Source organism: Eublepharis macularius, chromosome 1 (genome assembly GCF_028583425.1).
Source record: "Eublepharis macularius isolate TG4126 chromosome 1, MPM_Emac_v1.0, whole genome shotgun sequence".
NCBI classification, from domain to species: Eukaryota; Metazoa; Chordata; class Lepidosauria; order Squamata; family Eublepharidae; genus Eublepharis; species Eublepharis macularius.
The window spans coordinates 231,495,409-231,596,488 of NC_072790.1; the positions used below are offsets into that span (position 1 = coordinate 231,495,409).

A 101,080-nucleotide genomic window follows, 5' to 3' on the forward strand; every position below is an offset into this window, starting at 1 on the left:
GCTGCAGTTCACAGCACACTTGCCGGAGACCAAAGCCTGTTGGATACTGGGCTATTTATTCCCAAGGAAACACATTTACTCAGCTAGTCTATGTATCCCTTTTTTGGTTTCTTCGAGGTCAGATATAATTATATTCTATTGTGTGTGTCTTGTGTGATAGTTCCCTTGGAATGACTTATTTGCAAAGGTTACCCCTCCTTTCTCCCCAGTAGGGACCCAGAGCGACTTACATTGTTCTCCTCTTCGCCATTTCATCTTCACAACACCCCTGTGAGGTAGCTTAGATGGAGACTTTGTGTCATCCAGGGTCCAAGGTCATCCAGCAAGCTTCCATGGCAGAGTGGGGATTCAAATCTGGATCTTTGAAAGCCTAATCTGATATATTGTCGAAGGCTTTCACGGCCGGAGAACGATGGTTGTTGTGGGTTTTCCGGGCTGTATTGCCATGGTCTTGGCATTGTAGTTCCTGACGTTTCGCCAACAGCTGTGGCTGGCATCTTCAGAGGTGTAGCTCGATCTCTGTCTTTTGGTGCTACACCTCTGAAGATGCCAGCCACAGCTGTTGGCGAAACGTCAGGAACTACAATGCCAAGACCACGGCAATACAGCCCGGAAAACCCACAACAACCTAATCTGATACTCTGTCCACTACACCACACATCCACACAGATCTGGCACCCCAGGGGAACTTTCCCATGCCCTGGGATCCCAGTATTTATATTGGACTTCCATTTTATTACACTGAGATTGTGGGAGCACAAAGCAGGGGCTCTTTGGGTTGTGGCACCCAACTTTGAAGCTCCTGGAGACGTTGAGATTGTAGGCTCCTTGGACCAGACACCTATCCTTACTTAAAACATTATTTTGAACATCCATGGTACCCTATAGATATTGGGCAGTATACCCCCTTAGGCTGGAGCAATGACAGTTGGAAGAGCCACAAAGGAATTCTCCTTAAGCAATGGGAGCACATAGGCCAACAGTTAATAATAAAGCTACTGACTGGCTGTGAATAGGGAGCCGAGACATCTTATGCCTTCGTTCTTCGCAATCAGAGTTGAGCCCACAGGCAACAGGGCCCAGGTGCCTTTCACGTTCTTCTGCCCGCTGCCCCTGAAATTTTGTTGGCCTTTGGTTCTTCTTCACCCCTTCTTCTTCTGTGTTCCTGAGTGGGCATCAGCGGCGCTCCGGACTCTTGCTCAGAGGGGCTGTGGGTGGTGCTCCTGTGCAATCCTAGGCAGAGTCACTCCAGTCTTAGTCCATTCCAACTACTGGGTAGCTCTGCACAGGAATGCAGTGTGAGCCTGCCGAAACAACCAGGAGCCTTGTGGCACCTGAAAGACTAAGGAAGTGGCAGGTGGACATGGATGGATTTGCTCTGAAGAGGGACTTGGGGGAGAGCTCGCTCAATACGAAAAGTAATTGTCCTTCCTTTTATGTAGAGTCGAGGCACCCTATTCGTATTCATCCTCGTTTGCCCATTCAGCAGCAGCCAGAGCTGTTGCCAAGAAGGCCCCCTCTCATGCTTTAAAGCCTGCCATGGACTGTGTTAAAGTTTCCTGCGTTACTGTTTTACTGCTGCACCAAAGACTACCCTGCACGTGTGTGCTCTAGTACACGTGTCAGTTTCCTGTCTGCTGTTTTATTACCTTGCTGCTGCAATAGACTGTGTAGTTTACTGACTCCATGTTTGGTTAACTGCACAAAGGACTCTCTTTCTGGGCAACCCTGCCCAGACCTGTATCTGGATTTCCCAGTGTGCGTTTGGACTCTGTTACAAGTGTGCCCCGTGCCTGCATTGCCATCTGCCACGGACCGCGCCTGTTCCCTGCTTTGGACTGTGTTTTAAGTGCTGTTCCCCCTGCCTCCATGGAAGCCTGCCTCATATGGGCCCAAGCCGCTGCTAGCAGCCGGGCGCCTGCCGGGGAAACCTCCAGCGAGCCTGGCTAGGCGCTCCCTGGTCAGTTCCTGCCTGGAGACTCCCGCGGGCCGGTCCCCGAGCTTGCCCTCGCTACCGGGCAGCCTGCTATTCAGCCCCAGCTATGCCCAGCCGGCATCCATGTTCCTAGGCAGCCAGAAGACCCTGAGGAAGAGACTACCTTGAGAAGCCATTTCGGCAAAGCGGGCACACCACGTCCGCAGCGAGAGCCCCTCGCCCCGCTCTGTATATCTTAGGAGCCGCCCCGGAGAAGAACTAAGTGCCGACCATCCCAAGCACTTAGAGGATGCATCTCAAAGAAACCTCCGCATTCCAGAGCTGATGACATCAGGACAAGCCCTGTCCGCTGGAACATCCTTTCAGCCCACTTGGATTTCCCCCTCCCTCTTTTGTCCCCTCTTCCTGAGGTGTCACTTATCGCAATCTGATTACCAAAGTGGCCCATCCAAGCCATTCAGTAGCCCATTAGAATCTTTGTTTTGAACTGTGAGAACCACCAAGTACAGCACCAGCCCCAGGGTACGTTTTGGGGTATTTAAGCTGGTCTCTCAGACCAAACGTTGCTTAGGCCATTCCTATCCAGACCCCCCCTTGCTGTCCGTGGCTTAGGCCATTCCTATCCAGACCCCCCCTTGCTGTCCGTGGCTTAGGCCATTCCCATCCAGACCCCCCCCCTTGCTGTCTGTGGCCTCGGCCATTCCCTATCCAGACCTCCTTGCTGTCCGTCTGTGGTTCCAGTGCTGGCATTGGGCCACCCTCACTGCTGCGTCTCTGCTTCGCTCCAGGATAAGTGAGTATTCCCCCTATCATCGTTGGGAACCAGCTAATGCGAACGTCTCTGTATTTCATACCCTGTATTTCTTAGGTCTTGTGTGTTCTCTGTATGCTTGTGCAAGTTTAGGCTTACGCCACACTAAATACACGTGTTTGGAACTTATTTGTAGTCTGCCTCTTTTTCACTAGAGTGTCTGGGATCGGGACCTCCGTAGACATAGGTTAAGATCCGCGCTAATTTAAGTTACAGACTGCTAAAGCTAATTCCCCATTATAATAAAAAGCAGTTCTGGTAACAGAGCGGGGCGGATCCTTTACTCTTCTGATTGGATCACGGGATGATCCCTTTCCAGCACAGTCATGACGTCTCCCTTGCACACCTGGCCCTGGGAAAGGATGCCTTCCAGGCGGTCTTAGTAATATCTCCCCTGCCCTTCAAGAGTTCAGGGCCTTCCTCTAATTTGCAGGAGGCACTTCAGGACAGGAGGGGCTCTGCAGGACTGGGCCAAAGGGGCATCTGCCCAGTTTCCTGTTTCCAGCAATGCCAGCTAGACCCCTTCAGGGCCCCTACAAGCAAGGCATGAAGAAAACAGCCCTCCCGCAACTGGTAGACTGCCTCCGAACGTGAAGGTACCGTTATCCGTGTCTGCCCTGGCTTTATAAGTGTTCGAATGCATTCTTTGTTTTTAGATTTGTGTCCCCCTCTCCCCCCTCCTGGTTTTATTTCTTTATAACAACCTGCTGCTGTTTGAGTGTCCTGCTGTTTCAGGCTGATATGTGCATTTTTAACAATGGAGATTTTGTGAGTTGCATCAAGAGTTTTTTTCTTAATGGAGAATGAGGATTATAAATAATATAAGGGTATGGCTGCAATTCAGTGCATACTTACCTGGGAGTAAAACCCACTGGACATCGTGGAAATGCGCATTTAGTCAGAGTGACTAAATGCTTCTTGTTCTGTATGCCTTCCCAGCAAGCAAGGGTGGTGGTGCATATGCCCAAACTTCCCAGGAGTGCCCAATGCACGCACACACACCCTGCCAAGAGAGTGAAAGCGGCTGCTGGTGGTGTTGGGTCCTTCCAACACCACAGGGCCCGTCCTGACACCAGCCCTGCATAGGGATTACAGGGACTCCTTTTCTAAGGTGTTTTCCGGCTCCTGTTGAGTGGCACTATGTTCAAATTTCAAAACTGGTGACTTTTAGCCCTTTGTGGCGGTTTTCAAAAATGAGTCTCAATTTTTGCTCTTCCCTTATCTGGTGTTAACAGTCCATTTCTTTCTGCGCTCTTGGGCAGAATTGGGGGGGGGGCGTGACTTTAACATTTTATCAGTAATAGGCTTTTTCTTATTTTCTTGGAAATCTCTATATAGACCCTCAATAGCCTGGCCGTTTGACTATTCTAACCCCATTTTTAGGCTAAAAACTTCCTCAGAGAGTTGCAGGCAATCAGGATCCAGTCCAGCAATGTGGTCGAGCTCCTCCTGGTGTTGATCACCTCCGATACAAGCTAGCATCACTGACCATCCGCTTAGACTTTCTTTCCACTGCACCCCCCCCCCCCCCAGATCTCAGTCCCACTTCCTCCTGGACTGTTTTCGCAGCCCAATCCATCCCTTATTCCCTCTCTTTCCTTTGATGGTTTTTGGAACCTGGGGGGTGGGGAGCTTACAGCTGGAAGACATTTGTCCCACATCACATCATTGACACACCATTTGTGTGAGATTAGAAACATCTTCAAGCTATTCATGTATGCAAATGCACATTACTCTTTTTTCCAGTCACCTGACCAATTTAACATTTTTTTGCTTCCTCCATGGTTTCTTTGCGGGGAGCAATCCAAGGCTGTGGTGGTGTGAAAAGCTTCCAAGATTCACTGCCGATGTTTAAGAGAGCCCCAAGGGATCCTGGGAATAGAGGTAATTTTAGGAACTTCGCTGATTTTCAGCATTAAGCCAGGGCCGGCCCGCCCATTGAGGCTGGTGAGGCCGCCACCTCAGGGCGCTAAGGCACCGGAGGGGCGCCAGCCCGGGGGCAGAGGTGTGCACCACGGGGCTGCTGCTGCTGCCGCTGACCAAGAGCGTGTGCTGGCAGCAGCAGCGTGGGGCAACTGGGTGGCCGGCTGCGCCTGGCCCACAGAGCAACTGAACGGGAGGGCTGGAAGGCCCCCCCCCCCGAGCGCACCAGCCCTGCGTGATGATGTCACATGCGGTGACGTCATCACGCAGCCCAGCACGTGTGTCGTGCGCACAGAAACAGCCATTAAGCTGCCTCAGGTGCCAGCAACACTGGATTTGTCCTGCAGGTAGCCCTGCATTAAGCCATTGTGTTTCATTTCTCTGCAAGGTTTTTTTTTTTTCTCCATCCCCTCCTCCCAGACCAGACCTTCCTCATAACTCAATAGCTGGGGTGCCTATCGGTTTCTTTGGAGTACAATTCAGGACTTCTGTTGACCCAGTCCTTTTCATTCCAGAGCAATCCAATCATTGTTTGTTGGGGCAGGATGGGAAAACTATATGGGAAATGATTTGGTGTGCAGCTTTTTTTTTTTCCAGCCAGAACGCGGTGGAATGGAGTTCCGGAACCTCTTGAAAATGGTCACATGGCTGGTGACCCCGCCCCCTGATCTCCAGACGGAGGGGAGTTTAGATTGCCCTCTGGGCCGCACGCAGGTGCCACCCTGCAAACAGGTAAGATTGACAGCTGCCTGTGGATTTGCATTCTCTGTGGTGGCCCCTACCTTATGGATAAATAAAAATAATGTAAATAAAACTTCAGAAAAAATAAGCCCTGAGCAGAGTTATACCCTTCTAAATCCATTAAAGGCATTTGGATTGGAAGAAAGCTTAAAATTGCATTGTAAGTTTTTTGGCTGGATGCAGCTGACCTCTGGCTCACACAAAACTCTGATGCTCCAAGCAGTGTAGGTAAAGGTGAAGGTAGTCTCCTGTGCAAGCACTGAGTCATTACTGACCCATGGGGGGACATTGCACCACGACGTTTTCTTGGCAGACTATTTACGGGGTGGTTTGCCATTGTCTTCCCCAGTCATCTACACTTTGCCCCCAGGAAACTGGGTACTCAGGATGGAAGGCTTGAGCTGGCTATTTGAACCCGGCTTCTGCCAGGATCGAACTCAGGTCGTGAGCAGAGCTTGGGCTGCAGCACTGCCGCTTACCAATCTTTAAGATACCACAGCATACTTGGTTGTCCAGTTGCAACAGACAGCTCTTTAACTTGCCTTGCAACTGCTTACAGTTTGCATTGGCAGCCTCCCAAAACCATGCTGAATTTTACCAGAAAATACATTTACTCAAATGTTGAATTCCTTTGCAAGTCATTTTTAAAAACGCTAGATTTTTCAAGAGTTGTACATGGTAATATCGCTGGCAATTTAACTTTTAACTCGTTGGTCTGCTTTTTCAGAAAGGTCTACTTGATTCCTTATTGGGAGATCTGTGACTGCTCCAGTCCTCCTGAAGATGAGTTCAGAAGCGTCAGATTTTGATTGTGGAAAGCGATAGACGGCCAGTGCCAGAGAAGGTAATGAGGGAATGAAGGGAAGAGGAAGAAAATACAAGCCTGGAGGAGGAAGACGCTTAATGTGTATTCGATCACTGAACAGATCTCATTCATTACGAAAGGAATGAATATGCTAATACAGGATCCTCTTTCCCTAGTGCCATTTCTCCCCAATCCTTTCTGAAGAGCCTGAAATATTCCCCTTCTTCCAGAAATTGTTTTAGGAGCTGGAAAATGGAGCACAAGAATGCAGGAAGGGAAACGTTTTGGCATCAGCCGTGAAGCTAAAAGGTTAACGGAACCACAGGGCATCATGGGAAAGGAGGCGGGAGTATGCAGATCACCAGCCAATGTCTATCTCAGTCCTGGCAGTCAGAATCATGAAATTGACAAAGCGAAGAAAATCTACAGATTATGTCATCAAACTATCTGGCTGGAGGTTGATCATCTGAAAGGTAGAAAGAGTAGCACTTTCAGAATGTCATGGGTGGTCTTATGCCCTCAGGTGTCCTGGCTGTGAGGCTGGGCACCTCAGGCTGTTGCGTTGCTCTCAGAGCCCTTGAAGCAAATTCGGATGGTACAAAATGCTAGTTTCTGGAGCATTTCTTTATCGCTTCTCGGCCTTTTGGCTAAGATCAAGTGTAGTATCTGTTCTTATCAGTTTAATATCTGATACGTCCTCTATCTGAGGACTATATATTAAATGGATTTTTGGAACTGGGAGATGGAATAGGGGCTTGCTCCGTCCACTCCACGCATCGACCTGGTATTGCAGTACCTCCAGGAACGGTGCACCTCCCCTTGGGGAGAATATCACTGGTTAAAAAATAGATTGAAAAAATCTCTTCTTTTTACTTTCATTTCTTTCTCACTTTCTTCTTACATTTCAATCTAACTAATATTACACAGTTCTCATAAAAATAAACTTATGTTTCTCACTCACAACTTCTCACAGCAATGCACGTTCTAACATGAACACAGATGCAGAGGAGTTAGCCGTGTTAGTCTGTGGTAGCAAAATCAAAAAGAGTCCAGTAGCACCTTTAAGACTAACCAATTTTATTGTAGCATAAGCTTTCGAGAATCAAGTTCTCTTCGTCAGATGCCTGATACAGATACTGGCCAAATACAGAAGAGCAGGAGAGAGAAGAGAGGCGGCAATTAGGGGGGGAGGGGGAGGGAGCAATCAAAACATTCCTTTGCTAGTATATGTAAACATCTCCTTTTGGTGTGTGTATCAGTTGGCTTCAAAGGAGTTTGCCCTGTTAGTTTGTAGCAGCCAAACAGCTAGACCATCCAATTCCAATGTAGTATGGGCCTTCGACAACCACAGCTCTCCCTGCCAGATGCATCTGACTCTGGAACATAGGCGGCAATAGAAGATACCAACATTGTCCCCATATTTACCCTAACAGCAACATCACTGAACCTAACAACACAAAACATAACATCTTAAGGCCATTTACTTGCTCATCTTCCAGTGTTATATATGCCATCAACGCCAACAATACCCTTCCTCTCTCTCTGCATCAGACAAACAGATTAGTCCATAGGCAAAAGAATAAGTGGACATAAATCTGACATTAATACACTGAAAAACCAGTGGGAGAACATTTTATTCTTCCAGGACATTTCATTTCTGACCTAAGAGTGGCAGTCCTCAAACAGAAACTTCAAGAAAAGATTAGAATGAAATTGAGTTCATTTACAAATTCAGAACAATGGACCCCTGTCAGGACTGAATAGGGACAAAGGATTCTTCTCTCACTACAGATGCCAATTTTCTACATTTTCTCCCCTGCTCTAATCTAGCTAATCACATTTTACATTTTACCTCCACATCCTATCTTACTTCTTTGCAACACCCCTCGCACCTTCTGACCATGATGTAGAGCTATTCCTACTCATATCTGATGAAGGGAGCTTGACTCTTGAAAGCTTATACCCTGGAAAAACTTGTTGGTCTTTAGGATGCTACCAGACTCATCTACTGTAAGCCAATTGGACTACCTTCCTAAAATTGACATAGGTTTACTTTGATACGAATTGTGTGAGGTCAATGGGCTTGAAAGTAAACAAACTGAAACTGAATCCAGCCAAGACAGAAGTGATGCTCATTGGGAAGGAAAAGACCTTGAAAGACATATATTCCCCTCTTTTGATGGAGTTCGTCTGACCCTTGCAGACTTGGTTAAGAGCCTAAGGGTTATACTGGATTCAGTACTAATACTAGAAAAACAAGGCCGCTGCAAGAAATGCTTTCTTCATCCTCATTCTAGCCCGGAAGATCACCTTTTACCTTGACAAAGCTGATCTGGCCACCTGGATCTATGCCTAGTAAGATTGAGACTTGACTATTATAATGCACTGTACATGGGTCTCCCCTCTAAGGGCCAAACTACAAGTGACGAATGACACTTGGAACGGCAAGTGTATTCCTTCCTGTTCACTTGCCCTCCACTTGCGCTCCACTTGATGCACTTGCTGTTCAAGTGTCATTCATCACTTGTAGCTTGGCCCTCAGCTAACTCAGAGACTCCAGTTGGTGCAGAACTTGACAGCACGGTTATTATCAGAAGCTAGGAGAGGAATGAATATTACTCACATTCTGCAGTCCCTCAACTAGCTGCCTATCAGTTACCAAGCTCAATTCAAGGTATTGGCTATCACATACAAAACTCTTCATGACCTTGGTCCAGCATATCTACAGGGCCACCTCGCTCTCTCTCTGTTCCACCACTGCAGCTTCATACGTATGAACAGGGCCTTCTGCAGGTGCCACCTTGTGCATGGGCAGAATCAACAAGCTCCCACTCTCCTGGCTTTCTGCAAACGATGTGAAACTGAATTATTCAAGAGGGCTTTTTTACTCAGGAGGGCTATACAGTAAGCAGTGATCTCAGAGAGATACATCAATAAATGGATAGAGACTATAGACTTTACTGCCATGTGCTACTGTGTGCTATCTGTTGCTTTAAGTATGATCCTACTGGGTAGTTCTGTGTTCTTTTATGTATCAGTCGTAGAATTGCTTATGCTCTGTTTCAGCATTTTTTCAACTCTCATTGTGATTTCTGCCAGTTTTCAATCTTTGCAGATTTGCATTTATAGACCCTGTTACATGGCTTATTGAAATGTTCTTGAAATTGACTGTACTAACTCACACTTACGTAACCCAAGAAAAGTGGACTAATTGTAACTAAATAAATACTTGATCACGTTCTTCTGCCCACCAGCTCTGAAATCTTGTTTGCCTTTGATTCTTCATGCATCTTTTATTATCTGTGGCGGTGACGCATTCTGAGGTGAGGTGGGTGGCCCCAAAGGACAGGGCCTTTTTAGTGATGGCCCCCAGCTATGGAATGCAGGGACAGTTTGACAGGGGTGCCACTTGACGCTGCTGTCCCCCAGCCTTCCCCCCCTGCTGCTCCCACCTGTCTCTCACTGCCACATCTTGCTACCCTTTGTGGTAGCCAGGATGACCGTGTAGGGAGGCTGGCCTGTGTGGGTTGGCCATGGTGGTCTTAAAGATGCCTGGGGAATGACGAGGGAAGAGAACATCATGGGTGGAGGGTGAGGGGTGATGTGGAGGAGATGTCCGTGATAATGGAGATGATGTTGAGGAGGAGGAAAATTACTGGCTATTTGTTCATCCCGCTATTGTGGGGACCCCTTTCTTTGCTATCCATATAAGATATGGATTTTTTCAGTTGAAAATTGTTCACATCTTTGGCAACATATCACCATCATCATATGGACTCTTTTCATATTCATGACCAGGAGTTACAGTGTATCATAAAGCTCCGGTCTGGACTTCTTTAGCAATTACAATAGCAATCATTGTGTAGGCTCCAGTGTATTGTGAGGAGCCAATTATTTTGTCTAGCTCTTTTCTCCCTTATTGGGATTATTTTTGTTACATAATTATGGACGCCTAATTTCTTAGGCAGATAAATGGTGTATAAGTTGTGAACTTTTGCTATTGGTTCGATATACAGGGACGTTGGTCTGTTTTTTCTTTGCAAGTATTCTACAGCAGGCGTCTCACGAAAGTTGTTGTGGTTAGAGAGACCCAGGTTCAAATCCCCACTTTGCCATGGAGTCTTGCTGGGTGATATTGAGCCTGTCACACCTTCTCAGCCTAACCTATTTCATAGAGTTATTGCAGTATCACCAGGTCCCCTAGGACCAAGCAGGCTGAGGGAGAGGGTACTTGCCCTGCACAGACACCCACGTTGCCAGAAAATTATGTCATGTCTTGTGCAACGTGGAATCAACAGGTTGCATCAGAGATCAATAACAATTGCCCTCAAACATCATTTTCCAGTGACATGGGAGCGCACATGCCCTTTTCAGCTGTGTGCCTCCTGGGTGGAGTGCACACAGTCAGCTGTTTCCCAGTGACCCCACACACACACACACACACACACACACACACACACACCTGCCCGCTGCAAGGTGAATGGTGGTGGGGCAGCAGATGGTGGCAGCTGGGGGCGGGGCATCCCCTGCCCAATCGGGGGACTGGCAACCCTAAGTTGTGACGATAAAATGAAAGAGGATGATGTACGCTACTTTTGGTCTATATTCAAGGGAAACACAGGTAAATGTAGTAAATAATAAATATTGCTGAAGATAGAGGCAGCTAAAACGTAGGTTGGTTGATCAGTGAGAAGGAGAGCGTGAAAAGGTGAGGATATGTGGGCTGCCAGGAGTAGGGAAAGAGGAAATAGTGTGGGAAAAGGATACAGGGAAACTGAGGTGTGCCTCAAAAGTCCTTGTGGTTTCCCCACCGTGCAACTGAGCCTGGCCCGGTGGCTAGCACTTCACAACTTGGCCAGACTTTTCCCAGGGAGAGGCTGGCAGAGGTAGGGAGGAGGGAAAACTAAAGATGGCAGGAGGGAGATAAAATTTCCTTGGCTAGTGGGTAGGAATGAAAGGAGATAGGAAAATGTGAGAAGCTATGGGGTTTTCAGCAAAGGGAAAGAGGAAATAGAGAGGAGAAAGAAAATGAGATGCCCTCTGCATGTCTTTGCGGGTTCTCTGCATGTATAGGCATAATTATATTAGACTCCATGATTTTATTAAACGATCTAATTCCTTTTCTCTAGAGATGTGATATCAGACACTGAGCATTCTAAAGAATAATTGTTGCAAACTTGGTTCTGTTTGTTCTAGGATTTATTCTGGGCATAAGCCATGTATTCATATGTTATATTTTTCAAGGCTGAAAATTTTAAGTTCGCTAAAACAGTGAAAAGGTGCATGATTGCAGATTTACTCAAAACCCTAAAGGAAAACTCATAGGCCTACTGTGTCCTTAAACAATGGTCTAAAGTTAAAATCTGTGACAGAGTGACGTCATGATGTCACTTATGGGGAAAATCCAGAAGTAAAACAGTTGTCATTTCCAAGGAAAACTGGAAAATTGCCTGGCAGGAACTTGGTAAGTCAACAGACCCGGAGATTGGAAACACTTCGGAACAAGAAAGCACATCTACTCTGTTCTCTAACATTTCTCCTATGTTGCAGGGACAGGAGAACAATTCTATCTTTTCTCACAACAAAAAGAACCTTCAAAAAATGAATAGAGCATGGTTCCCAGTCCTGAAAAACACCAGGCTAACAAAATACTCTATACCCAACAATAGCCCTGCAGGGAAGATTAGCATATCAAGCACCAATCCATATGCAAAAGAACCTCCTCAGGATACAGTGAAGCCTCCCTCCATTAGCATTCCACACCCTGGGAAACTCTTACAGGATGACTCAGCCCAACCCTACCTTCCTGAGTAGATATAAATTACCTGCCAACTTCTTTTCCACACTGTGATACTGAGAGATCTCTGTCTTTTGGTGCTACACCTCTGAAGATGCCAGTCATAGCTGCTGGTGAAACGTCAGGAACTACAATGCCAAGACCACAGCTGTACAGCCCGGAAAATCCACAACAACCATTGGTAAGCCTGCTTCCACATGGGAGGTTTCCCAGTAGTTTCCAGCCCCTGTCCCCCAGCAGTGGCCTCTGAACTTCTAAACCCATGGTTCCCATTCCCCACTGAAGATAGGAATCCTCTGACCTCTGCTTCCATTGCAAGAGATTTTTCTTTTAATGTAGCATCACACTCAGCATCATGTCGCTTCCAATAAAAAAACAGGTGACATGGGATAGCTCTAGGAATGGCCAGAAACTATGGTAAAACCATAGAGTTTCCAAAGATTCCTAGAGCTATCTATGTTATTATTTTTTTTACTGAAAGTGACACAATGCCTCAGCAGGCATTACATTCCCGCCCACTGTTCTCATGTTGGTAACCCTACTTGAGTCACCAGGGCTTTAGCATTTTTTAAAAAATAAGCACTAGAATATTGTTATATTAAAAGGTAGGTGAAGGTAGTCCCATATTGGCCCATAGGGGGACGTCATATCACAACGTTTTCTTGGCAGACTTTTTACAGGGTGGTTTGCCATTGCCTTCCCCAGTCATCTACACTTTACACCCAGGAAACTGGGTACTCATTTTACCGACCTTGGAAGGATGGAAGGCTGAGTCAACCTTGAGCCGGCTACCTGAACCTGGCTTCCGCTGGGATTGAACTCAGGTCGTGAGCAGAGCTTCGACTGCAGTACGGCAGCTTACCACTCTTTTTGTTCTTTAAAAAGGAAGTCTCTAGCCCCATTCCATTGCAAAATTATGCCTTTCCCCTTATATATCTGCAGTGGAAAGGGCTAGAGACTTTCTTCTTAGAAAAAATATAGCTGGGAAATGAGAGAACGTAACACACATACTGTTATAATATTATATCAGTATAGCAATATTTTAATACCATTTTAACCAGGGCTGGTGCGCCCATTGAGGCAGGTCCGGCCCCTGCTTTGAGCACTGAGGCGCCAGAGGGGGCGCCGGGGACGGGGGCGCACATGAAGGAGCTGACGGCAGCAGCGCTGGCGGCTGGTGGGAGGGATGGGAAGCCGCACGCGCGCTGCCCTGGCCGCCTGCTGTGCCTGGCCCGCAGCTGCTGCAGCCTGCTAGCCCTCCCACCCCGCGCTGCCGTTGGCGCCAACACATGCCCTTGGCTGGGCGCAGCAGCCGCGGGCCAGGCGCGGCAGGCATCCGGGGCGGCATGCGGAACCTCCCCAGCCACCCACCGCGCCCGACTGGGAGCGAGGGCAGCCTCCGCGCGCCATCCCAGCCACCCGCCGGCCAATGGGCCCGGCTTACTGTGTGATGACGTCACGCACAGTGACATCATTTCATCACGCAGTCCGGGGCGCGTGTAGAGGCAGCCTCGGGGAAATGGCTGCCACATAGGTGGGAAGATCAAAATTTTCCCACCACATAGCAGCCATGTAGGGTTTATTGCTGTCTTTCTCCCCAAAATGGGATCAAACCAGATTTGAGAAGGATCAGAGAAAAGCCGGAGAAACCCTTGAAGATGCCCAAATGCGCTATGAAGCTGCAGTGGGTAGGAGCATGCAACCAGCTTCCCAACAACGTAGAACTTGTGGCAGATAACGTGTGGAAATGGTCAGGTTATTAGCAGCATGGTTCTATTCACTGTTGTACCCCGGGGGTTTGTAATAATATAAAACCCTGTTGTGTTATTTCATATGGAGGAAGGTTTTGAGCTAAAGGAGCTGCTTTAGCTAGTCTTCCAAGTTCTGTTCCTGATCTAGCCCCATAGAACTCACACAGGCATAAGTTATATGTGCGCCTGGACTTATGTTTTTAAAAGCAGCATGAGCACCAGTGCTATGCAAAGGTAGGCCTGGATTGTGGCCTGCAGTATCACCTGGCGTAGGTGGGCCTTCAGTTGTTCAAGCTGGTTGCCATGGAGACATCCAGCGTGTCTGCCTGTCTCCAAAAAGAAACTGAATCCTCACAAGCCATCACAGAAAGAAAGACGGGCGTTTGCTCTTTGCTCTCGTAAGGCAGCTACTTAGTGGATATTTCTTGGTGCTTTTACAACAGAGTTGTATTGAGCCACACGGGGTTGCAAGCTAGAAACAACTGCACATGTTTATTGAAAGAATTTTGAAAGAAGTTGTGGAACAACTTTGTCGTGACCTCTGAGGAAACCCAGCACCCGAAGTGTATTTTTAAAGAAGTCTCGGTATAACTGGATTCAACAGGCCTTTTCTGGGTAATGTTGATATTTGAGTCCGTTAAAATGTTCGGCAATTCTTCAACTCCCATACAAAATCTTCAGGGATCTTAATACTGTTGGATATCTTCTTGGTGAGTAGTAGATTGTGGTTGTTCTTACTGTAGGTATGTTTTTTATATTAATTACTACACTTTTAAATATGGAGTGTCTCTTGCATCTTTAAAAGCTGTAAAATGGGCAGAAATACAACTTACTCCTATTTATTTGACTTCCTCTCTTCCCTTGTGAAAATCTCATCTTTTTTCCTCATAAAATTTTCCCTTACGTGTTTTTCTACTTTCCTCCGGGTACATGGCAAACCTTCTGTCTCGTATCTTTTTTTAGACTGTGCACCTGTGAGGAGATTTTTAAAACAGTGTATTGTAGGTGTTTTTACAAATATTCAGTGAAGGGGTGGATTTCGTTTAATGGGGTGGTCCATCATGCTGTTTCCTGCTCCTGTTTTCTCACTATCATGGCGTTTTCTGCTCCTCTTTTCCCAGGAGGCCAATGGATTCCCATCCCATACGTCACTGATGGCTTCGGAAAACTCCTCCACTCTGGAACTGGAGGTCCCCCAGCAACAAGGCCTGGAACTTCAGGTATCTGGGAAGAAAAAGAAGAAATTGAAAGGAAAAGCAGAGACGGCCGGAGAACTAGAGAGAGAATGTGTAGAGGCCTCGAAAAGAGACGTTGAGATTGAAGACCTCACCAAAGCAGGACACCAAGCCCTGCTTCTTGGCAAGGAGGAAGAGGCCTTAGAGAGTTTCAGCAAGGCTTTTGCCCTTTCCCAAGAAACCCCAAGTAGGCAGGCCCAGAAGATTTGCGCTTTCAATCTGGGTGCGGCCTATGTAGAGTGCGGCAGGCCGAAAAAAGGCTTGGAATTTCTCCTCAGATCCCAGCCCAAGGAAGGGGAAGCTGCACAGCATCAGGGGGACCTTTTTTTCAACATAGCTGCCGCCCACGAAGGGCTGCAGGATTTCCCCAAGGCTTTGGAGTATTTCCGTAAAGCCCAGGGTCACTACCATTCCATCCAGGCCGGGAGTGAGGCTGGCACCTACATGAAAATGGGCTTCTGCTATCTGGGCATGGAAGACCCTTCGCGGGCCGCTCAGTGTTTCCTGAAAGCAGGCCAGGCCTATGCAGAAGTTGAGGATCTGGAAGCCGCCGCAGTTGCCCTCAATGAAGCCGGCAAATACATGTTACGAAGCCGACAGCACAAGGCCAGCGAGATCATCAAGGTGTTGAACGAGTGCCGCTTATTGTGTGACCAAATCCCAAACAGAACCCTGCTGGGTATGTTTTAGGGGAGGATCTACTGCAACTGTGACAGGATATTGGATGGTGTCAAGCACGTCCAACAACAGTGGGACATCTAAGATGGTTCTCACCATCTGTAGTTTTTAAAAATATTCGTATTAAAAAAATTTAAAATAAAAAAAATCTGCAACCTGGTTAATCAGGGTGCTGTTTTGGTAGATTTTTGGTAGGGTTTTTTAAAATCATTTATCGAATAGCTGATTACATAAAACTTGCAGCCCGGTTCCAAACTCATCAATTTTTGAAAAGTAAAAGATGGAGATTGTAAGTTGGATCCAAACAGAAGTATTCCCACCTGTGAAGCGTGACTTTCTCACCTGTACCTTTCTGCCTCAGCCCAAAATACTTCCACTAAATAATTTTTCTAGAGATCCCCTATTGGGGGAAGGGGTGCATTTGGGGCTTCAGTGGGAAGGGGGAGATAAAGTCACACTCTGCCATGGGTGGAAATCCTTCCACCTGTGGGAACATTCCAGTGGATCCAACCTTATGGCTTCAACTCTTCACACTTGATTAACGCCAATTCAAGACTGCCATTTTAAAATGTAAACGGATTCAGATATTCTTCAATACATAGTCTGTGTTTCTCCGTTTTGGATTTTTCAGGAAAACTCTACAATGACATTGGGATCAGCTATTCTCAGCTCAAAATCTTCTCCTTAGCAGCTGAGAACTTTGAGAAAGCTCTTCCTATCTGCCAAACCAACACCGACGACCCATATAAAGAAGCAATTGTTCTTCAGAACCTCGGAGCAGTACACAACACCCTTGAGAATTTCAGCATGGCTCTGGGGTTCCACCGGAGAGCTGCATCACTACACAGTAAGTTGTTGTGAACAACACCAATCAGTCCAAGGACACTTGTTCAAATCCGTCCTCTTTATGTTTAGCATTGGGGATCTGCAAAACAAGAATTAAAAGGGTAGGGAGGGGAGACTCTACTATAAAACAACAAGAATTTGCATTTGAAAATCTTGTGGCATCAGAAAGACTGATGGCAGCATAAGTTGTTGTGGAGTTAGAGGTCACTTCATCAGATGCATGAAGTGTTACCTGTAGTTGGCAGATGAATATAGACATGGCTGTAGACAACAAAGTAGTCTTTAGCAGAACCAAAAAGCCATAAAATGCCAGAGGTAGCAATAGGTCTGTGACATTTCTGTGCAAATGCAGTGACCATTATGCTGTTTCTAGAGTTGAGAACAGCTCGTTCTTCCTTTGTACCTTAAAGCCCCAAGGTGAACCTGGGGTGTCTTAAGGGCTGCCTGAGCCTGTAGGAACTTCCTTGAGTTTTTCACCAGAAACCTCTCACTGCAAGCCCCTCCCTTCAGAGCAGGGTGAATGCCTGCAGAGTCACCCAGGCGACTGCTTGGGGTGGCACACCAAGGAGGGCATCAGTGCACTGCAGGGGCTGGACTAGCACTCAGCTGTCAGGGATGCAGTAAGCAAGGATGGTCGCCTTCTGGAGCTGCTTAATCTCTGGCAATGTCATAGGGCTTGATGCAGACCCAGCTGCAAGAGAAGGCAAGTGGGTGGACCTTGCTTAAGGCAACAGAATCCCTTGGACAGGTCCTACGCTTCAGAGAGGTGTTTCTGTTCTTGCACCGCATCTGGGGAATGCCCTCTCTGTATGGACGGAGGTGCTGAATGCCCTCTGGTGCTGAATTTGAGTTTTAGATGCCAGGTGAAAATATTACTTTCTCAATACTTATCACCAAAGTATTGAGAAAGTAATATTTTCACCTGGCATCTAAAACTCAAATTCAGCACCAGAGGGCATTCAGCACCTCCGTCCATACAGAGAGGGCATTCCCCAGATGCGGTGCAAGAGTAGAAACACCTCTCTCAAGTGTAGGACTTGTCAAAGGGATTCTGTTGCCTTAAGCAAGGTCCACTCACTTGCCTTCTTGGGAGATTGTTGGTTCTGTGCACTCTTATTTTTATTTGTGGCTTTTATTCCTGCTGTTTTCTTTGCGGGGGGGAGTTGTTCTCATTTTGACATGAATTAACTTTTCTAATGGTTGATTTATTTTTTATTTTTTAATTGGGAGCAGGGTTAGCACTGCTGCTACCTGCAATCTAAGGATAGTTCTAATAGACAATAGGCTTAGAAGAGTGTATTTCTTCATAAGATTGCACTGTGATGCTGTAATCTTAAGAACACTTTCCTGGGAGTAAGCACCATTAAATGAAATGGGGCTTGCTTCTAAGAATGGGATCTGAGACTGTGGGAAAGTAAGTCGTTTGCAGTTCTTCAATTTGCATCTGAAGTGAGAGCTGAGAATTTAGTCTTGAGTTTAGAATTGAGTTCTCTAACCAGGAGAAGCCGCTTCGGAGGGAACGGTGCTGTTTTGGTGGAACTTTAGCTGGTGCGGGATTTGTAGACGTGCTGTCTGCTTATGGGAGTACCGGCTTCCAGTTACGCTCTGCTTCTGAATGAGACAAATGTTTCTACGTCACTTTATGGAGCTCGCTTATCCAGTGGAAACTCCACCTGCTTGTACTGCCCATGGGATGCCTAACCGTTTGAAGTGGAAAGCACACAATATCACCTGTCTCTACCTGTGCACTACCTGTATACTTGTGAATAATGCATATATTACACAGACATTGTTAGACTCCAGTGATCGCTCTCATCCAAACTGAACCAAGACTGCAAATCTTAACACTTCCCTGGGAGTAAGTCCACTGAATAAAATGGGATTTACTTCTGAGTAGACTTGTTTAGGCTTGCTCTCTAACCCATGTAATGCTGCCCGTGCAACTTCTTGCCATTTGAGGAACTACGGAGGGAGTATCAATATTGTAATTAAAAACAAAAAATATGTGTTTTTTTAAAGTGAACGTATTCAGAAAATGTTAATATTATAGAGCTGATAGTAGTGTAGAGACTGATATCTCTATTTCAGTGTAGTTGTTAAAGTATCAAACTAGGATCTGAGAGACCCAGGTTTGAATCCCCACTTTCAAGGCTGACCTTGAGCCAGTGACTCTTTCACTGATGAACCTACTTCATAGGGTTGTTGTTGGGATAAAAAGGAGGGGAGGACAATATTGTGAGCTGCTTTGGGTCCCATTGGGGAGAAAGGTGGAATGTAAATCTCTAACTCAATAAAATAAATGAGGTATGAATTAGAAAGGCTGGAATCTCACCTCAGGCGCGTTGTTCTGTTTCAATCAGGGCACCCTCCCACGCAATGAGGGTAAACTTAAGGATTGCTTGCTCCTGTATGAACCTGTGTGGACTTCAGGGGTCTTGCTGTGAGGGAGCCTCCTTTTTGGACCTCCCTCTCCACAGCTGGTCACCTGAAGCCTACTCTTCTGAGGTAGGTTGGGGGTGGGGGGTGGGGTTGTACGTGTGTGCCATCAGGTTGCAGTCGATTTTTGGCAACCCCATCCGGTTTTCCAGGCAGGAGACTTTCAGAGGTGGTTTGCCATTTCTTGGCTCTGCATAGCAACCCTGACCTTCCTTTGAGGTCTCCCATCCAAACACTAACCAGGGCCAACCCTGTTTAGCTTCTGAGGTTTGACAAGATCCGGCTAGCTTGGACTATCCATGTCTGGGATCAACTTTAAGCACTAGGAAAAAGTATTTGTAGTTTATGAGGCCTCTGGTAAGATTTAATTTTGTTGATTTGTTCATTGGTGTGCTTCCTCTCTGCTGGTGTGTTTGTTTAGCTTAAGGAGATTTCTTTTTAATACTTCATGCCAGAAAAGCACATGGACACTATTGCTGACCTTTGGTTTTCTCTACCGGCATTTTATATGTGTGGGCGTCTGATTTAATTCTTTCGTTTTGTTTTAATCTGTTGTATTTTACTTCGTTTGTCATAAGCTGGCATTCACTTGAGAACACTGTCTCTGACTGGTAGGTCAACATCTTTTTAAATAGGTGCTGACTTGTAGAGTTGTTGTGAGGACTGCAGGAAGGATACGGCATGCTTAGAACATTCTAAAGTGTTACAGAAATCCTAAATGGTGTTATTCCCCCCTCCTTCCCCAAATTATTTACAGATACACATAGTTGGAGGGAAGGAACGGATCCCTAGAGAAAGAGGTCTTGTGGGCATGGACACACCAGCTTCAGCCAACTCCAGCAGAATCTGTCTGCACTTCACTTTTCTAGCATTCAGACTGCAGAGAGAGAGAGAGACTTGGCCCAAATAGGCTTGCCAACCTCCCAGTGGGGCCTGGAGAGCTCTCAGAATTACAACTGATCTCTGGACTGCAAGGATCAGTTGTCCTGGTGATAATAGTTGCTTTGGAGAGGGGGCTGTATGGTATTAAAACTGGCAGAGATCCTTCTCCAGGCTCAGCCTCCAAATCTCCGGAGCTTACTACTACTGCTACTACTACTAAGAAAAGCTAAACAAAAATACTTGTCTGGCCCATCTATTGCCATCTTCCACCAGCAAGTGAAGTCTTCTTTGTTTGGCATTCCCTCCGTGATCTTTCCCTCCCTTCCCGGTGTTTTATTTGTTTTTTTATATTTTTGTATGCATTTTTGCTCTGGTTTTAATAATTTTTGTTGGTTTTAATGGTTTGAAAATGTAATTTTATTATGTAGGTACGTGTGCATTTTTCATTGTGCCCCCCCTCCCCCAACCTCATGGAATGGCCTCCTTGATGAGGTCAGGAATAACAACAACAACTAGTCCAATTAGTGTCTACTCAGAGTGGTTAACAAAGGCCGTTTTCACACTGCTTTCACTGAGAGACATCACTACATCCACTGGTAGTGAATTTCACAATTTATTCACTTGTTTCTTTCGTCCCTCCCGGTTAAAGGCCCAAACACCTTGTCCTTTCCTTGTGTCCTTCCTTGTGCGAAATCGCACCAGGAAGATGCTGTCATTCCGGGAGCTTGGCGCGATGTTCCGTGGCCGGTAAGCAGTGTGAAAACAGCCAAAGTCAGTGTTATTAGTATCTCCACAATACAGCTGGGCAGCTGGTGCTGAAGCTTACCAAAGGCCCCCTGCAGAGCTCGTGGTAGTGGGAGTTGAGCAAGCAGGGTGCTGATTTGCAACCCAACCACTTAACTACTGTTACAAAAATAGCAAGGTTCGTGACCTGGTGCTTTGCCCAGTGATTACACTAAGACTTGGAGATCTTTGAAGAGGAAAGGAGTTTATTCCAGGAATAAAGGGGTACAGAGTTTCAAGCCAGTACAAACACTCTGATCCCACCCTAAAATGGTGGGGAGCATCTTTTATACCCCTTGGTTCATTTTGAGACAAAGCCCACCTTTTTGCCGAGACAAAAGGCCCGTCCTCTTTTCTCAGCTCTATCCTACAGCGAGGAAAGGTGCAGGATCAAGGGACTGGAGCACTTTCGCTACAAAGAAAGGACAAGGTGTTTGGGCCTTTAACCGGGAGGGACGAAAGAAACAAGTGAATAAATTGTGAAATTCACTACCAGTGGATGTAGTGATGGCTCTAAGTGAAACTTTCCCATGTTATCTAGCTGGTTTCAACCAGTAGTTGTTTACTGCTTATGCTCTTGCTGGCCAAGCATTTCTCTGCTGTACAGTTACATTCAAGGCCAGGCAAAAGAAGCTTTGTATTTCAAGCCAGTAAGAAAAAAATCCCCCTATTAGCATTCCACACCTTCGGAAACTCTTACAGGATGACTCAGCCCAAGCCCACCTTCCTGAGTAGACATAAATTACCTGCTAACATCTCCACACATTGACACTGAGAGATCTCTGTCTTTCGGTGCTACACCTCTGAAGATGCCAGTCACAGCCCGGAAAATCTACAACAACTAAAAAAAAGGGGCTGTGCTTTTGCTCACACTACAGCAGTTCCCGCTCTTCTGGCTTTCCACAAACTATGCAAAACTGAATTATTCAAGAGGGCTTTTCTCTACAGAGATGGCTGTATTATAACAAAACAGTTCAGAAAGTTACTTGGGTAAAGGTTTAGGGACTGAGTCTATACTACGGTGTATCATTCGTATTTTCTCTTGTTGTAAGTAGTATCCTGTCATATAATGTGTCACATAAATACTTACGTTTTGCTTCCGTTCTGTTTATATTTCTGGGTGGTTCCAGATTCCTACAATCCAAATCCTATTGCATTGTCCATTGGCAGTCCCATCCCGTTGTTTGTATTGACTGATTAATCTGCCTTGAGATCCAGTGAGAAAGATGGACAACGAATATTGTAAATAAATTTCTTAGCCACTTTGGTGGCCAGTATAAGAGTAGAAAGGGGAGTATACAATTTGTAAAATAAATAAAGAAGGTACACTGAGATCTTTAGTCATTAAGAAACATTACCATTCCCTTTGTCATTGACTTTGATTTCTCAAAGGTGACTTTAGGCTAATCTTATAAGACTGAACCGAACTACTACTACTACTACTACTACTACTACTACTACTACTACTACTACTAGGAAAAGCTTACCAAAAGTCTATACCTGTCTTGAGCCAGCCAACAATACCTTGGGTTACCTTTATATCTCATGTATCTTTAACAACAGCGTGACATTCAAATATTCAACTGGTAAAGTTTATTTACTTTAATATGTATACCCCACTATTTTCCCCAACAGTGACCCATTTTATCTTCACAACAACAACCGGATGAGGGAGGTTCGTTTGAGAGCAAGTGACTGGCGCAAGCTCACCCAGCAAGGTTCATGCGGGGAGGGCGGGATAGAAGTTTAATAAATAAATAAAAATAAATCAATAAATGGCAGAGTGAGGTTCAAGCCTGGGTCTCAAAGACCCTGGTCCAACACTGGGTCTCAAAGACCCTGGTCCAACACTCTAACCACTACACCAAGTTGTCATCATGATCAAGCAATGGAAGGATCTTCATTTGCTTGCTTTCAGCTGTTGCTCCGAATGCAGGAACTGAGTCTTAAAAACATGGAGCAGTCCTAGCTGGGATAGTTTCGGGGACTTACAGAGTCTGTGTGTCGTTATTCAGGTACCCTGGGGAACAGGAGAGCCCAAGGACAATGTTTTGGTAACTTGGCCTATGCGTTAAGCCAACTGGGTGATCACGAAGCTGCCGGAGAATATTACCTTCACGCCCTCCAGGCCTTCAAGGACTCGGGTGAGTCAAGAGATACAGAAAGGGGAAGCCCTCCCCACCCAATGTTCCTTCGTCCAAAGGAAGAGGACCCTCTATGGGGATCCGCAGCCATTGCACAAAATCTAGAACTTTTTACTAATGTTCAGTTACTAATGTTTTACAAACATTACTGTTAATGTTTTTATCTTTTTCTATTTTTGTCACTACCTGAACTTTTTACCTATCTAAAATCCATATTGTTATTTTTAAACTTTGAATAATAATGGACCATTTTGTTGTTGTTGTTGTTTTACAAAACCACTGGGCAAAACCAGGAAGAGAGCTTCCAAATTGCTTTGACTACAGCTGTCACACCCCCTGTTTCACTTCTTTCTTTGCTTCTCTCTTCCCTCCCGTTTATCTCCCAAACCTTAACTTACGTAAGGCTCTTGACCAAGAGTCAGTGGCAATCCTTTCACAGCCAACTAGGAAGAGCTGAAGGATCTTTCCTGGGCGATCTTATCTCTAGAAGTCCCGGAAGCGTAAGATATCTGTGCTGACGGCAAGCAAAACTCTTTCAAGCAGTACAGCACATATCAGTACCAACCATTATGTTTAATTTTATTTACACACCAGCCAGTTAGTTTTTGGTACACTTAGACAGAAGCACATCCCCTTATTGCCATTCAAATTTAAAAACTATACAGCATGTCAAATTCCACCCCTCACAAGACCATCTGGACAGTTTGTGCTGGAAACAGGATACTAGACAGGCTGGACACTTGATCTGATTGAGAAGGGCTCTTCCCATGTTCTTAGGTACCATGTCCCTTTCCCAATAAGTCTCTTCCTGTCTGTCTGCAGATGACCTTCAAGGCCAGTGGCAGGCTTGCGAAGGACTTGGGGCTTCACGCTTCCACCTTGGAGATCCTGAGAAGTCCATTCTGCATTACAAAGAAGCGTTGACTTTTCTGTCTAAATGTCAGGTAAGACTTAAGACCTATATTAAATATCAGCCAATCATTTTCCAATATAAACTGACCTGTTCTTTATAGCCAGTTTGATATAGTGGTTAAGAGCACGGGTCTCTAATCTGGAGAAACGGGTTTGATTCCCCACTCCTCCACTTGAAGCCAGCTGCGTGACCTTGGGTCAGTCACAGCTTCTTGGAGCTCTCTCAGCCCCACCCACCTCACAGGGTGTTTGCTGTTGTGGGGATAATAATAGCATACTTTGTAAGCCACTCTGAGTGGGGGTTAAGTCATCCTGAAGGGCGGTATATAAATTAAATTTTGTTGTTGTTATATTTTCCAATATAAACTGATCTTAGATTAAAAGGAACTGCACCTAATTTCAATGGGAGGGAAAACCAGATGCATTATAGGAATTAGAGAATCCAGAGTCTAGTAGTTTGAAGGCATTGGGTCTGCATAAATTGGCTGTTGTGGGTTTTCCGGGCTGTATTGCCGTGGTCTTGGCATTGTAGTTCCTGACGTTTCGCCAGCAGCTGTGGCTGGCATCTTCAGAGGTGTAGCACCAACACTGGGTTGGTGCAACACTCTGTCTTTTGGTGCTACACCTCTGAAGATGCCAGCCACAGCTGCTGGCGAAACGTCAGGAACTACAATGCCAAGACCACGGCAATACAGCCCGGAAAACCCACAACAGCCATCGTTCTCCGGCCGTGAAAGCCTTCGACAATACATCTGCATAAATTGTTGCAAGATTGCGCCAAGTGAACAGGTATTATTACCTGTGGATCAAACAATGGTGTTACATATTGTATTACCTCTGAAGCAAAAGGTTGTGTTACTTGGCAAATTTGACTTGAGATTTATGTCTGCAAGGAAGGGCTAATATGTGCCTTGTCTTAATTCTCTGAGATGAAGTCTATTGAGTAACACTCACTGAGGTTTTGGGCTCACTATAAACAACATGTCATACCACATGTGTGTGTGTGTGCATGCATGAGCCATCAAGTTGCAATCAACCCATAAGGAGCTAACAACGTAAGTGAGAAGCAGAGGTGGTTTGCCAGTTCCTTCCTCTGTAAAGCCTTCCTTGGGGGTTGCCTATCCAAGTACTGACCCTACTTAGCTTCCGAGGTCTGACGATACTAGGCAATACCATGCCACCTTCTCTCCCCATACCACAGTTACTAAAGTTTAATTATGTTTTGGCATGATGTTTTGCTGTTGGGGTAAAACAGAATCAGAAACCATTGTTTTCAGTGGGTTTGCTAACCGTGGTTTGTGCTGCTAACTATGGTTTGGAATGCTGTCAGAATGGACAAACCTTCATTACAGATTTTGCTGCACTTTCACACCTTGCTGCATTTAGAGAATGGAAAACGTGGCAACAATCTGCTCTCAATCTTGGCTTGCCTTTTGTACCTTTTGATATTCAAACCATGGTTAATGGTCCTGGACTCTGGTGCTGAGTACGAACTGTGGTATAATATCATTTCTGAATTAGTGTTTGCTCTTCCATATGGAGGAAATCCAATGCTCTGTCACGATCCCGAGGCCCCTAGACTGTAAGAATATGCCTTTCTTCCCAAGAAGGCTTAAAAGGTTTCTGTTCTCACATTCACATTCTAGTTGTGTCACTGTGTGTTAAAAAGCCCTTAATATTCCATCTTCAGACTGGAAAACAATAATGTGACAGCCGTAGGAGGAAAACAATCTTTGTTGTAGTAATTTTCTCTGTTGCTTATAAATTAACCTTTTAGGCCAATTTTAAAATGGTGTGGCAAGCAATGTTTTGCTTGGAAGTGCCATTACCTCTTGCTTCACGAATATCTTGACTATTGCAGCAAAAAGGTATGATCTTAAAACTTGTTCTCAGTTTAGTCTACAACTAAAACCAAAAGTGATTGGATATCACTTTACACGTTGCAGGTTAATTTCATCTCAAGCATCAAACAAATCATGGTTATTGGTTCCATTTTCCAGACTGGCTTGCCTGAGTCCCAAAAGAAAATCTCAGACTGGCCTGTCCTATCAAGACCTGGTAGCTTTTTTTAGTGCATTGTAAGAAAAAACTACCCCTTCAGGACCGGAAAAGGAAATGCACGTGTGCTAAAGCTCTTGTACATTTAATCTGCTATTTGATGATGAAAGCCAGATATTTACAGTGCAACCCTGAGCCAGGGTTACACCCACTGACTTCAGTGGGTTTAGAAGGGTGTGATTCTGTTTAGGATTTCAGTATTAATCAAATATAAAAGTTGTTAACCAGCAGACAATCCAGTTTCAACAAGTTAATTCTGCCATGGACGTATTTCTCTTAACCTGCAGGATGTCTCAGAAACAGCTCAGGAGAGAATCGTGAACAAACTTGCAGATGCCCTCCATTCCAAGCTTTCTATGAACAGCCGTTTCTCCCACAGTGGAGGGATCTCGCCAGCTGCTCCCATGGTAAGTTGTTAGTTCACTATATTTCTTTTAAAAAGTGAACTCAAGCTTGTGAACTCCTGTCAGTTGTTGTCTGATCTGCTATGATGTCATAGAATGCTCATAAACAGTCTTAATTTCTGGGAAGGAATGACCAATAAGAGAAGAATGGCAAATAAAGTAGTTTCCCTGAGGAAAATTAGTATGGGAGAAATCTCACACAGGACCTATGGACTAACTGGAGTCCATGGCTCTTTTATGTCACTTTTAACTGCTGTGGTGAGTTCTTCCCATGGGTTACAGCGAACAGCCACAGAAGAGAGTGGTGAAAACTCTCTACCTCACTTACTTCCAACAGGAAAAAGTGTCCAGTTTTGTTCTCCTCTCCTCCATTTTCTCCTCCCAACAACCCTGTGAGGTAGGTTAGGCTGAAAGAAAATGGAGGTGACTGGCCAAAGGTCACCCAGCAAGCTTCTATAGCAGAGTGGGCGGTTTGAACCTGGGTTTCCCAGATCCTAGTCTGACACTTTAACCACTACACCTCACTGGCTCGTTATACCATCTCAGACTGTTGTTCCATCTAGCTCACAACTGGCTGCTCTGACTGTATCTATCTAAGATCTCAAATACAGAAATTGTTCCACTGCATCCACTTCCTGGAGATGCTAGGACCATCCGTCTAGGGATTTAACCTAGGACCTTTGCCTTCTATAGGCAAAGCACATGCTTTACTACAGAGATAAAGCTCACATATACATCTTTCAACCATCCATCTAGGGATTTAACCTACGGCCTTTTGGTCTACAAAGCATGTGGTCTACCACAGAGCTATGAGCCCTTCCCCATCATATATGAAGCTGCCTTATGCTGACTCAGACCATTGGCCCATCTCTCCCAGTATTGTCTATTCTAATTGACAGTTGCCTTCCAGGGCCTCACGAACAGAAAGGTCTTTCCTGCTGTCTGAGGTTGTTTAATTAGAGATGCAAGGGATTGAACCTGGAACCTTTTGTGCTACTCATAAGCTACAGCCTCTCCACAAGGCCTTCATTACCTCTGAATCATCTGTTTCAGAGTAAATCCATTCTGTGCAGTATATCTTTCTGCAAAACGGGAAACGGTTTTCCTTCTATGAGGATGGCTTTACAGAGTGGGGCACATTATAGTATCTAAAATAACCTATTTATTCCATCGTTAGCCCACAGTTTCTCCCAGAAGGACAAGAAGCATACATTGCTCTCACCTCCTCTGTTTTATGAATAGGATCGTTTGAGAGAGAATATGTAGCCCAAACTTACGTTGTGAGACCTTGTGAGCTTCACAGCTCAGCTGGGATTTGAACTCAAGTTTCCCCTTCTCCCGTCTGAAAATCTATCCACTATAACACAATAGCCGACTCTTTTCTTAAGCCAGGCAGTTGGTTTGGATCATCCATCCGCCTCCTTCCATTTACGATTCTGTTTCCCTCTCTCTTCAGAAGCACATTCCTACGTCCCAGACCTCGAGCCAGGTCCGGTTCGCCATGTCACCACACCACAAGGACGAGAATTTGTCTCCCACCGTGGCTCCCCTGAGCGAGTCGTAAGTAGCGGGATGTGCTGTCGCCAGCACCACAGCCCGCTTGCCCTGGGATATCCTTCCCATTTTTGTGCGTTTCCTCAGAAAGCTTTTCACAGAATGGGAAACAATATAAATTATTGAAAAGAAAAACAGAGAAACAGTCCTGGATTGAGATGACTGTATCAGTATACCTCATGATTACCTCTGTCAGGCAAAGTAACATGACTGCTGAAGGTAAATTAGGTGTGTATGCTGTGACAGGATAATCAATCTTGTGTTGTCTGAAAGCAGCACTTCCAAATGCTCTTTTTTGTCACTGTTTGTAGATCCTTTGCACCACAAAGCCATCGGGCGCAGCCTATGGAAGAGAATCCCGTGTCTGCCCCGTTGAACCAGAGACCTTCACAGGGAGAAGCCACAATCCCTCACAATAGCCAGATGAAAGCACAGCAAGCTATTCATGGAGTATCCGGTAAATAAAGATGTCAGCTGTGTTACCGGGCCTACTTGAGGTGCAAACTTTTGCCCAGGCATGGAGGTACCAGTTCTGGCATCATCATAGACTAAGGCTAAGAAGGTCTAACTATCGCTTAGGTTGTGATTGGCTGGCAAAACAGAATTGTTCAGAAGGACATTTTTTAAAGGCAATAGGGTTGCAATTTATTGCAATGTTTATTGTATGTATTATCTCGTTTGTACTGCATACTGTTTTCTTTATGCCATTGTTTCTCTACTTTTGTCTTCTGCTTTAAGTTTGAGGGAGAAATGCTGACTAAAAGTACAGTAAATGAATAATTTAAAATGGGTTTTCAAGGTATTTTTTAGCATGATGTATGACTACAGGTAAACTATAGTACTGACTATCACTCTGGAATAAGGTTCCAGGAGGGCTGGGGGCAGGGACATGAGGGATGTGACATCACTACATCACTTCCAGGTAAAATCTGGAAGTAACAAAAGGTAGCTCTAGGAATCGCCTGAAACTAAACCATAGAGTTTCCAGTGATTCCTAGAGCCACGCTTTGTCACTTCTGGGTTTTCTCCAGAAGTGATGTAGTGATGTCATGGGGGGGGGGCGTGTTCATTTTTTTTTGCCAGAGGGGAAGGCCTGGCAAGCCTCCTCTGGAAAAAGTCATGCCTAGAGGCAGGGCAACTGAGGTGACAGGACACCAAAGTAGGCTAGCAGTTTCAAACCATGGCATTTCTGTTCAGTTAAAAGCAAAATACATGGATTTTAAACAATAGTGCAAACCATGGTTTGGCATAATGTCAGAACTCAGAAACCATGGCTTGGGTTAAGTGCCTGTGTATGGATCAAGGCACAGGGCCTAAGGCAAAAGGCAGGGTCAAGATGAGGCCAAGGGCTAGGATTCTGAATAAGCCTTCAGAAGAGCCAGAGACAAGGTGTGTAATCTGAGGCAGGCAGACTCAAGTTTCCAGAAGTCAGAAAAAACAGCTCTGCCTGTTCCAAGTCCTCACATTGACCACAGTGAGAAGGTAACTTGCAAACCCAGGCTTTGTAGAGCTTGAGGCTTTGCAACTGGCACTGTGAATCATGTGCTGGAACCCAGTCAAGTGATTCTGGACCAGGAAGGAAACCACAGCCCAGAATGCACTTTGGTTATATGCAGGCTGTATGAGCTAGTTCTGTGAGATGATTTGTAAGTGGCTTCATCCTGGACTGGGAAGAGGATTGCTGACCCAAGTCCCATGATGCCACCTTACAGTATGAGGGACAATGCAATGATTAATGTGTATCACATCTACATCAACAGCAAATATATACTTTGCATACTTTGCAAATCAGGCTTCCTCAGACTGGGGGAGGCTAGAATATGCTAACCGTGGTTCACTGTCAAACTGGTTCTTGCTGTATGAACAGAAGTGCAGGCAACCTCTTGTATTCCAAGCTTCAGAGAGTCTTAACCTTTTGCCTTGCTTTTAGAGATGGTACCTGCAGCTAAGCAGACAGCCCTCAGAGACAGGGTTCCCGCTCTCCGAATTCCAAACGGCCACGCAATACTGGCTAGCAGTAGTGCTGAAGGAGGCGATCCGCCCAAGACGGCTTCCAACTGTCGGAACCAAACACAGGCTAACAGGTGAGATCAGAAAGCAGTAGGTGCTTCCAAAAGAAGCTGAGACTGGGATAATCTTCAGCTGTGCATAACTTCTGAAAAGAAACCTGCCTGAATTTTTAAAATTATCCTTTACATTTTTAATCTGCTTTTTTGGTAATATATAAACTCTAACAAACAGCCTGCCCTGACCTGGAGAACCCAGGCTAGCCCAATCTTGTCAGCTCTGGCAACCTAATCAGGATCAGCCCAGGTTAGTACTTGGATGGAAGACCACCAGTGAAGGCCAGGGTGAGGCGGGCAGTGGTGAACCACCTCCGAATATCTCTTGCCTTGAAAACCCAGTGGGGTCGCCACAAGTCAGCTGCAACTTGATGGCACTTTCCACCACTAACAAACAGCCTAACATGCCCCCCCATCCCCATTCCTACACTTACTGACTCATTTCAGACATTGCAACTGCATTTTCCGGACATGGCTTGTGTTTTGTGAGACTCCTGAATTGACAAAGCATGAGTTGCAATTGGTCAGCAAATCCGACTCAGAAGCCATAATTCGAAATGGGTTTCCAAGCCCTGGTCCATGCTAACCCTGGTTTAGTGAGATATTCAGATTGACACACTGTAGTTACAGATGATTCATTTATTATTATTTTGAGTACAACAGATTTTTGTCTAACACTTCCTCCAAGAACCTCAGGGTGGTGTCCATTGTTTTTCTCCTTCTCCAGTTTATTCTTGTAACAACCTTGTGAGGAAGGCTAGGCTGAGAGAAGCTGACGGGCCCAAGGTCACCGCATGAGCTTCTGTGGCAGGGTAGGGATTCGAACCTGGGTCTCCCAGATTTTGGTCTGGCCACTATACCACACTGGTATGCTTTTAGAACACCTAAATACTGGAGAGCCAAGCTGATGGGGGGGGGGGGGAGAAAGCAGGCATGTAGCTGGAAACTATGATTGTCTTGTATGCGTTTGGAAGCTCAAATCAGGATGTGAGTTCTAAACTATACATAGCATAAACCATCTCAGAACTGAGCCATGAAAATTTTAAAAAATTAATAACCAAAATGCAAATGAACAGCATGAAAAGATACAGATGCAAACACTTGTAAGCAGGGTTTTTTTCTGGGAAAAGAGGTGGTGGAACTCAGTGGGTTGCCCTTGGCAAAAATGATCACATGGCTGGTGACCCCGCCCCCTGATCTCCAGAGAGTGCGGAGGGCAATCTAAACTCCCCTCTGTCTGGAGATCAGGGGGTGGGGCCACCAGCCATGTGACCATTTTCAAGAGGTTCCGGAACTTCGTTCCACCGCGTTCCAGCTGAAAAAAAGCCCTGCTTGTAAGGCATAAAGAACATTGAAAAGGTCCAAGGAGAAGAAAAGGCCAACTTCTCACAAATGTATCCATCAGCTGTTTGTCTTCTTCATGTCTACAAAAAGAGAAAGTGGGGGGGATGATGTGTAAACCACACTGACTGTGTATCCATTATGGCCTCTTTGGAGTCAGTGACATGTGCCCTGTTCTTTTCCAGTAATCCCTGCCTGTATCCAGATCCTTTCTGCCACACATGCCTCCAGAATGGGAAGTTCCATCACTCACAAAAAAGTATGTTCTTTATTTACTGCAGGAGTGACTGTTGTGAGGCGGTATAGCTTTTAATTCAGAGAGGCTTAGAAGCTGGGGCTTGGATCCAGATCAGATTTCCAACCACAGAGCATGATTTTCCTGCTTCCCCCGGCTTGTGACAGGCCAAAAAGCCCCCCAGAAATCCTGTTTGGGGCGAGAGGGGATCTCCAGGAACATGATTTCAAGGAAGCATTCCAGGCTGTCATGGGATGGTAGGAGCGGAGGTAGAAAAATCAAGCTTCATGAGTGGAAGTTCTTGCGCCCATGGAAACATTATCCTAGAAAGAGGCAGTATTGTTCATACCACTGAAGGAACAGGTTACAAACTGTTACCAGAACTGCTTTTTATTATAAGGGGGAAATTAGCTTAGCAGTCTGTAACTTAAAATTAGCGCGGATCTTAACCTATGTTTACGGAGGTCCCGATCCCAGACACTCTAGTGAAAAAGAGGCAGACTACAAATAGGTTCAAACACGTGTATTGTCTAACAATGTGGCGTAAGCCTGAACTTGCACAAGCATACAAGAAACACACAAGATCTAGGAAGTACAGAATATGAAATACAGAGACGTTCGCATTAGCTGGTTCCCAACGATGATAGGGGGAATACTCACTTATCCTGGAGCGAAGCAGAGACGCAGCAGCGAGGGTGGCCCAATGCCAGCACTGGAACCACAGACGGACAGCAAGGAGGTCTGGATAGGGAATGGCCGAGGCACCGAGTGGTCTGGGAGACCAGTTTAAATACCCCAAAACGTACCCTGGGGCTGGTGCTGTACTTGGTGGTTCTCACAGATTAAAACAAAGGGTCTAATGGGCTACTGAATGGCTTGGATGGGCCACTTTGGTAATCAGATTGTGATAAGTGACACCTCAGGAAGAGGGGACAAAAGAGGGAGGGGGAAATCCAAGTGGGCTGAAAGGATGTTCCAGCGGACAGTGCTTGTCCTGATGTCATCAGCTCTGGAATGCGGAGGTTTCTTTGAGATGCATCCTCTAAGTGCTTGGGATGGTCGGCACTTAGTTCTTCTCCGGGGCGGCTCCTGAGATATGCAGAGCGGGGCGAGGGGCTCTCGCTGCGGACGTGGTGTGCCCGCTTCGCCGAAATGGCTTTCCAAAGCAGTCTTCTTCCCAGGGTCTTCTGGCTGCCTGAGAACATGGATGCCGGCTGGGCATAGCTGGGGCTGGTTTGCAGGCTGCCCGGTAGCGAGGGCAAGCTCGGGGACCGGCCCGCGGGAGGCTCCAGGCGGGAACTGGCCAGGGAGCGCCTAGCCAGGCTCGCTGGAGGTTTCCCCGGCTGGCGCCCGGCTGCTAGCAGCGGTTTGGGCCCATATGAGGCAGGCTTCCATGGAGGCAGGGGGAACAACACTTAAAACACAGTCCAGAGCAGGGAACAGGCACGGTCCGTGGCAGATGGCAATGCAGGCACGGGGCATACTTGTAACACAGTCCAAACGCACACTGGGAAGTCCAGATACAGGTCAGGGCAGGGCTGCCCAGAAATAGAGTCCTTTGTGCAGTTATCCAAACATGGAGTCAGTAAACTACACAGTCTATTGCAGCAGCAAGGTAATTGACACGCAGGCAGGAAACTGACACGTGCATTAACACACACACACGTGTAAAGCAATCTTTGGTGTAGCAGTGAAACAGCAACGCAGGAAACTTTAACACAGTTCATGGCAGGCCTTAAAGCAGGGGAGTCGGCCTACTTGGCAACAAAACTGCATAGATGGGAGGTAAACTTTGGCTTGGCAGGTCACCAACTTGCCCAGGTCTGAAAAAGGCAGAGAGTGGAGGGGAGGAGTATTGCTAATGCAGTGTCACCATGTCAGTGACATTCTAGGAATTCGCTCATTCTTTACAGTGGTAAAGGATGTCAAGATTGGGGAAATTCCTAATGTTGTGGGTACAGCAACCAGAAGTTACATCACTGATTCTGTGACATCACCGCCCCCCTTTCTCCCACTACACGATTGCCTAAGAACAGACAGGGGTGCCATGTGTGGGCAACTGGCAGCTTTGAATTGTATGAATAGTATCTTTCTCCCTAACTAGAGAATATAGCTTTTCCTTGCCTCCCAGCTCTTGTTTACCCTGCTCTTCTTCTGTCACACCCAACAGGCCACCAGGAATACACAACTGACCAGCTGAGAATGAGGACCTTAGAGAGGTAGGTTGGCCTTCAACAGTTATGATTACCAACACCAGCTTGGGAAATTCATGGAGATTTGAGGGTAGTGCCTAGGAAGGGCAGAGTTGCGGGGGAGAGAACGTCTCTCACCAGGGATGTGATTTCACCCTACAACTTTCATTTATCTTAAACTGTATGGTATACAATAGAGTTTATGGTAGTCTGTAATATATACTGTATGGCAGGTGTCCGAACATGGTGCCCACAGTTCAAAGATCTTCACTATGTGCTGAAAATAAGCTGTGGCAACATTTTGTTGCTGGCTCTACTTTCTGCAGCAGCCATTTTGTGGCAGCGATTTTGTGGCTGCTTCAGATTTCCAAAAGTGCCCACAGGCTCAAAAAGGCTGAGCACCTTTTCTTTATGGTATATCAGGGCTCATTTCGAGGGGGAACACGCAGGAACACAGTTCTGGTAGTTCCCCAAAGAGGTCACATGTCAGGCGGCCATGCCGACCTGACTCTCGGCCATTTTGAGCCCGTTTCAGCCTGGATTGGGGCCGAAACGGCCCAGATCGGGCCTCTGACGGGTGGTGGATCACTCTCCCACTCAGCAGCGGCCCTATCCTGACCATTTTGAGCCCCTTTTCGGCCATTTTCAGCCTTCTTTTGCCATTTTGGGCCCAATTTTGGCCCTGAATGGCCAGGATCGGGTCCAAAACAGCCAGGATAGGTGATGTCAGGGGGTGTGGCACACACAAATCAGTTATGCCAATGACACACTTCCAGTGATGTCAAGGGGGCATGGCATATGCTAATGAGCTATGCTAATGAGTTCCTCCAGCTCTTTTTCTACGAAATGACCCGTGGTATACTATAGAGTATATGGTACTCTGTGGTATACCATAGAGCCTCCAAAGCGGCCATTTCCTCCAGGGGAAATGATCTCTGCTGTCTGGAGATTACTTGTCATTTGGGGAGAATTCAAAACCCCACCTTGAGGTTGATAGTTCCATCCACAGTAAATACTGTAGAAAAGAGTAGAAGTCCAGTAGCACTTACAAGACTAACAAAATTTGTGGTAGGATATGAGCTTTTGTGTGCTGTGACTCACAAAAGTTCATACCCTACCACAAATTTTGTTAGTCTTATAGGTGCTACTGGACTTCTACTCTTTTCTACTGCTAAGGACAGACTAACAAGGCTACCCATCTGGAACAGTAAATATTGCATAATTAGATTAAAATTGAATGGTTGGGCTCTACATAATGGGTTGGAGGAGCGTCAGTGTTTCTTGGTAGATGGTTAAAGATGGAAGAAGTTGTAAACAGGACATAGTTAAAGGAGGAGCCGTTGGACTAAAAGATAAAGATATGTATCTAATGAAAGTCTATCCTCACAGTACAGAAATATGAGGTATAAGTGGCAGATTTGGGGGATCCTCAATGGCAGAAATGTCAAACTGATCTGGCTTAGGGGATCAGTCACAGGAAAGTTCCCATAAAATGGAACCTCGGGGGCACTGTAGTTCCTCGAATGGTGGATTTTGATATAATTTGAAAGCTAGGCAATTGACTTTCAGCACCACACCCTTGATAGCTCTGTCAGTCAGCCATGTTTCTAACAAAACAAGAATCAGTCTTCAAAATAGCTTTCCTTCTTTCCTTTGCAGGGCAGAACCTCCTGCGGGACACTTCCCCAGCCAAAGTTTGGAGCCCTGCCAACACAGGAACAGGGGGACCTGGTTCAGGTCTACGCTGTGTGCCCTGATGTGACAGTCGCTCGGCGCTGGACCTGTCAACTGCTTAAGTCATCATCTGGAGCTCCATATGAAGGTCCATGTCTTCTTCCCCATCCCAAGACTCCACCACGCTGCCTCTCAAGAACAGAAGAACTAAAGGATCAGACTAAAGGTCCACCTCTTCTGGCATCTTGTTTCCAACTATGGCCAGTCAGATGCTTCTGGGAAGCCCACAAGTCAAGACGTGAAGGTGAATGCCTCCTGCTTGCTCCCCAGCAAGTGGTATTAAGAGGTCGCAGCCGCTGAATCTTGGATTTAGCCATAACGGCCAACTGATAGACCCGTCTTCCATGTCTTGGTCTAATCCCCTTTTAAAGTCATCTAAGCTAAATGGCAACAAGTCCCATAAATGAATTCATGCATTGCCAGGGGAAGTATGACTCTCACTTGAATCTACCGCCAATTGATTTCACCGGGTGACCCGAAGTGCTAGCATTGTATGAGAGAGTCAAAAATGTCTATACACTTACTGCATGTCATGCATAATTTTATAAAGCTTGGTCATTTCCTTAATTGTCTTTTTTGCCTAAGCTCCAGAGCCGTAAATGCTTTATTTATTTTCTTATTTATTTTACATCCCACTTTTCAGGGATGCTGTCAAGACGGGTTTAGTTTTTCCTTTGCAGGGAAGGTGCCCTAAACCTCTTCAACCAGGTTTCCCGACGTTGTGGCTCCTTATTTGGTCTTCATGAATGAGCTGCGAAAGTGATCCAGCGGGGGGGAAAGTTCAAGCGTCTGCTTTAGGATTGCGACCACAAAGCTCTTAACGTGCCCCCCATAAGGTCTTACGATTGATTTCCTGCATGAGAACACAATCTAGCGCCATTGGAAGAACTACTGTATCCCCGGAATCTACCATTTCATTCTGCTGGTTGGACTCTGCGGTTCAAACAAAATATTATTTTGAAATTCAAATATATAATAAATTATATGGCATTACAGTGTCTGACTCTTTAAGGAGGGGTGTGGCCAATAGAGAGTGCCAACAGGTAAGGCTAAAAAGACTAATAGAAACTGCAGGATACCATTTTTCCCTGCTTAGAATATAAGAAAAATCCTGCCGGATCAGATTACTGGTTCATCCAGTCCCTCTAACAGTTTCACACAGCAGCCAACCCATTGCTCTGGAAGGCCAACAGACAGGGCATAGAGGCAAAGAACCTCCCCTAATGTTGCCTCCTAGCAATGGATTTCAGGTTTACTGCTTCTGAATATGGAGGTTCTTTTAGTCACCCTAGCTCATAGTCACTGATGGATCTCTGCTCCATGGATCTTTTTAACCCCCCCTTTAAAGCCATCTGCTCTCATGACCTTCTGTGTCCACTGGTCTGCAGTCTCAGCGTCAGTTTCGATGTGATGGTGTGACAGATCTATGTCTTGAAACGTGTATCACATAATTGCCCAAGTTGTGGGAAGGGATCCTGTAGAAGAAGGCTACCAGGAGGAAAGCTACAAGAAGAGGGAAGGATCTGCTTGCCTCCACTGCATGTTTGTTTGGCTTTTAAAATCAGATTCTTCAAGTAATTTTATTTAATTACATTTTTAGACCGCCCTCCCCGTCAGACGGGCTCAGGGCGGTTTGACAACCATTGACAACCATTTTTTTTTTACCTGACTGGAAGCAGTTTAATTCCAAACACATGAAACAGCTGTCGCCATCTCCCATTTAGCCCTCCTTGTTGAAAGTTTTTCTTCTCTGCCTACCTCAAGACAAAAACACCAAAGCAGGGGAACTTAAAGGGTTTTAGGACAGATCAGGCTATCGAACTTTGGTCTCATCATGAGAAGACAGGATTCTCTGGAAAAGTCAATAATGCTGGGAAAAGTGGAAGGCAGTAGGAAAAGAGGAAGACCTAAAATGAGATGGCTTGACTCAATAAAAGAAGCCACATCCTGCAGTTTGCAGGACCTGAGCAAGTCTGTTAATGATAGGACATTTTGGAGGTCTTCCATTCATAGGGTCGCCACAGGTCAGAGGTGACTTGACAGCACATAACACACATCGGACAGATGAGCATTGCTTATCAACTGACAAATGTCAAAGAACCAGGAAAATTTCTAGGTTAGTATGTGCTCAAACCTCCAATTTAAGTTTTTTTATATGACCAGAAGATTCAGGAACTTACTACAGCAATACTCAGACATCATGTAGAGCAGGGGTCCTCAACCTTTTTGAGCCTGTGGGCACATTTGGAATTCTAACAATGCGGTGGGTGCAGCAACAAAATGGCTGCTGCAGGAGGCAGTGTGAACTACAAAATGGATGCCACAGCTTAACTTCAGTCACACTGCGAAGATCCTTATGCTGTGGAGGCAGGTTCTGCTAAAGCAATGTTTTTAAAAATCTGCACAGCCAATCAAATCTCCAATGGCCAATCAGAACTCATGCTTGGCAAAAGCCCCATAAGTCCCCACCCACTTTCTAAAAACACTTGGTAGGCACAACTGTGCCCAAGGGCACCGCATTGGGGATCCCTGATGCAGAACAAAGGACTGTGTTCAATTGTGACCACTACAATTTAATAGAGAAAATTCTGAGAATGACTCCAAAGATAATATGCATATCCTCTGAGGACAGGACAAGCTGAAAAAACTGAATATATTTACTCAGGAGGATAACAAAATGGATCTGTCTCCTGAAGCAAATTCACCTGGCTCCAAATATTAAACATGGGGTAGATTTTTTAAATTGCCTGTTTGTATGGAAATGAAGCAATAAAGGACATCTGGGTGGTTAGATCCATGTTTTTAAAATAAAAAGGATTTTAAAAATAAATTATTTAATTATATTTTTTCACAGCCTTTACAGAAATCCAATTTTAAATTATATCTGAATGTAATACAAGCAATTAGTCTACAGTCAATCTCCTTAGACTGAAACCATCTAACACATTGATTACTTTCAGCTGGTATGTGATTTTTCCAGTCAAGATTTATAAAAATCATGAAATAGATTGTATGTTACATTTCTTATTGTACACATTTTTAAAAATGTACGTTCTGTCAAAAAAACAGCATGGGCAATTACTTCCCATGTCCTGGAAACTTCTAACTGGCAGCTACAGTTGATGTTTCTGGAAAATCCGTGGCAATGTCCTTCAGATAAGTCATATTGCTTATTGTTCTTACATATCTGGACACTGATCCAAACAGAAATTCTTAATTTTACAACTGAATCCCTAAAGATCTAAATTCTGTGATGCAGAACATGATATACATTTCAAAGACATTTTACTCCCATGAAGATCGTTCTAGGTGGTTAGCTGTGTTGGTCTGCAGTAGAACAGCAGGATTTGAGTCCAGCGGCTCAAGATTTTCAGGGTGGAAGCTTTTGAGAGTCAAAGCCTTCTTGTCTCGGAAGGGAGCTCTGACTCTCAAAAGCTCACACACTGCAAGCCTTGCTGGACTTTTAAGGTGCAACTGGACCCAAATCCTGACATTTTTACTACATTACCTTTAAACTATGTTCTACGAAGGACAAGGCCTGCAGTCTTTCTGCCTCAAGCCTCTAACCTTCAAACTAACCCTGTTAAATTCAGGGGGCCTTCTTGAGAGCAAACTTAGACTCTTTACAGTAGCTTCTTTTTTTCTTGCCAGCAACTGCAGTCTCCTCTCCAATCCTTCAGTGTTATTTGTGGGGAATAAACCACAAATCTGACAGGGCCTCCAACATCGCTTTCGTCCTCTGAGGATAACTGGCTCATAGAGTCTGAGCGGTTGGCTCTCTGTGGCAGTTCTGAGGGTCCAGAGACCAGAGAGCTTGCAGGACTTGACAGAATGGGGTTGTGGCCGTCATTTGGGCTCGCAGTTCCAGAGGGATGAGGACTGGTGGGCCAGGTAGCAGCGGAGCCTCCATCCCAACTAAGACTCAGGGAGTCAGAAACGACAATGCCTGAGCTGTGCCCAAGGGAACTGGCATCTCCAGAAGCTACCTGGCTGTGCTTCTCGAGGGTAGGCCCGCTTTCAACACTTAAGCAATATTCAGTGTTGGCGCTGCTGCCCGCAGAAGGCTTGGTGCGTACCGAGGAGCTGACCACCGACTCCAAAGAAAGGGAGGCGCTGCTGCGTTCGGAGTGGGCTGCACTGGTATCATCTAAAAAACTGGAGGATTCTGAAGGACTACTATATTCAAACTCTGAAGAGCTGGTGGATTCTGTGGAAGATGGAAGACTGCTGAGGTTGTAGAACGAGGCGCTGCTGTAGCCAGAGGGCTGCCTGGTTGCAGGCAGAAAGAGCGCTGGTTCGGCCTCCTGTTCCTTTCTCTTCCTTTTCAGTTGATCTCCCATTTTTTTGTCTGAAGACTGCCTGTGTGGATGGACTGGTGAGCGATCTGGAAATGTCAACAGAAGGAAAAAAGAAAAGACAAGGATGAATGTGTCAGCAAATGCAGCTAAAGTAAGAAAGTTCTCCAGGATCAGGCTGTGAAAATACATCTAGTCAGGGCTTTTTTTCTGGGAAAAGAGGTGGTGGAACTCAAGACCACACAATGACGTCACTTTGGGTCAGCTGGAACAAGTTTTTTTTTTAAAAAAAGTTTAAATTGCCCTCGATGAAAATGGTCACATGGCTGGTGGCGCAGAGGGCAATCTAAACTCCCCTCTGTATGGAGATCAGAGGGTGGGGCCACTGGCCATGTGACCATTTTTAAGAGGTGCCGGAACTTCGTTCCACCGCGTTCCCGCTGAAAAAAAGCCCTGCATCTAGTCCAGCAGCATTTTCTTCCAGTGGCACCTTACACCAACAAGATTTTCAGAGTGTACGCTGTTCTACTGAAGACCAACACACCACCACCTAAAAATACATCTAGTCCAGTATCGGGTTTCCAAGAGGGGCTGGCCAGGTGCTTCTGGGAAGCCCCACAAGCAAGACACAAATGCCACAGCCCTCCCCAGCAGCACCTGCCATTCAAAGGCCCACTGCATTTGGCTAGCCGTGGTTCATAAGAATGTAAGAAAAGCCTTGCTTGATTAGTTTGTGTAATCCAGGCCCACAACCCTCAGTCTTCAACAGTCAGCAATCCACCAGATGTTGCTGGGGAACCTCCAAGAAGAAGCAACTGCCTTCTTCCCTGATGCCTGTCTGCCATCAGTAGGTATGCAGAGGTACACTGCCTGTAAACATGGAAGTTCCATTCGGTCATGAAGGCCAAGAGCCCGAATAGACATCTCCTCTGCCATGAATATGTTTAAAAGCATTTGTTTGTTTGTTTGTTTGTTTATCTGCTTTTCTCACTGAGATCCAAGGCGGATTACTCAGTGCAAATCTTTCTGTTGCAAATGAGAGAAGCACCCTACAGATTTGGTGAGTTCCAGGAAAGCACAAAATAGGTGCCGGGGCTGAAGCTGCTGGACCTGAAGGCGCCGGGATTTCAGAAAGGGGGAGGGTTGATTCGCGCAGCCCACGTCCAGGTGGTGGCTGGAGATCTCCCGGAATTACAACCGATCTCCAAGCTCGACAGATGAGTTCCCCGGGAAAAAAAATGGGTATTTTCGAAGGTGGCCGCTGACACGATACCCTTCCGAGGTCCCGCCCCAGGCTCCACCTCCCAAACCTCCAGGGTGTAGAAGGGCAGGACTGAGCCGGATTGCTCCGTCGGGCCCTCCTCCGGGCACCCAGACCCGCCCCGCGCGTGGCGAGCCCCGCCTGCTCCGTGCGCCCTGCCCGCCGCGCTTGGAGAGGAGAAGCGCAGCGCCATCGCCGAATGTCCGGGCTGCGGCGCGCTCTGCTGGGACTCGGCCTGCTGGTTTCCTCCTCCTCCTCCTCCTCCTCCGTGGGCTGGAGGCTCAGGCCAGCGGCTCTCGCAGGCTCCTGCCCGGCCGGGCGCTGGCCGCCTCTTCCTTCGCGGGCAGGCCACCGCCAGCCGGGCGCAGCCGCCATGCAGAGCGCGGCGCCCGCGCAGGGGGTCAAGTACCTCGGGTAGGAGGGCCGGGCGCGGCGGGGAGCCGCCGAAGAGCGCGGCCGGGGAGGTTTGCTGGAGGGTGGCGAGAGAAATGGGAGGCGGGGAAGGGGCTGAACTGTGGGGAAGAAAGAGCTGCGGGGGCTCTGGCATGTCTCTAGGGGGTGGGGACGCAAGCGCAGGATTAAACTATTTAAAAATATTTTTTTGCTTTATTTATATCCCGCGTTACTCCTCAATGGGGACCTAAAGCGGCTTACATCACTCTCTTCCGTTTTTTCCTCACAACAACCTTGTCAGTAGAAAAGAGCAAGAGTCCAGTAGCACCTATAAGACAGAACAAAATTTATGGTAGGGTATGAGCTTTGGTGAGCCATGGCTCACCTCTTCAGATACCTTGTTAGGCTGAGAATATGTGACTGGTCTGCAAGCTTCCGTGTCGGAGTGGGGAATCGAACCTGGGTCTCCCAGGGAGGCTAGAGTCCCAGGTGGAAAAGAGCTGCTGGGGTTCAGAGGTACCGGGAGTGTGGGAGGTAAAAATACACTGAATTGCGAAGAGGTGCCAGGGATCAGGAAGCCATATCTTGGGGAAGAGAAGGCAGGAAGGGCAAGTGACAGCTTTTCAGCATTTTGCAAAGAGGGATTCTGGAAGAACAGGATGAGGAATTCATTGTGAAAAAGGTGTGCCTGAGCCCCCATGCCTGCCTCGGGTGTCATGTCATGAAGTGTGAGAATCTGAAAAAACCCTTTGTTGTCCTTAATGCACATACTGGCACACACTTGACCTCGCAAAGGCCAGTGTTCCTATCTCCCCTCAGAATGCTCTTCCTTGCCGTGAATTATTAGCCTGCGCTTACTACCTGGGATATGTGAAAAGCTCTCTGCACATGTTCTGAAGCACGCTTTGATGTGGCACATGCTGTGACATGATAAAGCCAGGTTAGGGAGCCCCGGCTCTAGAGAGGCTTGGAGCATTTTTTTCAGCAGTTCTCAAGGCTGTTGGGAAATGGTGTTGAAAAGAGAATTGGGGGAGGGGGGCTATAGAGGAAGGTTATGGAGTTGCCAGCCTCCTTTTGATACCTTGAGACTTCCTGAAATTACAGCTGATCTCCAGACTGCAGAGATCAATACCCCTGGAGAAAATGGCTGCTTTAGAGAGTGGACTCTATGGCATTATACCTTCGTCAGGTTCCTCTCCTTTCCCAAATTTTACCCTACCTCCAATCTCCAGGAATTTCCCCACCTGGAGTTGGCAACCCTATATGCACTTAGTCTCAATGGAAAAGGCTGATTAGAAATATAAATAAAATAAATGATGTTTACAGACGCAGCTAAGAGGTAATAAAAACCACCCCCAGTACGTGGCTGAAGCTTGTAAGGTATAATGTACCAATACAGCACCACTGAATGTGCATAAAGCATACTTTCTTTGTCACTGTAACTGCAACCAGTCCTTGCGTATCTAGTTACCAAGAACACAATTTAGGCAGTGCACAAATGCTTTGGATCCAGAGGGCTGGGATAGAGCCTTCTTGTTTCTCGCTTTCCTTTGCTTCTCTTATTTCTTCCCTGAAATGCTGTTCTTGAATCAGGAGTAGGTTGGATGTCTGTTGTGGAAGCAGTAAATTGGCAAATATCCCCACCCCCCTTTCCACCCATGGAAGTAATTCTGCTAACAGAAGAAAACTTTGAATTCATCCTTAAGTATGGTTGTTGTGGGTTTTCCGGGCTGTATTGCCGTGGTCTTGGCATTGTAGTTCCTGACGTTTCGCCAGCAGCTGTGGCTGGCATCTTCAGAGGTGTAGCACCAAAAGACTTTTGGTGCTACACCTCTGAAGATGCCAGCCACAGCTGCTGGCGAAACGTCAGGAACTACAATGCCAAGACCACGGCAATACAGCCCGGAAAACCCACAACAACCATCGTTCTCCGGCCGTGAAAGCCTTCGACAATACATCATCCTTAAGTATCTTTGTGATGGGGGGGCGGCATTTGGGCCTAAGGGCGTGACTTCTCAAAATGGATTTGTGATGTGGCGTCTGTGGTTTTAGTAAAGGGCATATGAACCTGCCTTCTACCAAGGCAGAACATTGTGCAGTACTGTCTACTGTGACTGGCAGCAGCTCTTCAGGGTCTGGGGCAGAGAGGGGTTTTCTTCCACCTCTGCTTCGTGAAATCCTTTCACTGGGATTGAACCTGGGACCTCCTGTGTTGCAAGCAGGTGACATGTCATGCAGCAGGGCCTCGTCTGTTAAGCTGTAAGCGTTCAGATTCTCAGTCTACAAGACAAGGGAAGCAATGGAGATGTAGCCAGATGAATAGTAGAGGAACTCTTAATCAACTCTGAATTTTGAGTTGGGGCTCGATTGTACATGTCATAATATAAAGAAAGACCATTGAAGTATATCTGCTGAAGGGCTTCCGTCATTTCCCTATCTTCGACCTGTGGTTAACAGGATATTTAGCCCTGTATTAATTTATTTGCACATGCTAAAAGCTACTTTTATTTCAGAAGGTGTTGGAAAAGGCTAGGAGATAATAAAAGCATAGAACATTTTTTAAATCCTGCCCTTTAGCATTCAGGATAGCACACATGTCTCTCCCTTTTTATCTTCACAACAACCCTTTGAGGAAGGATAAGGTATGAATGAGTGACTGACCAAAGTTCATGCAGCATATTTTGTGGCAAGTGGTCTTTTAAAAATCTGGACCTCCTTGTGCATAGTTGTGTACTCTAATCAGTAGACCACAAACCCAATTTGATAGTATTAATTTGAGAATTTAATTTTCTTTGTTTCAGTGAAGGTTTTTGTACTGATTTTTAAATTGAGGTTTTTTTAAACAAAACTTTTTATGATGGGGTGGTAGCCTTCCTTGAAGACTTTTCTTACAGCTCTGAATTTCGAAAGGTCATATCCTGGGAATCTAGTTTTTTTAAGGTGCTACTGGATCAGAAACTTGCTCTTCTACTACACACCAACACAGCTAAATGAATCTGTCTTCTCTGCAGCCAAAAGGAAGCCCAAGCAATTGATCAGGCACTCTTTGAGGAGTATAAATTCAGCGTCGACCAGCTGATGGAGCTGGCTGGATTGAGCTGTGCCACAGCCATTGCCAAGGTAAGTAAAATGGTATCTGCCAGCACAAGAAGGTAGCAATGTTTAAAACCACAGCCATGCCCTAGAGTGTACTGCAAAATTCCTGATTCTTTGATGTTGCAAAGACCCAACTGGATATTTTTCCTAAATGAAGATTTTCCCCCTAAATGTAACATCATAGTTAAGAAACTGGAAGTTCAAATCTCACCATTACTGGGTCCCCACCACACCACAATCACCAATGTATACCATATTTAGCTACCTGGTCTTCACCAGGCCTTCCCTAAGCTTTGAAGTCAAAGGCTAGAAGCTTGGGAGGTTTTTTTGTTACAAGTAAGTGAAGATTCTTATGACATGGAAGTCTTGCAGTTTTGGGTTTTCTGTGCAGTTATAGCGTAGTAAGCCCCAGTGGTTTTGTGTTTTCACTCAGCACAGCGCCTCTCTACTGTTTTCCAACCCAGGCCTACCCAGCCAGCTCCTTCACTGCCAGCCAGCCAGCTGTGTTGATTGTGTGCGGTCCTGGAAACAACGGAGGAGATGGGCTGGTTTGCGCCCGGCACCTAAAAATGTTTGTGAGTATTCTCATCCATTTTTCCTTTTGATGCGTGTTCAGGTCATGTTTGCATGTTTCTTCCTGGTGTGTGTTTATATTCCAATGCAGGATTATTTCTTTCTCACCTGTGGATATGGCTAGTATGATATATGCTCCTTTTACGTAGCTGTGGCAATGTTGGTAGTGAACATGTGTTTCCTTCTGCTTTTGAATCAGTGGCTTGTTAAAGAGTGAACACTACTAAACACTACTAGTAGAGTAGTCACCATTACAGAAAACTCAGCGCCTTCATGCCACGAGCTTTAATTTGAATTTGCAGATAAAATTGAAATGAACTATTGAATAAGCAGTAGCTTGTGGGAGAAATGTCATATTTGGTTTCCAGCTATGTAGCAACAAGCTACAAGGGAGGCATTTCCCCTGTAAACAGTTTGGTGTAGTGGTTAAGAGCGGCAGGACGCTAATCTGGAGAGCCGGGGTTTGATTCCCCACTCCTCCACTTGAAGCCAGCTGGGTGACCTTGGGTCAGTCACAGCTTCTAGCTCTCTCAGCCCCACCCACCTCACAGGGTTTTTTGTTGTGGGGATAATAATGACATACTTTGTAAACCGCTTGAGTGGGCATTAAGTTGTCCTGAAGGTCGGTATATAAATCTAATGTTGTTAGGAGTGAGAGAAAAGGGCATGGGGGGTCCCTCATTGAAGATGGCACATGCCATCTGGTTTCTGCTAAAGCATGCATTAAAAATAACAGAACATTTCCTTGATCATTTATGTGAAAGTTTTTTTATTTTTTAATATCTAACATAAAAAAACTACAGAAGACTACAAAAGTATAAAGGGGAGGGGGGGGAAAGGGGGAAGGGAGAACTGGGAAAAGGGAAAATCAACATACAAACAACAAACACTACACTACATGTCTTGTATTCCCTGCATACTGCAATTTTTCTTAAAAGTTAACTTTCTAATATGCTATCAGATTGGTAGGTCTTATACAATACAGATTATATTCAGGATCAGGACTTCTCCCCCCCCCCCCCTTGCGTCTCGGTCTCAATTCTCTCTGCGCAGCTGGAGCAGCTGCGCCCGCTCTTTCCTCCCCCCCCACTTTCCCCTTCAGATTTTGAACTTTCTTCCTGCTGAAACTCCTGATGGTTGAACAAAAAGTCTGTCAGCTGCGCGTCCGATGTGATCTTGTAAGTTTGATCTTTATATCTGAACCAGACGCCTTCTGGAAACAGCCATTTATATTTTATATCACATTTCCTCAAGAAAGCCGCAAGTCCTTTATACTTGAATCTTCTTTTACGAGCCAAAAATGGAACATCCTTCAATATTTTAACCTTATTGCCCAAATAATCCAAGTCCACATTATACGAATTGTCTAAGATGGTGTCCCGAGTCTTCTTAGATGAAAAGTCAATAATAATCTTGCGAGGCAGCTGCCGCTTCATTGCATACTTTGAAGATGTCCGCCGGACTTCCAAAATATCGTTTTTTATCTCTTCTTTAGTTGCCTTTGCGAATGGCGCCAAAAGTCCAGACACCAAATCTTTTAAATTTTCACTTTGCTCTTTTACATTTTGAAGACGCAATACCGTTTGGGCACGGTCCACTTGTAATCCTATTATTTGATTCTCCAAAAGCTTCACTTCCTTACTTGTTGCTTTCATGAGTACTGCGTTCTCGTGCGCAGACTGCTCTGCTCCGGTCGCTGTTTCTTTAATGGCTTTCACCTCGCTCTCCACTGAATCAACCTTTTGCCCCATTTCATTTAGTTTCGCTACAAAGGGCTGCACAGCATCGAAAACTGCTCGTCTCACCAACTCTTCCAAAGTTTCCCCCTTCCCCTGTAACGTCGCCATCACCGATTTACTGATTGCTGGGCTCTGCTTTCTCGTCGCCATCTTAGGGGGGGGGGCGCCAACTAAGTTCCGAAACTCGGTGCAGGGGAAGAAGTCTGCGCCTTTTTAGCTTCAATTCCCACCGATCCTTCGCATACGCTTAAAAATCAGAAGGGATTCGCTTACTTACAGGACTTCACCTTAAATCTGCTTATTGCATCTGCTGGCCTCCGTTGGAGCAAGCGGGCAATTTACCCCCTGCATTACTTCCAGAGGGTTCTTCCCACGGCGCCCCGGATCCAGGCTCCCTCACTGGGAGTCCTGGGGGTTAACCCTCGCGGGTCAACCGCCCGGTCAGGCTGCTCAGACAGTTCTCCCTGGACCTGCGGAGAGGAACGTCCGACATGGCCGGGAAAACGAAACCGAATCATTTCCTTGATCATTTAGAGGTTAATATATTTAATCAGACTTTATTAGTTAACCTAGCTTTACTGATTTACGGCATTTGCTGCCACAGGATGGATCAGGTACATTCAGGGAGGAAACATCAACCCCTGACTATTATCCTTAATAGCTTAATAAAGTCTTCATACGCAGTCGTCATATATCCCTGTTGCTTGGCTGGACACCTTAACAGAAGTATCTAACGGGATATTGTTAGTAATTGGGTACTGTAACGTGCGGAAAACACCTGGATCTTGTAAAGTTGTGATTTGGAGCCATTTTGTGTGATTTGAGAACTGCAAGCATGGGATTTTCTGTGATGCAGAAGCTGCTTTTATTGGAGGCACTGTAGCTTTAATGGAATGCACCATAAGCTGCCTTGAACCACAAAGGGAAAAGCAGGATACAAATATTTAACAAGCCTTATCTATTACATCTGTGGATTGTCTCCCTATAGGGTTATGAGCCAACACTGTACTATCCCAAACGCCCCAGCAAATCGCTCTTCGAAGGCTTAACCACCCAGTGCCAGAAAATGGACATACCTTTTCTCTCCGAGTTCCCATCAGAAGTAAGTAGAGTTTCCCTTCAACTACAAAATGTGTGCTTTCCCTACATCTAGGAGATGTGGTAGCCCCCGCCCCCATGACTAAGTGTTGAGCTGTAAGTCGGGAAATTATTGGTCTGAATCTCACTTCTGTGCATTCACCTGGTGAGAAGCCACCATCTGCCAGTTCTGGCTTCCAGTTTGTAATGTGGTGATGCTATTTATCTACCTTACAAGGTTGTTGTATGGATCACTGCAACCAGTGAGTGGGAAGTGCTTTGAACTCTGGTAAATGCTGTATATATGATATGGATCATTATGATGATTTTATTATTTCACGCAATGATCTTTTGCAAAGATGGATCCCCTTCTGTTATAACTGGGAATAGTGATAATCAGGTCTGTGCCTTGGGGGGACTTTTGTTTTCAATTTGGTAATATACAAATACAGTAAAAAAAAATATTTCCTGCCTTCCTTTGATTCAGGGTTCTTTTACTGAAGACTTCTGCACCTTATCTTTGCATATGTTATCTTTTGTACCACACATGCCTTCTGTGTAATCAGCTAACCCAGGGCCCCCCAACCTTTTTAAGCTTATGGGCACCTTTGGAATTCTGATGGCATCATGGTGGGCGCAGCCTCAAAATGGCTGCTGCAGGAGGCGGTGCAAGCAAGCTTCAAAATGGCTGCCACAGCTTACTTTCAGTCACACAATGAAGATCCTTGTGCTGTGGTGGCAGTTGCTGCCAACACATTTTTATAAATATGCACAGGCAATCAGAAGTCTTGCTGGGCAAAAGCCCCACTCACTTTCTAAAAACACTTGGTACACGCCAGGAAAGATGTGGGTGGGCACCGTGGCGCCCACTGCTCTAACTTGCTGGCTTTCATTTGCTTGACAGGCTGCTTTGATTGATGAGGTCTATGGCCTTGTGGTAGACGCCATTTTTGGGTTCAGCTTTCAAGGTGCTGTGCGGGAACCCTTTGGTACAATCTTGGGTACTTTGGAGGAAGTCACCGTTCCCATCGTGAGCATTGATATCCCATCTGGTGAGTTTGGGGTGGGGGGGGGCACTGGCTTTCAACTGCGATGTGAGGTGATTTTACAGAATCATGTTTACAGAAACTTTACCTAGGACTGTTAACAAGAATGATTTTTTAAATATATTATGGCTTACATTCTGCCAGCTGAGCTTTCCACTCGCATGAGGAACGTCTTTTGTTGAGGAAAATGTTTTTGTCTGTGGAATGGAGTCATTGAATACACTATTTTTAAAAGAGAATATTGTGGGGGGAAATGGAAAAATGAACGAGTTCCATATGTGCTCGATAGCCTCTGCAACAGGCCATGCTTCCTCTTCCAGTATCTGACACACATGGAACCTGTTCATAGGATCCAAGCGTTTGCAATTAGCATAAATTCCGTAGAATTATTTTCTGTGGTTCTAATAAAGTTTGTGCTTTAAAATACTTGAATTTTAAGAGTCCTAGATCAAGGCTTCTTTTTTTCCCTGGAACTTCCACTACTTGGGTTAATACAGTATTTTAGGTAGATGTTTTTTGAATCCGCCTTATTGGAAAGCAGTATCTAAAAAAAACCTTGATCATCTCCAGGGATAAAGATCACCAAGGTCAGATGGCAAAGACGTCCCCCACCCCAATGACTTCTCTGGACTGGGGATGCTTCTGAGAGTAATCTGGTAGCGATGACTGAGTAGGGAAGAGCAAATTGACATATGCACTGAAGCAGAAATAACCTTTGTAGGGACCTTTTTACTCATATAGATTGGGCAGCTTAGGCTGTAGTCTTAAACATGGTCCTTACTTCCGTTGTTGGTTTGCTGTTACTTGATTTTTAATCTTATACCACCCAAAACAGTGATAGTGGGGCATTTAGCTACGAACCAGAAAATCCCTGGTTTGAAGAGATAATATTGACCTATTTGGGTATTGTGCTGGGGCGGGGGGTGGGGGGGGAGCTAGTGTCTCAATGGTAGGGCAGCCGCTTGGCATGCAGAAGGTATCAGGTTCAGCCCCTGGTCTCTCAGGTTCAAAGGATTATGCAAGTAGTAGGAGATGTGAAAGACTTCCACTTGAGCCTGCTGCAGTTTTGAGTAGACACCTCGATGGACCAATGATATGATTCGGTATGATAAGCTTCAAGAGTACCTGGAACCAATATGTTGTAGTGTTTAGAATGCCAGACTAACATCTGGGAGACCCAGGTTCGAATCTCCATTCCGCCGTGGAATCTTGCTGGGTGGCTTTGGGACAGTAACATCCTCCCAGCCTAACCTCCCTCACAGGGTGGTGGTTTGGACAAAAGGACGGAGGGTGAACCGTAATGTAAGCCACTTGTGTGTTGTGTAAACCATTGGAGAGAAAAAGCAAGAGTTAAAATGTGTGGGGTTTTTTCCATCAGAACTGTAAACAGAACAGAAAGCATTATGAGCTGAAGGGCTTTGCAGAGCTTCCAAAGGGCGTTTCCGTCTCTTGCTGGCTTCTGTGTTCAGATCATTTGCATCTTTATTTTCAGGATGGGATGTGGAGAAGGGCAATCCTGACGGGATCCAGCCTGACATGCTGATTTCTCTCACCGCGCCAAAGAAAGCAGCAAAGCAGTTCACCGGCCGCTACCATTTTCTCGGTGGTAGGTTTGTGCCATTGGCGCTACAGAAGAAGTACTCGCTGAACCTCCCCCCGTACCCAGAGACGGATTGTGTGCTGCAGCTATCCTAGTGGACGGGGGCTGCTGTCCGGATTAGAGGTCCCTGCCGGAAGCAGTCTTGGTGCTCAGGAATGAAGCTGGCTTGGGGTGTTTGGGGCTGGAAACAGAAGCCAAGGGAAGGAAGCTTGTTAGGCAGAGTTATCTGGCAGGCTTCATGGGCTGCTATGGTTCCTACAGCTGTTGAAAGGGCATTCGTCCTTTGGGAAGTAAGAAATAGTTTTAGCGCTAGATCCAAAAGTTCCTTTTAAGCATATCAGCATCTCACTCATTTCTATAAGTCACCTTGGGGTAAGGATCCTTGGCTGAGAAGAGACTCTCACCTAGACGCTCTTCTCCCTTTTCAGTGCCTCTTACAATGTACTCTTTGGGCCTGTTTTTCAAACCTACACAAGGAAGAAACTTGTTGCTAGGTTTCAAACATCCTCAGCGCATGTCCTCTGTTATTAACTAAGGGTCTTTTTTGTTGTTGTTTTCCCTTCAATAAAAAGGTAAGGAATTTGTCTTGGCTTGTTCAGTAACCAGTGTAGGTTATGCTCCTGAAGATGTGATCACCTAAATGGCAGCATCTACATTTGCCACAAGGGCTCTTCTGGTGCGATGGTGGACTTAGAAGAAGGTTCTTCACAGCAGAGGGAAGTGCCACCCTGAATGGAATGGATTCTATAGGATATAACCCTATATGTTATCGACTTGTGGCATCATTTTCATATATAGCATGGAATGGCCAAGGAAGCTTTGGACTGAACCCAACCTTTGTAGGTCCTTTGGATGATCAAATCTATGCCCAACAATTGAACTTTTGAGTATGAAGCCCTGAGCTTAGATCCATGGCAGAGGGAGGTGTTCCGCAACTCCTTCCATTAACACTGTTTAGGGAGGGGGGGCTCTTCCCCAGCAACAGCTTTTCCAGGGTGTGCAGTGAGAGGGGGAAAGAGAGGTTAACTTCCAATGGTGGAAATCCTGTAGTGGATCGAAGCCGTGGACTTCTGTGCATGAAGGGGGGGGGATAACAAGCAGCTTTTAAGCAAATAGTGAACCACACACCTACACTTCATCTCTTCTCTAGTATTTATTTCCTACTGGTTATCCATCTCAATTTTTTCTGCTGTTGCAGAAACGTCTTGATGTCCTCTCCCCCATTAAAAGTAATTTTTCAATTAAGAGTCTTTCCCCAAGGATGGAGCGATCAAGGCACCAACTATAATTTACCAAAACTCTTAACAACTAACTACTAAAAAACTGTTCCCAGAACAAACATAGGATATGAGATCCACCAGGAATCAGGAGAGAGCGCACTACTGTTTCGTGCCTGCAACCTGCACACCTACCCCTCTCTGCACTGTGAGACTTCCCTCCCCCTACTAGCAATTTCAGCATCACCACCATGAGGCTCTTGCAGTTTCCCTGGGCAGCATTTCATTCTCCATTCTTCTGCCTCCTTTTATGTTTCTTCTTCCTCTTCTTGGCTTTCTCCTCCTCCTCTTGGTCTTCCAAAGGGTCCTCTTCTCCTGCAGCCCTCACATCCTCACAAACTGCATCCTCCAGGTCTCTCTCTCTGGCTTTCTTCCGCTTCTTTTTCTTGGTTGGATTCATTCTCTTGGTTTTGCTGCTGCAATTCAAGTTGGCCTCGGGTGCTCCGTCCTGCCTGTTGTAGCTGGCTAAGAAAGCTTTTTCTTGCTCTTCCAGGCGAGCCAATTTTGCACTCATAGTCAAGCCATGGCGAGCCCCTCTGGAAAAAAAGAGCGGGGAAAACGAAATTGGAAAACATTCACATACTGCTCATGTAGAACAAAGGCTAAAGGAAGGCTATCCCAAGTTCCAAGTGTGGTACAGACTCACTAGATAGCTTAAAGCCCTTCCATCTAGAATTTGGGGGTAATACTAGGCCTAACAGGGAAGTTCTCATGATAACAGTGTATATGAAATACTAAGGTAATGGTAACAGATAGGAGATCGATGTTTCATTGAATTCTGAAGGACTGCAAAATTCTGCCTCCATGCCCACAGTCAGCAACTGGACACGGCTTACAGGCTAGGATTGCCTAGTTTTCAGACGCTGCTTGTGCTTCTGCTCTCTGTCTATCCTTGCAGGAGCCAAAGACTTCCCAAAGCAGCTGCATAGAGGTAGGTGAAGTTCACACCAGTAAATTGGGATGCTGAGCCAGTAGCTACCTACAAGTTCTGGGAGGGAACTTAGCCTTACCCCATACCCCCTGCTAACAAATCCAGATGCGAGTGTAAATGCATTCTGGTCGTACCACTAAATTTGAGAAATTCTCAAGTTGTGGATATTCCAAGTGACCACTCACTTATGTGCTGTACGTCCCCCACAAGCTTGTACCAGTTCTTCATCTGTGAGCCTGCAAGAGAGAAGGAAGTTAAGGAACGAACCTGCACCTAGGTAAGAGTGACATAAAATAACTCATTCAGCCTCTTCTAAACGTTGGCTATACTCTCAAGGTAATTTGGTGTTCTGTTCCAGTTGAACCCAACCAAATGCATATTCCCAACCAAGCACACCTGGGTGAAGCCCTCTATTCCCCCTTTTCACCTCCTAGCAGTGGACAGGTCCAGTTTTTCCTCCTCATCCTCTTCACTGCTGTCAGAAGAAGAAGAAGCAGGCTTCAAGGGCTCCTCATTGCCAGACGTCAATGTGGCTGCCTGGAAGAAAGCAAAAAACAGCCTCCGAAATCAGATACAATCACCAACGCCTCAGCCCAGGCAAAATCAAGTAGCAGCGTGCAAACCTGGACTTCAGGATCTTTTTCCTAACTCGGTAAGAAGAGCATGAACTAGAAGTTGGAGCACATGGAAACAACAGCCAGAGAAAGAAGAGCATGGAGTTCAAAAGGGAAGGGAACCAAGGGGAGTGGAAGAAAAAGCAGAAGGGGGCCAGAGGAGAAGCTGAGGGAGGAAAAAAGGAAGATCAAATATACTTGTTATTAATTTTTATTTATATCCCGCTTTTCTCCCTGATGTGGGACCATAAGCGTCATGTAAGTCACAGGAAGGGCTGTGCACTAACAGGAAGTGATGAGGACATGCAGGGTGTTGGAAAAGACCCCAATTTCCCCCAACAGATCTAAAATAACAAAAAAGAATCTTAGGTTCTATGGTTAACATGACAGAACCAAACAAAGGCAGCAGGACACAGACCCAAATTTCACATCCTGTTTTCCAAAGCATCAGAAGGGGGCGTGGCTCAGGTGAAGAGCATCAGCTTTACATGCAGAAGGTTGCGGGTGTTCAATCCCTGGCACTTCCAGATTAAAAGAATGAGTTAAAAGCTCAGGTTACATCCCAGAAATAAATGGCATTACAAGCATGCTGCAAGCAAGGAAAGTGAGATAAGACCACGGCTCTGCCCAGCCTCGTATTGCAGGCTGCTCTCCAAGGCCCAGAGGAGGGGGGGGGTCTTTCTCAGCCATGTTACTCAAGACCCTCTTTGGAAATAAGACTGAGCCCAGGGCCTTCCGCAGGTCAAATCTGCTCTGTCTCTTGAGCATTAGCCCTTCCTTAAAAGTAACACATGAAGCTCCTTATGACAAGTCAGTGCATCAGGAATATGATGGGGCAGGCAGAAGTTCTCCAGATACAGAGTCTCCCATCCTTGCTACTTGAGATTCTTAAAATACAACCAGGGACTGAGCCTGGGACTTCCTGAACGTGCATTGCCACTGAGTTGTGGCCCTTTACCCAGCCTCAGAGATGGTACAAGTTCATATCTCAACGTTCCATTACCTTCACAAAGCGGCCATACAGCATGTCCTTGCCCCCTGACACTTTACGGGGCTTTTTATTTGTTATCTCTCCATCCTGCTCAGAAACCCGTTTCACCTTGACACCATCCTAAGGGGCGAGGGGAGAGAAAAGAGAAATTTAGGGTGGCTTTCCTTTTAAATTTGTATTCAGCGTGACTTCCAAATCAATGGATTAGCAACTGACAATTATCCTCGGGGTTATACCCAGCCAGCCACCTGTGGAAGGTGCTGGCACACATCTGTTGCAAAAATGCCTTGGTGCTTTTCCCAATGATTACACAAAGACTTGGAGAACTTTAAAGAGGAAAAGCTTTTATTTCATGAAATAAGGGGACAGAGTTTTGAGCAAGTAAAAACATTCTGAGGCAACCCGAAAAAGGGGGTGTGTTTGTGTGTGGGGGGATCTTTTATACCTGGTGCTTTCTGGGACGAAGCATATTCTGATGGCAAAGCCTACCCTCTTCTCTCAGCTCTAAGTGAAACTCTCTCTTCTCCTTATCTAGCTGCCATCAGTTGCCTTTGTTTACCAGCTTCTGCTGTCTTGCTGAGCCATTCTCCACACAGTTACATTCAAGGCCAAACAACTAAGCTGTTTTGTATTTCAAGCTAGTAAGAAAAAAATGGCTGTGCTTTTGTTTACACACAGATGTTCCCTCACGCTGTTCTTCCTCCAGCAGTCTCTTGACACCAAGAAAGCAATGCCTGGAGTTGTGAGACCCAAGTGGACAAAAAAGCTATGTGAGTCAGTGGTACGCAGTAACGAGGCAGAATGGAGGGAACAACCCCTCTCTGGCAAGCACAGAGGGAGGGGATTTGCCTTTATGCTGTCGCCACAATCCAAGTGATGTTAGCTGTTCTCTTTGGGTTTTGTGCATGCCAACTTGGCTAATCCTGCATTGAGAACATTTGAATAGCTTCCACACTGTGACACTGAGAGATCTCTGTCTTTTGGTGCTACACCTCTGAAGATGCCAGCCACAGCTGCTGGCGAAACGTCAGGAACTGCAATGCCAAGACTATGGCTATACAGCCCGGAAAATCCACAACAAGCATTGTTCTCCGGCCGTGAAAGCCTTCGACAATATATAGCTTCACACATGATTGGATAGGTCCTACGGATATGCCCAATTCAAGCCTCTTGCTTTAGGAGAAGGAGTCATGGCCTCCTACCTGTCCAGCCTCGACAGCAATATTAGCAGCAGAGGAGTTGAAGAGGTGATCCCACCAATGGAAGGTGAACTGCTCGGCTGAATTGTGACCCACCTGGGTTGAGGAGGAAGTATTAGTTGCAGCTGGTGGTTTGCAAGCACCCGATCCTTCTTACAGACTTGACGTCCTTCTCTATCCCCACCCTGCCAGCTGTATGCACAAATCTCCTTCCATTTAATCCTCAGAATAACTCTGTGAATTCGGCTAGAGCAGATGGCCCTAAGTCTCCCAGTAAGCTCCAGGGCTGCAGGGTATCTTTTATTCCAGCATAATTACGGTGTCTGAACAGAGATTTGAACCTGGGTCTCCATAATTAGGTCCTCGCATTTCAGATCCTTACATTCTAATTATTATACCCCACTGGCCCAGTAGCCAGCAGGAAGTCATCCGGTGGGTAGCCTTGCAAGTCTCCAGAACAGTAGGATTTGAGTCCCGTGGCACTGTTAACAGCAACAAGATTATCCAAGGTATAAGCTTTCAAAAAACAAGCTCCCTTCGTCAGATAAAGGAGCTTGACTCTTGAGAGCTTATACCCTGGAAATTTTGTTGGTCATTAAAGTGCTGCCAGACTTAAAGCCAAGAAGTCATCAATAACCCACTCCCCTCAAAAATAAATCCCTAACTTAAACTGAAGGAATATCTACACAGCATCTTCCTGCCCTCTCCTCATTCACTTTCGAACTCTGGAGTAATCTGTATTTTTGTCAAGAAAGGTATTCCATACTAGCTTTTGAAAATCCACTGCAGACATGAGGGAAATCTAAATCGGTTTCATGGTCACACCAGAATTCTGCAGCCAGAAAATCTTTTAATTAAGGTTATTTCGTCTTCTACAACAATCACAAACTACTAATAAAGTGCATCACAAATTAAAAAAAAACTTATTCTTTCAATTGTTATTCTGCCTTCCTTCAAGGAGCCCAGTACATTATTCTCCCCTCTTCCATGTTATTCTCACAACAATCCTGTGAGGTAGGTTAGGATGCAAAAGAGTGCCCGGTCCAAGGTCACCCAGTGAGATTCCATGGCAGAATGGCAAGATTCAGGTCCCATAGCACCTTAGAGACCAAGTAAATTTCCAGGGTGTGAGCTTTTGAGATGAAGGGAGCTTTGACTCTCAAAAGTTCACACCCTGGATCTAGTTGATATTTAAGGTGCTACGGGACCCAAATCTTGCCATTCTACTACATTGCTACCCACTTGAAACCATGGCAGAATGGGGATTCAACCCTGGATTTCCCAGATCCTAGTCCAACACCCTAAACTGCACCATGGCTTTCACAAGCCTTTATTTAGTAAAGATACATGTCTCATTTATTTAGTAAAGATACGTCTCATGTATCTTTACTAAATAAAAAAGTAACTGATTTCCTTTACAGAAGCAAACTGATCTCCATATCAGAAGGAGCTGTTTGAGAGCTGTTTGCATCTACTCCTCCCCTCCCCTCCCCTTATTAATATCTATGAATCTTTCAGTTCCCTTGCCACCTTTTTAAACTGAGAGTATAGGACAAAAATGCGTTAAAATAAAAACTAAAGCTGCTCCAAGGTTCTCTCTTGCGGACTACAGAGCAGATTATAAATGGATTTAATTAATAATAATAATGTGTGTTTATGTGTATGGGAAGGCTTAACTTTCCCTGAACCTCTCTAAACCCCCAGCCTCAAGTTTGTTGCCCTGCTTACCCCAGCAGTGTCACACTTCACTTTGACTTTGATGGCCTCAGAAATCCCGTTCTCTTTCTTGCCCAGTCCTTGACCTAAAAAGCAATTTTCAAAAGGAATGAAGGGGCAGGAGAAGGAAACAGAAAAAGCAGCAAGAGACAGATGGTTATTAAACTCTGCTCTCGCATCCAGAAAGTAAACCAATCAAATGGTTGGCATTCATTATTGGAAGAGTAAAACATTATCTGCATCAGATGTATTTCATAAGTTCTAGCAAAACTAAATGCTAGCATAACGCTTTTTCCTTTCTCCACTTTATATAGCTCCATATTCACTGGTAATAAGTGGAAAGAAGTCTACAACTGGTGCAAGTCTTGCTTAGAAGCAGGGCAAAGTTTAAGAGAAACAATACCAACAAGTACAGGGGGGGCACCCCTTAGAACATGGTATTCATTATAAAATTCAGATAATATAACTTCATTCAAAAACAATCAAAACCGTCAAGGTTCTACTCCTTTCGGTTTCAAAGATGTGTTTAAAAGGTTTAGCCAAAGGTGACATTAAGTCACAGGAATGGCAGAAAAGGGTTTCTGGTAGTCTCAGCTTCAATTTTAATCACACACACCCCCACACCAAGCTTCTAGACCATTTTGCAAAAACATGCAAAATGCATGTTTTTGCAGCCCAGTAAAATTTCAGAAGCCATAAGAGCGGCTGGAAAAATGACTGGGTGAGAGATTTGCATGCTCCGTCCCCATGGCTAGCAAATGTGGAATTAAACAATATGGGGAAAATGCACAAAAGAGAAAGCACACAGATCTATTTCATAGATATGATTTATGAACAAATGTTAAAACAAGAGATAAAATAACTTTCTTTCTCCTCTTGCTATGGATTTTGGAGCTTCCAATACAGCCAGTACAGTTGCAGGATATAAAGTAGAAAACTGCACACTGCATGATGCCTTAGTGTTCATAAGCATGCACTAACTCACATGTGCACTAGAGACAAGATACATCCATTCCCCACATAGAGATTTAACCTCCAGAAACCTTGCAGAGGGTGCCAAACCCTGAGGAACAATGCTGTTAGCAATTCATACTAATCAAATTTTAAAAGGCACCCCAGAAGCCAAAAATAGGGAGAAAGTCAGAAGCAGAATTTACCAGGGCCAGGGACAAGAAAGCATGGTAAGTAGACGCAATGCTTCACTACCTTTTTTCCAGCCGTGTCTCTTCAACTGCTTCTCTGCAAATGTCAAGCCTTTGCTCTTCTTTTGCTGAGAAAAGTTGTTCATGATGGAAACTACGTCTAGACACAAGTCGGAACCTTAATTTTTAAAGACTTTGGGATCCAGATTTCACCTCCTGAGATCACCCACCATTCAGAGGTGAAGAGAACATTATATTAGTTCAACATGGCTTTAACATACACTTTTATAAATTCTTACACAAGTGATTCCACATTAATTAAACCAGATGGTGAATATTGCCCTTGTAAAAAATCCTCAGTACATTCCCATTCTCTTTGTAAATGGGGTAGCCAATCTGGAAAGGTTGATATTCAACAGTTACAGAAGGTCTATCCACAACCAGAGCAGAGTGAATGGTATAGATCACACACAGAGAGAGAAAACAGAGTATGGTCATTGCAGAGTAGAGCTTCCTCAGAATCTCAGCTTTCCATTTTTATAATATCCTACCTGCTTTCTGATGCTGTTAACGGTACTGCTAGGAGAGGAGGAAGCAAGCAGGTAAGCTCACACTGAAATAAATGTTAGTCTTCAAGGTATTACTAGACTAGTGTTTTATTTTTCTTCACAGACTAACACAGTTACTCCAATGGAAGCCTCTAGTATTCCTGGATCCAACTGCAACTGAGAATTCCCTTGCCAAGAAACCATCTGTATTGCAATTTAATGTCATCTGTGATGGTCTTTAAATTGGGAGCCAATTTTGGCTGGAAAATGGTATTTTAAAAAATTAGAACAAAGAAGGTTGAAAGCTTATCAAACCTTCAGGCATGATGACTCACAAGGACTGGGATCCACTTTAAATTGATGTTATTAGTGTGCACACAGTCAAAAACCCAGTGGAAAACCCAATCCTCAAATAGTTTTGGCCACGCCAGATTACTTCTGAGCAAAACCATATCAGACTATTTCTTTTTTAAAAGCTTATGTGCTGGTCCCATAACATTCCATGCAACATTATAACTATATAGTTCCACAAAATGTGAAATTGTATGCCACAGGTGTAAACTTTCAACTCATCATTTTGAACACTCTATTACACCTTGATTCTACAATTCTTTCATTTTAATATCTGTTAATTCCTTTCCCCTGTAAATTTATTTTAATTAATATAGAGGTATAACCTGAGTTTTGGTGGTGTCAGTCCCATCCACTTAAGCCACAGTTTTGTCAGCCTTTAAGGAACCTCAGCAACGGTTTTGGTTGTTTTAACGTCTTCTTTAAATGCCTTCCTGTATCTGAATTACTTTACTATCCACTTTCTATTTCCTTCCTGAGATTTTCTTTTCCCCTCTCCTACTGACATTGTTCTCTGCCTTGTTTCAGAGTAAGAGGAAGCATATTATTAACCAATACCCTCCCCCTTTAAGTCTGAAATTTCGTTTAAGTAAGTGTTACTATGTCAACGTTATCTGCAAAAATCCACAAATCTTTGAACATCGATTCCTGCAGAAGAATCCTGTGTGATTTCAGAACCTCACTGCAAAGACACTAGCACAGGCTACCAATAGCACTTAACTTACCATTCCTTTAAAAAGCGCCCAGTTTGGATCCTGCAGACCCTCCACTTTTCTTCTAGTCACATGAGAGCCCTGGAGGCCGCCATCTTAACCGGAAATAATACTTTTCACCTTTTCCGGTCTACAAAGGATTGTCAGGGTACTTGGGGGAGGCGTGGCCAAGATTCAATCATGAAAAAAGCAAGGGTTCCGACTAAGGTTGTAGCTTCCTGGAGGGCTGCGCTTCTGTGCATACTTACTTGCGAGTAAATCCAATTTAATTCAGCCAGTGGGACGCTTCCAAATAGGGTTGGCAAAGCGAGGCTGTATATCTGATGAACAGAAAAAGGTCCCCCCGCTTTTAAAATTTATTTTAAATCAAAGTTTAAAAACTGCACACCAGAACTTTAAGACTTCAAGAAGTGTGAGGTTTAGTTAGTTTTTTTTTCCAGGTGCAAAAGCATATTTATGGTCCCCGCCCGCCCCGCTCTTTTGCAGATGACAAAACCCAGCCTGTCTTTGTAAATTTGTATTTATTTATCCTATGGCGTTGTTTATGGAAATGCCCTTGATACTGATTGTACTCATCTCAAACTATGGTATTCGCCTTGAATCTCAGAAAGGTGGACTATGCATGACATAAACAAACAAATGGTGTGCTTAATTCAGAGAGTGTGTGCACGTGCATTAGACTAGATGAAGAGACGTCTTTAGTTTAGCAAAGAAACTGTGCCAATGTTACAGTGATGATGGTTCAATAGAAAAAAATAAGCAAATGCTTAGTTCTGTCACTGAAATCAGTGGCACTGCAAAGTGCTTGACTGTGTCTGGATCGCATGCAGAGGGCTTTGGACACACGAGCTTAGTTTACACCTCCCCCTCCCCATCAAGTTGGACTTTATTAGGTATCTGTTGCAAGGCTCCCCTGCTACCCAAATCTTTCTTCTTCCATCTAGAATTTTTCTATTTCTCTCCAGAAACACACAAAACTCACCTTCGCACTCTCCCTGATGTTTTCCCCCATCTCCCATCAGAACCCCCGGAATCAAACCTGTTGCCACTTCAGGGGAAAAATGATTTTCCAGGCAGTAAAGACGGCTCAAATGTTGGGCTCCTTTTTAGGAACCCATCTTCTGTGGCAACTTCCACACTTAGCTGCTTCGCCTTGAAGTGCTAGCATTTGTTCATACAACTGTTCCACAGACTGACTAGCTACCAACCTAGTTCAGTATATAGCGTAGCATAAGAATCGTTGTGGCATTTAGATTTAGGAGACCCAAGATCAAGTCCCCAGGCAAGCACAAAGTCCCAAGATCTTTGGCTGTTTTAGGAACAGACATGGCTCAGCAACACACGGTCTGCATCTAACACAGACCCAAATTCAACTGTGGGCATCTCCAATTAAAAGAAGTGGCAGGGGCAGCACATGCAGCGGTTGGGTTCCTTGTTACCACATCTGGGTCTTCCAAGCCTTAGCCCACTCAGCTGTTCAACCGTTAAATCCATCATCTAAGGTCACGACAAGGACTGAAATGTCTACTTTTGTCCTCCCCCTCTCAAAAAACCCAAGTTGGTCAGCCAAAATAGAAAACCAGATTGAAGGAACATGCTGCTGTCGGTTTTTATGAACAGATCTAGCCTTTAGGCTTGGCTTCAAGTAGAATGCCTAAGGGGGTCAAAGAATGTTAACATTTCTTAACATCTGCCCCTTTAGGCTCTGGATTTGGAAGACGTGAAGCCCCCTGCTCTCCCATGTGGTGGGGCAGATGCCCGAGTCTGAAAAAGAAGCTGGTAGATTCTAGATGCGACAGAATTTGTGACTTGGCTGAAAATTTGTGGGACACTGCTTCCTCTGCTCCGTAGGACTGCCTCCAAGATTCAAATTATATATTTGTCAATAAAATTATCTCAACGTTTCTGCTACTGCACTTGATTGGAAATTGTTTTTTAAAAATCTGTTCAATCCTCTTATAAACAGAACAGCGGTGTAACAATTGTTTAAATATTCTTGGCTGGGAAGTAGAAACGTAGGCAGGGGGTGTGGCTCAGTGGTAGGGCATTGGCTTGGTACGCAGATTCAATCCTCAGCATCTCGAGTTAATAAAGACCAGGTAGTAGGTGAAGTGAAAGGCCCTGATCTGAGACCCTAGAGAACAGTCCCAATCAGCAGAGATGATACTAGATCTAGCTGGACATGGGGTCTAAGTAGAGCATGGAGCAGGAGCCACTGGGTGTGTGGGGAAGGGAGGTAGTTGTGAATTTCCTGCTCTGTGCAGGGGGTTGGACTATGTGACTCTGGAGGTCCCTTCCAACCCTATGATTCTAAGTGAGGATAAGGGCAACTTCATGTGAAGAAAGTGCCTCTTCCCCCCCCAATCCCAAAGACACGCCCCCCCTGCCCCCAACACTCCTCTGCTTTCCTGCAACCCTGAGCAGAAAGAAACGAACCTTTACAAATGGGAGACTGATGGCTGTGCGCATTTTATTCCTGGATAAAAACAGTTATGTAAATTCAGATGAAAATTACATTGTCGTGGGGGATTCTTAGGTCAGCCGTGGGCAGTCAGGTCATTTTAACATTCTGAACTAAAAGAGTGGAGGGAGGAAGAGGTTAAAGAAAGGGGACAAAAGTTAAAGAAAAGGGGGCAGAAGAGAACTAGAAATAGCTTCCTACAGCAGTGGAGTTTCCCACTTCCATTCTTTGTCCATACACTTTTAAGAATCCTCCCCCCCCCTCCAATTTTCCACTCCCCACAGGCAACAGCATCAAACCAGCTGACCGGAAAAAGCAATGAGGTTAGACCCTGCAGCATCCATGTAAGGTACTGGCAGAGGCCATTCGATGGGCAGGAGTTGGTTCGGACTGCCCCGAAAGGGAGGTGAGTATTGGGCAGGAAGGGGAGTCTTGCCTGGATAAAAAGCTGGACAAAACAGGCAGCTGCAGCAGGATGCTTCTTGCATCACTGGAAGGAAGCTTGTGGCACACAGGGAAACGATGCACAGGATCCAACCCAATGGCAAACAACTGGAAGTTGCAGGCCCTTTTTCTAGGTGCATCGAAAAGTAACAACATTAATGATGTGGCTTTTAAGGTAGATGATAAAACATAATTCCAGTCTCATTTTAAGAGCCATGCCCTCAAATCGGGACATCTCTTTCTGTGCCTTTGAAGACTTCCCTCTCCCACCTGAAGCTCGACCAGAGACAGGCTCCTCCATTACCCTCCCCTTCAAACTCCCATGAGCACCAAAGCCAAGGGGCAAAGCTGCACAATGTTGGCATCCCAAACCAAGGTCCAAAAAAGAGTGTCCGAGGGCATTACAAGATGGCGCATCTCAGCTAGCGGCAGTTAACTGCATTGTCCTTTCCTCACTTTCTGCATAAAAAATAGCCTTTGGGGCAGGGAAACCAGACTGATATTTTCATGATTTTCAGGGGAGGGGAAGGAAGAGAAAGACAGCCTTTATTTTAAAAGCAAGCTAATCTGACACAATCATTTGGGTTAACTAGAAGTAAACACTTCTACTAACTAAACAGCCTAATTTGTGGGGAGGCAGAAGGAGGGAAGAAGTGAATACATGTCTGAAAATGGCCACTTGATGAGAACCAGAATTCCGTGTGCAATGCAGTTTGACAAGCTTCGGGAAGGGACCTCTCAATGGCGAAGAGGCTGCGCCAGGCTGGAGTTTGGGCTCTGTTTTCTTTCGATTTGTGGACTGCTATTGCGGGACAGGGGGTACCACCATGGCAGTCTCCTGGATAGGTCCCTGTATGGGAGATGATATCGGGCAGACTGGAAGGGCCACGTGGTGTTAGGAAGGCTGTGAGCCCAACAGTCTCTCAATGGCAGCATTGATGTCCCCACCGGTAGCGATGAGTGCCTGGAGATTGGCCTCGCGGTTGATGAAGCCCATGGCGTTGAGCTGCTCTAGCTGTTGCTGGAACCTCACTTCTGGGCTCTGCGCCTGCCAAGAGAGAAACGGACTATAGATGTTGCTAAAACCAGTCCTCGCTAGCAGAAGGCTGGCGTTACAAACTGCCCATTGAAGGAACATCACCTCTCCTGGATGCCCACTGGCTGCCACCAAGCTACCGTACATGAATCACAGCTCAGAGACAGAGCACACCCGTCATTTGCCACAAGATCTCAGGTTGTCTCCCCCCAACAGCTTTGGACTTTATTTTTTTTTAAAAAAGCATTGTAGGTAACAGGACTAGGAAATAACCATCTGAGAGCTGTCACCAGTGAAAACTGAGGGTTGTATCCATCAAGTCCTAGGTGGATCGATGTTCCAATACGGTACTCAAGGAGCTTTCCTAGGAGTATAGAGATGCTGCACTCAGAAGAGGGAAACTCATCCCCGGCAAGGAAAGAGCGCAGGCAACGTACTTGAGAGTTTGCGCTGGCCAACAGGTGGATCATGTGCTGCATCAGTTGCTGGTGCGGATTGCTGTCCCCAGCTGGAGAGGCACTGACAGGCGTCGAGGCGGAGGACATGGGGGTCTCGGGGATTGTGCTTCCTCCGGCAGAAGGTGGGGGGACTCGAGGCGTCCCGAAAGACCCAAGGCTGTGCAAAGGGAGACAAGGTCCAAAGGTGAGATGGCAGATGCCATGGAGAGGTTGACTCAAGCTGGAAATGTAGGAATCTGCAAAGGGCTCTCTTTGTGTTCAGTTACAGCAAATGCCAAAAGCGCTCATTAGTTTTTGGAGTGGGAGACGGAGAAGCCATTACCCTTTGTGCTTGCAGAGATGCAAGGAAGTGTCCACTTGCTCCTGCCTTTCAGCATGCCGTTCAATGAGTAAACAGGAAAAGGGGGCAAACCACAAGCATTTAGTTTGCATAATTCAAGTTTCTGGCAACTTATGATTGCCCTTCAATCCAGCACCGGAAGATGTTGGGGTACTGTCTCCAGCATAACATGAACGAGAATGATCTCTTTTTCCTGGCTCAGCTGCACAGAGAGCAACAAGCACTGACCATTCCCCCCCACACCCCGCTGAGCACAGGTTGCCCATCCCATATCTGATTGTGCTCCGCCACCCCACATGTGCTGGGCCATAAACTGAGCCGCTTCCAGACCAGAGCGAGCTCCCCGTTACCTGGGCACCAGTCCCGGGGCCTCCGTCTGCAGTGTCTGGAGCCCTTGCTGGATCTGGAGGAGGGCCTGCATGGCACGGGGGTTGGTCAGGATCGAGAGAGAATCAGGGTTCTGCATCTGGGGTGGCAAGGGTCAGAAGTCAGCCATCAGAAAGAGATGAAATGCTCAGATAACCGTTGTGCTGCCGACAGCCTCCAAAGCCTGTGGTTCTTAGCTACAAAGCTGCCATTCATGGCCAACCTCATGCAGCACTTTGCCACTAAAGACTAAACAATAGCTCCCCAATTGTTCAGAGGGCAATGCCCATTATTTTGGCTCTCTGCTAGGGACAGGTATCTCTAAATCAGAGCAAAGGGCTTGCATATCCACTACGCTTTTGGTTTCTCACACCCCTAATCCTCCAACTCTGCCACTTTCAGCTGTACAAAGAGCATCCGTTCCTGGAAAGGATCCTGGCCTGGAACTGCCTCTCCTCTCCAAATCACTTCTACTGTACAATTTTGCACAACCCCTTGGGCTCTCACCCCCCCTAACCAAAAATCAGTGACGTGCAGTTGCACTGGAAACACTCTGCTCGCCCTTATCAACCTCTTCCTCCAAAATGTAAGGGCCACAGACCCATCTCTTTGCTGTTACTCTAAGGCACCATACACAATGGTGGACCTACAGCAAATGATGCCCAAACTGGACAGCAGCATGCACCCATTTTAAGCTCCAGTCCCAGCAACAGGTCTTCCCCACCCCCATACAATTATCCAACAATGAGGGGTCTGCTACAGTGCACATCCACATAGCCAGCCGGTACCTGCTGTAGAAAGGCAGGGAGCTGGAGCCGTAGCTGCTCCTGGAGCGGAGGGTTGCCAGCAAATAGGGGAACATTCACCATCAACTGCAAGAAAACAGGAAAGGAAGGGGAGCTCTTTGGAGCCCTTGACCTACATAGCTAAGCACTGAATGAGGTGCAGTGGTTAAGAGTGAGACTAAGGAAGAACTAGATTCAAATCCCTAGTCTATCACCTGCCCTGACCTGGATGGTCCAGGCTAGCCCAATCTTGTCAGCTCTTGGAAGCTAAGCAGGGTCAGCCCTGGTTAGTACTTGGATGGGAGATCACCAAGGAAGTTCAGGCTCACTATGCAGAGGCAGGCACTGGCAAACCACCTCTGAACCTTTCTTGCCTTGAAAACCCCATGGAAGCCCTGTAAGTCGGCTCTGACTTGATGGCACTTTACACACACATTCTATCATTTAAACCTAATCTACTTTACAGGACTGTTGTAAGGATAGAATGAGGCAGGGAGAAGGCACTATGTATGCTGGATAAAAGACAGGATAAAAATTCAACAGATAGACTAAACAGCTGTTCTCATGCAGTGGAAATTGAACTGGTACAGAGGAATTTTGGGCCCCAGCGTTAAGGATTTCAAACTCCAAGCCTCATAATTATCTGAGAGAAGCAGCCTATACCACAACAGTTCAAAAACAAATCTGAACATTTGGGGTGTAAAGGAATCAGGCCACAGCTCTGTCAGTGCCTGGCCTGAAAGCACTTAATGGAAAGAAGCCCCGCTCAGCATCTGCCCAGTGGAGACGTCCAGTCTAAGTCTGTTCTGACTGCACACCCTGAACTTGGCAGCAGACTGTAATCTACTCACTTGTGCTGCAATGTCGGGGTTCTGGGCAAGCGTCTGCAGCATGGTACGCATGTAAGGCGCGGAGATCACATTCTGCATGAGCTGGGGGTTCTCCGAGATCTGCTGCAGGAGACCTTGCATCTCGGGGCTACTAAACATCCCTGCAATAGTTGTGAAAAAAAATGACTGTGAGGGAAGGGGGCAGAGACAAGTATCCAGTTCTGCTACAACCGTTGGGTAAACGCTCCTACAGCCCAAAACACAACCATGGGACAAACAGAGACAAGTCTCTTTTACGATCCTCATTCTTGCTGCTATCCAAAATAGAAGAGGGAAAACTCAAATTCCCAGCATGCAATGCTGCATATTAAGTACCGGGTATGGCAGCTACAAGGCAACTTCCTGGCTTGGGTTAGCAGTGTGGGGAGCTTGGACTTGGTTGCCAGAATGCTCCTGAAGCCTGAGGCCTCAAAAAAGGAAATGTGGCATAAGCAGAACTGCTGCCCCAACTGGGCACTATCAGCCCCTCGGAAAGGAGTACTGAATCTTATGGAACAGAAAGCAGCAGGAAATGGGAGCCCACAGGAGAAAGGGAGAGTGCAAAGAGGCACAGGCCAGAACTCATCCAGACCCCTCTGTTTTTAAGGAGCTAATTTGACCTGGATAGCCCAGGCTAGCCCACTGTCATCAGATCTTCAAAGCCAAGTAGGATCAGTGCTAGTTAGTGCTTGGATGGGAGACCACCAAGGAAGAGCAGGGTCGCTCGGCAGAGGCAAGCAACAGCAGAACACCTCCCTTATTCTCTTGCCTTGAAAACCTCAGCATGGGTTGCCATAAGTCAGCTGCAACTTGATGGCACTTTGCGCCGCACGCACACACGCACACACACGCAAGTTAGGCATCAGCTATCTGAGCACTGACACACCCAGCTGGTATTTCTTACTGTGGAGCTTCCGTTTGAGTTTACTGTATTTTTTTTAATGGTTGGAAACCACCTTGAGAACATTTGTGAATAAGAACAGAGGATAATATTTCAAACAGAACAGTGTGAACAGATTTGGTGGATCACTGCTGGAAGCAGGACGCTGGGCAGAACGGATGCTTCTGCTCAATCCTGCTCCCCATGTTCTTAGCGGTCTGACACCCTACAGCACTGTAAGGCTTCCCATACGAAGGTAGGAGCCAGCACATTCCAACCCGACAGGGCTCTGGCGTCCTTAAAAAGGAAGGCTTAGACCCGAATGCCCTTTGCCACCTGCAGAAGCAGGAAGGAAGGCCATCCCGGCAACTCCCCTCTCGCTGCAGACTCCCCCCACGCTGTTCTCGGTGATCCTCGGACTCTGGAAACATGATTCCAGGGGTCACAGCAGGGGGCAGGAGAAGGTGGGGAAGTTCACCTTCCTCTGTAGCAGTTCCTCTCTCATGAAATAAGATGCAAAAACAGAAATGCTTGATATTGTTGGCTGAAGTCAGAACCATGGTTTTGGGCCTGGATCAAGACTTATGCCAGCTGCCTCGAGTTCCATGAGAAAGGAAAGACTGAGTAACAAAAAAATAATCTCTCTCTAAAAAGCCATCTTCAACAAGGGACAAGATTTACCTTTAAAGCTCTAAATGATTTTTAAGTTCAAAGCGCCTGATATACAAGCTCTCCTCGGCTATCAACCCGTCTCAGCCCCAAAACTGATGGGAGAAAGCCTTTCCGAGGGGACATGTCTTGACTGCAGCGAGACTGGTGGACATTCCTGGCAGGGCCTTTTCAGCTACAGCCCCCCGTCTGTTAAATTCTCTCCCCCTGGAGGAGCAGCCAGTCCTGTCTTTATGGGCCTTCCAGATAAAACAAGAACTTTCTTGTTCCAGAAGGTCTTTGAGTTTGACTGACAGCATCATGCCTTCTTTTACTAAACACTTTGTTTGGGGTTTTATAGCCATGTTAAAATAGCTTCAGTTTTTTAAAAGTGTTAGAACTACCACAAGCCACATCATGAGGCCTGTGCCAGACCAAAAAGCAGCAGAACTGACTAAAGCAATGAACCACTTTAATTGCTAGAGTAGCCAAGCTTGTCTAGATTGGCACCACAGCAGTTGAATTCCCGCACCCAGGGCCTGTATTACTCATGTTGGGGTGCTCCTACCGGATCCCATGCTGGTTGCATTGATCCCCAAAGGGTTGGACAAAGTCGGTGTGCTCTGGCTGGTGACAGACCCGGTGGTCCCTTCACTGCTGGGTGCCTGGCTTTGAGAAGTGGCTGTCGGACTCCAAGGGTTGGGCAAAGGCTCCCTGTTTTCTGTCCGCAGAGGCTGGGGGGTCGAGCTGTCGGAGCTTCCGGCCAAGGTGGAAAACGGATTGTTGCCAAACTAGACAGGGAAAACACACTGCTGAATCAGCGCTCGAGAAACGATGCAAAAGCCCAACCTGAGGGTTCTGTGTGCTGCTTTCTACTGTTGCTGGCACCCCCCAAAGCAGCAAACAAGAAAAATCCAACTCACGATGACGACACTGTGACAACGATAAAAACGATGCAACATTCAACAGACGGTTAAAAATCCTATCCATGCCAAATTCACACAGATTGAACACAAGTTTCATCCCCTGAAAGTTCCAGAAGGCAGCAAGATTTTAATATGGTGCTCAAAAAATAAGCTGGCAATTTATAAAGACTCCACAGAGCCAAGACTAGCTTACCTGTTCCCTTGCAGCACTGAACATGGGCTCCTGAATGTCCGTGTACATTCGGCGCAAAGCGTTGTATCCTCCTGGGATACTCTCCAAGTTACTCAGAGCTCTGTCCTGATTGCGCATCATCTCCTGCATCATGGCTGGGTTGCGCGCCAACTCCATGGTCTTGAAAGAGAATGAGGAACAGAGGATTCAGGGAAAGCCCAACAACCCCTTGGGATTCTTCACTACAAGAATCCAAGTCCCAAGACTGGACGACCCGAAGGCCTGCAAGCATAGTGAGTGCACAGACATGGCACATTACTTTACTAAAAAGAATGCAGGCCAGAACTACTGAGATATTATCAGAAATTTGAAAACTCTGTTTTCTTTACAGCCTTCAAAAAGCAACCCATGTGGCTCACTGAAATAGCACCACGGGGTGGATTTCAAGGGTTGCGGTGTGATGAAACACAAACAGAATTCCAGCCTCCCTTAACAACATGCAGCAAGATGGACTTCAGGAAGAGGGGTCCAGAAGGATGTGAAGAGAACTGGTGCCAAGGGATCAGAAGCGAAGATGGAAATGTTCCCCGCACTCCAAGCATTTTGTGGGACAAAACCAAAAATAATGGGCCGGATCCCATTTTTCCATGCTGGAAGGGGGAAGTTCCACTGTTAATGAATGCATCTGCAGGATCTGGGCCACACCCCTTTCTGAAGAATGTAGCATGAGACAAGCAGCTCCAAACCATGGTTGCTACTAAACCAGGGTTAGCACAACCCGTGATTTGGCATGATGTCTGAATTCAATACACGCAGGTGGTCCTAGACAGTGGGAAAGAGGAACAGCCTGGCACCTGGCGCATAAGCTCTGGGTTGTTCAGCATGTGACTGATCTCTGGGTTGCGCTCCATCAGCTGCTGCATCTGAGGGTTGGCCATGATCATCTGCCTCATGAAGTCCGGGTTGGACATCATGTTCTGGACCAGGGGGTTCTCCATGATTTGGGACAGCATCTCTGGGTTGGACATCAGCTGCCGCTGCATCTGCTGCTGGAGCTCCATGAAGTTGGCCGAGCCCATCCCCAGGTGGCCGAGCCCAGCGATGCCCCCAAAGCCAGCTGAGAGACAGAGAAAAGGAGAGGGTTAAAGACAGGCACGAAGGAAGAAGAGTTGGCCACCATGACAAAATATGTAGCCCTGATCTGGGGAAACCCCCCACCCAATGACCCCTACTATAGCCTGGGACATTAACACCAAGGCTGGCTTACTGGAAAAAAGTCCACAGCAAAAGCCTGGTCTTGTTGTGGAGCAAACACAGTCGTTAAATAAACACTTGGGTAAAGCCTGTGTGGCATCTACAAAAGACAAAGGCTGCAGCTTTGGCAGGAGGCAAATTTTTCATAGGAAAGGAACAATAAGGTGGACACCTCCCACACACACATCCAGTAGCTCAAATCCTGGAATGCAATGGTACGTATGCAGCATGAGAGCACCTGTGGACCTTCAGTGGCATTAAAAAGCACTTCCTCTGGCCACCACCTGTGCTACGCAGGCCAGTGGGGGGAAACGGGTGTGTGTGTGTGCATGTCATGGAACACCAGCTTGTGACGTCACTTCTGATAAATGAAATAATAACATGAGGGCGATGCTCTAGGATTCGCCAGAACTATGGTTTAACCATAAAGTTCCTGGTATATCCTACAGTGCCTTCCTTGACAGCATGCTGAAACTTCCAGTCTTTCACTGTCAGTGACATCAAACTCAGACAGGTAACACCATTGCCTAAAGGGAGATCCTTCCGTACAGTATCTGAAAAGGCCAGAAATCGAAACCGAAGCTTTGGATTTCTAGTAGTCAAAACTCTCTAGTCCTCCCAATGCCCCGGTGGCCAAAAGGAGAAACCTGGCACCCAAACTGGCAAAGACTCACACAAGATGGAAGTGGCACCGCCGTGTGTCCCTTCCGTTGTTGGGCCTGGCGCAGCCCCTAACCCGCTGCTTCTCCGGCTGTTGCTCCCCGCATCCGAGAGCGTGTTGCTGGATGTGGAAGGCTGCGGCGGGGCTGCAGGAGAAGCGGGGGCGGCAGAGGGAGTAGCAGCAGCAGCAGTTGCAGTACTGGCGGCGGGAGCAGGAGGTGGAGGAGACGAAGCTGCGGCCACTGCTGAAGGATCTTGAGCCCTACGGAGAATGCCAAGTAAGAGGTAAGAGCGCCATCTGGAGGCAGAAGGAACACTGGTGGAGAGATTCAGCTCAGGCTCGGCAAACTTGGGATTGGGAGATAAAAGGTATCACTGAGAAACATTTCCTTGCAAAATGTGTTAAAAGTTTTAGGATTTATATTCAGAAGCACAGGGAAATTTGAATTTTGTGCCCAAGTAGTCCATGTTTTTGCAGTATGGAACTCACTGCCTCACACAGCTACTAGCAGAGATGGGGACTTCGTAAGTTTTTGAAAAAGACAATTCCTAACGTCGTATGAAACTTCTTTATTTTAGCCACTGGTCATAACAGCTGTAACGCTACACATATAAATGGTAAGAAACCCACAAAATGAACACCACACCCACAAGATGTTGCCTTTTCCCCAGGAGCCAACAAAGACACATTGAAGCTGAACTGTGGTGCATACACAAACATGACTGTCAGACTCTTCTTTAATTGCCAGACAGTGTCATGGATTATGAGCACGGCCAGGAAAGTGCCGTAGCATAACAAAGCACCTCCAACTCCTGACCACCTTTGGGAACTGCAAGGATTCCCAAACACTTATTTTACCAGCAGTTTTTTATTTTGCATTATTTGCTCTAATGTCATTTAAAAGAAAAATGGAACTGTAGACTAACCAGAAGCACAGTTCAGAGAATCACTTCCATTACAGGCATTGCTGGAAGTTATGCTTCATTATAATTTTTATTAAATTCCATTGTTTCCGCTAATTTTAGGGATTGGTCTTTTTATTGCTACTTGTTTATTGATGGTTGATTTGATGGTGTTAATATTGAGCTGTTTTGCTTTTTTGAAAACTACCTCAAGCTCAATTTTGGGATGAGGTAACATGGAAGCATTTAAGCAAATTTGTCTTAATGATGAGGAAGCGGAAGCTAACAAGCGATAACTGCTCAGCCCACTGGAACCAGCAGTACCAGGAGACAAACAGAACCATAGTGTCAGAGCAGCTGGCAAACTGAAAGTCTCTCTCGAGACAAAGGGCCTTTGCTAACGCACACAACAGACTAAATGGCACAGTTAGCACACCACTCACATTAACATGACACTCAACTTCACCGATAATATATCCTTCTTATGCATAAACCCCTGAGTCAGTAAAAACAATTATGGAGATGACTTGGGGGGGGGGGGAATCTGCGCACACCCCCAACTTCAGCTGATTTAACTGTCCCATGTTCCCAGAATGAACTTTCTTCTTACTTTTGCGGGGTTTTGATCACCAGGTGAACTGTTAATCCATCTTTTATCCCATGTTGATTCAATGTATCACCGTCCTTTAGAATCTTCCCAGCAAAGATCAGAACCAGCTGATCCTGTTTGGCTTTGAACCGCCTGGAAATCTCCTCTTTAAACTGGAATGGGAAGATTCGTAAAGTCATTTTCTTACCCCTCCAGGCATAAAAGGGCAGTCTAGAATACTTCTCCTGGGAATCAAGAGCGTTGGCAGACACACACACACACACACACCTCTGCACTGCAGTTACTTTGTTTTCCTGCCACCCCCAGCCAGGATAACTTCATTTAGCCCCTCCTTCCCCATACAGAAATCCCCTACTGAACATCTGTTTCACCTCCTCCTAAATTCCACCTCCTCTCCCTATCTTTCCTGCTAAACAGATTCCATTCACCCAAAGTCCCCCCCCCCAACATTGCTGTTATTATTAAAGGTAAGATCCTTGGTTCAGGTCTCATTTTGACCAAAGGTTCACTAGACAACCTATTTATTTAGCTAAGTTAATAAACCTCAGCTTCATCACACATGGGTCTGCTTTACATGGTTGAGATGGCCCAGGTAACATGCAAAGAGCTTTGGGTCCTCCAGAAAACTTTCAAGTATTTATCAGCTGGTTATTGGATGAGAGGCCTCCAAAGAAGACCAGGTTTCCAGAGGCAGGCAATGGCAAACCACTGTTAGTGTCTCGCCTTGAAAGTCCCAGCGGGGGTTGGCTAAAGTCAGCTTTGACTTGATGCTGCTTTCCACCCACATGTACACTACACCTCTACTACAGCTCCTCAGGGCCTGGCAAAACACTCCCTGCTTGTTCCTTTCTTCATTCTGTCCTCCAACAGCAAACCACCACCCCACAGATTGATTCCTAACCCCTTTGTTCTTCCCCCACCTCTACCAACCAGCGACTTGTCCTCCACCTTCTCCATCTTTGTCCTCTTTATCTCTATTTGCATTTACAGTTTTTCTCAGATATTGTAAAGCTAAATTTTACGCGTTCTTATGTGGAGCCTTCTGTTTCCTACAGAATGGCTCTTTTTTGCTTAAGCAGCCAGAAAGATAAGAGCGAAGAGTCTTGGTGGGAATGTTTCTAACTGAAGTTGAACGTGACCTGAGGTTTTAGAATTTAATCTTGTCTGTTGACTATTTGCAGGCACCCGTCCTTCTCTTCTCACGACCTCCAAGGGGAGCCTCTCTAAACTTGGCTTGTCTGTCCTCACCGCCACCACCCTGAACAGAGCCTCTCTCCTTCCCCCACGACCTGCCCAGCCTTGCCCCGCTCTCAAGCCTTCTCCCAATAACCTCTTTCTCTCCCCGCCACCTTCCTGGCCTCCATTTGCCTCTGCCCTGAAGCCTCCCTGCACCCAAGACCCTCCACGCAGCAGTTCCCCCCACCCCACCCCAGGCTCCCACCTCTCCCCCCATCCTCTTGGCCGCCAGACTGGCTCATCCCTCCCCCTTCCATCCCTCTTCGCTCAGCCTTTCCAAAGAGGCTCCGCGCAAGCCCGGGCGAAACAAAAGCCTCTCTCCAAGCCCGCAGGCGCCGAAGGCAGGCGCTCCCCCGCTTCGCACCCTCACCCGTCCAGCCCCGCCTCGGCCCTTCCCCTCACCTCCTTGACGGAGACGCGCTCGCCGGTGAGGATCTCCTCCTTGTCTTTGGGGGTCTTCACCATCACTCGGATGAGGAGCCCCCCCGGGCCGCCCTCTCCGCCCCCGGCGGCAGCGCCCGCGCCCGCGCCGGCTTCGTTGCCTCCGCCCTCTCCGCCGCCGGCCGAGCTGGAAGCCGCCGCCGAGCCGGGGACGCCACCGCTCAGCTCCGCCATCTTGGCTGGCCGGCCCACCGCCCCCTCGGCCGCCTACCAACCAAACCGCCGGCCGGCTACAGACAAGGAGGAGGCAGAGAGGCCCCCCGCCGCCAGTTTGCGACCATAGAGGCGAGATTCCCGCCCCTTCGCCACTCTGGCCAATAGACATCGAGGGAGCGGCGGGGACACTTCCGACTCCCGCAGAAAACTTCCGGCCTGAAACAGGAACCCACCGTTTCCCCCTCCCTCAGGCTGGTGGCGCTCTAGGACTCTTTGATATGAAATCCCTCAGCCAACCGCCTGAAGAAGCGGGAGAATACGGAAGCTGGGAGCGGTCATAAAGTTGGCTCCCGGTGTGCGCTCGACGCTCTAGCGCTTTGATGCTATTTTTAGTGAATCACACTGGAAGTTAATTGGCCACAGGAACTACTGTCCATAAAAAATTACATTTCAACAAAAAAACATATGAACATTAAATAGGGATGCTAACTCCAGATTTTAGAGGGGGGGGAGCTTGGGCAGCGAACTCGGGATTAATGCCGTAAAGTCCACCTTCCAGAGCAGCTATTTTCTATAGACTAATCTCTGGTAATTTTGCGAGGTCTCCAGCCCCCTGGAGGTTGGCAACCCTACCCATGGTGCTTCAGCCATGAGGGTCACACACCAATCTGCCCTCGTAGTAAGCAGAAGCTCTCAGTAGACCTGAGACATATATGCAACATTAGATATAGTAAAACTGTAGGTTAGAAGACATAGCTATATGAGAGCCAGGCTTGATACTCTATCTTGAGCAAAGTTTCCTGTATAAAAAATACAAAAGGAGACCCTTTTGCCTTTTCTCTATTTTCTGCATTTCTGCCTGAGTAGGCTACAGAACAACGCCCCCCCCCCCAGCACATTCCAGAGATGCAAAATAACTTGTAATTGCCTTCTCTGCCTGTTCTCTAAGTGTCAAAGATTAGATAAGGTTGAGGCCTCATGGATTCATACTAGCAATTGCAACTTGATTGCCTTGTAAGGCTCCAAAGGAAAGATGTATGTCCCATCTCCTGTCACTCATCGAGGTACTTTTAGATGCAAATATTACAAGATCAAGACCTTTGTTTCAGAAATGTTTGGGAGATCACCTTCTACAAGAACCTATATCGCCATATGGGCCAGATATACAATGGTGCTTGTCGTGCAATAAAGGATGGGAACAGATAAACAATTGGCCTTGAGGGAGGGCACATTTCCGCTGAAGTTATTTTATTGATACTAAGGTGCTAGTTGTTTATCATATGAAAGACCAAACATTCTTTCTACTGGCACCTCGGTACCAAGCACCATTGTAAATCTCTTCCATATAGTGATATAGGTTCTTGTAGGAGGTGATCTCCGAAACATTCCTGGGATTTGGGGTAGCGTCGTCGTTCTAGGCCTCAGCAGCTCTATGGTAGTAACCCTATAGGCCTGAGTGAGAAATTTGGTGCGGCAAAAAGTCCGATTAAAATCCCTTAGTGCCTGTAGTAGCCACCACTGACAGATAAAACGACATAAATCTGCTGAAAATAAAATGCATCGCTAGGCCTTGCCACCTTTGTGGTGAAAGCCGATCGTTTGGATTGGGGAATGTGTAGCGTGAGGAGGGAGTTCCGTTTTAAACCGGAAATGACTGTGGGGCTTGCCATCGCGCGTTCCTCTAGTCCTTTTTCCATCTCTATGGTAGCTCACCTCACACTCCCTCAACCGAGCCGCTTTGCCCTTTTTAACAAAGGCAACCGGCCCTTCGGCCGGGAGGAAAAACCTCAAGCTAGCGGAGAGCGAAGGGGCCGTGAAACGATAGGCGAAAATTGGGTCCTTGCGACACCCTCAGGCTCCTCGAGGGAACTACAGCCTTTGGGCGGAAAGGGTTGTGCAGGCTGAAGGGCGCCTGACTCTAAAACTACAACTCCCGGCATGCTCGGAAATTTAGAAGCGATCAGCTGACGAGAGGAAGGTTGCCAGCCGCAGCATTTCCCCTTCAGTTTTGCGAGAAGGTTTGCGATGCTGCGCCCCAAAGCCTTGACCCAGGTGCTGAGCCAGGCCAACACGGGAGGCGTTCAGAGCACCTTGTGAGTAGGGGTGGGTGTATATCAGGGTCCAATTAAAGACAAAATCCCCCGTTTGTAGCTCTCCGGCTCTGAAGAGGCTTCACAGAGCAGGTATGGTGGGGGTTAGACTTAGCCGTAGGGTTGCCAGCCTCCAGGTGGTGGCAGGAGATCTCCTGGAATTGCAACTCATCTCCACAGACTACAGGGGTCAGTTCCCTGGAGAAAATGGCTGCTTTAGAGGGTGGCCTCTATGGCATTATACTCCCCTGAGTTCCCTCCTATCCCTCAAGCTCCAGCATTTCCCAAACTGGAGCGGGCAATCCTAGACTAGTCACTTCAGGTAACCTACTTCACAGGATTGTTGTTGAAGATAAAATTGGTTTAGGGGTGGGTGGCCAGGTGGGAAAAGTGTGAGTGCTACCCTGGGTTCCTTGACAGAGAGTGAGATAAAAACAGAATAGACCTTGAACCTTGTCTGTCTCCCCCTCCCTACTTCACGTGTGTGTTTTTTAAAGTTTTTTTTCAAGTTACTCATGACACCCCCTTACACAGTTTTCAAGGCAAGAGCTGAGCAGAGGTGGCTTGTCTTTGCCTTCCTCTGCATAGGAACTCAGGTCTTCCTGGGTGGTAGTTTCCAAGCAATGATGAACTCAGGCTAGTGTTCAATATTTCGGCTGCTATTCTGTTCTAAAGTAACTGGTAAAACAAACCATACTATCATGTCCCTTAGATGTCCTTTTTAATATATATATATTTTTTCACCCGTATGGCTGCAATAGCTAAATAGAACTTTTGTGTTCGGGAGTGACAAGATGCTGGGAACAAACAACCAGGCAGAGTTCTTGCCTCTATGCCCTGATTGTGAGCTTCCCAGCAGTATGTGGCTGACCTCTGTTGGAAACTGGATATGGAGCTGAAAAGACTTTTGGGTCATTTGGTCATCCAGCAGTGTTATTCTTATTGGGCCAAAATGATACAAGCTGCGCAAGGCAGTTCTGTCTCAAAATTTACCTCTGGTTTGACTCTAGAAATCTTTACCCTAGTCTCTGAATCCTTATTGACTCAATTTCTCCTATATTCTGAACTGCTGGCTTTTCCCCACAGGCTTCTGAACAATGAGGGCTCTCTCCTTGCATATTCTGGTTACGGAGACACAGATGCCAGAGTCACGGCTGCCATTGCCAGCAACATCTGGGTGGCGTATGACAAGAATGGCCACCAGGCATTCAATGAAGACAACTTGAAGTTCATCCTCATGGACTGCATGGTAAGTATCACAAGCTGTTTTCAAGATGTGCTCTGCCGTTGACTCCCAGGGAAGCCTCGGGCCACTCAGTGCATTCCCTTTCGTGGCCAGATCCAAAAATATGTCCAGAAATGCATGCATTTAACAAAAGCTGCTCTGAGTTTCTGTATGCAACAACGTGGTCTGGGGAAGGAATGGTTGAGGGGTTGGCGCTGCAAGCCCTTCTGGTCTGCCAGGAGCCTTTTAAAGGGGGAGGCTGGTATCCGGGGGTGGGTGCAGAGTATTTGGCTTTAATCTGTAAGGGTTTAATTATAATTTGTAAACTGCCTTGAGCCAAGCGGAAAATAAATAAAGCAGGAGTAAATAATAATAAACATTCAATTTATATACCACCCTTCAGGACAACTTAATGCCCACTCAGAGCAGTTTACAAAGTATGCTATTATTATCCCCACAACAAGCACCCTGTGAGGTGGGTGGGGCTGAGAGAGCTCCAAAGAACTGTGACTAGCGCAAGGTCACCCAGCTGGCTTCAAGTAGAGGAGTGGGGAATCAAACTCGGCTCTCCAAATTAGAGTCCCGTGCTCTTAACCACTACACCAAACTGGCCCTCTTTTAAATATTGTAAATATTTCTATAAGTTAAAAAAAAGCTCTTGAGGTGCTAGAATTTTTCTCTATGCATTAAATAGTAATTTATAGAAGGGATGGAAGGCATTTTTTAAATCCATACTGTAGAACTTTAAAACACTGTGGTTGAAAACTAGGGGTGCAAAGAGGGTAAGTAGTGGGAGATATCTTTTGGAGAGCGCCCACTATTTCTTGGAGTTATTCCAATCCCAATAGCAAACAGAAAAAGGTGCAGGGAATAGAAATTGTAAACATAAGAAAGAGGTGCTTGGTTGCTAGCTGCCTCTCTCAGCCTGTTCTCGATTGCCATTCTCTTTCTCTTTGTGGGCACAAAGTGCCATTAAGTCTCAGTCGACTTATGGTGACCCCTGCTGAGGTTTTCAAGGCAAGAGACTAACAGAGGTGGTTTGCTGTTGCCTGCCTCTGCCTAGTGACCCTGGTCTTCCTTGGTGGTCTCCCATCCAAGTACTGCAGCTGGCTTTTCCTTATGAATTGCAAAGGGTGGGAGGAAGTCTCTTAAAGTAAGGCCTTGGGGCTTCCTGAATTAACTGACTCTGTTGCACCTTTTGGCACTGCTGCTGTTCCTTCTGGCTCCCCCGCCCCTTCCAGCTTTCTCCCCCATTGGTGAGGGAAGTCTCGGAAACTCGTAACTGAGCTGTCACATGGCAGGGCTGCTGTCCCATGGTGAGTGTAATGTGTAGCCAGGTTCTTAAATAACAGGCCTGACAAGGTGGGATGATGGTCATCTATCTCTGCGGAGCCTAACAATGGCCAGTGATGGTGAAGTGAGCATCACTGGTACCATAAGAGAGAGAGGAAGGCTGCTTTCGTCATAGTGCCTGGCAACTAGGTTGCCCCAACGCACACACAGCACAGCTAGCATTCTTTGAAGGGCTGAGGAATGCAGAAAGTTCCACAGATAGATACAGCACCCATTCTCACAGTGTCCGGCTGCTTTGGTTCTCTGAAGTGAAAGGGGGCCTTTCCCAGTTGGAAAAGAGCAGCAGTTCTGGGGTGGAACGTCTGCATGCTCTACAGTTTGCAAATTGTAACATTTAATTCACGCAGCTTTTACTGCATTTCCTTATGTTCTTTCTCCCCCCCACCCCAATAAGGAGGGCCGCGTTGCAATCACCAGAGTTGCCAACTTGTTGCTGTGCATGTATGCCAAGGAGACAGTGGGCTTCGGCATGCTGAAAGCAAAGGTAAGGTGCTCCTTAGCGGTTCTGGGGCCCTGTCTCCTAGTGCGGTTATTGGAATGGGGATGTAATGATTAGTCCAGGGGGGTGCTGTGTTGACCTTTTGCAGCCAAGCTGGCAAAGAACTTTGTGGCGCCTGGAAGGCTGTCCGCTTAACTGTGGCAGAAGTTCAGATGCTCTGGGCTCTTCCCTCCGTTGGCAGAGGAGGCGGCACGCTTCCCAGCTAACCACAATCTGGGATCGGCCTCTTCCTGGGGTCCTGGGTCCTCCACACTCCCTCCTTCCCTCAGTGGGGCAATCAAAGGCTTCTGCTTTTGAAGCAAATCATTGTTAGTTCAAAGTGGGCAAAAGACTGAAGTGCAAGGAAAGAGCTTGTGGCTTTCTGGCTGAGAGGTGGGGTGGGGTGGGGGAGAAGAACATGACAGAAGTTTGACTGGAACTTGCATCTTCCACTGAACTGGATTAATTGAGTGGGGAAAGGAGATACTCCGCCTGGTGTCGGGGAGGGGCTGGGGCTTAGCGCAGCTGCTTGGCATGCTGAAAGTCCCAGGTTCAATCCCTGAAATCTCCACTGGGAAGGGTCAAGTAGTTGGAGGTGTGAAGGATCTTAACCCTGAGAGCCACTGCCTGCCTGCGTAGATGCTACTGACCTTGATAGGTGGTCGGACTCAGTGTATGGCAGCTTCTTGTTTTCCTATGGAATTCACGGCCATCAGATGTAGCAGTGGCTGCTAGCTCAGATGTTTTAATGAATCTGACACTATTAGCCGAGGTGGTTAAGTGAAACCTCCATGCTCAGAGGCAGTATACCCTCGATGGTTGGAGACAGTAGTCGGGTGAGGCTGTTGCCTTCCTGCCTTGCTCTCGGGCTTCCGGGAGCATCCAGCTAGCCACTGTGGGGAAAATAGGATCCCAGGTGAGATGGCCCTTTGGTCTGATCCAACAGAACTCTTCTTAGGTTCTTATGTTCAAACACAAACGATGGTTTGTGCTTTTCTGTATATACTAAGATATTAAATTGTCGCATCTCGACGCTGTGGTAGATCCCTGGCGTTGCTGTGCAAATGTATTTCCCTCCCTTTATCTGCATCTGAGCTTTGCTTAGAAGTGTCGCCACAAGACTGCTGCGCTTCATGTTTCATGGCCTTTTGCTCCACTCCATACACATGCAAATCTGCCAGCGGAGGGTAGCGCTTCACACACTGGATGAAACGAACTTGGGATCACTGAAGTTTATACTGGAATAAGTCTGGCGTCTCTCTTTTTAAATAACTTGGACTGCCATGTTTAGTCAAGTAGTCAGTGGCTTGTGTCCAGCCCCTCCGTCTCAAAGAATTAAGGGCACTCCCACTTCCCTCTCATTGCAGACCCCCACTTTGCCTCCAGTGGTGTTCCACTGAAGGTCCGCTGGACCCCCCCCCCCCACCCGCAGAACGAAATCTGGGGAGCCCCTGTGGGCTGCAGTGGGAGGGAGAGGCAGGAAAGCCCTGCTCAATAAGTTTCTCTCCACAAACAGACCTCCTTGGGTACAAACTAGTAAGCTTACTCACGGGAACCTTTTGAAAGATGAAAATGGGGCAGATTATTTTTAAAACAGTTATTTGAAACACAGCTCCTGTAGCTATCTAGTCCTGGTTTGGGCTAACTGTCGATTAGAAGCTGAAATAATAATAATAATAACATTCAATTTATATACCGCCCTTCAGGACAACTTAATGCCCACTCAGAGCAGTTTACAAAGTGTTATTATTACCCCACAACAATCACCCTGTGAGGTGGGTGGGGCTGAGAGAGCTCCAGAGAACTGTGACTAGCCCAAGGTCACCCAGCTAGCTTCGTGGAGGAGTGGGGAATCAAACCCGGCTCTCCAGATTAGAGTCCCGTGCTCTTAACCACTACACCAAACTGGCTCTTTTGTCTCAGCTATGACCAGTACCACCCACCAGTGACTTCACTTGAGTGCACCAGTGAGCCGCAGACTGATCTAGAAATGGCACCTCCCACCTTGTAACTGGAGTGGGCTTTGGCCTTCTTTAGAGAGGTCGGGAGAAGTGAGTGGCCAGCTGCCTCCAGAGATGAGATCAGCTCTAGGTAGGGAGGAATGGAGCGCTGGCTCCTGGAGCAAGCTTGAGTGCCCCAAAGGCACTCTCCTGTGAAGGAAGGATGAGGGAGGGACAGCTAACTGTCAGACTGCCAACCAGAATCAAGCAAGATTTGGCCTCGACTTTTAGTTTGCAATATGAGTTACTGTTTTGCATGGAGCCTTTTCATATAGAGTAGTGCATTTTCTCAACTGCCCTCACCCCAACCTCAGTCAGAAACTGTGGTTTGTGCTGCTCTGCATATACCTGGCAAACCACAGCTTAGAATTGTTTGTGTGCTTTTATTTCCCCCTACACACACACTCTGTCAGTTCTACCCTTGGTATGTTCACAGCTGCCATTTCTGTGCAGCGTTTTCCTGAGGTAAAAAGACAGCAGAAGCTATTTTTTTTTGTAACTTCAGACATTACACCAGACCGAGGTATGATGGAACCCTACTTCACACCCTGGTTTCTGATTCCGGCTTGCCGGTTTCCTTTACCCTGTGTTCTGTGAACGGAACTGGTGCCTCCACCTTGCAGGATTCCTGAATTAACTGCTTTCTTGCTCTCTTCCTAGGCACAAGCTCTGGTCCAGTACCTGGAAGACCCGCTCACCCAGGTGGCAGCATCATGAGCTGTGGAGCCAGACAGAGGGGGGAAAAGGCTTTTGGGACTTTCCTCAGCGGGAGCCTATTTCCGAAACAGACTTTCATACAAGATAAACCGGGTGCTTGACGGGGGTTTTTGGCTTGCAGACTCGGCCTCCTAGCAATACTGTGGATCACACTGGCCATCTGTATTATATGTCTTTCAAATAAATCTAAAACTAAGGTGGGAAGAGAATAAAAAAGCTGTGTTTATCAGCTTGAGTCATGTTTATCTTAAATTAGGGGGGCAGGAACACCTTGAGATGATGAGGTAGGATTCCCAACACATCTTTACTGGAGCTGTTAACTGTAAACCAAAGTTTCATGAAAACTCATAAAAGATGACAAATGACACCAAACGGATTGCCTTCTTAATCTGAATGCAGAGCAGTCAACTGAGAAACTTTCAAGTGGACCAGGTAGTTTTCCTTCTGTGGAAGGTGACCAGTAGGTGGCAGTGAAGGCTTGAAAAGAGAGTTCTTTTGGTTTAATTGTGTTTGGGCAATTCCCGTAAGTCTTGCCAGCCACCTGCCCTTATTAGTCTGGCTCAAGAGCCAAATCCTGCGTTATTGTAACAAGCGTGTGTTCCCGAATTTGTGGCGACTGAGTCGATGTAATGACAGGGCAAATATCTGTAGCTGGCTGCCGATTATTTTCCCTGCAAGTATTTTTCACACGTCCCTATTGCTGAAAACCCAGGCTTAATTTTTGTTCTCTAGTCCCAGATGTAGAAGTTGGTTGTTGGGTGTTGTGGCGGCGGGGGGCGGGGATTGCAGGTGAGATGAGACAAATGCAGGTGGATTCTCCCTTATATTTAGGAACATAATATGTGTGTAAAGTACCGTGAAGTTGCAGCCAACTTGTGGTGACCCCAGAGGGTTCTCAAGACGAGATGAACAGGGGTGGTATGCCATGGCCTGCCTTGGTATAGTGACCTCGGTCTTCCTTGGTAGTCTCCCATCCAATTAATAAACAGGGCCAACCCTGCTTAGCTTACAAGATCTGACTAAGCTTACCAGCCTGGGCTATCCAAGTTAGGGCTTAGATCCTTAACAGCAAGCTCTTAAGGGCAGATTCTCCATCGCTGCAAAAGCTTTCTGGAATGTGGACTGCACCCACTTCTGCAGAAGGGGTCTTGAATTAGTTTCTGCTGGATTTAGTGGGGGCGGGGAATGCATGCACATGTAACCGCTGATGAGGTCAGCTTGGATTTTGCTCAGGCTTCAGGTGATCCAGGATGCTTTGTACTTTACAAGGCCAGCCTGTGCAGTATAATGCATCTGCATTTGAAAAGAGAGAGTTGGATCCAGCCAACTTTTCTGCTAGTCAAAAAGGGAGGGAGCGTTCCTTTGGGCAACAAAAACACTGTGCTGGGGATCATGGGGCCTGCATGGACGACAGCCATGAGACCGAGTAGAAAAGCTGGTTGGACCCAACCTAGAATTATAAAGATGCATTAAGATAATCCTGTGTACATCGTCCTATTGAGTTATGTAGGACTGACTTGACTGTTTTAGGAACATGGGAAATTCCACGTATTGGTCCACCTAGTGCAGGACTGCATTCTGACTGGTTGCGGCTCCCCAACGTTTCAGGCCAAGCAAAGTCTCTCCCAGCAACTGGAAATGCAGGGACTGACCCTGGACGTTCTGCATGCAAAACACGGGCTCTGCCGCTGAACCACGGCCATTCCCTTTTCCTTTCAAACCAGAGAGCAGGGCCGGCAACACCACTGAGGCGCTGAGGTGGGTGCTGAGGCACCGGAGGGGGCGCCAGAGGGGGTGCCGGGGGCGGAGGCGTGCGCCACGGAGCTGGAGTGCCTGGCCTGCAGCTGCTGCAGCCAGCCGGCCCTGTGCCGCCGCCACCCCCCCCCCCCCCGAGCGCAGCAGCCGTGAGCCAGGCATGGCAGCTTTCCATGGCGGCGTGCGGAGCGCGGGCAGCCTCCATGCGCCGTCCCCGCCACCTGCCAGCCAATGGGGCTGGCTTTGCTGCATGATGACTTCATCACGTGGTGACGTCATCACGCAGTCCGGGGGTGTGTGTGCGTGCACATAGGGGCAGCCGCAGGCGCCAGAAACCCTGGCGCCGTCCCTGCCAGAGTTTTAACCCCAAATGGCTTACCTTGTTTTCCTATCCTCCATTTTATCCTCACAACAACCCTATGAGGTAGGTTAGGCTGGTAGAGAGTGACACCCAAGGTCAGTGGGGAGCACCCACGGCAGAGTGGGGATTTAAACCAGGGGCTCCGAATAGCTGTGTGGAAACTAAGAATCTCCATGTCCATTTTCAAAGCAACACTTGGCTCTATTGAAATGGCTGTTCTCTTCCACAGCCTCTTTCTTACAGGCTTATAGCCTGCTGACGGAAGAGAAGGCAGAATTTTGTTTTATTCCAGGTGTCAAGTGAAAACCATATGCCCCAGCCAATAATCCCTCAATTTTGTCTTTCGAGATTTTTATTTAAAATAAATCTGATCAGTCTTGAAATAATCAAATATACATGAATCACAAAGATACACAATATATTTCCATATGTCAAAGATACCAGAAACAGATAAGCATATGTGGTCATCATCCTTTATCTTAAATCTAGAAGGTAAAATACAATTTTAAGAATCTCACCAAAGCCCTTTCAGAAAGGTAAGTTAGTTGCACGCAACCCTGGTCTGAGAGTTCAGGGGTATTTAGGGTGTGGCCATCTTATGTAGGGTCAATTAAGCAAACCCTACATGATCATATTAAAACCTTACAATTAATAAGTTCTGAAGGAATGGTACGAACACTCCTCTGAGCTTCAGAGGAAATTTCCCACCTGAATATATGTGTCAAAATAATTACTTTTTAGACCAAGTTTTTCAAAAATTTGGTTCTGGGCATCCGTCTGACTTGAAAGTTATCTCTCTCCAAGGATGGAACAATGAGAGCCAACCAGGTAGTTTGTAAATGTTTTGCATTTATAAAACTAAAGAAAATTCCCAGGCCTGCTTGTTTGTTGAACCAATACCTGGCCCTTCTTACAATGTTTTGGTGGTGTTACTTTTCAGGGCTCAGCTCCCTCCCAGAGTCTCTAGAAGGAAACCTCTCTGGCAGATGGACGCATTTTGCTTCTTGCACGTTTGCCCATGTGCATGAACACTGAGGCACCTGTTAGCTGTTCCACATACTGTTGAGGTTTATTTCCGAATGGTTGATAACTTATTTAAGACAGAACAGGGCAGAATATTGCAGAGTATTTGCATACCCAAATAGAACAGGTCTATCAGCAATAAGTAATTTATTTACAGTCCAATGTATTGTCGAAGGCTTTCACGGCCGGAGAACAATGGTTGTTGTGGGTTTTCCGGGCTGTATTGCCACGGTCTTGGCATTGTAGTTCCTGACGTTTCGCCAGCAGCTGTGGCTGGCATCTTCAGAGGTGTAGCACCAAAAGACAGAGATCTCTCAGTGTCACAGTGTGGAAAAGATGTAGGTCATTTGTATCTACTCACGAGGGGTGGGGTTGAGCTGAGTCATCCTGTAAGAGTTTCCCAGGGTGTGGAATGCTAATGGCGGGAGGCTTCACTGTATGCTGAGGAGGTTCTTTTGCATATGGATTGGTACTTGATGTGCTAATCTTCTCTGCAGGGCTATTGTCGGGGATAGAATGTTTTGTTAGCCCGGTGTTTTTCAGAACTGGAAACCATGCTCTGTTCATTCTTAAGGTTTCTTCTTTCCTGGGTCAAATCCACATTACTCATTCTAAGTCGCATGTTCCCCGCATTCCCCACGCAATCCCGAGTGCCGGTCACATTACCTCATTAAACAGACGCATTTCATTCGCATTTCTCCCAAATATGTGGTCACAGGTTTTCAACGGGAGTTTCATGGTGGCCGTGAACGGGCCAATGCGCAATTTACGTGGTTTTTTTAAAAACCACCCCTCTTCCTGTCTCTCTGGCTGTTCCGAGAGTTCCTATTGGCTGATTCAACTTGCAAGTGCTCCGTAGTCTGCAAAAGACTGTTTTTGACTTCATAGCATTGGATTTATTGATTATGCTGTTTCTGAATCAAATCTAGTAGTTTGAAAAATCATTTTGGGGTGAATCCACCCTCAGAACGGACTCGTGAAACTTCCTTTTTAACTGTTTTTTATTTTTTTTATTTTATATTACTGTAATATCGAAATTATGAAATATCGAAATAATGACACTCCAAGGAAGTGAAACTTCAGTAAAATTCAGGCACTGAATTGTCCTGCGTTGGAAATGCCCACGAAAGCTTCCCACATGCTTCCAAATTCCCCAAAAAGAAACGGGAGAGAGCCATCAATGCTGTCAGTGGGGGGAAAGAGAGGCATCATTATCTTCAATGATGTTTCTTTATAAGGCAAGATCGAAATAACGGAAAAGTGCACTAAAAAAAATGGGCGGGAAAAAAAGGTCCCGCCCAAAAAAGCGGTTTTCGAGCGGCTGTGTGACCAGAGGGATGCGTGAGAAAGACGGATTGGAAGCAGGAATGTGAACGAAGAGGAAAAAATCGCGGATTGGAGGCAAACGGAAGATATCCGATAAACATGCGGGTAATGGGTGAATGTGGATTCGACCCTGTTGAAGTTTTGCTTATGCTTGTGAATTTCAATGGCTTCCCTGTGCAGTCTGACAAAGTAGTTGGAAGTGTTGTCCAGTATTTTGGTGTCCTGGAATAAGATACTGTGCCCTGTTTGCGTTAGGCTATGTTCAGCCACTGCTGATTTTTCAGGTTGTCCAAGTCTGCAGTGTCTTTCATGTTCTTTTATTCTTGTCTGGATGCTACGCTTTGTGGTCCCGATGTAAACTTGTCCACAGCTACAGGGTATACGGTATACTCCTGCAGAGGTGAGGGGGTCTCTACTGTCTTTTGCTGATCGTAGCATCTGTTGTATTTTTCGGGTGGGTCTGAATACTGCTTGAAGGTTATGCTTTTTCATAAGCTTTCCCATCTGATCAGTAATTCCTTTGATATATGGCAAAAACACTTTTCCTGTAGGAGACTGTTTTTCCTTGGTTGTTTGATTCATCCTGGGTTTGATTGCTCTTCGGATTTCATTTCTGGAGTAGCCATTTGCCTGAAGTGCGTGGTTTAGGTGATTAATTTCCTCATTGAGAAAGTGCGGCTCACATATCCGTCTTGCACGATCCACTAATGTTTTCATTATGCCTCTTTTCTGTCGGGGGTGGTGATTGGAGTTTTTGTGTAAGTACCGATCAGTGTGAGTTGGTTTCCTGTAGACCTTGTGACCTAACTGAAAGTTTGCTTTGCGGATGACCAAGGTATCCAGGAATGGGAGTTTTCCCTCGATTTCTTTCTCCATTGTGAATTGTATGTTCAGGTGGATGTTGTTGAGATGATTCAAAAACCCCATCAGTTCTTCCTCCCCATGGCTCCAAATGATAAATGTATCATCCACAAACCGGAACCATACACTAGGTTTGTGGGGTGCTGATTCTAGAGCTGTTTTTTCAAAATGTTCCATGTAGAAGTTTGCTATAACTGGGCTGAGTGGGCTCCCCATGGCCACCCCATCCATCTGTTCATAGAATTCGTTGTCCCATTGGAAGTAACTGGTTGTCAGACAATGGTGGAATAAGGCTGTTACATCCTCTGGGAAAATCTGATTAATAAGTGCAATAGTGTCTTTTACTGGAACCTTGGTAAACAGGGATACAACATCAAAACTGACAAGTATGTCTTGTGGATTGAGTTTCAGAGAACTGATTTTGTTGATGAAATCTGCTGAATCTTTGATGTAAGACGAGGTTTTCCCGATGTGGTCCTGCAGGAGATCTGCCAGATGTCTAGCTAATTCGTATGTCGGTGAACCAATGGCACTCACAATGGGTCGGAGTGGGACTGAATCCTTATGTATTTTGGGGAGTCCATATAGTCTAGGTGGCTGTGCTTCAGTCTTGCATAGTTTTCTGTGCGTGTCGGGATGTAGTGAGGAATTCTTGATCAGCGCATTTGTTAGCCTGGTGATTTTGCAAGTGGGATCTCGTTTTAGTTTTTTGTAGGTGGAGGGGTCCAGACGTTCCTTAATCTTCTTTTTGTATTCCTCTGTTTTCATGATCACTGTAGCATTGCCTTTATCAGCTGGTAGAATGATGATGTCTGGATCTGTGGCAGCAAGTTCTCTGCGGGTAGTGTGGATTCTCTCACGTAAGAGGGCCTGTTCTAGACGGTCATAAATGCGGTTCGCCTGTGTGGTTTTGAAGATTCTTTTAGTTGTGAGAAAAGATGGAATGGTTCTTGTGTCCCTGCAGCGTAGGAGAAAGGTTAAAGAACAGAGTAGATGTGCTTTCTTGTTCCGAAGTGTCTAGAACAGGCCCTCTTACGTGAGAGAATCCACACTACCCGCAGAGAACTTGCTGCCACAGACAAGGAGCTATTTTGCTTGCATATCAACACCAGCCATAAAATGAGAAGTCAGGATTGGGACAAGGTCGATAATCTCACCTACAGGAAGACAGAAGCAGAAGTTTAACAAACTACAGGAAAAAAGACAGACAAGCCCAATGCTCGACAATGCACGCATTGTCATCAATCTGACAGACCGTCAACTCTCACCAGAAGAAACCTCCATCTTGGCAAAGGGAGGAGACTTTGCAGTCACCCCCACCAGAATTCCTGTGGAAGACATCATTGCAAATGTAGAAGCTGCCATTCGTCATCTACCTGAAGAGGAAGCTGAGGAAATAAGAGGAGAGACAGCCAGGATTCTACGAAAGGCAAAGCTTCCCACCAGCAATATAACACGCAAGGAGAGAAATGCCATCAAGACCCTCAATGCAGATCCAGACATCATCATTCTACCAGCTGATAAAGGCAATGCTACAGTGATCATGAAAACAGAGGAATACAAAAAGAAGATTAAGGAACTCCTGGACCCCTCCACCTACAAAAAACTAAAACGAGATCCCACTTGCAAAATCACCAGGCTAACAAATGCGCTGATCAAGAATTCCTCACTACATCCCGACACGCACACTGATCGGTACTTACACAAAAACTCCAATCACCACCCCCGACAGAAAAGAGGCATAATGAAAACATTAGTGGATCGTGCAAGACGGATATGTGAGCCGCACTTTCTCAATGAGGAAATTAATCACCTAAACCACACACTTCAGGCAAATGGCTACTCCAGAAATGAAATCCGAAGAGCAATCAAACCCAGGATGAATCAAACATACCAAGGAAAAACAGTCTCCTACAGGAAAAGTGTTTTTGCCATATATCAAAGGAATCACTGATCAGATGGGAAAGCTTATGAAAAAGCATAACCTTCAAGCAGTATTCAGACCCACCCGAAAAATACAACAGATGCTACAATCAGCAAAAGACAGTAGAGACCCCCTCACCTCTGCAGGAGTATACCGTATACCCTGCAGCTGTGGACAAGTTTACATCGGGACCACAAAGCGTAGCATCCAGACAAGAATAAAAGAACATGAAAGACACTGCAGACTTGGACAACCTGAAAAATCAGCAGTGGCTGAACATAGCCTAACTCAAACAGGGCACAGTATCTTATTCCAGGACACCAAAATACTGGACGACACTTCCAACTACTTTGTCAGACTGCACAGGGAAGCCATTGAAATTCACAAGCATAAGCAAAACTTCAACAGGAAAGAAGAAACCTTAAGAATGAACAGAGCATGGTTTCCAGTTCTGAAAAACACCGGGCTAACAAAACATTCTATCCCCGACAATAGCCCTGCAGAGAAGATTAGCACATCAAGTACCAATCCATATGCAAAAGAACCTCCTCAGCATACAGTGAAGCCTCCCGCCATTAGCATTCCACACCCTGGGAAACTCTTACAGGATGACTCAGCTCAACCCCACCCCTCCTGAGTAGATACAAATGACCTACATCTTTTCCACACTGTGACACTGAGAGATCTCTGTCTTTTGGTGCTACACCTCTGAAGATGCCAGCCACAGCTGCTGGCGAAACGTCAGGAACTACAATGCCAAGACCACGGCAATACAGCCCGGAAAACCCACAACAACCATATTTATAGTCCACTTTTGTCACTGAGACTCAAGGCGGATTACACAGTGTGAGATTAGTACAGTCAATGTCAAGGACATTTCCATAAACAATGTCATAGGGTAAATAAACACAGGTTTGCAAAGACATAGTATTAGCAAGAATCCAATAAAGAGTTGAATAAATGTTGAAACGGAACATAATCAGTTCTAGGACTGACATTAGACAACGTGGAGCACAGGTGGTACATAGGAGCACATATTTAAAGCAACAGAAGATAGTACGTAAGGCAACATAGTGGAGAAGTCTATGGTCCCTAACTCATTAGCGAAGCATCTGAGACCCTCTTCCTACACTACAAAAGCCTTTTTGAATAATTTGGTTTTGCATCGTTTTCAGAGTGGGGGTTCTCCTGACATCCTCAGGCAGGCCGCTCCACAGGGTAGGGGCCACCACAGAGAAAGCCCATGTACGGGCTGCTGTTGATTTCACCCATATGCAGAGCGGTACCTGCAGGAGGCCCTGTTCAGATGTGGGGGTGGGGGTGGGGGGTGGGATTCAGACCCGTGTTGTGAGAATCAAGGTATTACATGCATGTCCCTATTTGCATCTGTAAAGGAGAGATGTTCTCTTAACAAAGACTTCCAGTCAACTTTTAGAACTGATGCATTCCACAAGGTGGTATCTCTCAAACAGCCCCTTTAATAGGCTTTACATGAAGTTACAGTATTTTTCTCTGTTTCTATTAACAATTCTTTACTAAGAATATCTTCTTGGGTGTTCAAATTAGCAAAGTGGAAACTTTGACTATGACAAACTATCTTACTACCTGCCTTTAGTTTGCCTACAGTGCAGTAGGGGAGCCCTGGGCGATCCTAGCCCCGAATCAAGAAGAACACAGGGAAGCTTTTGTCTTTCTTTACACCCTGAATGTTGTAGATAGTTCCTTCCGTGAATACAACTATTAACCTCATGCGGTTTTGACTTCTTAATTTTAGATGATGCTTTGAGTGATCTCACAGGTTTTCAGTATAAGTGCAACCACATTCCTCTTTTGTTCTGTGTTTTACCAGCTAGCTGTTTGATCCGATTAGGGTTGAGGCGGGATCTCATTAACTACCAGCATTTATATTTTCAGAGAGGGAGTGGCTATTTGTTTTGCTTCTTCATCCCAGCAGAATCAGCTGCATCTTGAAATCTGTTTTGTAGTCTAATCCAATTAAGTCTACAACACCTCCTGTTTCCAGAAGGCTACAAACTGCAGGCTTCGGATCTTTTTAACATGCCCTGAAATATCTCTTTCCCACACACACCGTCCCGTTCTGTTTTGTTTACTGAACATTCAGCTTGATAAAGAACGCTGGGAAGCAGAAACTTGCTCACTGCTTTTATGATGTTTCCGTTGGTCCTAATAAAAAAAGAAGTTACGCTGTCTGGGATTTTTGTTTGTTTCAAATAGTTAAGCAGAGAAGTGCATATTGTGATGGTGTTTTTGCAACACCATAGACTTTGCCTTCACAAGGACTGGTGGCTGTTTAAAGCCATCTTGGTTGGATTGTTGCTGCTCCCCAAAAAGGAGTTCTGGGAACTGTGCTTTAGCAAGAGAGCTGAGGATCTTTACGTTACATCTCCCAACTTCTCTACACAATGAGCCAAGCTACAAGTAATGAATTACACTTGCCTGGCAAGTGAACAGACTCAGGTGTATTCCTCCCTGTTCACTTGCCATTCACTTGTGCTTGAATGGCAAGTGAACAGGGAGGAATACACCTGAGTCTGTTCATTTGCCAGGCAAGTGTAATTCATCACTTGTAGCTTGGCTCAATGACAGTTTCCAGAAATGGGTGGGGGAGGTGCAGTGGCCATAATTCCATAGGGGTAGCCGTCTGTTGCAGCTAAATTAAACAGAAGTACGGGTACATTTTAAGAACTAACAAAATCTATTCCAGCATAGATTTTCAAGGAGCTCAGATGCATTGGGAATGTGCCTCATTTGCAGATACACTTAAAGCAACAGATGGTGGACAGAGTAGGGTTAACATCGTCCCACTCTCACGTAGCCAATGAGAAGTGGTCCTCAACCACTCTCAATGGATTGACTGTTTTTCTTCAGTCCATACAATGGAAGCTTGCTGGGTGACCTCCGGCCAACAACACACTTTCAGACTTAATCTCCACTGGATTCTTGTGAGGATAACATGGAGGAGAATAATATAAGCCATTTGGGGTCCATTGGGAGAAAGGGAGAATATAAATGAAGTCTCTGTAGAATCTCCCCACCTTCTGACTTTCATTTGCCTGTCACTTTAATCATAAATAGAACTGCTATTGGATGTGCTCTTCTTCAATGCATTTGATGAAGTGAGCCTTGACTCACAGTCCAGCTTATAGTGGAATAAATTTGGTTGTCTTTGAGATATGACTGGACTTCTGTTTCATTACAGGGAAGCTATTAAAGTTAAAACTGTGTGATGTCGTGGCTAGAGTCAGGGCTTTTTTTCAGCAGGAACTCAGTGGAACGGAGTTCCGACACCTCTTGTGACCGGTGGCCCCACCCCCTGATCTCCAGACAGAGAGATTTGTAAGGGGGTTGTTTTGTAAGGGGGCCCATGTGTTTCTCCTTGATTTTCCTCTTGAGAGTTCCACCACCTCTTTTCTCAGGAAAAAAAAAGCCCTGGCTAGAGTGATCGCCTAAGATCAAAGCAACCCAGGTTCGATTCCCTACTCTGTCATGGAAGCTTGGATGGATGACCTTGGTCTAGTCACATACTCTCAGCCTAACCAACCACTAGGGTTGGCAGCTCCAAGTTGGGAAATTCCTGGAGATTTGGGGAGTGAAACCTGGAGAAATCAGAATTTGGGGAGAGAAAAGACCTCAGCATGGTATAATGCCATAGAGTCCACCCTCCAAAGCAGCCATTTTCTCCAGGTGAACTGATCTCTGTGGCCTGGAGATCAGTTGTAATTCCGGGAGATCTCCAGCTACCACCTGGAGGCTGCCAACCCTCCCAACCACACACAGTTGTTCCAAAGAAAAAAATGGAGGAGACTGATGCAAGCTGCTTTGAGTCCCCATTGCGGAGAAAAGTGGGGTATAAATGAAGTAAATTAAATAAATAAAACACATTTGGTGCTTGTTTCCATTTGTAATATAGATGCTCTCCTCCCAAGTTACATACTTAATAGAGTTTCCCCTCTTTTTTGTTTCTCACAGGACAGCTCACCAGTTGGCAAGCCATTTTGATGAGGATAAATGATGTTAAACAATGCCGTTTTAGAGGTAGCGTGAGGGAGGGACAGCCGTCAGCCGCTCTGTGGCAGAGTACCTGCTTTACATGCAAAAGTTCAGTCTCTGCTGTTTCCAGGTAAAAGAACTCGGGAGCAGGCGTGAGGCAGAGAAAGGTCTGCCTTGAGGAACTAGAGGTTTGCTGTCAGTCAAAGGAGATGATATTGGGCTAGCTGGAGGAATGGTGTGCTTTGGTAGCAAGGTTCCAGGTTCAATCAGTATTCAGCATCTGCTCTTAAGGGAATTCAGGAGCCGTGATTGGGCAAACCCCTGTCAGAAACACTTCAACCTTCCCCTGGATGATCTGAAGTGTGTTTGAACTGGATCAGCTTTCAGTTCTGGTTGTCAGGCCAGCAGCTTTCAAGTTCTTGGGGAAACATACCAAGCGTTCCTCTTATCGTTTTACTTCTGTTTTGAATGTGGTTTGCTTTGAATTGCAAATGACGTCTGAAGTCCTGGCGGCTTATTAGGGTAGAAAAAATAGAACAAAACGCAATACACAAGTTATGTGGGGTGTTTGGGCCTTTTTTTATTTACTGTCTGCCCCCACGGGTTGCAAGTTGTCAGTCTCAGATTTTTCACCCCCTTCCACATTCCATCCTTCCAGTCTAACTGGATTAGTCATTCTGGTTTCTGGCTAGGGATGGGGAGGCTGAGAGCAGAATGTGCTTTTTAACCCCGTAACAGGAGCAGAACCTGGAAAAGCGCACCCTCCCGTTAAAGAAAAATATGCAAGTTCCTAGCCTTCAGCATTGTGAGAAAATGCATGCGGTAAATTTATGCTGAACATTCAGTCTGTAGAGTTTATGCACATTTTCTCAGAAATAAATCCTGGTGCATTTTGTAGGACTTATTTCTAAGGGCTAAACTAGATAATAATGCTTAGCCCTTTCAAATGTTTTCATATACATTTCATATACATAACCTCAGAACAGTCCTGTAACCTAGGCCAAATTGGTCATCTCCGAACTGCAAGCAAAGAAAGGTAAGTTAAACTGGGCCTTCCTACTTTGTAGCTCCTTCTATAAGTCACATCCTACCTAGTTCTGTAAGCAAATAGCATTCTCGTGTGTGTTAAAACATTTTCAGGATGGGGTAATTGAGAGTAAAGAGGACAAGCCATACAGAGGGAAGGATAAGTCGGATGCTTAACCCTTTCCCTGTTGGTAATTTTTCTTTCTGCCCCACAGTACGCCCAAGAGTTTGTTTGTGAGGCCAAAGGACAAGGAAACTGAGCTCCTTTGTTTTCCTCTCTCTGTCCACTTCACTTTGGAGGACTCCATTTTATTTATTGTTGTTTATTTGTTTAGATACTTATATAAAATATAGATACTTATATCTGTTCTCCCCAGTGGGGGCCCAAGTAGGGTTGCCAGCCTCCAGGTGGTGGCTGGAGATCTCCTGGAATTACAACTGATCTCCAGGTGACAGAGATCAGTTCCCCTTGAGAAAATGGCAGCTTTGGAGGGTGGACTCTACAGCACTATACCATTCTGAAGCCCCTCCCCAAACCCCGCCCTCTCCAGGCTCCACCTCCAAAATCTTCAGGAATTTCCCAATCTGGACCTGGCAACCCTAGGCCCAAGTAGTTTACTCATTCTCCCCTCCTTCATTTTATCTTCACAATAACCCTGTGAGGTAGATTTGGCTGAGAGAATATTACTAGCCCACTTCATTTATTTAACAGATTTATCCTGTACAAATCCTCAGCTCTTTACTTCTGAGGCAGCTTACAGAGAAAGCAGAGCAGCTAAAAATCACAATTTGAAAACTCAAAACAATCTAAAATCGCCTCAAGCCATTACATGACAAAACACTACAGTTCACTCTTGGAGTCAAATGACTGAGCGTAACAGAATTTTTTAACCTGCTATTTAAAACTGGAAAGGCTTGGTAGCAGGCCGCATTCTTTCTTCAATGATTTTATGAGTCCAGGCAGAAAAATAGAGAGGCCAGGAGGACGATTTCAAACACGATGAGATTCCTACATGGGAGAAGCATTTCATCATTGTAAGTTGTACCTATAATGTGCCAATTGTACCACGCCAGCTTTTAGATGGAAAGAGAAGGGGGATGTGACCCAAGTAGAGTTGCCAACTCCAGGTTGGGCCATTCCTGGCTATTTGGGGGTGGTGGGGTTTGGGGAGTGAAAGGACCCCCCACAGGGTATAATCCCAGCCATTTTCTCCAGAGGAATTGGTCTCTGATCTGTAGATCAGTTAAAATCTGGGAGATCTCCAGGTCCCTCCTGGAGGATGGCATCTTTAGAGGATGGATGGTCATCTGTTCAGGTCTTACCTTGGGTACCAGCTCACTGCCTCTCCTCTCACTTCAATACGAAGATGCTAGACATACTAGCCTACCTAACAGGGGTGTGGTGCGTTTATTGACAATGTGCATGTATATGGAGCAATGTGTGCATTAGTTTAAATCTGGTCACTATTTATTCCCATTTTACAGCTAGAGAACTGAGGCCCAGAAAGAGGGGGCGGGGTTTGCCCAAAACTGCCCAATAATTGCTATAAGCGAGAGATTAAACTAAATTAGAATCTCAAGCATGTCATCTTTGACCTTCTCTGGCTCCTAATGAAGGTCCAGTTCCATAGTGTGGCATTTTTCATTATTAATATTATCAGAAACATGGTTAAGAAGACACCAAAATACAATTCAAAAGAAGAAGAGCATGCAAATTATTTATGTATATTTGTGTGTGTGCACGCACACACTATGCAGGCTAAAAGCAGAACTGCAGGCCTGGATAGCCCAGGCTAACCTGATCTTGGCAGATCTTGGAAGCTAAGCAGGGTTGGCCTTGGTTAGTAATTGTATGGGAGACCGAAGGCCCAGGTTGCTGTGCAGAGGCAGGCAACGGCAAACCATTGCCATAAGTTGGCTACAACTTGACAGCAATTCCCATCACCAGCAAAAATAGAACTATCCACTTTGCTTCTAGATATAGCCCAATCTTAACAGTTTTCAGAAACTAAGCAGGGTCAGCCCTAGCTGTTATTTGCATGGAAGATCACCAAGAAAGTCCAGGATTGCTGCTCAGAGGCAGGCAATGGGAAGCCATCATAGATCTCTTGCCTTGAAAACTCTCTGGAGTCACCATAGGTTGCCTGCAACTTGACAACACCTTATTCACCCAAAAACAGAACTACTGATATCTAACCAAGAGGACCCTGTCTGCTGTATCAGGCGCTCTGTTTCATAAGTTAATATCTACTATATGAACATATATGACCCAAGAGTTCCATAGGAGTACAAGTTGCTGCTGCCTTATTCTAAGCAGACTATTGGCTCCTCTGGCATGCTATTAACCACAAAGGATGTGGTGGCAATCTAAAGACTGCCACGTTTAACGTGGCAGAAGATTTCTCGAGCCACGCTTTGTCAGATACATGAAATGTTGCACCCAACCGGCAGCAAGGAAGGCAGGACTTTATATGTGTATTATCACACTACAGAACACGCATGAAAACAAGATTGAGTTTGGTGTAGTGGTTAAGAGTGCGGGACTCTAATCTGGAGAACTGGGTTTGATTCCCGACTCCTCCGCTTGAAGCCAGCTGGGTGACCTTGGGTCAGCCACAGCTTCTAGGAGCTCTCTCAGCCCCACCCACCTCACAGGGTGTTTGTCATGGGGATTATAATAACACACTTTGTAAACTGCTCTGAGTGGGCATTAACTTGTCCTGAAGGGCGCTATATAAATCGAATGTTGTTGTTGTTAAAAGAGTAAACAATGCAACCAGAGTGGGTGCAAACCACTGCTGAATTGGCAAAACCAGTCGAGTGGTTTGCACGGACCTATTAAGAGGGGCAAGTATTTTCTGTAGTGAACATCCCAAGCACCATCAAGTCCAACTTATCAGTTCTGCATATGAATTCCAGTTCAGCAACCCCTAGCTAGAGTCTGCCTTTGAAATTCTTTTGCTGAAGAACTAGAACCCAGAAGTCTATACTATTAAGCCTCCGGAAGATCGCACGAAACTCGCAGAACAACACGTCTTCCTAACGCGATTTCCCAGCACGATTTCTGACGTCTTCGTACCATTAAAGGGGATCGTGCCAGGAAATCGAGCTAGGAAGACGCTTCGTTCCGTGAGTTTCACGCGATTTTATGGGTGCGTGTGAAAACGGCCTGAATCTCCTAGGGTAGGGTTTCCAGGTCCAGGTTGGGAAATTCCTGGAGATTTGGGGGGAGGAGCCTGGAGAGGGTGGGGTATGGAGAGGGGAGGGGCCTCAGTGAGGTATAATGCCATAGAGATCACCCTTCAGAGCAGCCATTTTCTCCAGGGGAACTGGTCTCTGTTGCCTGGAGATCAGCTGTAATTCCAGGAGATCTCCGGCTACCACCTGGAGGCTGGCAACTCTATCCTAGGACATGTGTGAAATTTTCCAGCACTGGTTTCTCAGTGCTTCCATTTGAAGTATCTAATTTGTGTCAGTTTTTTCCCCTGTATACAGTCTGGCCAGCATAACTGGCAGAAGGGCTGGCACAGGAGAGCAAAGGTGACCCTTATCTAGCCCTTCTATTCTCCCTCTGATCCAGGTAGTTTGAGAAAAGCTTTGTATAAATCTTTCAGGTGTTGTCTTGGTCCAAACAAATGGTGCATGTTGAGGAAATCTTAATCCTGGGCTTTAGATCATGTTCTGGATCGTAGCCGTAACTGTCTTGGTAAGTGTAGGATTATGTTATAGTGTGCTGTTCTATATCCATTGTGTACTGTGGTGTCCAAAAAGTGGACTTGCTGCATGGACTGGTCCAGTCCAGTTGAGACAGAAGTTGTTACGCTTCTAGGGGGATTTCTCGGGGGTTCGTTCCTGATGGTTCAAATGATAAATGGGGCATCGTATCTCAAGTAAAGGAGAGCTAACTGAGGAAGTGGCATTCTAAATATACCATAAATATATTGCTTGGGGGCTACATCACACTGATGCCATTGACTTGAGAATGCAGCTCCCAAATCGGAAATACTTGTGGGCATGGGAGAAAGTCTCAAAAAGGATACTACGGTACCATCAAGAATGACATTCCAGTTCACTTATCTTTGTAAAAAATGTTGTTGCAGAAGGATTCCACATCGGCGGCCCCCAAAATGATAGTTTTTTGGAAGATTGGTAACAGACAAGAATCTCTCAATTAATTAACTAGTAGTGCTGCTAGCATGGGGCAAATCCACACTCACTCATCTTCCGCTTATCTTGCGCTGTCGTGGCAATCACCTTTATTCCGCTACCAGGCTGTGCATCCTCACATCCACCCTTTTGGTGCGTCTTCATGGCGCAATCAGTTCTCCACACGCCACCGAGTAAAGCGTTACCGTGGGCGGTTCCATCCTCTACCGTCAGAATTGACGGCGCACGTCACTTCCCTTTTTTTTAAAAAAAGGGGTCAATTATCCAGTATACCGATATCTTGAATTTTGATAAGTGGCAATGTACCCTCCCCCTTATCTTTGATTGGCTCATTTTTTCTCGTCACAGAACACTTTATTACAATTGGCTGGTTTGTATCCCGGGCAAATTTCCCGCGCAAACCGCTGCTCACTATAGTTGGTTTCACGGTATACTAACCATTATGCACTGTTTTTTAAAAAAGGGAAGAAAATGGATTTCCGCGAATATCACGTGGTTTGGAGGGAAGGCGCAATAGTGGCGCGGTGATGGTGGGGAACACGCGGAATGGGAAAGCGTGTGAGTATCTGCATGAATAGCGCGCCAATTGCGTAAAAGCCTCGGAAACAAATAGGTAGTGTGGATTCGGCCATAAGCCCTGGGGGGCAGAGTACACACAGACAGGTACTTATGTGAGTGCCAATTCCCAAAACAATGTGGACGCATCCAGTATTCTCCGTTTTGTGTGTCTTGGGCTGTAGACAGACGATTTCTGTGTCTGTGAAGACCAGGAAGTTTTTTAAGTGGGGTGATTAAAAAAAAAAGTTGTGTTCTTACTGGGGTTTGAAGATGGACGCTTGTAGAAGATGGTGTTGGATGTTGCCTTTCAGTCTTATCGGATTTTTCCAGGACCACTGCAACGCCATCTTTGTCAGAGTTGCTCCGGAATGTGTGGATGGCATTACGTCCTGCAGCACAGAGACTCTGAGCGCAGCAATGTGCTTGCTCACAATTTTAGAGAAGTCCGGTCTGGGGTTACTGACCATCAGGTTAATAAATAACCCTTTATTAAGCTACAAAAAAAAATGGTGCCACAATACTGTTGTTTTTGTTGCAGCCGACTACTCAACTTCCCGCCTGAAATAGCTCTGGTGGCAGAACGGCTGTCTAGGGCCTTTCCCTTTAAGGATTCAGCTACGCAAAAGAATAAGTGGACACAAATCTGGCATTAAAACTTGCAAAACGTTTTAATCTTCCAGGGTAATCTATGGCTGATCTGAAAGTCACTGCCCTCCTACAAAGAACATCAAAGGGAGAATTCAACACAAAATTGTTTTATTAGCATTCATCAAGAAGTTTGACACTCTCATTCCTCCAGGTCTTAACAAGGATTTAGTATTACTCACTCTCCGAAGGTGCTAATTTCTTAGCATATTCCACCCATTACAGATATTAATTAGTTCCACTGTGCCTCTATAATTTCCTAATTGGATCTAAACATATTTCACCCTGTGCTAGACCCGTGTTATGTTAATCCTACTCTGTCTGTCTATTAACATCCATTCCAAGTAGATTACCACCATTGTCTGCAGCTCTGACTATAAATTTGCCTAAAGGATGAACGCTTCATGCATCTGATGAAGAGCTTTGGTTCCTGAAAGCTTATGCTGGAATAAATTTTAGTCGAGTGGCACCTGAAAGATGGTTATCTTTGCAAGCAAACCAGACTTAAACAAATGGTTACATCTAAAATGTCCCTTCCATGAGTTTGACATTTCGCATTGCAATGGTTTCTTCCAATTATCCCACAATCGATATTTACACTAGTTATATCAGGAGGGTCTATATGTATTTATTCATGTGTTTTTGTATTCAGGTTTAAAGAGGAAGACAGGATCTATTTTGGTCAAGTTTTTTAAAAAAGAAAATAAACACGTTGGTGAGGGGAATTAATTCTGCTCCCTCTTTGTACCAACCCCCCCCCCCCACTAAAATAATCTTAAAGCAACAGAGAATTTCTTTTAGAGTAACACACAGCCAATATCTGACACGGGAATGAAGAAAAACACAGCAATAGAACATTATTGCAGTAATATGGGGCAGCGGCAGCAGGATTTGGCTCCCTTCACCCGCGTACTCAGTTTTGGGTTAAAAATAGCTCCCACCGTGCTTGACAAGAGATGTATGTTGCTCATCTCACAACATGTCTGTTGTTGCTATTTTAGTTGGTAGTTGTGGATTTAACTTTAATAAAAACAAAACATAAAAGTCAGAAATAAAGCATTTCTATCTCCAAGGCAGTTAACTAAGCGCTCA

General features: G+C 46.0%; 5 protein-coding genes and 1 non-coding gene across 7 annotated transcripts; 4 read left to right on the forward strand and 2 right to left on the reverse strand.

The window, feature by feature from the left end:
- The first annotated feature begins 6,843 nt into the window (after positions 1-6,843).
- Positions 6,844-7,034, forward strand: LOC129345773 (U2 spliceosomal RNA). The gene has a single exon (XR_008598611.1). It is a non-coding gene; the product is annotated as a U2 spliceosomal RNA (small nuclear RNA).
- A 7,884-nt stretch (positions 7,035-14,918) lies between these two features.
- TTC24 (tetratricopeptide repeat domain 24) lies at positions 14,919-35,588 on the forward strand. The gene is made up of 11 exons (XM_055000752.1): positions 14,919-15,678; positions 16,309-16,524; positions 22,640-22,768; positions 23,591-23,712; positions 26,026-26,145; positions 27,599-27,702; positions 28,008-28,153; positions 29,627-29,780; positions 31,286-31,359; positions 33,506-33,554; positions 35,187-35,588. The coding sequence occupies exons 1-11, from the start codon at positions 14,919-14,921 to the stop codon at positions 35,287-35,289; spliced, it is 1,977 nt and encodes a 658-aa protein (XP_054856727.1). The 3' UTR covers positions 35,290-35,588.
- A 5,359-nt stretch (positions 35,589-40,947) lies between these two features.
- Positions 40,948-50,925, forward strand: NAXE (NAD(P)HX epimerase). Its single transcript, XM_054974122.1, has 6 exons — positions 40,948-41,231; positions 44,222-44,330; positions 44,771-44,881; positions 47,607-47,720; positions 48,600-48,747; positions 50,234-50,925. The coding sequence occupies exons 1-6, from the start codon at positions 41,017-41,019 to the stop codon at positions 50,434-50,436; spliced, it is 900 nt and encodes a 299-aa protein (XP_054830097.1). The 5' UTR covers positions 40,948-41,016; the 3' UTR covers positions 50,437-50,925.
- A 549-nt stretch (positions 50,926-51,474) lies between these two features.
- On the reverse strand, positions 51,475-59,926 carry LOC129332077 (G patch domain-containing protein 4). Of its 2 annotated transcripts, none has more exons than XM_054982891.1 (8): positions 59,836-59,926; positions 58,276-58,371; positions 57,082-57,155; positions 55,357-55,449; positions 54,167-54,274; positions 52,977-53,086; positions 52,735-52,785; positions 51,475-52,154 (listed from the first exon to the last, which is right to left on the reverse strand). In XM_054982891.1, exons 2-8 carry the CDS (start codon positions 58,355-58,357, stop codon positions 51,842-51,844), a joined length of 831 nt encoding a protein of 276 aa, XP_054838866.1. In that variant the 5' UTR covers positions 58,358-58,371; positions 59,836-59,926; the 3' UTR covers positions 51,475-51,841. The 2 variants fall into 2 exon arrangements, with proteins under 2 accessions (XP_054838866.1, XP_054838855.1); XM_054982880.1 differs by having other exon boundaries at positions 58,276-58,427; positions 59,836-59,921.
- A 2,347-nt stretch (positions 59,927-62,273) lies between these two features.
- On the reverse strand, positions 62,274-74,635 carry UBQLN4 (ubiquilin 4). The gene is made up of 11 exons (XM_054992188.1): positions 74,274-74,635; positions 72,636-72,787; positions 71,137-71,384; positions 70,063-70,325; positions 69,230-69,388; positions 68,679-68,901; positions 66,565-66,704; positions 65,717-65,800; positions 64,913-65,028; positions 64,202-64,379; positions 62,274-63,776 (listed from the first exon to the last, which is right to left on the reverse strand). The coding sequence occupies exons 1-11, from the start codon at positions 74,484-74,486 to the stop codon at positions 63,624-63,626; spliced, it is 1,929 nt and encodes a 642-aa protein (XP_054848163.1). The 5' UTR covers positions 74,487-74,635; the 3' UTR covers positions 62,274-63,623.
- Positions 74,636-76,175: 1,540 nt separating this feature from the next.
- LAMTOR2 (late endosomal/lysosomal adaptor, MAPK and MTOR activator 2) lies at positions 76,176-82,560 on the forward strand. The gene is made up of 4 exons (XM_054986103.1): positions 76,176-76,561; positions 77,645-77,807; positions 79,531-79,620; positions 82,275-82,560. The coding sequence occupies exons 1-4, from the start codon at positions 76,494-76,496 to the stop codon at positions 82,329-82,331; spliced, it is 378 nt and encodes a 125-aa protein (XP_054842078.1). The 5' UTR covers positions 76,176-76,493; the 3' UTR covers positions 82,332-82,560.
- Positions 82,561-101,080: the final 18,520 nt, after the last annotated feature.

Bases quoted from the DNA above. Each gene is read 5' to 3' on its own strand.
- TTC24 (XM_055000752.1), top strand. From the start codon at position 14,919: ATGGCTTCGGAAAACTCCTCCACTCTGGAACTGGAGGTCCCCCAGCAA. The intron at 26,146-27,598 runs GTAAGTTGTTAG...CTCTCTCTTCAG, and splicing joins TCTCGCCAGCTGCTCCCATG to AAGCACATTCCTACGTCCCA. The intron at 29,781-31,285 runs GTGAGATCAGAA...GTTCTTTTCCAG, and splicing joins AACCAAACACAGGCTAACAG to TAATCCCTGCCTGTATCCAG.
- NAXE (XM_054974122.1), top strand. From the start codon at position 41,017: ATGTCCGGGCTGCGGCGCGCTCTGCTGGGACTCGGCCTGCTGGTTTCC. The intron at 47,721-48,599 runs GTAAGTAGAGTT...TTTGCTTGACAG, and splicing joins TCTCCGAGTTCCCATCAGAA to GCTGCTTTGATTGATGAGGT. The intron at 48,748-50,233 runs GTGAGTTTGGGG...CTTTATTTTCAG, and splicing joins GAGCATTGATATCCCATCTG to GATGGGATGTGGAGAAGGGC.
- LOC129332077 (XM_054982891.1), bottom strand. From the start codon at position 58,357: ATGAACAACTTTTCTCAGCAAAAGAAGAGCAAAGGCTTGACATTTGCA. The intron at 55,450-57,081 runs GTAAGCAGGGCA...TCCTCAACCCAG, and splicing joins TGAAGTGTGACACTGCTGGG to GTGGGTCACAATTCAGCCGA. The intron at 53,087-54,166 runs GTAATGGAACGT...GCTTTCTTCCAG, and splicing joins TGTATGGCCGCTTTGTGAAG to GCAGCCACATTGACGTCTGG.
- UBQLN4 (XM_054992188.1), bottom strand. From the start codon at position 74,486: ATGGCGGAGCTGAGCGGTGGCGTCCCCGGCTCGGCGGCGGCTTCCAGC. The intron at 70,326-71,136 runs GTGAGTCTTTGC...TCTGTCTCTCAG, and splicing joins CGGTGCCACTTCCATCTTGT to CTGGCTTTGGGGGCATCGCT. The intron at 65,029-65,716 runs GTACCGGCTGGC...TTGCCACCCCAG, and splicing joins TCCCTGCCTTTCTACAGCAG to ATGCAGAACCCTGATTCTCT.
- LAMTOR2 (XM_054986103.1), top strand. From the start codon at position 76,494: ATGCTGCGCCCCAAAGCCTTGACCCAGGTGCTGAGCCAGGCCAACACG. The intron at 76,562-77,644 runs GTGAGTAGGGGT...TTTTCCCCACAG, and splicing joins GGAGGCGTTCAGAGCACCTT to GCTTCTGAACAATGAGGGCT. The intron at 77,808-79,530 runs GTAAGTATCACA...CACCCCAATAAG, and splicing joins TCATCCTCATGGACTGCATG to GAGGGCCGCGTTGCAATCAC.